Source organism: Falco peregrinus, chromosome 7 (assembly GCF_023634155.1).
Source record: "Falco peregrinus isolate bFalPer1 chromosome 7, bFalPer1.pri, whole genome shotgun sequence".
In the NCBI taxonomy this organism is placed as follows: domain Eukaryota; kingdom Metazoa; phylum Chordata; class Aves; order Falconiformes; family Falconidae; genus Falco; species Falco peregrinus.
In genome coordinates this window covers 62,735,743-62,879,921 of record NC_073727.1, presented here as the reverse complement: position 1 = coordinate 62,879,921, position 144,179 = coordinate 62,735,743, and the positions used below count along the sequence as shown (strand labels likewise).

The 144,179-nt window shown below is 42.1% G+C and overlaps 3 protein-coding genes across 7 annotated transcripts; 1 reads left to right on the top strand and 2 right to left on the bottom strand.

Annotated features, from left to right (window-relative positions):
- Window positions 1-40,333: 40,333 nt before the first annotated feature.
- On the bottom strand, window positions 40,334-94,173 carry NOL10 (nucleolar protein 10). Its single transcript, XM_055810515.1, has 21 exons — window positions 94,020-94,173; window positions 93,507-93,552; window positions 92,684-92,782; window positions 91,822-91,899; window positions 89,915-89,952; window positions 85,795-85,931; window positions 84,967-85,032; window positions 83,473-83,533; window positions 82,873-82,958; window positions 82,446-82,524; window positions 81,086-81,235; window positions 78,646-78,712; window positions 72,462-72,514; window positions 55,412-55,538; window positions 53,660-53,739; window positions 53,403-53,501; window positions 52,667-52,753; window positions 50,728-50,901; window positions 50,082-50,329; window positions 44,758-44,860; window positions 40,334-41,390 (listed from the first exon to the last, which is right to left on the bottom strand). Exons 1-21 carry the CDS (start codon window positions 94,083-94,085, stop codon window positions 41,271-41,273), a joined length of 2,064 nt encoding a protein of 687 aa, XP_055666490.1. The 5' UTR covers window positions 94,086-94,173; the 3' UTR covers window positions 40,334-41,270.
- Window positions 94,174-99,630: 5,457 nt separating this feature from the next.
- Window positions 99,631-120,662, top strand: ATP6V1C2 (ATPase H+ transporting V1 subunit C2). 5 transcript variants are annotated; one of them, XM_055810231.1, is made up of 13 exons: window positions 99,631-99,747; window positions 100,691-100,849; window positions 102,408-102,475; window positions 107,766-107,851; window positions 112,539-112,633; window positions 113,303-113,394; window positions 115,686-115,784; window positions 116,841-116,909; window positions 117,850-117,942; window positions 118,339-118,432; window positions 118,726-118,823; window positions 119,221-119,350; window positions 120,156-120,662. In XM_055810231.1, exons 2-13 carry the CDS (start codon window positions 100,721-100,723, stop codon window positions 120,249-120,251), a joined length of 1,149 nt encoding a protein of 382 aa, XP_055666206.1. In that variant the 5' UTR covers window positions 99,631-99,747; window positions 100,691-100,720; the 3' UTR covers window positions 120,252-120,662. The 5 variants fall into 5 exon arrangements, with proteins under 5 accessions (XP_055666206.1, XP_055666208.1, XP_055666207.1 ...); XM_055810232.1 differs by having other exon boundaries at window positions 99,702-99,836; XM_055810233.1 differs by lacking the exons at window positions 102,408-102,475; window positions 107,766-107,851.
- A 911-nt stretch (window positions 120,663-121,573) lies between these two features.
- On the bottom strand, window positions 121,574-136,163 carry PDIA6 (protein disulfide isomerase family A member 6). Its single transcript, XM_055810230.1, has 13 exons — window positions 136,036-136,163; window positions 133,067-133,208; window positions 131,807-131,864; window positions 130,987-131,113; window positions 130,400-130,506; window positions 128,872-129,005; window positions 128,356-128,470; window positions 127,400-127,540; window positions 126,142-126,226; window positions 125,974-126,046; window positions 124,748-124,906; window positions 122,766-122,862; window positions 121,574-122,054 (listed from the first exon to the last, which is right to left on the bottom strand). The coding sequence occupies exons 1-13, from the start codon at window positions 136,067-136,069 to the stop codon at window positions 121,986-121,988; spliced, it is 1,341 nt and encodes a 446-aa protein (XP_055666205.1). The 5' UTR covers window positions 136,070-136,163; the 3' UTR covers window positions 121,574-121,985.
- Between the last annotated feature and the right edge of the window lie 8,016 nt (window positions 136,164-144,179).

Here is a 144,179-nt window from a genome sequence, read left to right as displayed (position 1 = left end):
TTTTCCTCAGTCACGTTTGCAGGCACGCTAGAATTACACAGTCGTTTCAGAAAATCTTCAGATTAAGCTGTGGGTTTTCTTCTCTGAGAGGTCTTTGGTCATCTCCTTGCAGCATTTCAAGCTTTGCATGTACCTGTGTCCCCACACACAAGGCAGACAGGGGACTGAGTCCAGATCTAAAGTCCTGAGCCCAGGAATTTGGGTAGGAGGCGAAGGAGCTACATTTGAGCTATGGCATCTGTAATAAGCCATCTCTTTTGTGCAGTGTTCCTGAGCACATTCCCATTAATGTTATTAGCTGTCCTTGTTTGGCTGGGGCACTTTTGATATAGCCCATTAAATTCAGGTGGCTTGTTCACCAAGTTGATTGTGGTGTCTCAGGCACTTAAACATCCCATGCTTTCACTTGCAGGAAGCGACCAACGCTACGCAGCTTGTGCCCCCACCGTGCTGCCGCCTCCTCCGTGCTGCTGAGCACCGCTGCAATGCCACCGCACCAGTGATGGGGTCAGCACAAGCCCCTGTTGGCCGGCTCTGAGCCTGGTTTCACTCTGCGACTACAAAAGGAGAGGAGCTAAACCAGGCAAGAAGAAAATTCTGGCACTCGGTCCTGGCAAGCACAATGGCCTTATTTATTATTTCATGCGTTTTCTTTCTTCTGCTCATACAGTCAGTTCAGATCACATTTTGTCTTCCAGAGATAAATTAGAGCCCGCAATGGGCTTCAGTCCAACTTTGATGGAAGGAGCTTAAACAGAGCATGAATTTGCCCCTCTACCTTTGCTCTGATTTGAGGAAACATGCATGCCCAGATTATTTCACCTGAGGTAGCCAAGCATTAATTAATTACATAAAAGCATTTGTGAACCTGTTAAAACCATCTATCAGATGAGCAGTGCTGCTATCTCCACCATCGCTCTAAACGTTTTAATTAATTTGGGGGAATTTACACATGCACATTGTCTGCCAAATTCAACAAAACTTGCTTTATAAACTAATAATAGCATTTGCTTTCACTGTGGAATTATGCAAGCTCTGTATGTGCATGCAAGTGGAGAGGGTGCTGGCCTCTGCACAGAGCCAAGTGCTGCTCGGTGATTTACCAACAAACCGACATTCTCATCAATATTAGTTTAATATTAATGTCAGTAGAGGCAGGCACTTAGCACCACACAAACAAACGTGTGTTCAGCAGCTGACAGGATCAAGCCCATGAAAAATAGTTGGGTTTTGGTTGGGTTTTTTTTGTTTGTTTGTTTTTTTGTTTGTTTTTTTTTTTCAACAAGCTGAGGTAAATAGCAATTTGTTTTCTCAGAGTGATGCAGAGCTGTTGGTGAGGCCTCGGTGACTTGTGCTGTCCCATTTGTCTGCTGCAGATTTCACACTGCATTTAGATAACATAATTGTAACAGCACGTCAGGGCTCAGCTCGTGGAAATTAATGGCTGGTGCATGATTATAAAGGAAAAATTACTGCCCTTTTTGGCAGAATTTGAGAGGGTAACTCATTAATTAGGTAGCCTGAAAAGCGAAATAAAATCCTGATCACCTTCAGTAGGCTACCCGCACAGGGCAAGAAACAAGATGTGAGGAAACTTCAACAGGGCAATGTCAGCTCAGACCACATCCCAAGGAAGGCCTGATCCTCTGCTGCTCTGATGGCATTTTCCTCTGTGGACATGGGAGAAAAAACCCCTCTAGCACCTGAGCCAGATGGCACGAAAGCACATTCCACAGAAATTCCCCGTGCACCATCATAGATGCTTCACCATCTGCCCCACAGTCCCTGGGTGGGAGGACAGGAAGATGTCCTGGAGCATCCCAGAGGTCCTCGCCCACAGCATGCTCCACCCCGGCATGCCCCAGCCACCGCAGCACCTTGCTGTCTCGCAGTCTTCAATGCATCTGTCCTCACCCCACCTCTGCAGGGTATTGCCCCATTTCACAACACAGAGGGTAAGGCATTTTCAGGAACATTCAGACATCTAGATAGGCATCTGGCCCCAGAGCTTCAAAGGTGCCTAGGCAGCGCTGCACTGCAGCTTGAGTTAAACCGACTGCAGCCGGCGCTTAAGTGCCCCTACACTTGGGGTTTTCTCCAGTTTGACTACATCACTCCAAATCCACCTAGATAAACTGATACAACTTTTCTTGTATAGACAAGACCTTAATCTCTCCATTTCATCTCTTTTTGCTATTGTTCCTCCCGGCCCGGGCCTCTCAGCAGCCCAAAGCACTAATCCCATCAAGACACACAGCTTCCTCAGGACACACGGAGAGCCACCCCACAAAGTCACTTCCACTCGTGGCTGGCGTTGGACTTGCACTCCAGCTCCCTGAGGCAATATTAGTTTCAATGTTTCCAGCCCATAAGACTCAAATTTAACATTCAAAATGCATCTCCTTAATTCATCTCCTTCCCGTGATACTATCTTGCTGCTTGGTGATTTCTTAGTCATGACAACCACGGCGGTTTTGACAGAAGTTCCCCCTGCTCCAGCAGTAGCAGGCGTGACGGGGTTCGGCACACCACATCATGCCACACATCTGGCAGATTGCATCTCCTGCCTTTGACAGGCCCTGCAACCACATTTTTAGAGAAATGCGGGGAATCCCATCCTATCACCAGGCCTGTTACAGAGTCACTGATGCTGCACCCCCTGCCCAGCACCACCCGCTTACTGCCGAGGACACCCACGTGGCTTCCACCCAGATCTGCCACGTTTCATGATAATCCAGGGCAGCCCTACCCTTCCTGATAATCCCACCACAACTCTTCGTGCACATATCGTGCTGTGCCGAGCAAGAACTGTGTTAGTTTCCCCTTGTTCTTTACAGCTGCTCACTCCAGCCAGATCCTCACTGTCCCCTGCAAACCAGGGAGCTTCTCCTCCAACCCAGCCTTCACATGGTGCCTCTGCAGCTCCTCACAGCACTGTTGCCCCTCCAAATAAAACACAGTGAAGGGTAATAGAAAAGAACAGACCCTGCAAGAAACAGGAGTCTGGAAACAGCATTTTGGGAGCACTGATCTTCTGGTGTCAATCTGCCTGGTTGGGGGATTGCTTCTGCAAGAAGGCGGTGTTTGGTTGCCCTGGCTCAAGGCCATATGCTCCCAAGCCCGTTGACTGGTCACTTTTGCTTGAGCAAAGTGCTTGAGTCTCTGACTGTATCAAAGTGAGGTCAGGGTCCCAGCAGAGGTGTCGCTCCAGGTCACCACTTAGCTCTCCCCTGCTCTGACCTCAGCCCAGATGCAGCAGAGGAGACAGCAAGCAGGAGTCAGCATCTGGCTGGGGTCAGTCTGGCCTCGTGGGAAGTAAAAGTTGTGGTTTATAGAATCAGCTGTCACAGAGGCTCATGACCAAGTCTTCTGGGCCTAGGTTACCATCAAAAAGTAACAGTCTTAAAACCAGTCTATATTTATGCAAACCCTTGCTTTCCTAGCCTGTCTCGGTTCCCTTGCAATGTTTCCCAACAGTACCTGCAACTAGATGTGCAGCTCGTATCCTCTGAGAGACAAGGAGGAAAGGTGTTTTCCATCTAAACAAGACTTGGAATTCAACTTGGAAATTTTCTACAAGACGGTCCCCAAATCTCACCCGTCCACGTTCCAATATAAGGCATAAATATACATCTTTGCATTAATAAAGGTGGGTCTTCACATCCCACAGGGGACACACAGCAGCACTCAGGACTGTGCATATACTGTTTCTCACTTGCAAAACCTCTGTTGTCCCCAGCAGCGAACCATTTGTGGTCACCTACAAAAGTAAACCTAACACACGGTGTGCCCATCCACCGCCGTGTGGTCTGTGGCACGTGCGTGTGCACCTGCTCATGTCCCCCTCCGCACGCTCTCTCACTGACATTTCACTTATCATTAACTGAACTAGCCCTTCATTCAGGTGAATGTGCATCTGTGCTCGACATACCATGTAAGAGGAAAATACCAGAAGGGAAATCTGAGCAGACACATCTGCAGGATGTACAAATCAAGCACAGAAATGAGGAATTTGGCAAGTCTCTCGGAAATGATGATAGTAATTTTTTTTTTAATCTCATGCCTTTTACTTGTTCAGCCAGGACACTATTTCCTATTTCAAGTCATTTCCACATTGCGTATCTGCTGAGAATGTAAACACAATCCAGGATTCAGCTACAGCTTTTTCAGGAGAGAAACATCTGCTTTCCAATGTCACCACCAGCCACAGCCCATGCGGGGAAGCATTCAGGAGAGCGACACAGCCTGACATCGCCTGGATGGACCATGTTGAGCTCACGCTGTGTGAGCAGGGCAGGCAAGCTCTCCCTTCCTTATCTTACTTTCTCTCCCATGCAGTCGGACAATCAGGCTTGGAAAACTCCTCTGGAAGATGTCTGATGAGTGAGTAGGCATCTTCAGTAGTTTCCTCCTGCTCACAAGGCATTGCTGTGGCCCTGCTCCATGTTTGGCAAAGTCTTCGCACCTCCCCAGTGGGGGAATGTGAGGGACAAAGACAACGCGCAGAGAGGAGCTGTGTGGGACCAGAGGAGAGAAGCTGGGCAGCAACGGCTCTGGGACCAGCAACAGCAAAGCCAGGGCTTGCAAATTGAAAAAGGGGGAGTGCACGTTGTTGTGCACAACAGCACGGAGGGGAAAAATAAGTGTCACAACCTGCTCACCACCCAGGGTGCTGGAAAACGTGATGGTTAGTGACTCAATGCACAGGGATGTAATTTTTCCCATAGGAATTTATGTAACTGAGGGGGGGAATTAATGCAGGGACTTACAAAAAGTGCGTAGGGGTAGTATCTTTGGTGTAGAGGATGGAGACGTGTGGATAGCACCATCAAGTGAAGCCTTTTCAGAGGCTGACTTTTGGGAACAGAAAGGTCTCACCTGCTTTTCTTGTGAGACTGATAGCTCAATGTGCACCCTCTCACAGGAGAGTTACTCCTACCTCTTTTGAACGATTACTTTTTATTTTTTGTCATCTTCCTTGGGTGAATAAATCTCAGTCAAGTCAACCAGGGGCAAGGCATAGGGAAGTGAATCAGTGATGAAGGTTAGCCAAACTGGACGTTAAATGACTGGTGACAAGACTCAAAAACTGCAGGCAGAGAAGGTCCAGACATTGCTGTGCTGCCTGGCCTGCTTTCCCCTCTGTAATGATCCTGTTTTCCATATAAAAACCCAGGTTTCCCTAGGCCTCCAGAGCTGTTTTCCAGGGAGCAGGCAAAGCACCACTGGAACCCATCTTCCCACACTGGTGACTCATTAGAGGGGGCAGCGAGTGAATGAAGGAGGGCAGGAAAACCCTTGTGCCTTCACAGAAGAGTGACAAAAAGTGATCCCGATGTTTCCTGCAACTTCTGTACAAGGGGAACTTCATACTCAGTACCACAGTTCAAGCCCGTATCACACCCCGGGCAGAGCACAGGCTGTGCAATGACTTGGGTCCTTCTGGTTTGGTTTACAGCTTTCTCCATTTATATGATCTCATTTGGTCCCTCCTGCTCTTGCCCTATTTGGCATGATGCTATCAAAGCATTTTGCTGTCCCCTTCAAAGTCTGTCTTGCACTGTTGTAGACACACACCTGCTTCCCTGGTATTACATTTCTGCTGCATTTTCTGCTTCTGTGGAGTTGCAATCTCTCCCAGTGCAAAGCTGTGTAGTGATATGGCAAATTTACACCTCCTGAAGGTTTGTCCCTAAAAATCCAGCCAACAGAGTGCTGAATTTGAGAAAAGAAAACTAAGATTGCTATTCCAGCTGTCCTCCCTCCTCTCTGCCTGGGTGGTGTATGGTACCTCTTCTCCCTCATGCTGCCCTCTCGCAGATTGATGGAGAAGGTCACCCTTTCTCAGGGGGTTTAGTTCCGGCTCAGTGGATTCTGGCACTGAGCTGGGTTAAAGAAAATGTGGAATAAATGGGGACAGGTACTCCTATAGACAAATTCATGACGGACTTATATATGAAATTTCTGCCATTTACTACCTTCTAGCAGATGGTACTGTCCCTTGCCACTCCAGCCAAAGCACTCTGACTCTTCAGCTGACAGTTTGCAGCCAGGTACCTTAAATTTAAATTTGCATCAATCCCTGCTCCAGAAAAAATGGCTCAGGATGGTGACCTCTGGCCAATGGCCAACTGAGGGCAGTAGCCTCACAAAGTACCCCACAGATCATGCCTGTCACTGCCGCAGCCACCACCAACTTGGGACTTGCAATCACTGTTACAGGACCTTGTTAAGTGGTCTTAAATAAGCTCTGAAATTAAAAACCGAACGCAGCATTTCACACAGAGAAACCTGATGCATCCTGTTAATTACCCACACAAGAATAAATTGTGATAATTAGAAGATCAGATAATGGTGCCTGGGAAACACCAGAGCAGCAACAGCAGAATTGTTGGTTTAGTAATGAAATGCATGTTAAGTACCCTTAAATACCTCATTAACAGCTGGGGTGTGATTCCCAGCGCCAGCCTCGGTGTGCTAACAGCAATAAGACACATGGAGCTCCAAGGTGAAATGGGTATTTTCTCACCACTTTTTATATTTTCAAAAATGAGTGAAATGAAATCGTGTGGAAAACTTTTTCATGTTGTTTTCAGCACGAAAGTTTTCGGGTTTTAAGCATGGTGAAAATCACTGAGTTGCACTCCTCAGTGTTATTTCATTTTCCCCATGCTCTCAACAGACGCCAGGAGAGTCCAAAGGGCCCTGAAAACCAGAGCAAGGAAGAGGAGGAGAGGATGTGGCATCACTGCAGGACGGTCCCTTTAACCACCAAATGGAAACCACCACAGTAGACAGATCCCACGCTTTGACTTTGCCCTCAGGTCAGAAATCTTCAGGAGCAAACAGCACCAGGGAAATGCATGAAGTGGGTAGGAATGACATAACTAAGTGGTACAGCGTACCTGTAATGGGATTAGGGCAAGTCCTCCAACAGAGACTAGCTGTTGGAGCAGCCTCTTTCTCTCGTATGCCATTTGTGACATCTCAGAGGGTCCCTTTTCAGACAGACCGGGATTCACATCTGCTGGAAAAGTGAGATAAATTCAGACAATTAACAAATCTCTTTTGGAAACTTTGGCTGGCCCACTGTAGGTTATTCAGGAAAACAGTCTTTCGTGTCAAGCGGTCTGTAGTTGATAAGAGCGAGCGATGCTTAAAGTAATCTGTGGTTAAATCAAAACCAAATAATGAGAATGGCTGCATTGCTGGTTTTAAGCCTCCTTAAACCAAACAAAAGGAAAGAAAGGGGCAGCAACCACCGAAGAAAATGGAAGGGTTGTCTACTTCTGGAAAAGCTACAAAAGAGGGGCTCGGCACAAAAGCCAAAGCCACTCCTGCAGACAGATTTCCACCTCCAGTCTGTCCCAGTTCCCAGCATGCCTGGCCACTGATGGGTGAGCTCCTGCTAGGAAGGGCTACCTACCTCTGTCTGGTTTTGTTTTGCGGAATATGATACCATTAAAACTTGTCTGTGAGAGGAGGGACTGTCTTTAGGTCACTCGCTGGCTGCTTGATGGCCCTCTGGCCAGACTTGCTACTGTGGCAGTACCAGGTAAGTGTCTTTGAGAAATACAGCTCAAATACTCTATTACAGACTTCTGAATGGGTTCCGATACCACGCAAGCAAAAAAGCTCAAGAAACTTGACACAGTTCAGGACAAAATTGTAAGCAATCTATCACTGAAGTAGACGGCAAAGGATTTTCCAATTGGGTCCACCACGGGAACGGCCTCAAAGGCAATGCCTTTGCAGCCAGGAGCGTGCCTTTGCAGCCGTGCATACACGGCCGGGACTAAGGCCTTTTTATTGCACTGAATCCTACTGTCGATCCCTGGAGAAGCATTTGACCATCCTCTCCAAAGCTGGTTATTAAACTACCAAGCACTTTGTAGTTGGGAAAAAGTGTTCATCACAACTGTTCCTCAAAGCTGGTGAAACCCAAGAAATGCTGAACAGCAGCCTTTCTTCAGCAGCTGTAGATACTGCTTATAGATTAAAATAGGAACATAAACTAAAGAGTCATTTGGGGTTTTTCTTGAAACGCTGAAGGCTGTAAAGTTGCCAAGCATTTGCTCTGCTCCGGACATACTTTGATAGCCAACTGGCAGAATGTTAGGATTATGGGATAGGGATCAAGATATTTAATCATTAGCATCCTGTGTCTCCAGCCCATGATTCTAAAGGTAACATCAGTCAGTACTTAATTAAAAAGTGATACAATTTCAAACTTGTAAGCCAGTGTTTTGGGTTGGGTGAGACTGCAGAAAGGGTACTTTCCAACTAAAGATTTCTCCTGCTCAGCAGATTTCTGTCCAGAATATTTTGTCTACTGTACCATTTTTATGAGAGGCCACTGAACTGGAAATGGGTTTTGGACAAAACAGCAGCACATATATATGGAGAGTGGTACCTACAAATGGGTCCAGTATGGTAAGCTGTGACCTGGTGGGACTCCCTGTGATTACCCAGAGGATCTCTCCGTGCACACCCATGAACTCGGGCTGATTGGATGAAATCGCAGTGCCTTAGCATCCACGGCACTGCCAAGGCTGTCACCCGTGTCTCCTAGACCAAAGATGATCTTTGAAAGTTAAAGCTTCCCTTGCTTCAGTTTGGACTGAAACATATCTACAGAGCAGATCAACTGTTTTATTTTCTTGATGTTGCTACAGAAGAATGGGGGTTGGCAAGTAATTCCAACACAGAAGAACCAAGCAACAGGATTCGTTCTGCTTCTTCAAAACTGTAGTTCTCAAGCAGCTCTGGGAGACCTGAGAAGGAGTCACGAGTCCCGGCAGGGGAAGGGCACAGTATCATAGCAAGGACCAGCCACATCACTGCAGCGTCTCCCAGGAGAAAGATTTTATGAGTCAGGGGACACTGCCCTTAGCTCAGTCAACACCCGAAGGGGAAGGGGAACCGGAACATGGAACCACACATGGATGTACATATACACACACTGGTAGATATATCTATAGACACACAGATATGTCCTGTGCAACCATGCATTTTTCATGATAGCTCAGTATACACTGATTGTCTGCCTACAGTCTTTCCAATGCCCGTTATGGCTCTTTCACACATCCCTGAACATGTGCAATCCAAACCCAGGGCTGGAGCTTCTTACTAGCCTGAGGTGGCTGGGCCCTTTTCTAGGAAAGGGCTGTAGTGAGCCGGAAATCCCATGTTTAGTCCCAGTGCTAAAGTGGATGAAGAAAAATATTTACTTGCAGATTCCTCAGAAAGAGGGAAACAACAGAGAAGAAAGGTCCAGCACGATGAATCCAAAATACAAGGGCCCAAACAAGAACTTTCCAGGCCCATATTCCAGCAGCACCGGGAGATGACGTGCTGGCATGCAGCCCCAGGCAGCAGAGCCTGGGTAGGTGCCCATCCTCAGGAGAGAGGCAGCAGCTCAGACAGCCCCATGCCCAGCATTTTGTTTTGGCTAGCTTTGGAAACCCCCCAGCATAGCCCAGTGGCTTTCTTCATCTCTCTCCAGCAGTACTGACCCCTCGCTATGGACCGCGTGTGGGGCTGGGTATCTGCATCAGCCTGCCCTGCCAAGTCTTTCGCAGCAGAGGGACATATTCCAGACACCTGCTTGATCCATCTCACCCCTCTTTTGGATTTGCTCCAGTTTTCCAATGCCAGAAGCAAATAATCCAACCAAGAAATGCTCAGCAGGAGTAGGCTGCAAGCAGCCTACCCCAGCTTGGTGAAATCAGCCATGGCAGGATCAGCCATCCTATACCAGCCCTGGGAGTCGGAAAGCACAGCACGGCATGGGAAGTGATCTCTCCTTAACTTGCATAATACAGAACAAAACAGGGCTGTTAACAATGTAAGATCAGCTCAGCTGAGTCATTTATCAGGCAAGTTACCATCAACCCTTTCTTCATTTTTTTTACCTGGTCTCAGGGAGCTCCATTGTTTCCAGGCAGATACATGATCTCCAGGGCACCAAATCTCCCCCTCCAGCGACTTGCTTGCCTGTTACCTCAATACCACCCAAACCTCAGGCATAAATCTTCCTCATTCATTGAATTTCTGACAGGTGCCTGTGGTAATGCCAGCAATTGTGCAGGACTGGGCTTTACCATAGCGTTCTTCAAGTGTTGTCTTCCTCAGGTGAAGCTTACCTCTTGCTATGCCAGGTAAAACAGGAGTACAGGAAAAGAAATGATGCTGTACCTGACCGTCCCTTTGCCAGAAGTTACTGCACTTCTGTTTCATAAAACTTGAGGTGACTTTCAAGAAGCTTTCAGCTGCTTTTGGTACAAGAGATTTTGTTGCTACTAGAGCCTGGTGTAGGCTACTGGGTTACCATACAAGCTGGCACAAAAATGTAAAGCAATAAAAAGCTTAGCAGTCATAAGGCACTAAACAGTGGAAGTAAAATTGACTAATTAAGAGGCTTTTTAAGCTATCCCGTCATGGCTGTTTTATTTGAAAGCCATTTACAGAAAATGAGCATTTCCTCTCTAATTTGTGCTCCTTCATAGGGGATTATCATCTCGTTGCCACGGTTTGCATTGCTTGTCTGTGTGTGTGATGTGGCAGAGCATGTTTTTCAGGGCTACATCATCTGCACCAAAGAGGCAAAGGCAAGCTGCCAGGCATAGTGAAGGCAGAAGCTCAGAATCGAGCTTACTGATAGTTTGCAAGTTTAGTGCTGCTTGGAGCCACAGCTGTCCTGCATCCCCTGTTCTGGGTCACACCAGGGGACTCCACAGCCAAACAGCGCCATGTGAAAGACTGCAACTTGCTGAGGAGGGTAAATGGTCCAGAAATAATGTGGCACAAGAGCTAAAAGCTTGATCTTAGTAGATGTACAAACACCTGTCAATGGTTTGTTCAATAGTCTCCAAAGGAGTGTTTCCATTCTTCAGAAGTTATTTCATCTGGCCCTTTCAAGAAGGGAAAGTATTTCTGGGCTCTCCTGTTACCTGTGCTGCTGACTCGGTTTTATGTCAGACCACACCTGGGGTATTTCCACACAGCCTTTCACTCCAGACGAGTGATTTCGGTTTCTGCTCTGAGCAGGGTGAAAGCAAACCAGATGCAGCCAGGGCTGCGCACCTGCAGAAAGCTCAGGTATGCTACAACTGCAGTGACTTGACTTCTAGTGAGGAGCTGGCTTGGCCGGTGGCAGGAGAGCCTCTCTCTGTCACGTCAATCTGCAAAAGACTCGTATTCCCTTGGACTCAGATCCTCAGAGACCCAGGCTCATGTGCCTAGCGAAAGGTATTCTGATCTGCCAAGCACTTTGGTTTGTGGCTGTTCAGACTTCTGAGGCAGACCAGGGTGTCTCTTTGTGGGTCCCTAAAATCAGAGACCATTTTCTAAAACCACTGAGTGCTCTTTTGGGACAAGCAGGGACAAATTCTAGTCTAAGGGCCCTGCAGGAAAAATGCTCAGCTACCCTTCCACATACAGAGGGGTTCTCCAGTGGTGGTAACCATGACAGTATAGCATACAGGAAGCAAATAATCTTACAAACGCGACACATTTCAGAGGTCTAAGTCAAACTCTACCTAGAAGCTAACAATCAACTGTCTAGATGACAGCATTACCAAAAAGAAGCCCCAGCATAACTCTATTAATTATTTTGCACTTTGGTAGCAACTGAGGACCTCCATGGAGTCATACTTCAGCATGTCAAGCACTGTATTAATAAATGTCATGGGCTGGTCCTTACCGTGGAGAACGCAGTGTACATAGACAAGGCATATTTTGAGAGGGAAGCAGAGACACAGAGATGACATGACTACCCCAAGGCCAACCAGTAGGTGGTTGGTGGGGCAGAGGTTTTTCAGCACCACACTGCTCTCGAGCCTCAAGAGTCCTGGCTTTGTGCACCAGTGATTGGCAGTGGTCAACCACAAAGCCCTGCTTAGCGCCTGAAAGGCAAAAGTGTGCTTTTGCCTTACGTTCAAGTATCTTTTTGGAGGTGGTAGGAGGGGTTTTTTTTGCTTTTCTCATTGATTCAACATTTTTTTTTTTTTGCTAAGAAGTTTTCTGTAACTGCTTACAGAGACAAAATAATTTGATAGTTGTCTGGCTCCATCTTCTTCACACAGTCGGGTGCACAGCCACCATGTGGCCAAAATACAGGTATTCCTCAAGAAGCAATGTATGTCTGCCCACTTCCAGAACGGGACACAAGAACCTCTGTCCTGTGTCTCAGTGCATAAGTACACTCCAGGCATATGGCTGGCTGCATACTGCTCACTAGGCAGAAGCACCTGAATTTTTTTATCTTTATCATAAGTGTGTAAGACCTTCTGGAAAAGAGAACATAAGAAGCAGACTTCAGGCCACCAAAAAGAATGGCAAATGGCTGCATACCCAGCTTCAAGAACCTGCTGGAAAACAGGTGAGCCAGGCCTTGGTGACTTGGAGACTGCCTAGCTCGTCCACCACAGTGTCCAGAGTTGCCTATGTGCTGGAACCATTGCACCAGCCACAGGCAGAACTGGAGGCAGAGGGGAGCAAGAAGCTGCCTTGAGAAACGCAACATCACGGCAGCATCCATCCCGCAGTCATTTCAGCTCATTGAATCATTTCACTTCTAGTAACCAACACTTAAGGAAGCCCGTTCTTGAAAAAACATTTCTACAGTTGTGGACCAGTGTCCTTTTAAGTATTCTTAGTCTACGGGTTCAGGGTCACGAGGCAGTGCCTCACATTACACTAGGCTCACTGCCAAGGCATCAACAGGGGACAAATTAAGGGTAATTGAAAAGCACTGGCTCAGCCGTTTGTAGATTTGTATGGCTTATGCCAGGATTTGGACAGCAAGAATCACCCCTCTGTGTGCAACATAAAATAAGCTGTAAGAGTGTGAGGATACATATTAGTGCCTCTTCACAGCTCAAACATGCCAAACAATTACTGGCTTTCTTGTGGACATAAGCAGTAAACCCAATTAATTGTTACTCCCTCAGTAGGTGCTAACAATACCCTTGGCTTTCTGGCCATGTTCTTTAGAGCATGTTATTAATCAACTACAATCAAAGTATTCATTATACTATGTGGAACCTGGCTGATGCTGCTGTTCATTTTAAATCAACTACAAAATGTGATTATTGCAGAACTTAGCAAGTCAAATGGGTTTCTAACGTAACATAAGGTAATTAAGTGCTCTTGCAAGATTTCTCTGTTCTTGCAATGTCCATATGGACAGCAAACGTGGAATTGCTTACACGAGGATGTGGATAAAAGACAGGTCTTTAGGACTCTAGCCGACAGCCCTCCACCTTAAATAACCCGTGAGTCTCATTATGCTGGACAGATTTATAGGGGGAAGATGCCAAAGTAGCTTGTAGAGTACCTTGCTAATACCAGCCATGACACTGGAGAAATGTCTCATGTGGTGCCTGTTTCAGCTTGCAGCAAGGCAGACCCATGTTTTTCTAGGTTGCAGAATTATAGTGATCAGTTAGAGGGTGACTTGAATTAAAAGAGGGCAAGTCTGCAGCTGCAGATGCCAAGGTAATAATCCCAAAGGGGACAAAGGAAAGAAAGAAAACTAAACAAAGATGGTGAAATTAAATTTTCCTCCCATTAACTACCTTACTTTGAACATGGAGTTGCTGAATATGATTGCTACTAGATAAGGAACAGCAGTTCTTTAGTGTGTTGGTCAAAATTCACTTCCAACACAGGCAGAAAATAGCACCAGTGACAACAGAGAAAAAAAATTAGATAAAATGACTGCTGCACGAATATAGTCTGAATAGTGAAAGCAAGCATTATAGGTTTATTCAACATAGGCATTTTCATAGCAGAATGCAATATGGCATATAAATCAACAACCATACTGAATCCTGGACAGTTGTGGGGTAAAATCCATATTGCCTTGACTCCTGTGATGGAGCCTACTTTACACAGGCAGACTGCCTGCACGAGGGTGACTGGGATCTCAGGCAGAATATTTCCTGGGAAAAGTTGTTTGCTCTACCCTGAATTCTTCACCACATTCAACAGACAACCAGGCTCAAAAACCGAGGAAGACTACTGTTCATTCTTTAAACCAGGGTTTGGTACCTCCCTGGTTCAAATCCACTCTTCGTCTCATTCAGCACAAGGCTTCAAACCGAGGGTCTGCCATCACAAGGCAAACTAGAGTTTGTTACAGGTACCCCTGGTGTAAGTAACCTGCAGTCCCTCCTGTCCACAGGAGCAGGAATCAGTGCCTGAAATTTGTTGTTCAAGGGCTAGAAGATTGTTTTATCTCCTGTGGATTAATCATTATTTAAGTTACCTTCTAGAAAGCAGAAGATCCAACGTGAGGGACTAAGGGTGCTTGCAATATTTTTCTCCAGCACCCTCGAGAGTATGTTACTTCACAGCTGGTGGCTAGGGCAACATCCTCTCAGGTGGGAGGTGCAGCTTCAGATTCCCTCAGGCAGAGGAATCAGTCAAGCCCTACATCTCCCACAACCCAGCCCCAACCACCTACTCTACTCATTATAGCGAGCGACCATGTGCTGAGCTGTAATACCCGAGTGTAACCCTGCAAAGATCCTTTAGCTCCTCAAACAAAGAAGTTCTTTGTGGATGTCAAAGCATCAGCTTTTCCCGAAAGGTTAAATAGGGCCTTGACTCCTTCAATTACTTGGCTTGGAGACAATGAGCTTTAGCAGGCTAAGCAAGGCTCTGCATGTGAAAACAACTGAACTGACATGTATTTAGTATGTTGCTGGCTTCTCCTCCCAGGAGCTTTGATCAATGTTCAGAAAGCAGGTAAAATGTGCAGTGCATGCCCAGAACTAGGATGCCGGTGGCAGTTCCAACAAGACACACAGACAAAAAAACCCTCCTGATTGGACAAAAAGGGAGGTCCGTGATGCAGATAATGAATACCACACAAATCCTCCCATCTGCTGATCTACAGAACTCTGCTGATGGCTCCCCAATGAGTTTTGCAGCCACAATGGGAATAAAGTATTTTCTGCATTTTCAATGCCAAGAGACTGAAGCTTAGAGAAATTTGGCGAAAGCCAAAAAGCAAATCTGCCACGCCAGAAAAGAGCTCCAAACTTTCAGCTCCTGTTCATGTTTCAGCTCCTTTGGTCTTGCTACCTCTTGGTGCACTGGGAGCAGGGACTCCAGTGAAGCTACCTGTAAATATGACCACAGACCACATTACTCCAGTCCCGCCTGTCTAATCAAGTCCATCTCCTGTGTCTTTTGAGAACACTGGAATGACCGGGTGACCTCTGGGGTGTAGAAAACCCTAAGAGGTGTCTCTCTGGCTATTAAATGACCACTCTTATTTGAGGTCATGCCTTTGTATTACAATGACAGCTTTAGGATTTAGAAAAACTGGGTACAAACAGTGAGGCACGGAGGGGACAGTAATACCATCAAATAAAATGAGCCTAGAGCCATCCTCTGATCCTGAGGTCAATGGCCCACCAAATCACATCTGTCCAGCTTAGCTTTCTGCAGCAGGATGGCCACACCTGAACTGCTTAAGGAGACTGGGTCCAAGCTGATCCCCAAGCCATGGGCTGAATGTTGCCTGAAGATCCAAACTGATTCAGGTACAAACCATGCTAGGCACAGCAGCAGCAGGTCAAAAGGACTCCACAGACACCCCAAGAGCTCCAGCAGAAAACCTCCTCCATCTTTGGAGAAGGAGCCCAGTCCAGTGCTGAGTGCACACACAGGCTGTGCACAGACTTGTAGGGTTATCTCTGCCAGCAAAAGGCATTTTCATTGCCAGGGGCACAACAGTGCCTTTCTACTCACAGTGACCACCCCTGTGATCTACCAGCAGGAGAGAGCCTCCACAGCAGGGCTCACCAACCTGCTGTTGTCAAAATCCGTCAGATTGTTTTAATGTACCAGTGCTGACTGTTCAAACCCATGCAGCTCACTGAAGCTGACCAGAAGTTGTTTGTATGATCTTGTCCAGCATCAGAGCTTTGGAAATGGTCACCCCCAGCAAAGGGACGGTCACCTGCACCCTGAAAAGGCAGTAACAGTTTCAAAGGGCACAGCTGACAGCAAAGGGAGGGTCTGCTCATGCCCTTACTGCTGGGGCACTGACTTGCCTTTTCCAGTTGATGAAAAGCACTGGGTCAATTTTTCTGAAAAAAAAAGAACTGTTGCAGCTACAACACAAGCAACAACACCACGAGGAGAAAGTCCAGACGGGGCAGATGCATTCAAAGGCTCACACTATCTTGGTGGTGATTCACCATCCTCAGTGGAGAGCAGGTTAAGCTCAGTTGTGGTGCTGATTTGTGACATATGGGATTGGATTGATATGAACATGAATAAATCATATCAAACAGACCACTAGAAAGCTACCGAAGAACAGCCTATTTCAGTCATGACCGATCCAATTCATAGCCAAATTAGCAACCCAGACAGTGAAAGGCTCGATATCGCATTACCCATCCAGCCCAGAAGCTATCTTTAGACACAGCAGGAGCTCTGTCTTGCCTTCAAATCATCCCAGATCTCTAGGGGTGAGTATGAGGAGGCAAGAACAGGAAGGGGGAAATGTACCATGAAAAAAATAAAGCATGTGGGCTGGAAGGGGAAGAGATCATAAAGAAGCATAAACAAAGTGCACTCACAAAAAGGAAGCCTTGGACCCTGAAAAGATTAACATAGATTTAATGGTGTTGTGAAAGTAATTCTAACTTACGAGGTCTTTCTGCTGCTTTACAGTATTTGAAGAAGGGTGGATATTTTTTGGTTTTACTTCCTGCCTTTTTTAAAGCTCATCTTCCCCAGTTTTATTTGGCATATTCTTAAACAGAACGGACAAGATCTGAGATTTTACCAAATTAATTTTCAAAGTACCAAAGAAGTATTTTGTCTTCTGATTTGAACTGCCACTGTCGTACAAGTAAAAGCTGGTCTAACGCAATGCAAAGAAACAAAAAAATGTATGTATCCTCAGATTTCTGCACCAATGCAGTGACATGCTTTGAAGACTCATTTAGAAAATGGCTTAAGCAAAACCATGTTCAAACTGACTTCAGCAACCTGAGCGACCAATTTGACAATATTAATTAACAAGCTTTAAACTGTAGTAGCTAAATCAGTGCTAAACTGCCTGCAGAAGATGCTTCAGAGCACCTACAAAAATCTTCCCTGGTTTATCAGCAGGCTGTTGCCATTTACACATGTAGAAGAGCCCTTGAAAACATGGTTTGAGCAAAGCCAAAGCAGAACTGTCAACAGCTAAAACAGAGCAGCTACCTCATTTTAACTATTAACTGCAAAAATTTGTGTTCCCTTTGGAAACAGGAGAAGCAGTTTCAGAAGTGGTTGCCCCTTGCAGCTGGCCACCTCTCTGCCTGTTGGTGAATTCAGCACATTTGTGTCCTCAAAGCACAGAGGAGGCTGCTGCAGCTTGGTCTGCTTGCAGAGGGAGTCTGAGCTAGGATGCCAAACCACCTGCTGAAGCAGCTAACGGGTGTAACATGTAATGCTGGATGGGGCTGATGCTTGGGGAGTGAAGCACCTTGAATTTCTCAGTCAAGATTCACTGGAATACAGCTGCCAGTTCAAACGGAAGGGCCACCTTCATAAATCACACTGAAGTGTCCTCAAGTCTAACTTCTTAGTTATAATGCTTACTCTTTAGGAGCCCACTCTAAAGAAAAAAACCCACCACAGTAATTTAGCTTGTTTTCTCAATTCCTAGCAAGTTTCAGAAGAAAATAAAGTTTTTAAGCTGTTGGCTCCCTCTCCTTAGAGAGACACTTGCAGTCTGCAGAAGAGCTGACTTGAACAGAGCACCAACAACCATGACTGGATGAGAGTATGGCTTTGTAGCAGCTCACTGCTGGTCCCAAGGGTTTTGTGATCCCCCAGCCAAAGCTGCTTACACGCCTTCCTTTCTGGCTTTTTGTTCTGAGGCTCAAACCCTGTCTCTGCAGCAAAGCTCTTCCCCACCCCAGTTTGGTCAGCACCATTTTATCGAACAGGACAGAGGTTCCTGCTTAAAAACCGTTCACTGAGCTAAAAACATGAATGAGAAAATCCTGATCAAACCCACTAATCGTGAAATTCAAATCCCGTCCGAGGCTGCCGGGCAATACTCTGAGGTGCATCCTTGTCTTCTCACCATGTCCTCAGCGGTGGAGCAAATCGGAGCAGACACAAACCAATTGGTCTCCAGCCTGATCATGCTGCAGTTCTGGAGGTCTGTTCCTGAGAGCAGTGTGACCCCAAATAGGTGCTTTTAAACTGATTAGCAAGTGCTGGGCCCATCTGTTGGTGATGGCAACACTGCAGGAACATACTGTGACAGCAGCCTTGCACTAACCACCAGGAGGGACTTTTCTTCATGGGCAAATTTGCCTACACACAGATCACTGAAAGTTATATGCAGCAGGGTAAAGTCGCTTCTTGTTTTTATGCCGTACGCTTCAAAGATCTTCCTAACTACAAAAAGTTGGACTTCAGGTGCCTGCAGGAGACACCAAGAAAAACAAGAAATACTAAATTCGCAGTACTCCTGCCACTGTGATGCCTTTACCACCATCAAACAGGATCTTTGAGTGCTACAGCCTACCAGCTTTTTCTCCTTTCTCACACTTATTAGGCTCTCATGACCATGTTCTCCAGATAAGCCACAAACTTTCATGACTGTTTCTCCTCTGAAACAGGAAATCGCTCCTGTTCCTAAAATGCAACAAAATCAAGCAGTTTAACTGACTTTCAAAATCGCACGGGAAAGTGCAGGTAGAAACCACAACTGCAGTTCAGTCCTACCAGCCCAGTGTCCTAATTGCGAGACCATCCTTCCTTCCAGATGCTCAGCTTTAACAGGAAGCCAAGATTTAAAAAAAAAAAGGTTTCCAGTGCTGCTGTGCCCCACCGCTGCCTGCTCTGCAGGGCAGGAAGCACCATTGTTCTGTGCTGGGCAATCCCCACAGATCCATCTCTGCAGTGAAAACACAGCCAGTAGCAGCAGCCACAGCCAAGGACACTATTGATGAAGATGCCACATTGAAACAGATGTCCGGGATGTTTGTGATTATCAGGGTTCGGGGGGGTGTCTCTGCATCTGGACCTATTCCAACACAGAGTTTTACAGTCTTCAGCTGCCCAGATCAGAGCTTGCTCCCTTTCCTGGCTCTCAGCTGCTCTGTAGTTGAGGGTGGCAACATTTCTGCTTGTGTGAGGAAAAGCAGGGACACAGAGGAATGTCCTTTGCAATGCATCACATGAACGGGAACACTCTGCCTTTGTTACCACCTTCCTCAATTGACTTAAATGACATAAATCCTACAGCAACTAAAAAGACACGAGGGCCCTATCTGCTGCTGCAGCCTTGGGAACAGGGAAGGTCTGGGGACTCCAGGATGAGATATGGAAAGCAAAAAAACTTCCTGTGCCTGGATGCACATTCATGGTGGCTTCTTGAAGACTGTCGCTGGGGTGCCAAGACTATCCTGAACTTCAGGACTGTCCCAGGCCGGCTTGTGACTGTTTGCACATTTGAGCTCGCACAGGTAGAAATTCTGCTGTCTTCCAGCGCCGGTTGAATTTTTACAGCACGCAAAACAAACAGATCCCCATCTGAATGAACAAGCCTTTCTGCCAAAAGGCTCAATCATACAAGCAGTCTCATCAACCTTGCGGGGGCCGATCCGATGAGTAAGGACTAGTCCCATGAGTAAGACCCACGGGACTGGACGCAGCTTGCCATTTTTTTTTTTTCAAGTGCATGCAGGTCTGGTAAAGCTGACCTGCAAATTGGGAAAGAAAGCAAACATTAAAGGTTGCACTGTCCTTTCTTCTAAGGCAAACCCCGGGATGCCCAAGACACTCTTCTTTCCCATCATACTTCCTTGGTCTCTCCAGACAGTTCCAAACTTGGGGTTACAATCCCCTTGCCTGAAATTAGAACACTGTCTGACAATTTAGACAAGCCCCACCAAATTCCCAAACCTCATTTGCTCTCCTTGCTTTACTTGGAGTCCCTCCAGTGCAGTAGTCAACATGCTAAATCCCCAGCATGTACTTAGGAACAATCTTCTTCCAAAAAATGCACGCAAAAGTGTTGATGCCCGCATGGTGAGAAGGGCCAGAGCAGGGCCTGCGGGCAGGGAATACCACTGACTTTCCTCTGGTCAGATACTCCCCTCCCTTTTCTGGAGTGGGTCTGAACAGAGCTGACCTCTTACTAGAGCTCCTTGGATGACTCATTTTTCCTTTAGAAATGTTTTTACTGATCCTACAGCAACTGAATAAACCCAGACCATGAAAGTTTCCTGGAGGCAGGTGTGCAATTCACATTCCCTTCTAATTCAATAACTCATTCATACAAGTACCTTTACAACAATGTGCGTGCATTGCGTGTGACAAGAAACTTTAACTGTAACTTCTGCAGTGTTGGCAGCATCATTAGTTTCCGGGAACAGAGCAAACAAAAGCACATTGTAAATGGTGATTTAGTAGGGAATGCCCCAAGATAGGAGTCACTGGAATTTGCCATGTGCTACATCACAGCAAAGATATATTTGCATTCTTCCTACTCATCTTTGCGTGCTATTCTCAGGTTTGCTAATACCAAATAGCATATGATTGCGAGAAATGTATTAACAGCTGCTGTGTATACACACGATCATTTAATTTCCTGATCTCTCTGAAAACACCTCCTGCTACATAGCTGACACAGGACAAAAGAGAAGAAAGAAAATATCAGTGGTGACAGTGACCTAGTAAAAGGGTTGCTGCAACCTGTCTGTTTATGGGGAATTACTACAGCATGCTGATTTATAAAGAGATTAAGATTATCTCTTTATAAGAGATTTATCTGCTGTGGTTGTGCGTACATAAATACCTCACTGCAATAGGTGGCGGAAAAGCTATAGTCAGATAATACCAGATCCAAGACCAAAGCATCTGGGATGAGTAACAGAAAATCTCTCAGAAAGCAAAGACTGTCTAGCCAAATGACACTAAATCTTGGCTGGGTAATATTTCATCTGACAAAGCCAGTGCCTAATCCCTATATGGCAAGATATAGCAAAGCTCCAGTGACCAGTGACCAGCTGAGGAGTGGGCCTATATCCAACAGAAAACCATCTTTCACTTCTGCTTCCGAAATAAACCAGGCAGAAAGTCAGGAAACCTAGCAAAGTGTCAGAAGTGAGCTAATGGCTGTTACAGGTTGCGGTAGGTTGCCATAAATCAGCTTTCGGATTAGCCTCTGAGAGCCCATCTGGAGCTGTAATGACATGTTTGCAGTGCAAGCAACATGGCTGTGGTGGGTCATATCAGATCTATAATGTTGCAGACATGAAGCAGGGTGAAAATCCAGACCCATACCTTTTTACAGCATTATTAGTCCATGTATTATTTCATTTTTAAAATAAATGCTGTTAGAAGATTAAAAGTCACACGAAGGTGATGTCAAGCTCACCTCCAAATAAAAATCACAAGAGATCAATTTGCACCATTGCCAACCACAAAGTGACGGAAGGGCCATCCCAGGTGATGCAGGTGCAGGGAGCCAGAGCAGATTTTGGCAGCAGCTGTGCTGTTCTGTGCTGCCCTGACGAAGCAGCTACAGCTCCGACACGCAAGTCCCTCCTGCAAAGCTTTCCCTGTAAGCAGGACACTTTGCCTGGTTGATTGGTACCCTTAGAGTCACTGGGGGATGAAACTGTTTAAACTAGAGTGTTGCAAACACTGGGACTGCAGACCAGATCAGTGGCAGCCAGTTGTTTGTGATCGTCTCTTCTGGCATGACTACATGGGAAAAGGCCCCTTTTAACTCTGGGCTCTGGCAGAGCAGCTCTAAACAAAACTTGCCACAGTGACTTAAGACATTCCCTTTATCTTGCAGCGCATGCAGACAGATGGGGCTCCAGCTGCACCCTGGCTACCCAGCTCAGGGCACAGGGAATTAGCCTGTCCACCACGCAGGCACCGAGGCCAGCCAAAGGCACCTGCACCACTCTGCTACCACGTCACCTCACCCATCGTCTGGGCCAGCATGACGATTCAGGGGGTGACAACGGGGAAGACGGCACTGCAAAGCAATTCAATGACAAAATCACCCTGGCCAAGCCAAGAGCCATGGAACACACTTCTTGCCATTTAAGTTTTGCTAACACAGTGTTGTGGTACCCACAGCTTCTGAAAAGTCCCACTCAGGAGACGTTACCCACAACAGAGATCAGCGATGGCCATAAAAGCAGCAGCCGTGTTCATTACAGAAGAGAAGCATCCAGAGAAAATGCCTCTGAGCACCTTCTGTGCAGCAGTCCTGAGGGTAGCTCACACCTCAGAAGAGACACAAAGACGGATCCTGGGCTCTCACAGCTTCTAGGCTTTGCTCCCATGCTTGTGTCTTTTATCTTTAACACTCCTCACCTCCCGTGTAGCCACATCCAACAGCCCCGGGGACAGGCTCCTCTTAGGCTATGAATCTTGCTGGCAAGAGCAGTCCTACTCCAGCCTTGACCTGAGCACTGGGGTACAAGTCAGACAGGGTGGATTCAGACACAGTCCTCTCGTCACTGCCGATTTGCCTGTCTGCTTGTGTTAACTGGTACAAATGTCAAGCTTAGGTGACCTGCACCACAGAGGGAATTAATGCTCACCTTTCCCTCTGAAGACCCTTTCTGCAGCCTATGCTTTGGACTTCTGGGTCCCCACAGTAAATCCAGCTTTTGCCTCCTTTCATGCTTGTTTCCAGTTACAAGGGTATGAGCAGAAGATGGGAGTGTCCCAAGACAGGCTTGTAGAACCAGGGATCCCTTGGATACGTGCTGGCAGCTCCCTGTGCCGCTGCCCTGGCTGAGCTCCTGGGGTGGGCTGAGGCAGGGCTCGGCTGGCAGACTCTGCTGCAGACCTTCGTCTTCATCAGAGCCCCTGAGCTAGCAGAGGGTCCGGGTAGAGGCCTCGGGCCTGATCACAGCACTGTACCTTATAGACAGTTGCTCAGTCCAGATTTGAAGGCCATCAGGTTTCTTTACCAGAACTGGGAGCTGAAAGGGTCTATGTTTTCTCCAGGAAGCAGGGCTATAATAGTTTAAAAGATGCTTTAAAAGAAAGCAGTTATTCTTATCTTCTAGCTCAGCGAAGGCAAATGATTTACGGTTGCCTTTGTCTCCTGTATTAATGAGACATGTAATTCCCTATCCCCTTAATTCTTTCCACTTTCCATGTCCAGCGCTCCTCAATTCTGGAATATGGCAACTCTCCCTTGGGCTCCTCCAAATCTGCTGTCCGGAAGACTGAACTGTGGCACTTCCTCTTCCTCTTGCTTACACCGATATAAAACAAATCAACACCTGCCAAGAAACCTTGTGATAAAAGGAGACCCTTACAAAAAGAGTCCCCAAGACTGAATGCAGAATTTTATTAAAGTAAGAAAAAACAAATTATTAACACTATTCTGCCTTTCTCCATGCTCCAGCCAGGGACATACCCAAATTACTCTCATCTGCCATCCTGCTGCAAATTTAAAAGCAGCAGTAACCCATAGATCCTTGCAACTATGATTAATTCTATCTGGGAAGGAAGAATACCTCAGAATTCAATGAAGAAGTTACCACATCCAAAAGAGATGTTGCCTAATAGTGGCCTGCTTTTATTTTATTAGAACTATAACACTGAAATTAGTTGCTAATGTTTTGAGGTCTGCCTTTGATCTTAATAATATATGTGGTGAGAATTGGACAAATCGGTAATTGTCTCCAGCTGGAGACAAAGCCATTTCGGGATCCTCTGTAGTTGCTTAAGTAAATCCCAGGATTAGGAACATGCAGATTTTACTGGGGAAGGGAACAGAGTTGGGGCTTGCAGTGTTGAACAGAAAAAACAAAAACTGAAAAAGCTTGATTTTCATTAATTTCAAGAAAACAAAAAACTTAGTTTTGGCCTGCTCTACCTGCAGTGAAGCCAATGGCTGAGTTCACAGCTGCAGGTGACAAACCTATCCAAAAGGTCTGCCAGAGCTAATGCAGAGAAGAAGAGACACAACGGAGAACTGGTTTTGGAGGTTTCCTGTGGTATGTGAGAGCAAGCGTGTGGATGGAGAGCTCCTTCTGAACAGTGTTTGTTAATCACTTCCATACACCATTCTGAGTGGAGTTATCCCAGCCTCATCTGATGAGAACATCCCTGGGATCTGCAAAATATTTAGATATTTAATTTGGGTGCAAATGAGTAATGCTTCATAGAGGAATGTTTTTAACCATAGGCTATAGACTACTTGTTTCCTTCTGCAGTCCAAGCTAAAATTCTGCGTAAAGGACACCTGTGCTGCTTGCTGAGCAAGGGGAGCCCTACCCTCAAAATGCCTTGCTCCAGAGGTGAAGACTTCTCTAGTCAGCTTGTGTAAGAGATCCCAGTTAACTTGCCCCTGTTGTGAGTGGTGCCCAAATCCTTCAAGAGTCCTGCCAAAAAAATATGGGAATTCAGATCAGGGTTTAAACAAGCCAAAACTGCACCACTTAACAAAAAGATTGCTCCCTATAAGCACTCATTAGGATCGTGGTTATTATGTTGCAACGAAATCTTTGATTTCCTTAATGCTGGGAGCTAATAAGGACACACAAACAGTAATGGGCTGATACCACATCAACTCCCTCCTGCAACTATCACGCAATGGCTCCAGAATGTGCCTAGCTAAAATAGACGTGATTCCTTTGGTTTATCTATGTTAAATACAGAAGTACTTTTGGAATATCAGAGGTTGTGTCCTGTCAGGCTCTATTTTCCAGCAGAATTGCAGAAATGCCACCTTCAAGACTGGTAGCAATCAGACTGGCATTCTTCCAAACAGATTTTATTTCCACAAACAGCCCTTATGCTTTAACTTTTTGTGTTATGCCTGCATTTAATGAATGCAAATAACATAACAAAAGATAAACAAATGAAAGAAACACCTTCTCTAATCACTTCAGAAGTTGTCAGCAACAGTTAAAAAAACCCTGGAAATATTTACATTTGTCGCTCTGGTTTCAAAAGCATTAGGGAATGATCTTGCCCCATGGGAAAAAAGAGAGGGATTGTGGAGGTGGAAGGCATTTATGGACTGCACAGAGCTGTTTGCAATTATTATCTGTAGGACATACCTTAATGGAAATGGAACTACACTGAAGTGGTTTACTTGTGGTTCAAAGACTGGGTGTTACTCATACTTTATATGTAGTAGACACTATGAGGTTGACTTGGGCAGGAGCCATCAAACACATCTGACTGCTCAGCCTCATAACATACATGATACAGCCATGGAAGGCATCTTCAGGTTACTTCACAATAGCTACTCAGAGCCTGGAAGCTGTTTTCCCTCTAAGGAGGGATTTCCAGGCTTGGGTATTAGCGGTTAGACACAGCTCCAGTTTCTTGGACTGAGGGCTGACGAGCTGGACTGGAAATCAGCAGTTCAGCTATCTTCCTGGCCATACCACTTGTCTGTTAATAACAGAGGACCTCAGAGTCAGTCACTGGGGGGGGGGAAAAAAAGCAAAAAAAAAAAGCTGTAGCTCACATAAATCTTCAGTCATTTTTAAAAAGGACAGAGAGGAATATATACTAATTCACCATTTGTTTATACCTTTTCTTGCATGGTGTGACTTTCAAATGCCAGTTCTTGCTATGTTCTTTGAGTTCCTTCGGAGCTCAATTGATCTCTGTAACTGCAAGTACAAAACTTTGGAATTTTTTTCATGTTTTTGTCCCAGCATAATCTGTTAGCTCTTAAAGTCTATTGCTGTCCATTTTCAATGCTCTCTGCAAGGACTGGTTTTGTTGGGAGAGAAGGAGTAGGACGGAGACTCAGTCAGTGGTAACTTCCACATGGTACTGCCTTGAAGAATGTGCATTCTGAAACGCACGAGCATCAGCATCTGCTGTAGCTGCCCTCCCTACCATCAGCATCACCCTACATCTGGCAATGGAGTCCTGCAGGTCAGATTACGGTCCAAAACCACAATCACCAAAAGGAGAAACTAAAAGCAGTAGGTAGGAATGATACTGCTGTCTGTCCACATTGCCATTCTGTCCTTTTTTCCATGGAAAAGTCATGGGCCAGATGTGCTGTGAAACTGCTCCTTAGATGCTTCATCTGTATCTTCACCCCCTCTGCTGCAATGTTATAACAACAGCTCACACCCACAGGCTCAGCGGCTGCAATTCCTTTCTCCCAGGGCTTGAAACAACCTCATTCTGCCACCTGCACTCCTCCGTAGGCAGGCTGCCAGTGACACAGCAGACTGACACTGTGTTGGTTCCAGCACCTACAGACCTGGCTTATGGCTTAGCCTGGCCTTTGAGTCACATCCTGGCGTGTCTTCTCTGCTGCAACTTCAGAGGTGTAACTCACCCTCAGCCTCCACAGTGATTGCAGCAGTGGGAAGACCACATGCTGGCTGCAGGCTCTGCCTTTTTCAGCCTGCCTTTCCCTTTACACACAGGACACCTTTCTGCCGTGTCCTGACGACAGCCCAGAGGTGGGAAGTAGAGAAGTAGACATGTTTATTCACCACTTCCACAGAATTGCAGGAAATGGGATCAAAGCAACGTTTGGAGATCCCCAGAGTCTAGCTTCCTTTCTGAAGCCAGATAAGCTCTACCCACCCCACATCAGAGAGACATTTAGCTGATCTGCTCCTGTGATGGAAACCTCACAGCTTTCAGTATGCTCGCAGCAACATACAAATACAGGCAGACCAAAGTTACCTGCCCCTTTGCATATATGTAAGGAAGGGTACAAGGCACAGGACAAGTACAGAGTGATCTTTTTCCCCAGCGTGTGCTTCCAGCTTCAGGCAATCTCCGATTTAAGGATTTCTTGAGCTAGAGGCAGCATCCAGGTTCTGAGGTACAGTAAATCTCAGTAGATTTATCACCTGCAAGCACATCTCACTCCTTTTAGGACTAGTACCTACATTTGGCCTCCATAATAGCTGAAGATAATTAGCTTCACAAGGTACCTATACAACATATACATAAATACTCCATATGTCTGTCTTAAAGCTGCTACCTGATAATTTCATTAGATGGCACCTGGATCTTACATTATGAAGAATAATGAATAGTAGTTTTGTAATCTTCCTCTCCACACCATTCCAACTATTTTATAGGCTTCTATAATATGGCTGCTCAGCTGTCTTTGTTTCCAGGCCAAAAAGTCCCACACTTTTTAATCTTCATTCACAAGGAAACTCTTCATGTCTCTTATAAAAAATGCTAGAATGCCGTTTCACTTCAGTGCAGTTATACCACACCCTTTCTTAAAGTGAGGTGATAAGAACTAAGCATAACAGCCGTAGTATGGTACTCTGGGGGTTTATGTATAGCACAGATATTTCCCGCCCCCCCTTCCTCTCATTTCCAGTAACATTTGACGATTGCTGAACACTGAATCAATGTTTTCAGAGAACATTCTCCAGTGACAAAGTCTTTCCTACATACCAGTAACAAGCCGAGAGCTCACCGTTCTGTCGCTGCAGCTGACTGGATTTTCCTGCCTCCCTCTATTACTTCGTGCAGCTGATGTGCCACTGCCACATCACACCATGCCACAGTGACAGCCATCGCTTTGCGTTCTACCCAGGTTTACTGAACTCTCCTACAGCTCTTTGCAGTCTTCCTTATTTATTTTCCTGGGTGATGATTTACCTTTCCAAAACGCACATAAATATATGGATGGGCACAGGGTTCCTCAGAGGTCCCTGGGAAACCCCACTGCTACCTTCCTCCTGTCAGGGGAACTGCCCATTCACTGCCACCCTTTCTTTCCTATCTATAACAACATACTAATCCACAGGAGGACCTCTCCTGTTAACGCATGACAATGGACAGAAACCAAGCCTAGTTTCCAAGCAAACCGTAAAATATATCATTAACAGAGTAGCAGAAGCCCAAGTGTTCTGAATTGTTTGCATGTTTATGGAAAACCCAAACAAGGGGCAGCTTCCATACAAGCAGTGACTCAATGGTTCAGGGCTTCGGTCTCGAAAAGAGATGACTTAAAGAGGATCACAAAAGAAGTCTACAACATCAAGAGTGTTGTCACAAAGAGGACAAGAAGGCAACATCTGTCTCACTGTTTCCTCAAAGCCAAGAATGGGAATGAAGCTCAAGTGAAGCCACAGAGCCAGGTGTAGCACTAGCAATAGGAAGTGTCTCACCACACAGTAGCAGTAGATGTCATGGATGCTAAAATCTGGCGGCTTCAAGGGGAGGCACAAGGAGTACACAGAAACTAAGGTACCATACCAAGGTAGGGAGGTAAGAAGCCAAGGTACTAAGGACACAGAAATCAGATGCAGCTAAGGCTGTCCTCAACCTAAATACTGCTGATAGCAGGGTGACTATTAGGGAGAAGCTGCTACTGTAGAACTGTGTGTCACATCTCCAAGTACACATGGGTTACACTGTAACTATGCACTGCTCAAAGTTTGCAAAAGAAGTACTACTCACCTAAAGCTGCAAATATTCATAGGGTTTCTGTCCCTCCCCAAGTACTCTGACTGCAATCCCACTGCCCTTGCCTAATCCTATAACCACATAAGAAACCTGTGCAGTTACCTACAGATACGGAACCTGTTCTCCAGGGGAAACTTCAAAGTCTTCTACATACAACACCCAACCAAAAATGGCATTTAAGACTTGAACTGTTCCTGATTGTGGCTGCAGACACCTTTGTGAGCAGGATCCATAAAGTTTCAAGGGCACAAACCACACAAAAGTAGACTCTTCTGGTCTCCCTTAGGTCATCGGAAGTAAAACAGAAGAAGAAAAAAAGGAAATAAAGTGAAATCCTTTATTTAAAAATATTTTTTTAAAGATTTCCACCACCACCACCCCCAATTGCATCTGAAAAAGGGTGTCTTTGGTTTAAATCCTTAGCAACAGCAACTGGGGACAGAGAGGCTTTGAGAAATACTGTCTCTAAGTTACCAATTTCAGAGCAGGGAATGCACCTTTTATCCCTGCCCTCTGTGCAAGGCAGAACTCATCTGCATTTAACCACCTTCCTGGTGTATGATCTGCCATACTGTCAGGAAACCAAACCAAAGCAAAGACGTAAAAGGTCTTGTCCATCAGGGCAGACCAAAACTTTAGCTCCTTCTCGTGCCAGTTAAGACAGTGCTCTGACAGAACCACTCAGTGGATTCAGAAACCTTCATCTTACTCTTCTGAGACACGGTCATCTCCTCACCCCTTCTAATTTTGAGATCCATTACAGCACATATATTAGGAATGGGTGCAAAATGAGGGAGCAGCAGAAATTTTACAGAGCTTCCAGTGTTTTACCACATCGTCCTTCCACTTTGGGAAATTATTGGGCAACTAGGAACTGGGTTTATGCAAAGCGGATCCGACTCCCAGAGGAGGGCACCCTGCTAGAGTTGTGCGTGACTGAGCTTTGGCTTCTGCTGCAGAGCAGGAACCACAGACTACCCTGTGTGGCCACTGTTAGGGGTCAGGGCAGCAGCTGGTAAGAGCTAAGTAACTCATTACACCTGAACAGCCACCTTCCCTTACCCCAATACAATATACTCCTTCCCCTCAACTCCACCCACCAGAACAACCCAAACCTGCAGGCGACCCGTAAGCCACACAGGCAGTACCTTGCAATCATCACAGTAAACATACAGCCAATATCACCCCAACACAGGCAAAACTCCTTTGATGTCAATGAGAGTGTGGCTTGTGTCAAGGCAGCAGGATTGACCCTGTTGTTCTGGAGGCTGTGTAGGTGGAAAAGACAAGACCGGCAAGTGGAATAAAAGCCCAAAGAGAATGAATTGAGGAATTATTCAGTAACAGTTCAAAGCCCTGCATGTGGGATGAAAGCCAGCTTAATGCTTAATAAACCCAAGAAATGATTCAGTAATAGTTCATCCTGTGTGATGGGTTCTCTGTAATCAACGTAAGCCGTGTCTGTGAGAGCCAATACAAGTTAAGTACCGGTTGTTCAGATTACCTCTCTGCCTTTGGACTGCTTTAGTTATGTACCAAAGAAAGAACTTTTAATTGAGAGAAAAGTAAGGCTTTCTCAACAATCACATGCTCGTCAACCCAAGACCTCTTGTTAAGGGATTTGGAGCATGGTCACCATAACTAGCTCTCACAGTATCACTGCTTCTCCAGTTAAAACACAAGAGATCCCATTGATATAACAGAATTTCTCTCTTGCAATGCCTGAAATCAACATGCAAAATGATGTTCAAAGAAAACTGTTCCAGTAGCTTTCCAATTTCTTGCTTTGAGGCATCAGATGCTCTGAGACACCAACACTGAAATCCCTCAGAACTGTTATTGTCCCTTGTGTATTTATGTCCTTCTGCCTTAGGGCTTAGTCCTCCTTTCTTGGAACCCTGTAGCCAGCTTTGCTTTACTTTCAGAGACTTAATATTCATGGAAGAAAACAGACTCTATGGACAGTTTTGGCTCTACTGCTTTTCAAATTGGCAGTGAGGAACGTTGCGCAGGCCCCACAGGGAGCTTGTGGTACCTTTCTGAAACACCAAAGACATTTCTGGATACATTGGCCTCAAAATGCACTGACACACTGAAGGCTTTCAATAAGGAGCAGGAAGATTGCTCAGAGAATGCAAGGTAGAAAGGAAAGCTAGAAGCATGGCTGTTGCCAAGCTCTCAGGACAGCCTTGCACTGAAGATTTCCGAGCTGTGGTCAAAGCGGTGATAGGCCTATATTCTTAGATTCAAGCACCTTTGAATTCTGAGCAAGCCTGGAGGCCAGTCCAAATTCTTGCCTCAGCCAAGAGGCAGAAATTTTAACCTGTGGGAGTCACACAGCCTAATACAGTACAAGTTTGCTGGCTGTATGGGTACCTTATGCACTGACAGATTCTCAAGCCCATCTGGTTCTTCAGGCTGGTTTGTACCTCGATGTATTTAGCTTAGATGCCCTAAAATGCTTTACTCTGTGCAGTGAGACAAATGAAGTGATGCATGAAGCCAGAAGTAGGGCTGTCTCGAAGTCAGAACCTCCAAAGCTTCTGGTGATTAAGATATTATTTCCACTTAGCTCCTATCAGTTAGTTGTCACCAAATCCCAGCTACACTAGGAAAAGAACCATTAGCACCAATAATAATTTTCATTCCCAATTAGTGCAGAAATTGTTTTGTTGGTTTAACAGCTAAAGACAGCGTGAAGCAATAAAGAGGTTGTCTATCTGTGGTGGGTTGACCCCAGCTGGATGCCAGGTGCCCACCAAAGCCGCTCTGTCACTGTCCTCCCCGGCTGGGCAGGGGAGGCCCAGCTGGCCCTAGCACTGGTCCCCGCGGGGCCACGGGCCCTGCCCGGAGCTGCTCCAGCGCGGGCTGCCCGCGGGTCACAGCCTCCTTCGGGCATCCCCCTTCTCCTCCATGGGCTGCAGGTGGCAAACTGCTCCACCGTGGACCTCCACAGGCTGGGGACACAGCCTGCCTCGCCAGGGGCTGCACCACGGGCTGGAGGGCACCTAGAGCACCTCCTCCCCCTCCTTGTTCACAGAACTGCGTGTGTGCAAAGTTTTTCTTTTCACGTACTCTCATTTCTCTCTCTGGCTGTAATCTGCTGCACAGGTTTCTTCCCCTTCTGAAATCTGCTGTCCCAGGGGCGCTGCCACCGTCACTGACGGGCTGGGCCTTGGCCAGCGGCGGGTCCCTCTCGGAGCCGGCTGGCGCTGGCTCCGTCGGACATGGGGGCAGCTCCTGCCAGCTTCTCACAGAAGCCACCCCCATGGCCCCTGGCTACCAAAACCTTGCCACGCAAACCCAATACGCTATCAAACTTCCCCTAACTGTTTTGTCTTCTGATTAGTATTCACTAAACCAATTTTCCATCGCTGAAAGGAGCCTGGGAAACCTGTTGCTGACAGCTGCTGTGGGTCGCTTTCTTGATGTTGTGTCAGAACATGCCCCCCGAAGGGAGGGAAGACAGAAGGGGTTCAGACAGCTCAGCTCTTCAGCAGTCACAAGCTGCGGGCACTTCAGCCTGCTGCTCCACACAGGCACTCACCGATCCAGGCCTTGCGGTTAGACAGTGCCCAGTAACTCCAGATGCTGGGGGGTGCAGAACCAAAAAAAAAAAAAAAAAAAAAAAATGGGAAGAGTTTACTTTACCGTTTCTACCTGATCAGCTCTAGTAACCTTGTCATGCTGGCTGGAGGAATCCAGTTTTTAAAAGGCACTGAAGTGCAAGAAACTAGAGCAGGTCAGGACAGGACTGTACCCTCTAGGAGAAAATTGCAGTAAGATTAAAAGCTAGAAAGTCTTCACTGAAACCCCCAAACCAGAACAGATTAGTTCCAGCTCTTGAAAATTTGACATTTACATTGATCAGCTCTTTTCTCTGTTGGAAAGTGTTTCAAGAGAAACATTTGGCCAGATCTCAAATGATTTTCCACCTCTCCTCTCTCCCATCCTTTCCAGCTGCATTATTGACTGCCTTACTAGACAGTTACCCTTTTTCCAAATTATCTCTATGAGAAATTCCTCTAATTTCATGGGGAGTGGTGGCCTCCTTGAAGGAAGGAGCTCTGCTTCCCCAGATCTTCAGAGGCAAGGGGAAACAGTACATCTAGAAAAAGAAAGGTCAATCACCCTTCTGTGATTAAGGGGAAGCATTTAAGAGACAAAGACAGACATCCACCCTTGGCCATTACTCTCTAGAATTGCTTCAGTAGACATCACGTACACATCACATAACCAGGCAAAGTAAAAAGAGATCCTCTGGCAAAACAGTGGAGAGAAGGAGCTGCCTGCCTCGGCTGTTTGGTTATTTCATCCTCCAGTCCTTGAGGCACAGCGCAGCATACACCCACTCAGGTGTAAAATCTCCCTTGCATTGGTCACATTGAATTTCCACCATATACTAGCAGCCCTGTCCTCACATCTGTCCAAAATGCCACCAGTGAAGGCAGCTTTCATTCCCGCCACTCCGGGGAGGTCAAGCAATACCTGAAATAGCTCCATGCCTCATCTTTGCTCTGGAGAAGATTCCACTTTCCTGCAGTTTTGAATGGACCACTCATTATTTGAGAGACTGACCACAGAAATAAAGGATCATGGCCTTCAAAGTCTCCTACAATAACTTTCACTTATCAGCACATCTAACGTCTTTCCTTAACTGGCTAAACCACAGTTAATTTAGAAAGACTAGTCCCCAGCTACCTGCACATTTTGGGTATTGCACACGATGTTCTTGCTCATGTCTACACTGAATAGTGTCAGGCCGCATCCTGAGTACCGCAGCACAATCATCTATGCTCTGCTTCTAGTAATATTTAAATTGCAGCACTGTAGCTACCATGGCACTGTGCAAAAGTGTTTTGTTGTAACCTGTCTAAAATATCTCAGGTAGAGGATATTTATTTGCTGTGGAGATCTGTTTAAAATATTGCCTCATACTTTCAGTGCAAGTGTCATAGTCCCATTAGGCAATCTCCCATTTACATCTGGGAAAGAAGAAAAACACTGTAGCTATGACGGGAGTGTTGCAAACTTCCCTTTTGATTCAGTTTAAAAGAATATTCAGCAAAATCCTAAGAGACAAGATAATTACTTCTCAACATTCTCATTTGCATAAGATGATTAAATCCTTACAGGTAAGCATGGGGTCTCTTACGACTTTTATGTACGCACTCCACAGAAGATCTGTTGGTAAATAAAATGGACATAATATTCATTAGTGAGATGATACATAATCTGAATGCATTTGAATGTTGAAACTTTTGTGTAATTGCACATTATGTAACATAATCATGCATGTATGTAATTGTACACAGCAATTGTACTAATGCAGTAGTAAGATCTTTAAAAAAAATTACAGAACACAACTCCACCCAAAACACCCAGACCCTTACTGAAGCAGAGCTAGCACAGCGGCACAGGCATACAGAACAGTAAGAGGGGAATTTTTTGGGGTTAAAGCAACATTTGCCCCTGCATATCGCCAAGAGCACATGCCAGCTCTCCAAACCCCCACCGTGCACTTTGATGTCACGGCTCTTCACATCTCCAAGTTCATATAGATCTACTCTGCTCAACAGCTGCTATAAACAACCCGTTACTATTATCATTTTAGTGGTCATTTTCAAAGCCCTGCTACATCTGTACAAATCTGTACTATAGATCCAGATATTAATCGAAAAACTGGAGCATAGAGATAGGCACCCCACAAGAAATAGCCAGATGTTAAAAGAAGAGATAATGAGTAGGAGAGACAGAGCAGCTTTGGCAGAAACTGCTGTAGGGAAGGGAAGGGTGGTTCCAGGAATTGGGAGTATAACTTCTGATTAGGGCTGGGCCGGTATTTCCCACTTCAACTGCCTAGTTTTCTCTTTAATGAGGAAATGGGATTTTCACTTTTGCCCCACTCTGAAGAATTAAATGGGAACAAGGACCTGCCTTCATAGGTAAGCTGACCCTAATGTCACTCATAAAGCATGACCACACTGGGAACAACAGTGTTTTAAACTCATACCTGATTTTGCTGTAACATTATTGTACTTCAACTCTAATTGAATGTAACCATCAAAGGAAATGCAGCACTTCTCTCTGCAATTATTTCTTTCAAATGGTAAGAGAAAAATTACTCCTTTCTGAACATGCTCAGGGTTGATCTTCACTCCTTGCAAATGCACCACAGTCTAAACCACTAAGCAAACAAAGAACAGAAGATGAGATCCTGAAAGAGTCAGCAACAGATACATTTCTGAATTTACACTGTTACAGATGATACACAGTCATTGCAGTTTTCATTCACTTGCACAGAAATCAGCTTACTTCACCTCAACTGATGTGTGATCGTGTAAACTAGTCTGTACCACAGGATGCTCACAAGCATTTCATACAGAAAAGCCACTTACAGTACAAACACAGGGTAACGTGTGATGTATTATCAATAAAAATTTGCCACTAGGCCCCATGTGGGTGAAGGATCTGGGCAAAATTGGAAAACAAGAGGAAGGAAGCGATACTAAAACGCAGTTAACGCAAGCAGAGTCATCAGAGAGAGGAATGGGGCAGAGAATGCCTAAATTATAGGTGGGGGAACGGGTGTAGAAATCAGCGATACCCAGTTTTACAGACAGTATGACACAAACCCCAGTGCTAGGTTTATGGTTATCCATCTACAGAGTCTTTAAAATGTGGGAATTCTTTTTCGTCCGGCTGTGTAAACTACAAGCTCTGCTAAATCTGATTGTTTTCTGCAGGCTATACTATAAATTGTTCGTTTTGCTGATAGAATAGGACTACTTCTTCATGTTCATCACAAAGAGTCAGTTGTTGAGTATTATGGGCTTTGAAACACAGCGATAACAATCAAGAGCTAAAGTTTATTAATAGATTTATGTGCTTTCATTCAGCTTAAAAACTCCATACTTCCCAAGATCAGACAAAATATATTAGCTATGGAAACAAGCCAAAAAAGTATTTAATCTTTATGAAAGAGATAAAAAGATAAAGCTCGTGAGTGATTCACTTGAAGGATGGGATAAAGGGGGAAAATTACTCCAGTCAATTAACGCTGCATGCCTCTTCCTTACGCCCTACAAGATTCATAGAGTAATCGGGCTGGAGAGGTTTTCTAAAGTTCATTAATCCATTCCTCCTCCTCAAAGCCGGCTCCACTATACCTGGGGGGCTCCTGCGGATGGTTAATCTGACATTGCAAGCCTTTCAGGGGATGTTGCACAACCTCCCCAGGTATTACTAGTTTTCCCATCCGGAAACATGGAGAACGCAGAGATAAAAGGCTGCTGCAAAGCAAGATGGAGTAATTTGGAAACTGTTGCACCCTCCCTCACAACTCTTCCTGAAGCTGGTTATTTCAAATCATGCCCACTTTTTAAGCTCCATACATAAATGGACCCCATGACCATAAAAATGTGTATAAACATCTCACACATGCCTGCTATTTATGGAGGGGAATATTTTAAATCGTACTTCACCCTTTTGTTCAGATATTAAAAACCAGCACTGTGGTACGGTAAATTCGTTCATTGTTTTGTATAATCTGATGGATGCTCTCCATTTCAGACAATTATACAAGCCACAGGAACACAGCATGCTTCTTGGCTTGGTAATAGCATTTTGGAAAGAACATTACATAAATAGTTTTGGTTCAATGTTTGTTCAGTGACTAATAGCCTATCCAAAGTAAGCCATATAGTGGTGGAGCAAGAAAGTACTGAAGCATAGGTGATACATCAGGTCCAGGTCTTTTCTTTATCTTGCTAGTACTTCACTCCCATTTAACCACTATCTGTATATTTATTTATAGGCAGTTTATAAACTGATTCTCACCACTAAATTCACATACATATGAAACAATCAGGGTTTCCACAAGGCTACAGCATCTCACCACTCACCTTAGAGTATGAACTTTAAATGTCGAAAAGGATCCCATCAGCTGCTCAGCTTTTAGGAATGGTAATACTGGATCGATACTGATGCCTGCAGTATGGAAAATGAAGTACTGTTGACTGAAAAAAGGTTGATATAATCAGGCTGATACCCAAGAAATGCCTGCTTTGGTTGCATTATGAAGTTAATTGGTTGCAAGGACGTTGCATGCATGTCAGCTTCTACCAAAACTTCAAATCTTCCCTCAGACAGCTGTTCAAGGACATTAACCTGCTTTATCAGTCTCAAGAATCTAAACATGTTTCACACCCGGTCCCTCCATGGGACTTTAAGGCTCTGCTACCTCTCCCCCACCTTGCCAAGGTTTGGCTGGCTGTGCTGAAAGCCAGCTCTGGTAACAGTACAGCCAGACAGCCGGGGACCAGGCTGCTACGAGAAGAGCTGTGTGCCAAAGAGCTCTGAACAGCCTTGCCAGAGACCTGCCCCTGCTTTGCTAGGGAGCTGCATCAGCCCTGGTCTCTGCCTAAGCTACGCTGCAGGTGTGCCCACGCCCGCCAAAGCACCTCACGGACCCTGACCTGCTCACTTGACCTTGGGCCTGCCTTGTAGTTATGAACTTGCCTGTATTGTGTGCTGGCTGAATCTCACTGCTGTCACCCTACTGCTCTTCTCGTTTGCTAACTGCAGGACTGCACCTCCTGTCAGAGAGGTCACTGCCCCCACCTGCCTTGTCGCTAAGCTCCCAGCCCGCTGAGCTGCCCACTCCTGCTGCTCCCCGATCCCTCAAAAGCCAGGCTTGCAAGGAGCCTTCATCCCTATTTCACCAAAAAGCTCTTGGGTTCACATGCACGCCAGGCAGACTGGCACAGGCCACCCACTATAGCTCACCTGTGTTCAGAGTTCCAGCGCTGGACACCCTGAAGAGCCATGCTTCGCTGTTAGCAAAATGCAAACATCAAACACTTCTCCTGACCGAAGCAAGCAACATGCGAAGAACACCACCTTCTTTCAAGCACTTAATGGTCAGATCAAGGCCAGGAAATACACTTTGCTGGCTACTGCTGGTTCATGGGAAAAAGTAGTATGAAATTAAAAATTAGTTCCACTTCTTGATTTTAAAATTATATACTATCTTTCTGGTTTAGAGACATGCTGAGCATCCATCTCCCTGTATTAGAATGACATGTGCTTCCTTCAGGAATATAGCCAACAGGAGGAAAACACCTTTGGCACCACAGGCCTGTTCCTAGTTAATTCTCTCTGGTCTTTCAAAATCTGCATCAGCCACTGGTTATCTAGTAAAGCACAAATTCAGTTATAGTAAGATGGAGACTGCATAGAGCTTTGCCTCTTCTTCACCTTACACAAATCACGACCTCATGCAAGCCCTCAGCAATCCAGAGCATAAATGAAGAAACTGTAGAATGAAGAACTGGCCCCAGGCAGGTGTTCCCTATCAAAGACAAGCAAATGAATTTACAATCATCCAGCACAGCCTCCCTCTCCTCAAAGGGGCACATCACAACCAGTCAAGTTACATATGCTGTTCGTGAATATTCAGATTCTTGAGCCAACTCTTTAATGTTCTCCTTCACAAATGCTATCTGTGACCTCCAGTTTTCTAGGATTCTTCTCTGCAATGGCTGGTATCTATTACTTGCACTTCTATCTCTAATTAGCCTTACTCTAGGCAGCGGGTGCCGGGGGGCGGGGGTGCTTATATACATCGCACATAAAAATACAGTGCACTGACAGGCAAAGCCTGCAGTGCTTTGGAAACCTCAAGCAGTAGGAACTATCTTCTAAAGACCATAAACTACTAGGTGTACATCAAACCTGTCTTCCAGTTTCCACATTTGCTTCCTATAATATTCAGATTACAGTCACAGTCCTATCTTTCCAGGCATTTCACTGGTTACGCCTAGTATGTTTAAACACTAAAGTGTACCCCAGCTATCTTTTATGCAAAATAAATTGTGTGCTAAGGACAGTTTGCATGTGCCTTCTCTCTAACAGTACAAACTATATTTTCCTTTAATCATATTACAGGCTCCAACCTAAATACGTGATCAGTATTATCATAATGAGGTACTCTTAAGTGCATAAAAAGCAAAAAAACTGACCTAAACCAGTGTCAGTCAAGAATCTCAAAACAGAATACTTTTTTTAAGCTGAAAGTTAACATTTCAAACTCAGTTCACTACTACCCTGCAGATCAACCACATTAGTTTTTTTACTGCTCTTGACAGCCAAACAAAATCACTGCTAAAATAAGGATGCCTCAAAACCATAAATGCACCTCTAGCTCTTGATCAAACATAATGGGGTTTAGACCTGCCATGAGAAGGAACAAACTCATCCAAATTCCTGTTCTTACAGTGCCAATTCTGTCCACTTAATCCCCAATTCTCCCTGTATCAGCCAGAACGTGTTAAGTTTCCACCATCAACTTTTCCATGTTCAGTATAGCCCTGTGTATGAAGCAAACACACCTGAACTGCATGCAGAAAATTTCTAAGAGATAACACAATGCTCCAGGGGAAAGATGCTGCACTAGTACAAACTTTAACTTGTCACTGCACTTGGATTTCAAAGGTTTGAATGCTACCAGAAGACAAGACTCCAAAGAAGGCCATACCCTGGGGCAACCACAACTGCATTACATTTGGCTAAATGCATTACATGTGGCTGAAGTAGTAATAATGGTACTTCTTGATATACAGCATGGGCAAGACTGACACTGGAATACGGGATAGCTCTGTGTTAAACAGAAAGCATGAGAAACTTATGGACAATGCAGAAATTTGACAGCTAGAGGTAAAAAATAAAAAGGTATTGAGAGACTCATCTTTTAGCTGACTGCAAATGACAGCAACATTATGATTACAATGTATGTTTTGAAGATGAAGATACCAGGTGCAAAAGGCATTTTTAAAGGAAACAATAATTGAAAACAGAAGCAAAGAATTAAAGCAGGTAAAATTAAATTGGGGAGAAGAAAATCAGCTTAATCATGTGACTGATTATTCTGCCATCTAAACAAAACAAAAATAAGCATCGGGCAATGAGAAACCAAGGTTTTTACTGAAATAACTACAAAAATTCTATGGTAAATACTGTCCAGGAGACATGATCAGATTATTAATATGTCTGGTTTATAAAGCAAAATGCTGTCCTGATTTTGGCTGGGATAGAATTTATTTTCTTCCTAGCAGCTGGTACAATGCTGTGTTTTGGATTTAGTGTGAGAATACTGTTGATAACACGCCGATGTTTTAGCTGTTGCCAAGTTGTTGCTTGCTCTAAGTCAAGGACTTCTCAGTTCCCCGTGCTCTGCCAGTGAGCGGGTGCGCAAGAAGCCGGGAGGGAGCAGAGCCAGGACAGCTGACCCGAACTGGCCAAAGGGATATTCCATACCATAGAGCGTCACGCTCAGTATATAACTGGGGGGAGTTGGTCGGGAGGGGCCGATGGCTGCTCGGGGACTGGCTGGGCATCGGTCAGCGAGCATTGTGCATCACTTGATTTTTCTCCTTTCTTTCCCTCTCTTCTTCATTAACATTATCATTGTTGTTATTATTACCATCATTGTCATCTTTTACTTTATTTCAATTATTAAACTGTTCTTACATCAACCCATGAGTTTTACCTTTTTCCAACCGTGCTCCCTGCCCCTCTGTGGGTGGGAAAGTGGGGGAGTGAGTGAGCGGCTGCACAGTACTTAGCTGCCAACTGGGGTTAAACCATGACAAACATCTAAGAACCTCCAAGTCTCTTAAGATTTACAGTGATGAAGGAATTCACTCATTCTTCTTGGATCCAAAATTCAAAGTTTCTTGGAGTTAGCAAAAAGACAATTTATGAAGACATTTAAAAGCAATAAACAAAGTTTCTATAGGATCAAAAGTAAAAATTAATTTAAGTAGTGAACTACTTATGTAAATGATGGGTTTGCAAGATTAAAATAATTTTAAAAAAATCAAGACAACATGCTGTATCCTGGTTAGCAACAAGCATTCTTTTGAGAATCAAAAAAAATGACACAGAAAAGAATCCATAATTTCCTTAACGTAGGTTCTAGTTTCTTATATTAAACTAAACCAACTTTTTGAAGAATAGCAGGCTACTGGCATGGCCTTAAAGTGCTTCTTACATGAACATATACCCTTGGTCTATGTCGAGCCTGGCTTACCAAAACATATTAAATGTGGTCCTAAGGATTCTAAGTAAAGGCAATATTCACAAAATTTAACTTAGTAAGACTAACCTTCTGAGATTCCCCCTTGTACATCGGTGTGGCAAGAGAGGTTTCCTTCCAGAGTGATTTAGAGGAACTTAAATCAGGCATTTTCAATTGCCCTCATGACAACTATTTATACCTCCTCCTGGGTACTAAGGCAACCCAAGAATATAAATCCAAAGTCAGTTTTTGAAAAAACACAATTGTGTGTCATCCTTCAAGAACCATAAAAGAAAAATTTGTTGTGCCCTTGTAAAGATAAGTTTTTGGACAAAATAACTTACCCTTGATCTTTTATCTAAGCAGTCACAAACAAAGATTTCAGAAAGCAAAAACCCACAGCTCTTAAGTTAAATAAAAGACAGGCAGCCTTGCTGTATACATAAATTCTTAAATTCTTCTGTAGAAAACACCCAGAGTTACACAATAACCAGTTGCTGGTGATTCTTGCACAAATACAGTTCACACTGGAGTTCAGAAACACAGCACACTTGTAGTGTCCTTTGGTCAATACTTACACTTTCATAAACTTTTCAATAATTAACACAGGGTTTAGCAAATTCTGGGTTTTGTGTTCATCAATGAATCAAAATACAAATATACTGGTACCATGTCCCAATTTGAAAAAGTTTTTTTCCATTTGAAAAAGGAAAAGAGATAAACAAGTTTCTTTAAAAAAAAACCATAAAATAAATCAACGAAACAGTCGTCCTCTTCCACGTTTGCTCTTGAGATGATTAGCAGAACGCCTAAGAGTTTTCCTCTCTTGACGATGTTGTTTCTCAGCTTCCTGCTGTTTCTTTTGCTGCTCTGACTGGAATAATAAAACAAAAATAGTCAGGTTCTTGTAAACTTACGCATCACCTCATTGTTCAAGTACCTATATATCAAGTCAGAATTCCATTAGGAAATTTTACTGTAAATGGTCCCAGGCTATCTTGTCTTATACCATATGTCTTATAACGTACTTGTTAATTCTGGGTATCCCTAGGCACTATCATTCCAAGCAATTCAGAGCAAACATTTAAGACAAAGCTATCGAAAACCAGTTCATAAAATCATGTATTTCAGATCAAAACCGATGTCTAACAATAGACTGTAAAATTACACTCTAGAATTTACGATTTAATGCCCTTAAGAAGGCAGAGCACAATTTGAAGCTATTTAGTTTCCACTTTGGTAAACGAGTACTACCACATTTAATATTTGCACACAAATGGATTTAATGAAGACAAAACAGTTAAGTTTGCTGAAACATACAGGTTTTTTAAAAAGTGTTCTTAAAAGTTCCTGAACATGTTTGATATGCTGTATGCAGTTCTAGAAAAACTTTCCACATGAAAATAATTTAAAATCTCTGCTCACGTGGCACATGTTCTATTAATGTTTTTTCTCTTCATCAAAAAGACGCTGAAAGGGTTTAACTTACATACCACAAGATGAAATGGCTCTTACAGCCATAAACTACTATTTTCTTTGGAAGACTAAGGCTTGTCTTAGAACTAAGCATAAACGGGAACTAGCAGACTTGAACTAGCCAAGCTCAGGCAACTGTCTATGCTATAAAATACTCCAGCAATTAAAGTAATTTCAACAGCAGCACAGATAACTGCATTAACAGTGTGACAGAATTACTTGATATGCAGCTGCATCCCCACTGCATCTAATTCTGTAATCAGTAGCATTCATATATTAGCCTGTCTCTCCCTGAACCTCCCATTAAAGTACAATTTAAACTTGAGCTAGAGATTTGTATGCATAGACAGCATTTTGGCTGAGGTGAGATATGAACCAATTTACCAAATGTAACAATAAGCTCATACTAGTATTGTAGTAATAAAAGCTAGTGGTCTTTAGACTTCGCTGAAACGTACTGACTCCCGATTCCACTGCAAGTAGGGTAAAAAGAAACCCACTATTTGAAAACTGAGTAGTTTCTCTGTCTCCAGACCTCATCTGAAATGGTCTTAAGAAATCTTAATTTAATTTTGACTGCTACTGCTAGTATGCTGTAACTAAATGATCTTGATTTGCATTTGAAGCTTCGTTGGGTTTTTATTTGGGGTTTTTTTGTTGTTGTTTTTTTAAATGTCCTTCCATACCTCCCTAGTAATGTAAAGCATTTCAGTATTCTAGAAACCCTGCTATTTTGTTACATCTATTTGCTATGATAAAGCATGCTGAAACTGAGAAACAGGACACACTGCGGGCACCATACTAAAATCTCCTGAAAACGGAACTGTGAAATATCAATGCCAAACAATTTCATCACTGGACCTGTCAGTGGCTGCTGGGCATCTGGGAGGCTGCTAACATACCCCAAATGCAGCAGCCAAGCACAGTCTCAATTCCACCGAGTTACAAGGTCAAGTGATAACAATCCTATGGAAGCACAATTCTCTCCCCGCCACTGAGTCTTTCTACCTACTCCTAAATACACCTGTGCTTTAAGGAAAGCGCGTCACAAAGCGGAAGTTGACGATCACAGTAACACTAAAACAAAATCCCTTTTTTGGCTTGCCAACCTCATCTCTTCATCCTCTGAAAAGGAGCGTCAAGACACAGCATACTGCATAGAATGACTTCTCCCTAGCTCTCCCTGCTCCTTTCCCTGGGACTTCAGAATATATGTGCAGGATCTGTTTATTTGAGAGAAGACTTGCAAGTCTCATTTTGCTATTTTGTTGATAGGACAAAAGATCTCCAACTGCAGACGCCTTATTTTTCTTTTAATTACACCTTAAAAAGTATTGTTCATGCAAATGAGCACAACATATGTATTTCAATAAAGCAACATCAGTTAACAGAAAAAAAATCCATATATGTTAGCAGCAATGTAATTAAAAAAAACGCAAAGCTATAGCATATCTACTGAAATCAAGTAAAAATGGCTTTCTGAACAATTGCTATGTCTTCTTCTGCCTTACTCCCAAATCTTCACAATACTTTTAGTAAAAGGCGATACTTCATTGTTCACCACCGACTAGAAAAAACTTTGTGGCTTTGCATTTTCTAAGTTAAAGCTACTATAAAAAAGACTGTGCTTTTGAAGCCCTACAAAACCCACTTAATTATAGACGCAAGACACTAACATACCAGCTACAGCAGCTGGTAAAATCTCCAGAATGTTTATCCTAAACAGCACTGCAGAGGAATCTGTGACTTACTCCTCAGTCAACACATTTTAAATTCAATCAGTGGAATCAAAAACAGATGAAAAAGGACATCTGCAAACAGACAGTAGTTAGGTAAAACAAGTAAGGTAAAAACAGTCCCATAAATCTGGTTATTCAAAGAATTTTTTCAGGCATACCCGCATACCCAATGTGATCAAATAACTACTTAGCCATTCTTAGCAGTTTTACCAGTGAGAATAGTATTTGACTGCTGATAAGGAGAAATGTATTATACGAAAGAGGCTTACCTGAAGAAAACCAGTTTCAACTGAAGTACATTTTGACAGCTCAAGTATCAATATGGGTCTTCAGCATTTATAAAGTGTCCTTTCCTCAGTTGTAAAGCAATTTTCTAGCAAAAAATCCCTAAGTGTTCTATAATAGTAGCAGATGCACATATGCATTTAACTCTGCCCACAATATAATCACCTGTATGCGATCTACAAATTCCTTAGGATAGGAAATCAAAACCCTTTGGGAAAGGCAGCAGTCAACTACACACTTCCAATGGAATTTGGCAAGTAGAAAAGGTCCAGAGCTCATTCTTGTGATGTGTTACACGAGTTCAACGACAAAAGGCGGCTAGGAGCTCTGTTTTTATCATGCTGAGGTCTAGCAACATTATCAACCAAGAGAAAGCCTGTCACCTATGGCATCCTGACTACATTTGGACCTGCAGACCAAGCAAGATCTGATCAGTCCTGGCACAGAAGTCAGGTAAGGTCACGAGCTTCTGATGGTATGTCTGCAAATAAACTATTAAAAAATGGAAGCCAGTATTTTCCACTGGAACATAAGATTTTATGAGTGCTGCCTAAGTTATAAGGGTATAAACACACAGAGTACTACCGGAGGCTTTTATTCTCTTGGCAAGAAGCAGAAGAGTTGGCAGCTTATAAAGAAACGAAGAAGGACATTAGATCGACGGTTTTAAAGTTCCTGTTCTTTCATGCAAAAACTAAAGTTACTTGTATATTATCTTAAAAAATTATATATATAGCTCACCTTCTTTAATTTGAAAGTTGCCTGTTTGCTGCCTACTGTGGTATCAGACACATTGAGTGTGCCAAGTTTTTCTTCAAGCTTTAAACGATCTCCAAGAGTTTTCCTGCAGAGAATAATTAACATTAGTCCCTATTCTTGACATCTTTTTACTGTAATAAAGGCTGATAATGCAGTCAAGGCTAATCTCAGTTTCTCTGAAACTCTGACATGCCATAACTCTAAAAAATAAACATTCAGTAAACAGAAAAGTTCAAATCATTCACTCCAGATACTGCTTTCAGTAGAAACACTTTTAAAATTTATGTAAAGTTCATCATTCTTCCGCTAAAAAAGCAACAGGACTCTAGCTGAAAAAGAAACCACACCCTTCTATTGATGTAGTTTTCTATGAAATGTCAGAGAAAGTCATGAGTATTCAGCTGCAGCAACATACATGGACAAATAAAAAATACACAGTTTTCTTGAAATCTTATCACTTCTGAGTTGGAAACGCTTTTAAGGGAAGGAAACAGTCTTGCCTATACATCAGAATGAATTCATCCTCAAATGAATCACTTCACTGATGGAGACAAACTACTTAGTCCAAATACAAATGACTCTTCAGACACTGTTCCCACAACAGCCTAATGCAAATAGTGTTCCAAATAAAAGACCAATGCAAACAAACGAATGTGGTAACTAAGTCAGACCCTGACCCCAGAGAGGAGCTCCACCTGAGCATATGCCTTCAAGCACACTGCGCTCATCAGTTTCTGTAAGCAAGCTGGTATAGAGCCTCTCCCTCAGGCACTGTAAGTCTAACAGTTCTATGGAGCAGGTAGCCGTTGTGGCCAAAACTGATGCTGTTTTCAGCTCTCCTCCACTGGAAGTTAATGCCCCTATACAAAGGCAACTCATGTGGACGTGCCCTAGTTGCTCCAGGTCGTGATCTGATATTTAACATCACCATTTCTGAATTCATTTAAGTTGGGTTGTAAACTGGAACAGTTGGGGACTGGAAATATACCTTGTTCCCGCATAGCCGCCAGCACAGGAGTGAGGCCGGCAGGTAGGGATGGCACCAGCTTCAGCCAGCCTCCCTAAAGGCACCTGTGAGTCCTAACATGGCTTGTCCTTTTTCTGTAACGTGGGTTCTACAAGTAGGTAGTGCCACCTGAGAATATGACATGGCTTGTACAATCAAACAAGCTCACTCTGCGATGCACTTAGGAAACATTCCCCTAACTGTAAACTAAATTAGTTTCTGCAATTTGAGATGCTACTGTTAGTGCCTCACTAGATCTCTCTGAAGAGGGAGGGCTAAGAGACATTTTCTGTACAAGTTTTAAAGTGGAAAATAAGTCATCATAAAAATACAGACTATTAGCAGCCACCAGTCAATGCCATTTACTATGGATGAAGGGCTCATGGATCGTGACCTACGCATGAAGTCTCTGAAGTCCGCTGAATTCCGCTGAATTTTGGTTAATAAGCCATTTTATGTAACAAAGACTCTTCAGATTAACAATAAAAAAATTACTGTCAAGAATTACTTATTTCTCATGACTAGGTACTTTGTACTTTTTTCTGTAGTATATTTTTCATTGAGTACATGTAAAAACTTGTTCCATCTGTGCGAATCGGGAAGACATGCTAAGCCTTAGAGCTAACTATGGCAGAAGATCAGTCACCGACATTGTGGTGGGATTTCTACATTCAAGTGAAGTCCCATTTTTCTCCCCTTTGAAAGTGAACTGGAGAAATATGGCTACTACCCAGCAATTATTTAGCATGACTGCCTAGATACTGCTTCAGTCAGGAGAAAAACGAAAATGAGGCGATATTAGCAAAATGCTGTGGGGTTGCAATTTTACTGAATAAACGCAGGTATGGCTATATCTACCTGAAAATGTGCAGACCTCAAATGATAGTGAATTGCACATGCTGACACACACAACAGCTGGGTTGTTTGGGTTAGTTGTTTTTTTTTTTTAAATCATCCTCAACAAATTGAATCAAGAGTTACATTAACAGTGTTATTAAAGGCAACTTCCCCTGCCCTACCATAAAAAAGAAACAAAAAAATCACACCCAGGCACCTCTTTTTTTCCTCATTATAAAGAGAACAGTTTTTCAGGACTTTTCCTGCTGTTTTACTTCAGCAATACCTAGTAACATCAACCGTGCTTTTCTTGGCTTAGTCATCTCTGAAGATACACATATTGACTGCTGTACTACCAACTACTGTAGTTTTTAATTTTGACATGCTCTAACTCCAATACGAAACTTTTTAAAGGGACATCAAGAAAATCAAAAGAGCTCTTAGCACATTTCCTTTTATGCATTCCTTTTAAGTAACTATGTCAGGAACTTATGCAGTAGCTAAACAAAGCACAAGTTTTGCATGTTTTCATGTGTAAGCATAGGAGTGCAAAAGGGGGAAATGAAATGTAGACAAATTTGAGACAAAATGTTTACAACCATGAGTAAATTCTGCAGCTTTCCTGTGCAAAGAATGCATAGACTGTTGGTCTATGAAGAAATTTATAGTACACATCACTGCTTTAGAAGTTGGGCTTGGAGCCGTGCTGAGTCAGGAACATGTCAAAAGAAACACCCAGTTTTATATAAGTCATAAACTGTTTCCTCAGGTAGAACATTATATGATTAGAGAAAAAAAGAACACCTAGCCATTAAACGCATAGTGAAGGTATTAAGGTACTTAATTATATTGGTCACAGACCATCATTCCATAACTTGGATAAATCAAATCAAAGACAAACATGCCAGCCTCACCAGATTGTACATGCCACTACAGTCTTTCCAATTTTCAGTACATTACTTGAATTAATTATTTTTATGCTGACTACTTATCACTGAATAAGGCCAGCAGAAAACATATTTAAATATTTTCTTCATAAAATTCAAATATGTAAAAATGATCATTAACCAAACAAGTTAGCTCACAACACAGACTAATTCATTATGATTACAGAATCATATTAGCTGTATGTTAGAAGAAACAGATACCAGTTGTTAATTTTTAAATTTCTTCTAAGAATTTGAGGCATATCAGACTCTATACTAAGAACAATGCTTGGATGAACACAAATGGGATCAGTAAGTAGAGCGCTAACTTCTTAAACAAAAATAAAAAAAGACATGGAAAGACAGTTCAATGACAGCAACTCAGAAAAACTTAAAGGATGTAATGCTGTCACATGCATTTTTTTATCCTTCTATCCTATCCTCCATTTTCTCTCTCCTTTTCCTTTTTTTTTTTTAAAACATATTACATTCCATTCCACCAGCGCACCTACCACACAGAGGTTATCTAACCTAAGCCACCCTAATTACGCATCACACTTTGCAAAATATTCTGCAGAGAATTAGCAGCAAATCTTAAGACAGATTCTCTTCTCTAAAAGCAGTCTTTTAAAAGTCTTTCCATGGTTTATGTCATCACTGATTATTCCTCCATCCACTGGACAGGTCTGTGGTATTTGCTTTTGTTTTTCCTGAGTTCGAAGCAATGATTTTTCTCCCTCAATACACCAGATGAAAGAATTTACTTTGTCCTGTGTCACACTACTATTTTTTTCTAAATGTTTCTCTTCCTTACACCTGCCTTGGCTTATTTACTTAACTTTCAGTATCCTTGTTCACATTTAAGCCTTCCATGCTTTGAACATAATGAAATCTTAATACTTGAAATTGAGCGTCCTTGAGAATTTCCTTCAGAGGTCAGCAGCTGAATTTGTGTAGAACAATGTACGAGTCTGCTGCAGTCATTCTGCATTTTAGGGAAGTGTTTCAATGGCAATGGGAATACACTGCCATTCGACCGGTGTCTCCAGCTCCTTTTAAGTCACTTGTTAACATGACTATAAATCTAAGTACAATGTAAAAAAAATTCTTAACCTACAACACTCTGTTAGTGTCCAGAGTAGATTTTCTCCTGACAAAGAAGAAAAACTGACAAAAGTAAAAAGTTGCTTCATCTTCTGGAAGTAAGAAAGAAAATAAATCAGAAGAAAGCTGACAGAGATGACTAAGACCGTTAAGAGTCCAGAATGAGTGGGTATATTGAAAATAAAGAACAAAGAAAAAACCCATGTGAAAACAATTGCTGATAAAAAACACCTCAGGAAAACATGGGAATCAGTTCTGCAGAAGTGCTATAAATCCCGATTTATAAAAACCACTACTGCTATTTAACGAGGTCTTATAGGTACAGCATGGAAATCCCAGACTACTAGACTACTGTAGAAATACTGTCTCAGTAATACTTAAAAACCATTTTACATGGTAATTCTAGTTATAAACTTGCAAATTTAATGGACAGGCTGCATTTTTATCAAATGTTTCTTTACGTATCTCCAGAAAATTTCCATCATGAAACAACTAGGTTGTAGAGTCAGTCATTAGTGACATAAAGAAACAGCTCCATTATATACATTATTCACTTCCTTTTCTTTGACTATATCATTTCATTTTAAGTAAAAATGTAACGGCTATTATGAGATCCCTCTGGCCCAGCAACTTGTTTCCAACATTAGTCAGAATTCTGTTCTGCATCCAGCGTGCTTCAAGAACTTTGAAGCTATTGTCTTTAATATTAGTGTCTGCACTTCAAATACTAAAAGGCTATTAAATCTCATTTTCTGAAGGGCTTAACTCACCTCTGAAAAAAAAAAAAATCAATGAGATTTGCAGGCATTAAGCACCTCAAAGCCAAGTCCTTCAGTTTGATGTGCTCTTTATACACTACTCAATTACTTCAGTTGATTATCAGTTTAAGGCAATTAAAATTAATAAAAAGAGAGGGGGTTTTGTATTGCAAAAAGAAAACCAGAAATAGTAAGACCTGACAGTATCAGGACAGCATAAGTTTCTGGATGCCATAGAAGTACACAAACAAAACAATTTTTCTCGATCCTATCCCCAGAATAGGGACTAGCCATGCAGTGTTCTACATTCTTTTAGAGGGTCAGATGAAAAACATCTAGACTGTCAACGTCATATTGATACTGGGGGAGAAATTTAACCAGTCTCACAGACACCAGTGTTATTTGTGAGAGCAGCAATTCACCAACACCGAGTAATGGATCCTCATATGTTTTACTAATCTCATTTGTGTTGCGCTCTGCTATACTGTAAACATTACAGTTGTTAAACTAGAAAACAATGTTTTCAACAACTATGTCACTAAGTTATATCCCTGAATCGCCAGATGTGGCTTTACTTGTAAGTGCTTCCAAGCCAAAATGCCACTGGCCTACATTGTAGAGAAATGCTTGAGAATCATCCACCCCCAGCTATTAAAATAGAAACATTAGTCTTACTTCATTAATTTTTGTTTTTTGGCAGAGTCTTTGAAGCTTCTGAATTCCTCTCCTTCTTTAATCTCAAAAAACTGAGGTTTCAGTAATGTTTGCTGATCCTCCTTGAACCTTTCCTGCCGCTTTACTTTTTCCTCTTGGCGTAGGAGCTTGCGCTGTTTCCTGACCTCTTCAACCCAGCCTTTTTCATCATCTGAACTCTCAGAACTTTCTGCATCACTTGCTTTTCCTTCTGGTTCTTCCTCCTCTTCCTGCAGACAAAAATAGTACAAAATAAGAAATCATCAACTCATTTTGTTTTCAAACCATTCCTGCAATTAGAGTATGTGACAGCTTTTACATACATACAGTCAAAGAAAACTAAAATTTCAATAGAAGTAATAACAGCAAATGAAGCAGAAGACATTTTATAGAATTGTTTCCACCTACATATTTCATGTTTTTCAAACCTATATTCATGTAGACACAATATTGTTCACATCTAAAAAACCCTAGGATAACATAAATTACACTTAATTACTTTAGCTGATAAGACATTCCTGCATTGCCTCCATTCTTCCTTCTTTCTAATGTGAAAACTCTGAATGCTTGAAGCCAAGAAAACAAATAAACTATGGATTTTTCCTAACGCAAATGGAAAATATTTTACCTGTTCTTGTGCTTCCAGTTCCTCTAAGATCTTTAGTTTCCTCTTTCTTTTCTCACTTATTTTAGAAACAAGTGGGTTAAGTAGCCTAAATTCTTCACTCTGCTCATCCACCTGGAAATCGGGATTCTCAAACATGACCTTAAAACGATCATCTTTGAGAAGACTAGGCAGATTCTGGAAAAGAAGCAAAGCATGAGTGAGTTATAAGACTCTGAAACAGACATTGGTAAAGTAAGTAACACCTTTTTAATTAAACACACCTCAAAACCAGCATGTGAAATGCCAGTTGCTTTATCCTTCCAGGTCATATAAAAATCAAGATTTATGCTTATTATATTTTATTACTTTCACAAAGATCAAATATCATTCTAAGCTACCTCTAAGCAAGACAGGTTTTCTTAGGCACACTATAGACACCTTAAATACACAATTACTAATATTTTTGAATTAATGTTTCTCATACATTCAGCCAGCTAGTCTGGAGACATGTTGATATCTATTGGCTAATCAGCAGTACCTCCGAGGCAAATACTCTGCCTGACAGGGATGATTCTGCAACATGTGCAACAAATTATCAGGGTAAACATGTCTTTATGCAATGCTACTACTGTTTTACTGTAAATACCTAAGAGCAAGTGTTTCTATACATCTTATGACACTTTTTCCTCACTGCCCTCACATACAGCATGAAAAAGGCAGTTTCATTCATGTCAAAGTAAAATGATCTCTGTGTAAATTATGCTACTGCTGAATTAGGTACAGTTCAAGCTACAGTTCCAGCTTGTGCGAATACTTGCTGTTGTCACTTAAAAAAAACACTGAATACATAGGATTTTTATTATAAAAAGCAGATCTTTCAACATTGCCAAATTTATAGGAGTATATTTGTCCCAACCCAGCACTACATTTCAATTGCTACCAAAGAAGGGTGTGTGTGTGTGTGTGTGTGTGGTACAGAATACTGTAAATTTCAAACACAGGAACTGTTGCAAATGTATGACTTCCACTCACAGCCATCACACAGTCAACAATAAACCCCAAAGCCTAAAAAATACTGCTCTTCATAAGCCTCTAATGCCATTTCAGGAAAATAGCCAGGACATGCCTTTTTATGTATATACTTTTTAGTTCTCTTAACACAATCTATATGTACTCCTACACAAATCAGCCCCCAATTATTGAACTCAGATTTCCATCATAACACTGGCTAATACACTCTGCATTTAAGATTTTACCACCATCTACTTTTTCGGTAGTTCATGCTTCCTACTAACTGTAACACATAGGATTTCATCAGATGCCACATGAAACCAATGTCTACTTTTCAAGAATGCCATAGTCCTGTGAGAATGAGCACCTATGAAGTGCAACCCATAGAAAGTCCCCCCCAACTCGATATTAAACATTAATCATTTTTTCCTTTAGACTTTGCTTAGGATAAAAATGGATTATTTTCAACATCAGGAAGAATTGCTGTTGCATAAGAGCAAACCATTTCGGCTATTTTATAAAATGTAGTTAACTGTATATACAAAGAAAGGCAATTGTATCTTCAGTTTTACAGATAACATCTATATTGTCATGGTCACCACCAAAATACCAACAAATGCAAACAACAGGTCTTATTTGAACAACTTTGGTATTCACTCTGCATTTAGCCAGCTTCTGGAGCCCTGTGAAGCCCCTACCATCTTCACAGTAAGTATTTCATTTTAAGCTTTAAGTTACTACATGGCCATCTTGCTGCTGCAGCTACAGTGAAGTCCACTTTAAAGCCACCGACTAGAGTATGTTATTTATGAGAAACAGACAATGGAATTTTGGATCTGTTTGGACACATAAAAAACCCAAAACCAACCACACCCAACAACAACAAAATTAGTGTTGTAAGCATTACTATTTCTGTGCTCCCAGAGAAGTCTCCAAAACAAAAGCTCACCTTCTGTTTCCTTTTTCTAGTAACCTGTTGCTCCTCCTCTTCTTCAATCAGTTTGAGTGCAAGCTCTTTATTGACTTTTGGAAGTTTCTAAAGAGAGGAAAGCAATTCATCAGTAAATTACTCTTTTACACACGCAAAAACCTACATGTTTTACATATAGGTATGGTGAAGAGAGAATTCTTACTCCTTCCTATAACTCTTAATGAAAAGCTCCTTGATGAGTTCCAAACATTTCTTGGTACTAGTAAAGCAATAGTGCTTACAGAAAATTTAAGCAGAACTTATGTATCATTTTTTCCTTGTAATACACCAGCTTTAGTACTTTAAAAGCAATTATTTATCCTTGTATGTTGAGCAAATTCAATCTAGAAAGCTACTAGTTGTAAACATGATACTTTTTTTATATATCTCCTTCCACAGTATTCTGTTCTAATGGCTTAAATCATTTAGTTTAAAGAGAGAAGTAGAAACTATTAAGTTTTACCAGTAGGTTATCTGCTCAAGTGGCAGATGTGATGAGATCTGCTCTTTACAGCTTGGTATCAGTCTCTCTCATCTGTGGGAATCACATGCATGGGAATTTTACAGTTCCATTCAAAAAGTTCTATACTTTGTGTCTCTGAAGATAAACAGAATCAAATCCTAAGTCACTACATCTCCAGGATACACTTAAGAATATATTACTCTCTGTATGAAAAGTTTTCCCAGAGGTATACTCATTGTTTACGGGATTTACCTTTAGTTGAACTCTCTGGGCACGTGTTTCTTCTATCTTCTGCCTTATTTTCTCTCTTCTATATTCTTCATAGGCAAATGGGTTGGCCATCATTTTTGCCTTTGAACAAGCAGGAGGAAGTAAAAAGAAGATACCATTAATACAGGATACAGTCCATTATTTGGAGTAACAAAACACAAAGCACGTAAAAACACCCCTCAAACACACACACATTTTATTGTTAAAAGCAAAAATTGACAAGAATCAGACTTATTTACCTTATGATAAAGTCTTATGTCCATGAAAAAGCCATGCATATATGCTCTGAGCAATGACGATCCAATGAGATGAGCAAGGCCTGGGAAAAAAGTTACAGAGGATTTCAAAGATCTTTCATATATAAAGAACTCCTATTCCAAGTTGGCCACTTCACTTACCCGATTCAAGACAAGCAAGCACTGCCAACGCAACACATCAAACAGTCACATCTATTACATCAAGACTAAAGTAAAACCACAAAAAGAAAAAGTTTGGCCAGCAAGAAATTCGAGCTTCTTCAGAGCAACAAAATCCATTTTCATTGTCATAATACATGTTACTGTGCACTTTTTAAAAATGCCCCCATGCACTACATTCCATAAAAGTTTACAAGGAAAAATTCAAGACTATTTTTTTGAAAGTCCATAGACGTTTGACAGTCACTTTTTTAGTGTGGTATAGAGATGCTTTTAATTAAAGAGTTTTGCCTTGGGTCATATCTTTGAAGAATCAACATGTTTAAAAAAATACAGTACCACGTCACATCATAAAACTGTCACCCTAGGCCCTAACCTAAGTAAGAATGAAAATACTTAAGAGTTCTCTGATTTTCCTCCCATGTATCTTCACAAAATTCCAAGACTGAGAAAAGGAAAAGCTTTTTGATAGCAAAATATCCTCTACAGACCCCAAATCTTTAGAAATGAAGAATTAACAAACTTCTTCTAAAACTAAATAGAGAAGAAAAAAAAAACCCAAACCAAAAAACAGAACCACTGAACATCTCAGAAAGTAATGTCCCTAAAAATTGTTTTAACTGTTTCCAGGAAACAATCTTCCTGCACACTCCAAAACGAGAATACTCCAGCTAATGGCTAGTAATACAAAGAATTCATTGACATATGAAATACGAAATACCCTTAAGCTGGTTCTTCATTTGAAAGCTTGCTTGTATGGGGAAATGAATTTGACTAGGTCATAGTTAATTTAAAGCAGAGCTAAGTATTCCAAGTCAAGTCTCTGTGTAGATACTACTACATTGCCTTATTCCCTTACTAGTGGGATAGGGGTCTGGCAGGCTACATCGAGGCCATCATCTACTCTAGAACTCCTAATGCTGAAGATGCAGGTGCTTTGGATGACCTCCTCCTTGTATGGCCTCCTGCCAGGCCAAACCCAACTCCCATACTCTGAGGTAAATTAATTAAACTGGAGCAACACATTGCAATCAAAACATGTAACAGATGGAAAAGGACTAACTACCTTGTGAGAAGCATGCCTACCTTCTCTGCTGTAACTTTCAGCATTCCATTTCCTTGAAACTGTTTCTATTAGCCCTAGAATGATCTGTATTTTCTGGAAATTACTACATTCAAATAGGGTAGCCTTTGGCAGATTTTGCTATGAGTTCCAACGTACTATTTGAGGACCCCAAAAGTATTTTGAAAACTAAAACAACTTCTCTTCCTATGCCTTCCACTTAGTGTCTGAAAGTACACACACATTTCTAGACATATTACATCAGCAAATATCAATCACCTCCTTAGGATAAAAGTCTGAGAAACACAACTATCTACTGTTGCACTGGTTGGGAACCAAAGAACATAAAGCCATCAGTCTGGTATATTAATAACAAAGATGACTGGAATGAACTATTGTCAGTGAACTTCTAACTGTCCCCATATGTCACACTGGAATCACAAAACTTACATGTGTAGATGATCAAAAAATGAACAAGTAAGTCAGATGAAGAGGGTATTCAACTCTTTTACCTAAATTTTCAAGGTCTTTTCTGGTAACGAATTTGTAATCATCATAAACTGTGCTCTCTGGACTCTCTTCCAGCTCTTCAGTCAAGTTGTCTAAGAAGGAACACCATTTTGGGGCAGGTCCTAAAACCTGTGGGTATTATAAAAAGTTATTATATTTTATATCCTTACAGAAAAAAAAAACCAACCCTACAGTTAGGCTCTCTGCTACTGTGCTGTAATGGAATAACAAATGAACCCTTCTGAAATCAAACAGACCTTAAGAGCAACAGCCGTTAGAGAACACAATTAAACCTACTGCTTGCATTAACAATAAGGGGTACTATAGATTATTTAAGCATTTTAATTTAGGTCATTTATTTGAGACCAACAAGCTAGAGGTTTGAAGTTTAACTGTTTCAAGTTGTCCCAGTTCAATTGATTAATTTATCAAAAGCTCAGAGCCAAACATTATAGATGAAATTAACAGCACTAAAAAGCAACTAATCTGTAAAGCGCTATTGAATCTTGGAACTCATTAGGTTCACTATGCAATCACGTTAAATCCTATTCTGCCCTATTTGTTACAACTAAAACACCACAGGCATATTTAATGTATTTTTATTCAAGAATAAACACAGAGTGTATGAACAGACAATGAGAAATACTAAAAAACTTGCATATTTCCACCATGAGGCAAAGGATTTATTTGAACAATATTATGTTGCACTATTAATGTCCTTTTCCATATAAGCTTCCTCCAATTTCCCAAGTTAACAAATTAGCTCCCTTCACTCTTCCCTCCCGCTGTTCGGATTGAAATTCCTCTCTATCCTGATGCATGCACCCGTACTCAACTGTTCCAGTACTATTATTTTAGTAGGCGAGTTAGCTGAACGGAAAAATCCAACACTATAGTTTTCCCTCTAGAGCCAATCAGCTGATGTTTTAGAATGTGAAGTGGCCAGTTAACCCTAAGGCTTCTAACTTGTTTGCCAGAAACACACATTAAAAACTCTGCAGTCAACATGACCATAGGAATGGTTGTGATTCAACAACATTTTAAGATCTTCTTTGATTACAGAGGCAAGTAGAAGTGATTTCATATATATATAAAATACATAAAATTTGTTTTAACATAATAGCGTGGTAACAGTACAAGACAGTGCTGTTCATTTAAAAAGCAGTGTGTTACTACTCATTCAAAAGTCTTCTTTTGAAGACAACTACACATAAAAATTGTAAAATTGTATTCTTGACCATAGTTATTCCACTAATAATCTAGACTGTAACACTCCAGAAATAATATTGTATTCTAGACCACTACCGTCTCGATATCAAGTATGACTTATCTTCACAAGGTATCAGCCCCACCTGAGAACTGTAACATGCCAAATGAAAAACCACACTTTTTCCACATTGTTGCCTTTTTTATTCCAATCAGTAAGAGCTTTCAAGGAAAGACGCAAGATGTCACTAACAGTACAGACTTTACCTACTTAATGAATCAACCAAATCCCTGTGTCTGCTCCAGTAATACACAGTTTAAACCCTATGTAACATTCAGATTGATTTCTTGTCAACACTGCAGAAGCTTGTGCCTTCATCTTATCTCCACCCAGATTTTTTTCAGTTATTTCCCCTAAAACCATTTTTTCAAATCTAAATGCCAAACTTTAATATTAATAAGAAAGCGGTCTAGACATATTAAATGTACCACTGGGTTTCATGCCATTCAATAAATCAGTTATCTGTGCTCCCTTACCAGACCATCAAAGTATAACTGGGATGGAGGAATCTTCTCTAAAGTTTACCTATAGTTTTGTTTTGGATGAAGCAGTTTCTCCTTTTTATAAAAAAACAAGTTGCTTGACTCACATCCATTCCCATTAAATAAAAAGTTCCCCTTCATTCCATCTTGCTGACACATCATGTAAAGATCCCTATCACTTCAATAAACCTTTTTCATCACTTCCATGTCTACGACACTCTCTGCTCCAGCCTTGCAAAGTGCTCATTACTCATCAGAAGTCAGGCCAGTCCAACCAATTAGGGTAATCCCCCTATGGGATCTTGACTGGTGTAAATATTTGAACGAGTAACTAAAGCACAAGTCTCACAAATAAGAGAAAACAGTTTATCTGATCTTCAACTGTACCTCCACTCACTGTTCCAAGTATCCCTGCACTCAAAACTTGATATTGGGAGTAAAACCCTTCATGGCACTTAATCAGTGCCATAAAATACAAAGCCAAAAGATCCGATTATTCGCTATACTCTGTGGAGTGAGTTGGATGACCGGCTGATAGAAAAGAAGGGGGGGGGAGGGAAATGAGATAATTGACAGAAAAAAGCAGAATACCAGGGAAAAATAGGAAGCCCAACCATTATTCAAATTTCACATGTAAACTGACAAAAAGGAAAATCCTACAGACATGTCTGTGTATGTTTTATTGCCTTATTTCCCGCTCTCCCACCCTACTGAAACCACTTGTCTACCTATTCTAAGGACACCTTAGAAGCTTTGTATACTAAAATGGAACATTTTTTAAACCTTAGCAAGAAATTTTAAAATAGAAAAGGCAAACAACACCAGCCACAACAACAAAAATATAAACAAGAAATGTCCTTCTCTTGCAATAGTAACTCTTCACAGAATTTAATTGCCACTGCATTTTAGCTGCAGAGCCTAATGCTCCTGTCATTCACTGCCAACAACAGACACCCCAGGGTGGTGCCAAGAGCACTGTGAAATGGCAGGCTCTGCCACTGCCGTGCTCGGGTACAAATGCAACAGTTCAGAGAGCTGGTCTGCACCAGATTACTAAGGCTGAGGCAAATGGGTGAAACCTGTCTGTCCCTCCCAGTTCACGGGTTTCCATACAGCGGGTGCGCAGCAGCCAGGTAGGACCCCTCAGAGCTCCTGCCACCACCTCAGCCTGGAGTGCAGTCCCCACCAAAACCAGCAAAAATGCTGTGGAGTTGGGTGAGCTAATTAATACATTTATATATATATATAAAAATATATTGCCAATTTAGATTGGGAACATACAATTCTACCATATCCAAGGGAGAAAAAAGCACTGGAATTCACAGCAAGAATAAGAAAATATTGTCGAGGTAGGTAATTGCATGCAACTAAACTGACAGATCTCATTTTTGCAATATGTAGCTGTCTCTGAAAGTTTTACAAAAGTTGCACCCAGGTAATGGGGAAAACCATTATTAAATGAGTGCACATCTACACTCTGCTTTTACTCAAATATTTCTTAGGATAAGAAACCAGACACCATCACCAACAGTGACTGAACCAGTATTTTTTTCTTTCTTTCACTATTCTACTCTCTCCTCCCCACCCAGCGCTCTCCTCCTTAACTGACTGGACAAAGGACCAAAACACAGTTAACTTACATCGTGTCCCACCACCACACTGCAAGACAGAGCAGAGGCTGGGTCACACCAGGCAGGAGATGTACAGCCAGGGAGCATGGCTCTCTCCCCCCCACAGGTGGGGGGGCTTATCGCAGGGGGCTTCCTGCTGCAATACACAGGTAACAGAGACATCTCACCATTGCCTTTTGAGTCTTATACCAAACCACAAGAAGATTTGGACATTTTAATCATTAGTATCATGCCATCTTAATGCCATACTTCTGTTAGTACACATTAGAATTTCTTTTTTTAAAACTTTACACACAGAAAACACAAAATATGATGAGTAATCTAGCATGCAACTGAGCAGACAGAAGTGCAAGGCCAAACTGTTAAGGAAAAGGAAGAGAAAAACGTTGGCAGAAAAATATTTTTTTAATATTGTAAAATAACTTCAAAAAACACAGTTCTTTGTATTCCATTTTATAAGACGTTTAACTGAATAGTCTCGTAGCATCAGAAATCTTGTATGGCACAGCTCTGCAATGCCCAATTCCTGAGCACTTCTGTAGAAAATATCATCCTGCCATTGGTCTGTAATTCCCCTGAAATTAATGAAGGCTAGGACAGAGTAGGTATTATTCTTAACCCAAAACAGATGTTCCTTATCTTCAATCTGGAACATCCGACCACACTTGCATTTTTAAAAGCCACTCAACAATTTGACAGCCAGCTCTGCAGAGTCCTTAGAGCCACAGACAAACTGTGTCTAATCCTAACTAGTATTAAACATGCTCAACAACTTAAAAAGAAGCCCAGGATGTGTAGAAGCTGTCTAGGGAGATGTCATGAGATTTAAATTAAACCTTTGAATGCGCATACAGACAAGTACTGTTAAGTATGTGTTTGAAGGTTTCAGGGACCATTTTTAGACGAGTGAACTGAACAGTTGCTCTTTTCTTCTCAGGGAGTCAAAACGGGTTGCAAAATGTATTTTTCAGGATGTTAAATAGTAAGTCCTTGGAAGATTTCATACAAAGCAGCGATAAACTCTTCAGCTGTAAATAAGATACACACCCAGCAGAAACTCCTCCCAACCTTCATTACTGTATTTTAGCAATGAAAAACATGCAAATGTTCACAGACAGTGTCAATCAGATTTTAAAATTATTAACTAGAATTTGCAAGGTTTACACTGCATGAATTCACTCTAGAAGACTAACAATGTATGTGGACATCATTCAACAAAACACTTCCAGAGGCTTTGGAAAGCGTAAGTATTAACAGCCGTGGCTGTACAAAACTGCAACATGTGGTTTCACAGAAACTTCATTTTCACAAAAATTAACACTGTAATGCCGTATCATGCATATCATAGTGTTGACCGAAATCAGGACACATAGTAATACAGTTAGTAACAAGTACAAAAATACATCATATCACTGCTCTTTCATAACATATTTTAGAAGTAAAGCCTTCTTTAAGAAACTTAAAAAGTACCTCTTTACGGATTTTGTTAGACAGTAAGACCTTTACCAGGTAACAAAAATGTATTAGTTAAATAATTCACTGCCATGCTACTGGAATAACGCTGACTACAACAAAAATAACATATTTTTAAAAGCCTTCAACAGAGCTCTGGGTACAGTGTATTGTGTAAAAATAAGGTAAGCATGTTAATAACTGTAAGGCAAGATCGGAACTGGCTAATGAAAACCTTATGCTGAAAGGAGTGTTACTGCACAAAAAGAAGTTTACAAGTGAAGCTCCAAGGCCTATCCTAGGAAATATTTTCAGTAACGACTGCCACATATGGTAGGAGAATGCCAGTAAAATTTGCTGATGACAAACTGTCAGATAAGAAGGGTCAAATTCTCTCAGGGAAAAAAAGCTACCTTGAAAACCAAAATGCTGGAAACGGGATGAAACGTATAGCTGACCACTATGAGCTGTAAAGAACAGAATAAGAAAAAAAGATACAAACTGATCATAAGACAACAAAACAGTCATGTAAGGCCAGAATGACGACTCAGTGGAGTCATCTCGTACAACTCCAGGCAATAACGTTCAGGATACATGAATGCAAACTGTAGCAAGTACAGAGAAAGGCTGCTAGGGTGATTTCTGAAATGTTAATGCTTGCATAAGAATAAATACATGCAAAGTTTTCACAGTGACACTGTAAATTTGAAAAGTTAGCTAAGGTTCAGAGGAATGTGACTAAACTAACAGCCTTTTAAAGGAGATGAGGAAGAAACAAACAACTAATTTTGATGAAATATGACACATTCATGGAAAAGATTATAGAATGTGATTGCCTGCAATAAGATGGGCCTGAACACCATGATCCCAGGAAGCTCCTCCATTCCTCTGTTCCCATTTAAAAAGAAAGAAAAACAAACCAAAGACTCCCACACTTAAAGCACTTCAAAGAGAGATTCTTTTGTAGATTATAATGTCTTTAAATATATTTTATACATATGAGTCAATGACTTCACATACATATTATTACTATTATTTGTCTCCTACAGATAAATAAAATCTTAGGTTTTTTTTTGGGGGGGGGTAATAAAATGGCACAATAAAAAGCATTTTAAACTTAACAGGACACATTTGCTGGAGAAAGCAAATGCACATCTACGCATGCATATTCTCAGCTTCAATCACATCATTTAACAGGAGGAGAATACAGAAGGTCTAATGAGGGAGGAGAAAAAAAAAATGAGTGATCCCCAGGGTGTGGACAGTGATTGAAATGTGCAATTGTGTTTTAAACATAATTGGCTCCCTAATTGCATAGTCAAGTTTAATTAATGCAATTACATGAGTAATTAATTACTATTCATTTTAAGAGTACTGTTTTCAATGTTTTGTTCTCTAATTTTAAGAATTAGACAGATCTCAATATGTAATAACTTTGAATAGTTTCCATCTATACGCATTGAAAAGGCACCTTGTTAACAGTCAAGGTTACATCAATTGTAACTGGTAACTCTCAAAAAACAGATGGATTATTTCTAGCTTGTAGACATGAAAAGCTGTGGCTCTCCGTTCTTGTTTCTATGCTTTTGGGCTTCAGTCATACCCAGCCCAAGAGATCAGCTGCTGTTAGAAGGGAGCTTTGGGATCGCATTACCTTGTTATGTTTCTATCTACAACATTTCCATATACAGTGTTTCCCTTAGCAACCAACGTGCTCCAAACAGTTTGTGATTTTGAGTTTCATTCTGCCATTTCCTTTCTCATCTACTTTCTTGCTATGAAAACTCTACAATCAACTTCAGTTGTGCCCTGTTAATCAGTAATTCCATTTAATTTACTGAATTCTTTACAATTTTTAGATTATCTAAATTAATGGGTGTTTGGAACAAACTTCAAACGAGACTGCCATGTATTTTCATTTTTCATAGTTTCACGCTTTTGTTCACCCTATGTTATATCGTGTAGATTTTATGCTTTTACAACCATCAAGTAGCTTACTGGAGTACAGCTATGAACAGGAGAGACTGAATAGCTTATTTTTCCTTCTCAGCATACTACTGACAGCAGTATTGCATTTGGTTTTAAGCCCACACACTCATAAATTTCACTGAACTATACAACGAATTGGCTCTTTCTTTCATCCTAACTCCAGCACATCCAGACAGTTTTGGCAGATTCATTAATCAGAGAGGTTGGTTTTCCTACCTTTCACTATGCTATGGAAGCTGCCAAATCAACAATTTGGAGGTTTTACTCCTTAGAGAGCATGTTAAAGGAAATGTTGCTTTTAAGATCTTCCCAGTGTTAAACAAAAAACTGCTGCAGGAACTTGCACACATCTTCTAGGAATGAGATACTAAATCTTTCTGCCCTAGTAGTTATCAGATAGTGAGTACTACTTTTTCTAATCCTAAGCAGTTTGGCTTTATAGTGTTGTTTTCTTAAAAATCTCATATTCTCTGATCTGACAGGTATTAGAGTCAGTTAACCAGTCACGGGTCTAAGCTCACTATGTCTTCCTGGTGAAGCCACAATCTTTTGAAGGAGACAACAATCCCGTTGCTCAGAGTGTTGGGAAAAAAATGCCCTCTAATCGGAACAGCAAATAATTTTTCAGCAAAGAAAGTTACCTCTTAAAATTGTTAATAAAATTAGAATAGTTCTCTTCTTCAGGAAACATGAAGAAAAAGGGATACTTCTCACAAGACATCTGTAACTTAGCAGCTGTGGCATCAAAAGTAAGGAGTCTGATGCTTTCACCAATGTCCCTGTCATGTTCTGACATGCTGACATATATAAATGATAAACACTTGACACTATTGCTGTGGATCTTCTAATTTAGCAGACTCCCTACACATTTTGGTACATTAATGGTACTCCCTACACATTAATGGTCTTTAGACCATTGGAGCTGAGACAATTTGAGGTCAGAAAAATTGGTAGAAACTTAAGTACAAGAACTCACTACTTTCACACTAAATCAATTAATCAAATGAAGCTCAAGAGGCAAGAAGAGAGTGGCATCTCAAAGTATGTGTTATAAGCATGACAAGCTTCAAGCACTTTCCTGTAAATACAGCTGGAAGTGAATGAAAAGTTCCTGGAAGTCTCTTCTTACTCTATACAGCTTCTATAGCATATCTGCTGTAATAACAGAGGCACTTAGGCGTTACTTAAATACGGTGCAGTAAGTTCAGCTGAGACTGACTTCACAGGATTTATTTACCTGTGAACATCTGCTGATGGTCTGTTTCTTTATCCATGGAAACAAGGGAGCAGATCAGCAACCACATTTTACTTCAACCATCCACACCTCCCACTCCCTACCACATCTGACTGTGCCCTTACCAGTTCCTTCACATAGGCTCTAGTATTCGTTAAAACCTTCATAAGGCAAATTTACTGTCCAGTGACAATGCCACACAACCCACCCCTCACAAACCAAACACCTCCACACTTCGTATGAAGTCTAACAAGAAGAAAAAAAACCAACCCCATCCTATCATGATACTCTTCAAAGAATAAATCCCTCACGAAGCTTTCCCCCTGCATTTACAATTGTGACTGCAGGGGAGACCGACAAGGCAATGGCAAGTGGGTGCCTTCCCAGCCGCCTTGGCCTTTTTCTTACACAAGGAGAGATCTCCTACACAGCTTGTACTTGTTCCAACATGGTCAGAAATCTGTGTCTCAAAACCTAATGGCATCTCTTGCAATACTAAGGCCATGGGCCATCAATGGACAAAACTTCCACTACTAATAGATATGAGTAATATGTGCATCGATTTTAGTATATACATAATAGCCTCTGACTGCAACCTAAATCACCAAGTAAGAAGAAGCAAGAATAAGACAGAAATGCAAAATCCCAGCTAGTCCCCTTCTCCATTTCTCTGATGGAACAGGAAAATTCCCAACTGTCACACCGTGTTGGGACTGACTTGTCTCTCATGCTGTTAAGTGGCCAGGAGCAACAGGGCTGTCACAGTACAAGCCAGGGGCCAAGGAACATTCAGGGCATAAATATCTTTACAGCCGTGAAAACTAAACTTACTGGAGTTCAGAGCATGACCTGCATTTTAGGGAAGTTTGAAGTATGCTACAGACATAAAGGTAACAGCAAATCCAGCTGTACGTCTGCCTTACATAACTGACAAGCTACCGGAAATCTAGGAACGTGTGAGCTTCTAGTAACTCCCTGCCATGGCAGCTTAATTGCTGTTTGCAAAGCTGGGAGGAAGGCTGCTCTGGGAGTTTATGCAACTACTGCCAGACAACACAAAGGGAAGGAAAGGCAACTACCTGTTGGGAACGTGCAACTCCTCCAGACAGATAACAAAGATAACCTCAGCATAAACCAATTTACTCTTTACAGAGCATGATGCTAAAGAGAAGAAATTTTATATAACTTATGACACAATTTTCTTTAAGTAGGAAACTTCTTTCAAATATATATTTGAAAGCTTTCACATATTTGATGGTTTTATTTATCTCTCAGGGTTGTGTGACAGAAATCTCAAATCCTCACAACTTTGTTACTGTTGTTGTATAAAACACTCGTAACTCACACTTCGTTCTCACAACGTTGAGTGCAGCACAGAAGATGACAACACAGATAAGCCACAAGAGTCACTTGCCTCTACTTTCAAATACAATGAAATAAAGACTTAGTTGAAATTATCACAGAGAAAATTCTCATGTGCTTTGTCTTTTCTGATCCAAAAGCTAAAAGACACACTAATTCTTATAACATGCTGATAGACCACAGTATAGTACAAAACTTCCTTTCAGCAATTACATCTTTCCGTTATCTGTGACTGCTTCTCTCTTCACTGACTGAAGTTGAGCAGCTGCACCTCTAAATTTTCAGAAACCAAGTGAAGAATAGATGGCCCAAAGGAAGGAACAAGTGCAACTTTAATAATAATAATAAAAAATATCTTTCAGATACTCAAGGCTTAATTTTTCCACCACTTAAAAAGGGGAGCATACTTCTCCCTCAAAACCTGTTTTGAGGGCCCCATACTACCAAGTGCTTAAGATACAGTCACAATGCTAAAAAAACATGTGAGTCTCAAATAGCAGAGCAATTACCTGGTATAATTCGGTAGAACTGCTTTTAAGAGTTTTCTCCTTTGGTCTATGAAAGGTATGATGCGAACTATAAGGAAGTATGGACTTAACAGTCAGCATACTGATATCTATTAAAAAACCAAAAAAATAAATGAAGAAGTGATGCCTATCATACTATCAGCCACAACAGCAGTAAGCAGGGATAATACATCTTCATAATCTATACATGATGTTGAACTCCTACATCATCTGCACCAAAAAACATCTAAACCAAGTTTTACAGGAAGATCAGAAATTGTTTCCTGATTATCGCACGTTGTGTTTTCCTTCTATGTATGTGTGATAAGCGGTACAGTGTCTCTTAGCCAGTGCATGGGAAATGAAGGATATCCTTTGTTGGGAATAAGCCCAGCATGTTATTTTTCAATTTGAAAGTGTTTAGGTTAAAAGTAGGAAGCTCACATTTCTGTTTGTGAAGATAAACAAATTTTTTTCCTATGCTTGTAAATACTGTGAGACAGGTAAAGTTATCATTCACAACATACTTTTTATATTGTTTGCGCAGTTTTCTGTGTAAAGGCTTGGACTGTTCTGGCTAGAAAACACAGCTCTAAAAGACTGATATACCAAAACTGAGAATTAGCTTAAAGGCCAAAGATGCCCTCAAGCATCTCTTTGTTAATGGGAAGTTTTTTTCTTACAACACTTGGCAGCCCCAAAGCACAACTATGCTAGTTAACAACCCTGCTTTCCACTCATTTCACAGTTCTCAAAAACTGAGCAAACGAAGGCTAAGACCAACGTTTCCCATTCTACATCATAACTACTGTATTTTTATTTTACAACATTTTTTTCCCAGGGAATGAAACATTTTTCTACACCATATATTGCTTCAGGATAGAAAAGCTCTTAACACAATTCAGTTTCATGGCTGCTTTCCACTTGACCTAAAACTTCTTAGGTCAGGGCTGTACTGAATGAGATTAATAACTGTCTTCTAAAAAATACAGCCTCATCTTACTATCTTCCAGAAGACAGCTGAGGCAGCATTAATCCAGAATGACCAAATACTGCCAATAGGAAGACATGAAAACATCCCAAAAGAAATAAAAATCTCATGCTCTAGTCCTAATCTGTTCTATTATGCCAGCCATAAATACGAAAAGAATTGCATCATTTGCTTCATAGCTTTTGCCACGCAGAAGCCAAAAAACAGTTGAGAAGATCTTGCTTTAACTCCAACGGCACCTGTAAACAACATGAAGAGCACTGACTATACAGAACATTGGTCTTAAAGGTATGAACTATAAGGTGTGGATAGCTGTTTTTCTCCAATCATATCCCCACCACAAAAACTCGAGAGAAAAAAAGACAATTAGTAGAACCCAAAATAAAGAAAGGATGAGAAAGTCAGTCTTAAGAGTGATAAAACTGTTCTAAAAAGCTACGACCATAGAGCTAAGCGTGTCACACGTGAGAAACCACCCACATCTTTTCAAATTAAAAGTGACAGACTAATGACAGATATCTGGTCATCATAACTCCCTGTACAGAACTAGTGAGAGCAGTCACCAGGCTGAGAGAAAACACTAACCTATTTCAGATAAATGCTTATTCTGTCTGAGTGAACTGAACACAACCCTTTGGTCAATTCAGTCAGATGTAGGTTTAGAAGCAGCTAACCTGGAAGCCTACAATCAAACCAAAAGCATGTTCATCATGGATTTACAATCCAGAACTGTTCCAGACATAATAACAGAAATAAATACAGGGGGTGAACTAAGGTATTAAAAAACTGTCTTCACTTGTATTTCCTTCAGTACAAGTTCCCTCTACAGATTTGTTTCATCAAATACCCAGTGCATTAAATGAAAACATATAAGCTAGTAGAATTTGGTGCCTTAATCTCTGATTACATTATTTCAGGGTGAGCAACTAAAGAAAAAGTAGTTTGTTCTAAGTTTTTCTAAGAATTTTTTTCCAAATCTAAGGGAAGCATTTTTTTTTTTTTTTTTTTTTTTTTTTAAAGGATGAGCATTTCTGAGGCATATTCAAAACAAAAAGTACCAGGAATGTCTGGTTTAGTTGAAAAGCCACTCAATTTGAAGAGGATAAAATTCATAAATATTTCTAGCAATAAAGAGATCCAAATATCTGAAGCGGGTATTGTATTAGAAACCAGACCCATTATAAAGATATTCTTGGAGAAACTGAATCATTGAGTAGGCAAGAAATACTTGCCCTTGAAACATTTCCAGTTTATAACTCCAACAACCATGAACTAGGAGAGCGCTAGGATATCAAATTATTTTCCAAAACCACCTGAAACGAAGCCAGAGACGCTCCAGGATTTATTTTTTCTTAAAGAGCTTAATATCTTCGCTACACCAAAAGTACATTGCTTCTAGCCTCAACAGGGACTTTTCTGCCAAGACTGCAGGAAAGTAAAAAAATACAGAACACAGAATATTACACTCAATTAATTACACGCTTAATTGCTCTCTTCTTCCAACAGCCTAATGAACAGAGCAAGTTTCAGTTTCAGTATGTATATGCAGCCCAGAGTTTCAAGCCCAATAAAGGAGATGTGACTGATTTGAAATGTCTGTGCTAGGATCAGACATGTTCATATAACCAGTAGTAAACACTCAGAATAAATAACACCTCTGCCCCTTGCCTTCCACTCAGAGCATCCAGGAGCTAATACGTAGGGGGTTTTCTGTACAACCTGAAAAGAGAACACTGTATGTCATGGAAGCTGACAGACAGCCTCAATTAAACTTAAGAGAATCTGGTTCATCTTAGGTCCCAGGCCAGCAGACCACCAGGTATCAGTGGAGCTTCTTCCTCTCCTTACTTCTTTGGCCAGGACCTAGCTGCGCTACTGACTCAACTTAGTTTAAGCCAGTAGTCTGAAAAGTATCCCAAGGCACACAACAACTTTCATTTCAACCTTCCCGAGGCACACATCAAAGTGATATACTAGGAAGCCAGCTGGCAAGAAGCAGGTTCCAAATGTTTGCATAAACTTCAAGTTAACTATTAAACTGTTGGCAAACAGCCCTATTCCAGTCAGAGGCACTTGCCCTCATTAAAGCCCAACAAAATAAAACAAAAACAAAGTCTCTAAGCTAAGACACTCAAGATGTTACCTATGTAAAACAAACATTTCATTTTAACAGTCAGATTCAATTTGGCTTTTACTCACTGTCTGCACTGTGTACCTGCATAAGGCATCTTCGTGCCATTTAAAAGCAAACCTACCTGTCCTCTCTAGTAAACAAAAAACACCTTCTTTTCCCTGGTGGTGATTTATTTTTTTTTTTAAGAAATACATAGTTCTCTCAGACATTCCTAATCTCAAATGTCATACCTATCTTGCTGAAAATTCTGCAGGAAAACTGACGCATGCCAATTCATTTACAGACAATATTATGATACCCGTTGTCAACTCTTTTATAATCCTGAAGTTCAAGAGACAGTCATTTTTTGGTTTTGCAATGGAAATTTAGCTTTGGCATTAACAATGGAGAGAATGGGCACATGTACACAGATAATTCAGTCAGACATGAGCTCAGTCAGACCCTACTCCAAGCTGGCCGGACATGAGCCAGCTCCAGTTCACAAGTCATGTAGCTGTGTTAGCACAGCACTGTGCCCACACTAATAAAACCTGCTGAGAGGCAGGGTATATTAGGCTGGGCACAGTCCTACACTGTCTGGCCAACTTCAATCAAGGACAGAGGATGCTGGGTCTGTCTGCACCCATCCGTGTACACAGGCACTCCTGCTCTGTTAGACTGACTTCTGTGCATCTCTTCTTCTGAAGAATTTTTTTCTTATGTTGTAAACTATAAGGCTAGAGCACAGCACGTTTGAGGTACATTTGAGATCTGAAGTACCTGCCTTGACCATAGCTATGGTAATTTCTTGTAGCTGTTCCAATGAAGACTTAAAAAAAAAGAGAATAATTACTAGCACTACAGGGCAATGAGGGGCTAGGGCAATCAAATGGATTCTATTTACACAAAAATACTTCCAAGAGCTCTGAAACACAACTGTCCTTTATAGTAGCAGCACTTCCCCCAGGCATTTATTCTGTTGTGGAATTCAAGAATTATAACTCAATTCTTGTCGACATCTCAAAAACAGAGGGCACATTTTAAGTAGCATTCACATCTATCTCAAAGTAAACAAACAAATAGAAAATTAAGCTATTCATTGGAAAAAACAGTGAATCCAAGTTCTTAGAAAAAGCCAGAAAACAAGACTACGAAAAGGGATCGTAATACAGCAAATCACTAGCTCTTTAAAGTTTTGCTCCAAAGATACATGCAACTAAACTCATCTTCGCCTGTGCAAGGAAATTACTCAGTGTTCCAAGGATGGAAAAACCCCATGCCTTAATAACCTACTGACACAGAAACCAAAGGACAGGTGTGCATCTCTGAGCTCAAATAACTAGCCCAAAAGATCAAGGAATAGAACTGTAACATGAACAGGTTAATAACATTGAGTTTTCCTTAATAACAAATACCCTAGAGCAGCTTAAGTCTAACACGACTTCTCCATTTTGTATTCTCTTCATTTAAAAAGAAGATTAAAAAAGCCTAGAACAGCCAACCAAAACAGATTTAGTGAGCTACATACTTGATTTTTAGGAAGTGCAGTAAAAAATACTGCAATTATACAACAGTATCTGTGCCAGCCCTTCAGTCTTGCCCATAAAAAGGCAGACAAGGTAAAAAGGCCAGTTACTACAGTGTGATACTCCTGTCTGTTTCAAAGAAACTTAACTTTTCTATTGTCTAAAATAGGCATTTCATGTTTTTAAATGAACTATAGATTTCTGACTAAAAAAAGTCATGCCAGTATATTTAAGATATCTTCAGCAGCCTTCAAACCCAAAGCCATTGATGCTAACTGGAGTTTAGCTTATTCAAAAACCGAATTTGATCTGGACAGTAGCCTTTGAATGAAATTTTAAGTCTTCTTACACACAACAGTATTTCAAAAATAGAACTCCTATTTGGATTTATGCTCTAACATTCATCATTTGCGTCCATTTTATGATCTAAACATGTTCAGGCAGACTCAGGTACTAACAGTCAAAGAACAGTGGCAAAGGAAGATGGCTTAAGGAAAGATTTAGAGCTAATTTTCATTGGAATAGCCTGCATGCTGCAAAAATACTAGATAATATCAGTCAATATTTGGGTTTGCAATAATGTCTGTTAAGTATGACCTGAGATCTAATATAGTGATTGTATTTCTTAGCTAAAAATTACATATCTGACTTCAGAAACATTAACTCAGTATTCAAAGATGATTCTATAAGAGCGAGATTTTTGAAAGAGTAAAAAATATTTTTCATTTTGTTTTACAATATATGCAAGAATACTCAAAATAATACTGGCTAGAACAAGTTCTAACAAACATTAATTACTAGTGACAATCAAGACAAATAGTATTTTGGATAAGTAGCAATGCTGGATATGCACCTCTAATGTACTATAGCTGTGAAGTTCATACATCATAAACACCTGCATAAAAAAAAAAATGTCAGTGCACAATTTTCAGAGAGAAGTTGAACTTTAGCCTTAGTGACAAAAATAATGCTTTTTCCACCTGAACTTAAGGAATTGAGTAACTAGCCCATTCAAGTTTTAAAAACTCAGACTAAAAATATGGGAGTTTGCCTTCCCCATTCCATTAAATAAAAAGACAACAGACAAAAAAAAATAAAATTGAGAGCTACTCTCTAAACCTTACAAAGAACAAGGTAAAGAGAAATAAAGCGTTCCACTTCTAACTACAGCTAATAGTTTTTCTTAAATACAAAAACATTTTTTGTCCCCCTCCCATTTGTTACCCAAGCATGGAATAGCTCCAGTTAATAAAATACAAGTTGGCTAGAGCTGAATTATAGAAATGGATATTTACATCCAAAGAACACAGACATAAATGACACACAAAACACGTGTATATAACTTTTCCTTTCCTTAAATGCAAAAATCTAGTAACAGAAGTAAATACAACCAGAGTACAGAATTGTTGACAGGAATATACTTTTGTGGTTCGACATGTACATACAACCGGTATATAGTGTCTATTCCACAAAGAAAAATGTGAACTGATGAATCTCCATGTTAAACTTAATCAAGATCATGGGGGGGGGGGGGGGGATGGGGGGGACATGATGACATGACACAACACACATGGACAGACACAACCCAGAAATAAGCTAAAGAAAATTAAATTTACATTAATTTCAAATTCATTATCTGCATGCAGACTTCTCGGCTGATTTAAAAGACAGTTAAAAATGTATTTTAAAACCAGCAGCTTAGAGTTTGTCCAGAACGTCAATAAAATTACTTCAGAGAAAGTGCACATATTTTTAGAGTCTGGTCAGCTAATCTGTATATATCATCCGCATATATATCCTACTATTTGTCTCCTACGAGGCAAAAAAAACCCTAGTAATTTCAGTGTAGAATCAAAAACAACAGTGAAAAGCAAGTGTAATTTTCTGCATCATTCCCTAACACCGGAAGGCTTGCTTTTGTCTCCCTAAAACCAACCTGCAAAGATACAACCTACAGTTAATTCTTTCAAGCGAAGAGCTTCTCAAGTGAAAAGCACAATTCAAGTAGGACATTGAACATAAGCCAGAGCCAAGAGCCATACCTGAAGCCACACAGTAACATCTTTGTCAGAACAGAGAATAATAATTACTGCCATTACTATGTCACTATATACACCACATATTAAAGACAGTAATGAAATATTTCACAACAAATCAAAATTATTATCTTGGAAGTAAGCTACATAGCTTCTATCTAGGAATTCTTTTCTGGTCAGATATCAAAAAATTACTATTTCCAGCAAAGCTCCACTTGAATTTCCTACTGCCACTAGCCAGTTTTGGAGTCGACAGCAAAAGGAAAATTACAAACTGTTTTTTAGTAATTCAATACATTACATTAATAAATTATGGTTAGCTTAAATTTACTTCATCATGAAAAGTCAGAGAAAGTATAGGTGAATTTGCAGAAGTAATTTTCCAACATGAATACCTGAACAGCACCAAACAACTGATATATATACAATATATCAACAATACAAAACAATTTGTATTACTTACTGGTATATAATAGATATTCATTTTAGGGGCTTCATTGGCAGTCATTAGCATTCCTAAAAAGAGATTTCCATATTTAAAAATACTGCTCACAAGAGGATAACATTACTTTAATAAAAAGTATATATATATATACACACTTGAAGCATTTAATTCACATGCAGTAGATTTGTACTTACAATTTAAAATAATCTTTCCAAAAAATAAATGAAAAAAATGGAAAATTTGCTGGCACAAAATGGCAACCTGAGTATTTGTAGGGAAAGAATCCTTCATAGGTTAGGGGAGGAGGGGTGAAATCACATTACTTGTAGCTTATACAGTCCATATTCCTGGCCTGCAATAGAACAGCTATTTGGGATCTATAATAAATTGTTGTGTCAAATGCTAAGGAAAGAAAGGTCTGATAGCAGCACAATTAACAAAGCTTCATTTCCTACATATTCATCCTCTGTCCTCTAACTTAACTGCTTGGCACCACTTCAAGCAACACCGACTCCTGACAACCGTGGGCTGCCATATTTCATAACAAACTTAAACAGTTCATCCCATATTGCACTTAAAAGCTACCTTGGGTATAAACTTGTATTATTAATACAAGGGGTTTTGGGGGTTTTGTTTTTGAACACACAACTATAGCCTAATTTATATTTTATACATATATATAACACATATATAATATATAACATATATATATAATTTACATATATAACAGTCATAAATCATACATGGCTTACACCTTTACTTGTATTTTATCTTGGGCAATCAAAACAACAGTAGCTTCTCAACACAAAATGAGTGACGGGATATTGTGGCTTCAAGTGCTGTAATATTAGTGATACTAGCCAACCTGGGCAAACTGGAAATTTGAAATATCTACGAATATACCTAAGAAATACCATGATTAAAGCTTGTAAATACTCTGAATATAAAAAAATACTGTAGAAGTATTAAAATCCATGGAAAAATCTCCTACTGCCACAAGACTTCATGTAAGTTCAAAATGAGAAATGCTCTCAATTTCCTTCTACATGAGAGTAATAAGGACATTTGGCATACACTTTTACATTTATCTCAATTTTGTCTTTCCAACATAGCTGTTCACCAGGAATACAAGAGATGGAATATGAAGAAGAAAAGAGCAATCAAGTTAGATAACATTCTGATCTAAAAGCACTGTAACATATGCCACTGAGACTATGAATAATTGGGTCAATTACTATACACCCAGAGGGCAGAAATATAATTTACACCCAACTAGAGGAACGCAATTAACATGGGTGGAGTAATCCTTTCTACCTAATCCTTTTATTAAAAAATACACAATGCAGCTGGACTTATAATGTCAGAAAAAAAAGGGGGCTTGCTTCCTTGGCAAAGCAAGATATTTGTGAAAGCTTAGTCAGCAAACTGAGGCTGAAAACCCTACCTGAAAAGGTTTGCAGGCAATTATAGTACATACATATACACACAATGTACTACAGTATATAGATTACACACTCTTAACATATCAGTATGCTTACTACTAGTTCAGGAGACAAAGCATTTCTCCATTGACTAAACGTGAATCACTAGAGACAAGAGGACAGAAATAAATTCTGCAGGTGCTTCAAAGATGACAGTAAAAGGAAAACCTCTTTGAGTCTTCCACCAATAATTAAAGGAGGGAAAACAGACTTTGGAACAGTGCATGGGCATATACTACAGGGGAAATGAAAGAATACAAAAAAGGAACAAGTCTGTGAAAGGAGAAGTCTACTCCACACATTTTCATAGTTTCAGCTTGTTAGTTTTAACCACTTTTTATGGGGAGACCACACCCTAACAAACTACACAGCAGCCTAGTTTGATCACTTTAAAAGGGAAATAAATTAGGACTCTTTTTCCAGAGAAAAGGTTTTAATAAGACTCATCTTTGGAAAATGGTCCGAAAAACAGGAGTATGAAGCAGTAGTAAATAGGAGAAGCAGTTTGAGAAAATGCAAATTTTTAACTTAAATTTGGGGTTTTTTACAGTAACTGAAACAAATTAGACAGCTTTCTACACAATGAAGATGCTGTTCAACTTCATTTATGTCCTACAACTTAACTGGAGTGAAGGCTACTTCAGAAACTGGCAAGCCTTTTTTCCCCTAGCCCCATTCTGTGCACATATGATCAGCGAAAAGAAACTCATAGCTAGTTTAAGAGATCCACTGAATTTTGTCACCATGTAGTTTGGTCAAAGATACACAAGGATTTGCTTCCTATGAAAGGCAGTAATACTGAAGCTGGTTGGTAAAATAATTTAATTTTTAAAAAAAACGAACTTCAAAAAAATTCAAAAAATACTCTTGAAAAAGAATAATTCACATTATACTGATACACAGTTTACCATAAATGACAGAATCCTAGAATATTTTGGGTTGGAAGAGGTCTTTAAAGATCATCTAGTCCAATCCCCCCCTTCAATGAGCAGGGATGTCTTCAACAAGACCAGGTTGCTCAGAGCCACATCCAGCCTGGCCTTGAATGTTTCCAGGGATGGAGCATCTACCACCACTCTGTGCAAACTGTGCCAGTTTCACCACCCACATTGTAAAACATTTCTTTCTTATATTTAGTCTAAATCTACCCTCTTTCAGTTTAAAACCATTACCCCTATTCCTAGCTCAACAAGCCCTGGTAAAAAGTCTGTCCCAGTCTTTCTTATAGGCCCCCTTTAAGTGCCGAAAGGCCGCTGTAAGGTCTCCCCGCAGCCTTCTCTTCTCCAGGCCGAACAGCCCCAACTCCCTCAGCCTGTGCTCACAGGAGAGCTGCTCCAGCCCCCTGACCATGTCTGTGGCCTCCTCCGGACCCGCTCCGACAGGTCCATGTCTCCCCTGTGCCGAGGGCCCCAGAGCTGGACCCGGCGCTGCAGGGGGGTCTCGCCGGAGCGGAGTGGAGGGCCGGAATGCCCTCCCTCGCCCTGCTGCCCACACTGCTTCTTGTGCAGCCCACAACAACTGGCTTCCTGGGCTGTGAGTGCACATTGCCAGGTCATGTCCAGCTTCTCATCCACCAGTACCCCCAAGTCCTTCTCTGCAGGGCTGCTCTCAATCCCTTCATCCCCCAACCTATGTAGATACTGGGGATTGTGCCAACCCTGGTGCAGCACCTGGTACTTGGCCTTGCTGAACTTCATCAGGTTCACATGGACCCCCTTCTCAAGCTTACCCGGGTCCCTCTGGATGGCCAGATCCATCCCTCAGGTGTGCCAGCCACACCACTCAGCTTGGTGCCCTGTGCAAACTCGCAAAGCGTGCATTCAATCTCACTATGTCATTGCTGAAGATATCAAACAGTATTGGTCCCAATATGAACCCCTGAGGAACACCACTTGTCACTGATCTCCACCTGTTGACCACTCCCCTCTGAATGCAATCATCTAACCAGTTCCTCCACTGAACAGTTCACGCATCAAATCCATCTCTCCAATTTAAAGAGAAGGATGTTGTGGAGGATTGTGTCAAAAGATCTTACAGACGTCCACATAGTTGAAATTCGTAGCTCTTCCCTTATCCACTGATGCAGTCACTATTTCAGAATATTTTATGTTACAGTGTAGTTTCTCTTTTCCAATTCTTTATTTGTATTTTGTAATTGTGACAATGAAGTGTTAAAACTATTTCATAAGGGTGAGATTAAGGTATGGGCTTTCTGAGCAGCCGTTTCTCATGAAATGTTAAAACACAAGCTAGGCAAAAATCTCTTGGGTTTCCTCAGCTGTGCTGGCTTCATGAACATCCAGGATGCCCTGAGCATGCTGAGGGGCACCAATGAGAGCACTGAGCCATAGCCATACTGGTACTTAAATGATATTTTATTTGCAGATTTCCACAACTGCAAGCTCATATTACTGAAAGTATTTCCTTATTTTCAGATGTTCAATTATTATTATTATTTAGATTCTCAATGAGCATGAGGTGGTGCTAGGTATCTTAAACTCTGGAGCAACAGTATTTATGACAAACATGCAAGGCATCACTCCTACCTTAAACCTCTTAACTTCCACTGCAGCATGTTCTAGGATTCCCCGTCTGCCTCCATATAATCATAAAATACAACCCGGTTTTCATCCCACAACAGTTCTTACCAAAAGACATTAACCTGCCCCCCACCAGACATAGTAAAGAAATAATAAGAAGAAAAGCAGAACTGACTCGAGAAGAGATGAGACACAGGACTGGAACGCACTATCTAGATCACAGACACCTGAAAAGGCAATATCCAATAAGCAACACTGGGGAGATACATGCATTCAAATCTCTGTGCTGCAAGATTCTTCCTTCAGTCCCACGAAAATAATTTCTGCAAAAGTACTTGAGGCACGTCTACACACCCGAGGCTATACAGCATCCACAGCTGAGTGATGTCCACCCCTGTAGGTATTCAAACTTGACTGCTTATGACCTGAGCAACCTGATCAGACTTCAAAGCTGGATTAACCTCAAGTCTGGCCCTGCTTTGAGCAGGAAATACGTGACACCCAAAGCTCCCTTCCAACCTAAATTACGCTAAGATTCTACATTGTCAAATAGCTTGCTTCTGTTTCACTCCCTGTCATGAGCCCTTCATTATCAATGCTGCATGGATGTTAATTCACTCCTGGATTCTCTTTTGGATCAAATCAATAAGCTCAAAGACGAAACCTCAACGAAATACTAAAGATAATTCATTCCAATTATCTCTCTCTGTAACCACTATGGATAAGAGCAGATCAGGTTTGTCCACCTCCACGTTGCACAGTCCACAGTGTTACCACACAGTTATTCTCAAATACACCTAAATGAATTCATACACACAACCAGGGCACATGAGATGTACCCTCAGTGCCACGCCATAAAGTCCTTGTTTTGGCAAGCTTCAATACTCTGCTTGCATTATTTCTGGCACATGGATCTGGCAAAAACAAATATATGGAACATAGATTAAAACGCTATCAATGTCTTTCTGAGGGCTCAGAAAAACCTAGCCCAATTCCTAAGTATTGGAATTCTGTTTCAGAGGGGGCTAAACCTGAGAAGCAAGTTAATATTTTCATCAGCGAGGTCCTGCAGACCACTGCAGTTTTGCTGCTGCATAAGGTCAAAAATGCCTACCATCTCAGCAGGAATCAGTATTTAAGTGCTCATCTTACAGGGAAAAAAAAAAGACAAAAAAAAAAAAAGACAAAAAAAGACACATTCTTAACTGAAGCTGGCAGAAAAGACAAGATAAGTTTTAACTCGTTAAAAATCTCAAACTCGCTTATCTACAATCTTGAATTTGAGCTGCTAGTATGAAGCAAAGTCCAAGTCGCTCTGTCTTCACTGCTAACTTTCTCCAAAATTAAAATAGCAGCAGAGTTTGCAACACAGGCATTCTCTGGTTCAAGAATTTTACCCTGTGCCATTCTAGTGGCCCTAGTTTTATTACATCTTCTTCAGTACTGCTTTCTAAAAAGGAAAAAGGTGTCACATAGTAAAGAACTAAGCAACTCAGATCAAGCAGGGAAGATTAAGGCCAGTTGCAATCTAAGGTACAGCCAAAGCACATGTGCACACACAACCACCATTTTGTAAAGTATCTTACTTGTAAGGTAGGATCTGGAAACTGGTTAAAAGCGACCCTCGGTTTTGACCTCTGAACATAACGTTATAGGAAATGACAAATTTGAAAACAGTCACAAAAAGCATGCAAATCTGTGCACTACAGAATCTACACTTAAAACCAAAGTCCTCAATCTAAGGGAGGGCACAGTAAATGCTGTATCTAAAACACAGACAGACCACATAGTTGTAAACACTTGTAAAAATACGTAAACTTGTTGTAAAGAGATTTTTCCTAGTTCTAGAAAGCAAGCTCCAATTCATCTGGGACTTAGCTGAGACAAAAGGCCAAAATTCCTATTCTTATGAAATGAAACACTTCAGCTATTTGAAAGAGCAAAAGAGGTCAGTCACTCAACTGACAGCACAGCAACTTCTAACTGCAGAGAGGCTTCGATTTAATAGAGATGCAGAGGAAACAATGACACTAACTGACAAGTAACCATTTACTCCTAACTCTGTCATAAGGAGGAAAGTAGAGTTAACTTGTATCACCTAAACAGAAAAAACAAGACCACAGCTTGGGTTAAGTTCAATGAGGGAAAGCTTGTGTTAAGGCATTAATATATCTAACCTACCTGAGTTTGGATACAGGCAGACATCATTGATATCATGTTCTGGCTCCATTGAAGTAAATATCTTCCCCTGAAATTACAGGAAGAAAACATAAAGAACTCCAAACAATATAATTAAATTTAGGAAATCTAAACATTAAGAATAGCCATTATAGAATCTAAGAAATAGATGGAATAAAGATGGAACAGATTTTGCTGTTTATGTATATATTTTTATATAATGTCATATATATATGTAATAACATTAATAAAATGTTATTAAAGGATCTGAACACAACACAAAGAACTCAATGTTGTATTTTGCCTCTGATCTGATCTCTTAGAAGGAAGCGTAGCCTACTATTTATTGAAGACACAGCAATGTACAGTGGCACCTCTAACTTTTCAACTCACTTCTGTGTTGAAAATATATGTGCTAGATTTACTTTATTTTATGCAAAAGGTGGGGGGTAAGGTCCATAGGTTCTGGGCACATTGGCAGTGTAACCCTCAGTTTGTTCAACTCAAAATTATTTAAAACTACCAAATTCAATTTTAGTAAGTACCATTAGCTGAAATGATGGACTGGAAGTAGAACTTTATTCTGGAGCTCGGTTCCTCCACCTTGCTCACATCTACATGAAAGGAAATATAGCTCAGCACTTTGTTTATAATTTATAAACTCAGTATTAAAGAGGTCTAAATATAAAAGTAGTAAAAGCATCCAGTGGTATCTAGCTTAGATCAGAATTGAAGTTATAAAGGTTATTTAAGAAAGAGGTAAAAGCAGGAAACAACATTCTGAAAAAAATAAGAATTGGAACAGAGTCTGAAAAACCCAGACAAAATACAGGTGCTCTTATAAGCCAACACACAAGACAGCCAGTAAAGGAAGAGTCTCTAAGAACTGGGCCACAGAATCCAAAGCATGAGAGTACATGCCTACACTGTTCTAAATGAGGGACAGGAACAGAGCAAATTTTGATCCTATTCCTCTTCTTTCTTTCCCTGCAGCAATCCCACCTACCTTTCTGGGCCCTTCCTTTCCCTCCCAGTTACATGCTGTTACCCCACCCACCTCTGGTCTCTCCCCGATGATTAATAAGAGTCCTCCCCCACCCCGGTCTTAGCAGACAAAAGCCTCATGCTCCCCACCCCAAGGCACGTCTCAGCATGGGGCTATTCTGGTATCAAAGCCATATGCTCTCCACCCCACAGTCTGCCTCTGCAGTTGGTTCCCAGCCAGAGATAGTCAGGAACCAACATCTGGGAGAGGTGGAGCCAGCTGGAACATACTCTAGGAAAGAGTCCAAAGCTATCTTTGCCTTCCAGCAGTAAGAAACCCTCCCTTTTCCCACTGCAGAGGCCACCTGACAAACCTTACAGTGTTTCACTCTCAATGAGGGAAATATATATACACCTAGGAAAAATGGAGAGCAGCCACTGCAGATGTTTTAAATAACAACCAATAATGTATTTGTTCTTTTAAACAATAAAAAATAACTGCAGAGGAGCTTGCAAAAAACCGCTTGCGATCACAGAAAAAATAAAAGAGGCTGTTGAAAGTTTATGAAGAAGCAAAACAATAGAGAAATGACTGCCTGAAATAGTCAGAAAAAAGGGCCTCTGAACTACTACAACTGTTCTTGGTATGTTTCACTATAAAGCTAGAAAAGTACAGATGGTGCACGTTTTTCAGTCCTTCTAAAATACAATGACTAAAGTTAGCCCCGCAAACCAAACCAAGTTACAGCAGTATTACTATGAACCTATGGGGTAACATTTTGTGCAAGCTTCACTGACAGAAAGATAAGAAAAAGAACTGTATAATGTAATGAAAGGAAGTGTTACGAAAATTAGAGATTTCCATTTCACACAAAGGTGCAAAAGGCAGAGATAAGCCATTGCCTACTGCAACATAACCCATTACAGCATAATACACATTTTGATTTGGATCTAGGCATAGTATCTGCTTCAATCTCCAAATAGGTTTCTATGAAAATAGGAAGCACCTGATTTTAATAGGTCATAAACTAACTGACCTACCTTTCAAGTTAGCCCTGCTTTGAGCAGGGAATTGGAATGACCATTTTTTCTCTGATGAAAATTTGCAAATGGATGTATTCAAGCATACTGTGAGAAATACACAAACCAGGGCAATGGCTAAGGTAGTACCTTTCATGTTTAAACCCTTCTATTGAAAGGAGCATCTGAGGCAGACATGTACAAACAGCTAAAAAAAATAACTGACATTGTATCTTTTACCTGACAGGCGGTTGAATAACTTCCCAGATGCTGGTTTATTTAGTCAGACTGGACAAAGTGTTATGTAAATTAGGACATATTAAAAATTCAACTTCCTACACTGAATTTCAGCTTTGTTATTCAAGCTGCATGAAAAAAAACATAACAAAAAGGAAGTAAAAATTAGAAAATTTGAATGCAGCAACAAAAAAACACTTACCGTATCTTTGTTCCACATTTTTATGATTCGAGAATCTGCAGAGATAATTAAATCCAACTGATGCTGAAACTGAATTGACTTAATAGGCAGGCCATAGTGGTGATCTTTGACTATTAATGGATTACTAGACCGGAGATCATATAATAAAACCTTGAAGAATAAAAGGGATTAAATTTACAATATTGTAATGCTAAGAGGAAGTCATGCACATCAGATCTTCACTGAAGACTTAACTAAACTTGAGATGTTTTACTGAAATACACGGACAGAATTTACATAAAAGAAATCATTTTAATTTCTGAAAATAGTTTATTAAGTGAGCCTAGTTTAATCTGGCAGTATATTTTAACCTCAGCATGCTTCAGCCTAGAAAAATTAAGAGCAAATTTAAGAGCTTCTAAAGTATTTTTTATTCCTATTGGGAAAATGAGCCATTTTAAAGGCTGTTAGCATTTTTTAATTACTAATATTTCACTTTCAGGTCCTTGTGCTGTTCTCACAAGATTTGAATTTTCAGACCCCCTTCCACATTCAGTAACACTTCCACTCAATGAAACCCCACAGAATGTAATTTTTTATGTTAAAGAAGGTAGAAAATACAGGCCCTGTCTTCCAGAAACCTGCATTTTTATCTCCAGAGTTTCCTATGGAACTTAAGAGACCTTGCTTGAATCTTTCATACACAAAGTGTGAATACTAATAATTTTGGGGAAAAAAATATTACTGGTTTGTTTAATAAAAAAGTATAATCTCCAATAAAACTTGCCTGGTACGTATGCTAACATTATTGTAAATACAACTCTTACATACATACTTGCTCTTGACAGGCTAGTTTTCCAAACCCATGAAAAGACTGATGAAGGCAGAACCCCCGACCCCCCACCATCATTTTATAAATATGATGGCAACAATGAATCAATGAATATAAGTGCTGCTTTATAGAAAGATAAGACAGTAAAAACAATAGTTGAAAGACAATCACTTCTGCTTCTCTGGCCACCATCAAGATAACTGAGAGCATATGTTGCATTGAGATGGTACTGATAGTCTCAAAAAGCAGCAACATCCCCGCATACTTGACTGAAGTCATAAGGAAACTACAGAATTGGAAGTTATCTAGTTATGTAGGTTGTGATGACTTTAAGTGGTCCCTATAGTGTTCTAAAGAGCAAGACCATTTGACAAAATTAATTTGCAGTTTAAGAATGACTATTACTTCTCTATACATATAATTTACACTCTTAATAATAATTTGTGTTAATAGATATTAACATTACAATAAGTGCACTCAATGTATGATATACTTGGACTGGCAATTGCAAGAACTCCTAAGAACTGCTGTAGATGAAGTTAAGCCTACCTGCCCAGTAGTTGTTCCAACAGCCATATTCAAAGCTCCATCAAACTTCAGGGCTGAAACAGATGGTAAACCATCTATCCTGCAAAGCATGATGCTTATAGTTAGACATTCTTTCAATAAAGGCTGCAAATAATTTTGAAATGTTAAAAATAGCTAATTAATTAAAATTAATTTACAGATATCACTCAGAAATACTACTTCAAAAAGCTGCATTGTTTACATCCACAACTTGTGGTTGTATAGAGAAGTAGCCACTAGTACTCAGATCAGTAAGAGACTCCTTTATGACTAAGAAAACCCTTTATTCACACCAGCAACAAGACCAGACCTTGGGCAGGCCATTTTAATGCAAAGTGGGATCTGTTCCTAAATGCAAAACTTCTGAAAGAAACAGAAGAACACACTTTGAAAGGTAGCCTTTACTCACTCTGCATCTGCTGTCACACTGCTTAAAGCACAGTCCAACACACCAACTCGATTTCTAGTTCTAGGATCCCAGCATTCCACTTTACCCTAAACAGTTTAAAAAAAAAAAAGTATTTCAAGCTTATCCAACAGAAGTCTGGTATTCTGAAAGTGTTTAAAGAAAATTATGAATTAATCTATGAAAAATTAACCAAGTTCCCCAAGTTGACATGAATTGTTCTAATAGCATACAAGCTCCACAGATTTCACTGGTATTTTTAAAAAATGTGACCTCAATCAAAATCACTAACACTAAATTTCTGAAGATAATAGGGTACACATGCTAGCTAATTTCTACAGACAGCTGTACTGCATAGCAAGGTAACATTATTTTCTCTCCTACCTGCTAAATCTCAAGCATCTCAGCAACCAAGGTAGCTCAGAAATTGTATTTGCACTATTCTCTAAAAAGTCACCTTATTTAATGGATCTATACTTAGCAGATGAGATCAAATTGATTAATTAAGTTCCTGTCATGATTTCTTCTTATCCTCAGGCAAACTAATATAAAAAAAGAAACACACAATACTGCCCTTTTTATATAAGGAATGCAAACATTTACCTCAGCCGTCCCCATAGCGAACAAGAAGTGTACAGGATTTATGTCACAGACATTACTCTCTCTAAAACAGAAAAAAGAGTAAGTTTAATGACCTCAGAATAATTTAACACAACTAAAAAGATTCCTGTAATCATGTACCCTAATGCTCAGCCTGGAAAAGCAAAAGCTGGCCCTAGGGAGGGACTGGTTGCTTTAATAGCACCCTCCTATACTCTGAGAGGCTGACCAAAAATTTGGAGCCATCAGAGACAGCGCTGGTTACTTGAAACAGGTAAGGTTCCAACCAGATGCAAGGAAAGTATTTTAATGTTATGCAAATAATTAAGCACTGGAACAGGTTGCCCACAGAAGATGTGGAATTTCCATCCTTGGAGTTTTTAAGACCCCCCCTGGGAAAACTCATCAGAATTCAGTGTGATTACGTCTTCAGCAGGAAGCTGGGCTCTGAGGTTCTCTCCAACCTGAATGCTTCTGCATTTCTCTGCCCACACCTACCACCAAGCCTTGCCATATTGCTCTGTTCCATTATATTCTTAAACAACTCAATTACGGCAAAAGGCCTTCCCAAATACTTATGTTCTCAAGCTTACATCTACCACATACTCTGATGAATGGCCTGTCTTCCCCTCCCTCACTCAAGTACCATATTTCTCAACAGAGTCCTGTATTTCTCCAACAGTTCTTCCAAAGTATAAATATTTGCCCTTACACACCACTCGTCCCAGTACTCTCCAACTTCTTCCATTCAAAGCCCTCCACCTCTAATTCTGTAACTCATCCAACTCCCCACCTCACAACTTTTCCCAACTTCAAGTCTCACCTGTGTAATTCAGATTTTACACTACACCTTTAGCTCTTCCACTCCAGGATTTTCCCACCTTTTTTATTTTTTTCCTGCTGCTCAGTTTCTGTATTGTGCCTTCCCAAATACTGCTTTGTCCATTAAGCCATCCTACCCACTGAACACCAGCTGTTGCCCACCAACTAGACATTTTATCGAGGTGAGTCTGTTCTTCTCATCTGCTTCTCCCCACATTAAAGCAGCCCAGCTCCTGCTCTGGTAGGGTTTTCAAAAGAATCAGACACATGCTGGAGATATAAAAATTCTGTTTGGGCTACTCCAAGAGCAGAAGGACAAAGACATGTCTGGGAAAGTACATACCCTGTGGGTAGATCTCTATATGATGGCTAAATTGAGCAATAATGGCAAAGTTTTAATGAAATGCTCTTAAGATCAAGTTATATAATACCTATTACAAGTCCATATTAAGTAATTTTAAAATATCCACAAAAGAAAACTCAATTAAAACATAAAAACTAGAACAAAGAATTACAGAACATAAAATGAGGCTCAGGCTCGGCGTATGCTCCTTTTTAACACAACAAGATGTTTGGGCAGCATTGAGATACAGTACTGATGGAGAGCATGCTAGTCGTTTGCTTCCACCTGGTGGAAAGACGACAGATAGACGTCATGCATTACAGATAACTTACGAAGCGTCAGTTTGCAGGGAGTTCAGAAACCTTCCTTGTTCCAGATTCAGCCTGTATACTTCAGAACTACAATGGAAAAATTCAAAATTACTCTTTTCTCTTACAAATACTGAAAAATACTGCTGCAAATTTAGAGAAGTTATAGTAAAATCAGGCTGTCAACAGGAGTTTTTAAATATAAAATTTTCAGGTTTCACAACCTAAAAACTAAGACAAATCTGTCCTTCAGTGTTAAAAATACAGAGAAAAATGTGCATGTTCACCAAAGATATTTATTACACTGCAATATCCTACCAATTATTCTTTTTCCAGGGAAAAGAAGCATTAATTCCTTTTTTAGGATCTTTCAGTTTCCTATGATTTATGTTATATCTTAAATTGCTACTTACTTTGTATGAAATCCTGAAGACCTCATTTTATTTTTACTATGATTTCTCACAAACTCAACTAATTATATGTGATTTGACTCACATTTTAACAGCAACAAAACACCAACCAGGATAGAAAAAGTTACTTAACTTCCCTCACTTAGATGCTAATCACTTTTTAAAACAGTACACTGAATTGAGATTTTTTTGTAACAAATTTGCTAACATATAATGTACCCAGTTTAAGAATCAAAGGGAAAAAAAGTATTAAAACAGTACAAGCAACTGAATTTATATTAGTCTTCCCATATTTTCTACTCTTCACAAACAGTCTCAGTTATTAAATTGGAAGGAACTGCCATTTCTTCCAATTTTTAACTTTTCTGGTATTTCATTGTTCATTTTATTCCTGGAAAACGTTGCTAGAAAAGTGAAACAAAGTAATGCACTTGATCAATACCTTGCTCCTACAAAATACAGGTCACATGATGGATAGTGATAAGAGAAATCTCTACCAAATTTTGGTATTCTTGTCTTGTAGTAATGGCCATGTTGCGAATGAAACTCCACAAATCTACCACACTGCAAGAAGACAATCTGAAAAGAAAATAGAAAGCACTGAAACATACAGAAGCTGACAAGCTCCGCAATTTGTCTTTGTCTTACAGTGATTTTTTTCAAGTTCACAGACAAGTTTATCACAACTCATTCAAACCATTTCTATTAAAAAGACAGAATCGACTACTGCTTCATCATTCTCATTAGCCACAGCAAAAAGCTTTATTAATAAACATTAAATGAATATTCACAAGAGTATATGCGACATCCTGAAAGTGACTCTGCAACCAGAAGCAGTATAGCCATCTCAGTGTTCTGCTGCACCAGAATTAACACCTATACTTCTGACAGTTAACTTCTTCCAGGTACAATGCCATGCAGACATCAATATGTTCATAGGTACTAAGCACATGAATGTCCTGACGCATGGCAGCATTCCAATAATGACACCAACGACCTCTGTGCTTTTTTTGTTGTTGTTGTTTGCCAACTGAATAAGCACGTTGTTTCTTTCTGAAACTGAGACAAACATCTCAGTCCTGCAAAACCCCGCAGGGAGGAATTACTAGGCTAACTAGTAGTAAATAAAATAGGCCAGAACCTGCCCCTATAGTCCTGATGGCAAGTTAACATGGCACAACTCAAATCATATGAAGGAATTCTTCCCACTCCAGAGACAGCATCATCCACACCATCCGTTACACTCATGCTGTACCTCAAACCACACCCAAGCACTGTGTGATGAAGAAACAGGTGGCCTGATCCAAACTCATGCCACAATGCATACAAACTGAAACTGTATAGATAATCTCAGGCTAACTCTTGACTCTGAGCCCCATCTCTATTTAGCTTAGATTAGAAAAGAGTGCTAGTTTAGTTTCAAACCTGTATAGTCCATGCATCTTCTAGAAGTAGTAGACCATTGAAGACTCTACATTTCCTACTGCTGGACTATATTGTTACCAATGCAAATATGGATGAGAACCTCAAGAAATGCGAGGTACAAAAGTTATTTTAAATCTGTTGTCTTTATTTACATATCTGTATATTCCTCCCTTACAAGACACAGACTGACCTTGGCTAGTACTTCATGCCTATATACCATTAAGTCCTCCCTTAATTCTGCTTTTTCTAATACCAGAAACCCTAGTGTTTCAACATTTATCCACGGACTCACTCACCTTAGTCCAAGACCAAGTAGAGTATCATCTTTCAGAATTACAGAATAGTTTTCTGTAAAGAAACCCCCTGCCATGGGCAGGGTCACCTTCCACTAGACCAGGCTGCTCAGAGCTCCATCCAGCCTGGCCTTGGACACTTCCAGGGATGGGGCATCCACAGCTTCTCTGGGCAACCTGTCCCCGTAACTATGATTTCATACGAGATTACCGATGCAGCTGCACAGTTGGCGTTGTACAATGATCTTTTTAATTTGCATCCCAATCAATCCTTTGCATGCTTAATGCCTTTACGCTTTTAACTGGAGATTTACAACAAGCAAAGCTCTTTACTTACTTGTTTGAAACAATGCCCAGATCAAATCTTTTCTCTGTCATCATTATAGAAGAAATGCCTGCATCTTCATGCAGTACAGAAGCTACATGAACTATGAGAACACAAAATTAAATCATATCACATTCTCTTAGTTCACTACCAGTAAGCCACCAAAAACTTAGTACCAGGAAAGAGAGAAGATGCAGTTTGCTTTCAAGGACAAAAGTGAATTTTCTTCTCACCTGCTCTAGCTCCAAAGATATTTTACAAAGTTTTTGATAGCTGCCAAAACCAACCAGATGTTCTGCTTGTGATCGCTTTACCTCTAGTAATTTTCAACTTTAAGATAAATTTCTACAATATTGAACTTGAAGAGATTTGTGTCCTCTGTCATTAGCAGTGCATACAACTTACTGTAAATCATGTTTGTCTTTCCTTCATACTAAATTGATTTTGGTCACTGCCAGAAAACTTCAACCTGAGGGTAGCAAAAGCATAGCTGCCAGTGTGTGGCAAAAATACCAATCAGAAATACAGGTCTTTTTGCAAAAGGCTGTGAAAGAAAAAAAAGATACCACTCTCTCCTAAGTCTGAAGCTCAGTCCAAGACTACAACTTATGAGAGAAGTGTAACTGGCTTTATGGATACCAGTATAACCAAAAGCTAACAGTGTGCTCTCACTGTGAAAATGCAAATAAGCCTCAAAAGGCAACATTACAGAGACAGTGGGAGCAAACTGGAGAGAAGCTGTTTTCCTTGTGCTACCAAAGCATGAGGCAGTGTGTCCAGTTTTGGGGCCCCCAATTCAAGAGAGATGTTGAGAACATCAAAAGGGCTACCAAGACAAACAAATGTTTTGTTTGGGGCAGAACACAAAATGTACAAAAGAAGGAGAGGCTGGGAGAACCTTAGCTTGTTTAGTCAGGCAAAGAGCACCCTGCAGGATAACCTAATAGCAGCCAGCAAATGAGGTGCAGTTACAAGAATGACAAGTCAAACCCTTTGCCATAGCAACAGTGAAAATTTCAGATTTTCACGGGCAGGTTGGACAGGAAGGAAAAATTCTTTACAACGAGGTAGTACAGCATTACAACAAGTTATTCAGTGAATTTGTGGAACCACCATATGCTTGCAGTTTTTGACAGTCCTGTTCAAGCATTAAAGGACGCCTGAAGATCCCCTTCCAATCAATATTTTTATGATTCTAAGAATTTCAAATGTAATTCCTCAATGTTCCCTTTTTCTAACATGATCAAAACATTATGACAGCTTCCTGAAATTAAGTTTTCTTTCTAATGATTTGTAAGTTTTCGGAAAATCAAATTAAACATAAGGTTGTATTAAGGACTGAAAGCAGGGCTTCAGTCCGAAATAGAGTACCAATTTCAGCTGAACACACACACAAGCCTTACCGTTTGTAACCAGTCAGAAACAAATTTGTGAACACAATGTGTTCCTCAGTCTCCCAAATAACTGTTTGGCCTGTATTACCAGAAACAACCTCCCTCAGACAGCTAAGTGGGAGGCTATTATACTGTCCCAGTTACTGCCTTCTGCTACTTGAATTCAGACACATTCTTGGAAATCTCACTGGAAAATTTTTTGAAAAGACTAAAGACAGAAGGCTAGATGATAATGTCTCTCATCAAACAGTAAAATTTATTGAAACAAACCTGTACCAGAAATGCTAAGGTCTCTTCTCAGAAAAAAGTATTAAAATAAATACTTAACAAAACAAACAAACAAAAAAAAAAACACACCAAAAAACAACAGCTTGTCCTAATGAAATCAGCAAAATTGTATGCTTAAATTTAATGTTTAATTTGAAACAATACTTTGATGAATCAGAAAAGCAAAATTTACAGAAAGAAGTAACACCTTTTATTACACCAACTGTTACAGCTGAAGAAACAAGCTAGGTGTTAAATAGCATTAGAAGCAGTAACTGAATTGGGCCTGAAAAAGAGCTGATGGTCCTAAGAACTCAACTGTTTCCTCCAGGTACAGCTATTCATTTAAAAAAAAAAAAAAACACAAACAAAACAACACACAAACAAAACCCCAAAATATTTACTCCCCTCCACAATCTTTGCCTCATTCATATACTTATGCTAATCACAGCTACAACAACACTGACAAATCAGGCTACTGACTTACCTATAGCTATCCCACCTCTCAAAAATGGTGTAACAGCTTATGACTTGTCACAAAGGATTACGACTTAACATTACCCTAGAAAAAACACCTAATTCCGTTTTTCACATTATTTTGTTTGTAGGCCAGATCATTATTTGAAGTTTTTCCCTACAGACAGAAGACTTTAAAAGTGGTAAGGCAAATTATAATACAAAGAGACACAGAAACAACATTTTGAATGTACAAAAAATGTTTATCCTGTTAACAATTCCTGAAACAAAAATTCTTCTACTCTGAAAGTTGTGTTGACTGCCTTTACTATATATGAAAATGCATTTTAATATACATATTAAACAATTTTTTCATTTATACATTGAAAACATTAAACATACCTTTGAGTAATCATCTGATAAAATCTCAAACGTAACCACTAGAGGAGAGAGCAAGAGAATTTTAAGTCAACTAGGTCAGCAAACTTATTTGCAAACATTGGCGTAAATCCCGAAAATATTTACATTGGTGCTAACCTTTAGTCATATAAGTATTCCCCACAGGTGTCAATGCATAATGCAGACATTGTGATAAAATCTTTAATTATATAACTTTATTTGCAAAATAGTGTAGTTTTCTAAAACTTTAGAAACATATGAAGCATCCTGTAATCTTTTTATCATTCTTGTGTACTTGACATGTTCCTCAACACAACGCTCGACCATGTATTTATTGGCTGGGGAAGACCTAATCAAATGGTTTTCAGTGAGTGTGTGGTCCATGGACCACATCATGTAATCCATCAAACATGATTAAAAAAAATGACACTAGTTTAGACACACTATGCACAAACCTGCATGTACAATCCTTCTAAGGGGTCAGCACTTTCTCACAAGTTTTAAGGCTCAAAAAATATCACAGATTTGGAAGCTACTATCCCTGCTAAACACTACAACATATTGAACTTTGCCTAGTTTTAAATGAGCTGGGTTGGGAACATTAGGGAGTAGCTGCTTCATCTAAATTGGTTCCATTTAAATGAAGTAGCTCATTTAAACGTTACCTGAAGTGACTCTTTGCTACATTTCAAATTAAACATACTTTCGCAATCTAGTAAGATGCCAGTTCCAAAAAATGTTCTTTAAGCTCTAATCACCAGCAAGCATTTACTATTACAATGATTCCTACTCTTCTAAAGTGGGTCTCACTCTTGCCATACCTTCCTCTCTGCAGCCTCTCTGAACCCTGCCCATACCACCTCCCCTCTTGCTATGTTGTAGCACTGTCCCTTCACCTTATGTTACTCCTTGTAGTCCTGACACACAGGGTAAAGAAACACCATCATGCTCTACTGCACTTTTCCTGACCTAATTTAGCCGTTCTTAATTTTTATTTTTCACATCACTTTCACATACACCACAGTTAAACCCGTTTCATTCTTCCGTGATGATTTAGGACTTCTGCCACTCTGTGCTCATACCCTCATTGCTTTGGTCACCCCTGTATCCCAGTTTTCACCCATCAGACTTCTAACAAAAACCAAACCAAAACAACCAAACCACCACCCCCCCCAAAAAAACCCCACTGCTCTCCAAATCTATGCACCTCAAAACTCAGAGCCACAGCAGCTCTGACCTCCTCCCCTCATCTAACTGCCAGCAGATTCTCCCTTTCTCATTGTCTAGATGGCTCCTTGGTTGCCACACCACAGTTGTTCTCCCTCCAAATGAGTAGCAAACAAGTTGTAATTAGGGCCTTGGTGATGATGCCACCTACCCTTAAGTATCTTGTTTCCAAGAAAACAAACAAAAAACCAAACCAAACAAACAAAGCAACCCATTCTCAGGGAATTCTCTTTACCCTGTAATTCACCTACTGAGCTTGGGCTACAGAGAGAAAAGAGTGAGAACTCATTTCAGTAACGACAATGCAAGCACAGTACCTTCTCCCACCTTACTGCTTCACAGAAGGGGAAAGAAGGGAGATCTGGCCACTACCCAGCCATCATACCCACATCACATTCCCTGCACAGAGGACAGACTTCAGCCACGCTCACTCTGAGCCCCACACTTACTGGCTCAAGGTAAATCTTACATTCTTGACGCCACTCCAAAAGAGTAAAGAATGGTGAAGGAGGAGGAGAAGGGAAAAACAGAGATAAAAGACCAGGTGATGTTTTAATCTAGATTCTTGTGTTCTCTCAAAATACATTCTGTCTCCTCAGCGCAGCGAGGGAGATTTCTACTTGAATCCGAACTGAATTATATATGAAAGATATCCTGTGCTAACAGCCATAGCTTATACTAACCTTCAGAATCTAAGCACCTTTCAAATTTCTGGGATAACTGATAGGTATCATAACAGCGGACCCTTGGCTTGTAAGTTCCTGAAAGAATAATTCGATCTTTAGTAAAAAAAATAAACAAAAAGATAACATTAAAGCTCTTTTTTTTTTTTTAATATAATGTCTTACATATACAGGCTTTACTGCATTTCACTGTAATTATTCTGATCTTACCAAAGTCTCTGTGACTGGAAAAACATGACCCTCAGTAACATAACCTTACGGCCTGAGTTTTGTCTTTGGTGCCTGAAAGCACCCTGCTTGTACATAGGTTCTTCTGATTACCAGATACATCATACAGATTTTAATAATACCTTCCAGTCAGTCTGAAAGAGCAAGTCTCCTTATGCTATTAACACCTACTAAAGTATTCATGGTTAGATCCTCCTTTCACAGTTATAAAGCATAGCATTATCCTCCATCCTTTAAAACAATACTCGAACAATGATGTTCAAAAGTTATTTAAAGCAAATTTCTGTACGTACAATAAAAATAATTAAGAAATTAGTTTTAAACTGTATTATAAACAATTTCATTTTTAATTGAATTACAAACCCCTGGTGGTAGAGTGGTTGGACTAGGTGATTGTCAACAGTCCGTTCCAACCCAAACTGTTTCATGATTTAAGAACATCTGTATTCTAAAAGGAAGTATTTCACAATACTGCTACCAAGACAACCACTGTATCACATCTTAAGCTTCCAAATCTCTGTTCAATGCTCCACTTATAAATGAACCCATCAATTCTATTTGAAATACTGTCATTCTGCAATCAAGATTTTCTAGCATTTTTGACCTCTGCTAGAGACTCACTTCATTAACTCACCAGCTGCCATAATATACTGTCCATCTCTTGATACCTTAATCTTTGTGCTGACCGTGGGCATTTCAAAGTCTTGAATAAGTTCAATTCTTCTACGAATATCTATAAAGAAAAAAAAACGTTTTGCAATGGTAGCACAACTGTATCGGTCCAAAAAAATGTAATAGTTTCTTACGGAAGCATGTTGAGTTAATTGAGTATAGGAAATATCTCTTAATATCTTTTCAAGTATAAAGATTTTTTCAAGTATAATTGACATGTTTCAAGCAGATTAATACAGTCTGTTAATCCTGAAAAGCACACTACCTCCACGCGAAATAAATGCCTATTCAGAGATAACTACACAACCAGCTATTACATAACGTAGTAGCAAATATTCATCATATATTTCACACAACTAAGATGTTGTATGATGTACTACATCCTCCTACTAACTCTATGCACTTATTCTTTGGTTGAGTTCCTTGTACAACGCATCCTATGGTACATATATATTTTGTATAACAAGTTTAAGCTAAAATGACAATGCTCTTGCACTGTAGGATTAGCATATATATATATGAGGAGTTTATAGTCAGACTTTACCATAAGCTATACATGGAATTCATCATCTACAACCCTGATATTTAATGTCTGAATTTAAAACAATACTGGTAATACTTTATTCACATAAAGCTATACAGAAAGCTGAAGTAACTATTTATATCTTTAATTTTGTAGCTTTTAAAATACGAGCTATCAGTTACTAAAGCTGTCTCCCCGTGGGTTTGCATGTTGCATATGTGCAGCAGAATATTACTGAGGACTCTGAGACAGGAAAACTCACCCACATCTTTCTTCTGTAATGCTCTTTTCTTCCTGTCAGAGAGCCACTGTAAGAAAATATATAAATCAGTCTTGAGCAGATTATTCATGCAAGAACCAGAGAATCACTTACAAGTTTATCCAACTTGGAAGCATAAGTCCATTAGGCCGCTAATAATATTTTTCTTTATTATTTTAAAATTTCTGCTGATGAGTTTAACCACGCCACACCGAGAAAACTTACAGTCCTGGTTTTTACGGGTCCGTAGAATAACACACCTACAAGTTAGACATACACGCATTCAAACCGCATTTTTAGCTTAAGAAATCCTTACGGATGGTTTTAGTTACACTCAACACAAGCCCGCAGGGAGAAGAGGCAGCTCAGCCAGCCGCCGGGCCCCGCACGCCCCCGGAGCCTCCTGCCGCCGGCGGGCAGCCCGGGACCCCGCCACTCGGCCGCAGGGGAGCCCGGCCCGGCAGCGCGTCCCCTCGCCCCGCTCGGCGGCCCTCTCCCGGCCGCCCGGCCGCTCACCTCCGGGAGGCTCCTGCCGGCGCTGAGGCTGTAGATCTTCACCTCGTTGAGGCTGGAGACCTGCATGGCCGCGACTCGGCCCGCCTCTTCCCGGGCGGAGGGGAAGCGGAAGGCGGCTGGCTTCCGGCTGGCGGCGGCGGGGCCGGGCGCGGACCGGCTGCTGGTGGGTCAGGCCCGATCCGCCGCACAGGGAAGTGGCCGCCCCTGGCCAGCGCCGCCGCTCGCCGCGGAACAGCTTCGCTGCGGCCCGTCTCCCCGCCCGTCCGTTCCTAGCGCGGGAAGCGCCTGCGGCAGGCGCGGCGGGCGGCGGCGGCGTCCCCCCTCGGCGGGCCGGAGCCATCTTGTGCCGCCCGAGGGCAGGGGCCGCCGCCTGGCGGGGCTGTGGCGGGGCTGTGGTGCCCTGCCGGCCGCCGCCGGGTCACCACGGAGCAGGAGGTGCTTTTGCAGGCCTGGTGGGGGAGGGTTAATGTTCTCACCCTACAGCAAACTGTGTCCGTTACCTGTGGAAAACAGTGAATCCGGGGTTTAGTTGGTCAGCAGCCGTAAAAAGACACGGGTTTATTGCTTTGTAGCATCACTGGTTTTAGAGCAGAAGGGACATGCAAAATTCCTGACCGTTCCGTTTCTAACTTAGAACAGCAACAACAAGGACTGAAATGATGCATATGCCATCTATGTACATCTTCAAGGACCAGTTAAAATCACAACGAAATTCTTACCACAACGGCATATAACCAGTACAGGATGCAAACTGAAGCTGTTACAAATAATCACGGAGCCATAGAATCATTTAGCCTGGAAAAGACCTTTAAGATCATCGAATCCAACCATAAGTAAGCCTTACATATGGTATTCCCTGGATGATATATCGCAACAAAGATGATACCAATATCGTGACTAGCAGGGATTCTACCCTAGTTCGTGTTACAGGGCGTTACAGCTGAGGGAGATCGCCGCACCCGAGTACAGGTGCCTATGTGGGTCTTAGATGTCCGAGCCCCCATTTCAGAGACCTAAGGCTTCACTTGCTTAAATGTAGGTTGTCTAGTGGCGTTTGAGATGCCATATGGTATCCATGGCACATAGATGGAGCTGACACAAGACCTATGGAAAACCCATGGTCTCCTGAGAAAAGGAGGGTCAGGAAGGACCTTATCGCTCTCTACAGCTACCCGAGAGGCTGTGGGCAGGTGGGGGTCGGTCTCTTCTCCCAGGTAACAAGCGACAGGACAAGAAGAAACGGCCTCAAGTTGAGCCTGGGAGGTTTAGATTGGGTATGAGGAAAAGTTTCTTCACTGCAAGGGTTGTCAAGCATTGGAACAGGCTGCTCAGGGAGGTGGTGGAATCACCATCCGTGGAAGTGTTGAGAAAACGCGTAGATGCGGTACTTAGGGACATGGTTTAGTGGTGGACTTGGCAGTGCTGGGTTAACAGCTGGAGTCGATCTTTTAGGTCTCTTCCAACCTAAACGATTTTATGATTCTCCAGCTCAGAGGCCAGGCAGGGTGTGCAAGGACACCTCAAGTGGCGCTAGAAGCTCAGGCCGCTGAATCTCACCCCTAGTAAATGCAGCTAACGAAGCCTGAGGAGCAATGTAGGGCAGCAGCCACCAGGTGACGCCTTCGGGGAGAGCCCAACCCTCCCTAGGTTCCACTGCCTGATCACTTAGGCCACCCCTAACTGTTAATAGATATTTAAAGTTGAATTCGCGTGTCCGCACATCGAGGTCTTGTGCTCTTCGGGGTGCCCTAAGGATTTCCAGACATCTGCAGGGGGTTGGTTGGTGTGATGCAAGCCGTGCAGAAGGCCAGTGCCATCCTGGAACAGCAGCTGAAGGACCACTAGGATGCTCCAGGGCACCTCGAAAGGCATTACGAAGGGTCAGGAGGACTGAACCTACAATGAATTCCTAGATGTGTAAAACACTGGAGATTCTTACAGACTGGAGAATTCTATAACTTTCTTTAGGTGAGACTGCACAAGGATTCCTGACCTTCTTGTCCATTCTGTAGATGCATTTAACTGATCACAGTGCAAACAAAGAAGGGCAGAACTCAGAGGTTCTGGCTGCACAGCAGTAAACAGTGCTTTATTTCAAGTTGCTTGAAATTAACTTTTTGTTCTTTTCAGTCAAATTTAGTTTTCAGGAAGAGCTGATATATCTGAGCCTGGGCAGTCATACATTTAAGACTTCTTAGAAAATCAAAGGAGAAAAGATCAACTAGAATGTGAACTACTAACATTTCAATCCAGATAACTTAAGAGCAGCCAAATCTGCCTGATACACTTGCTACAGAGTTAAATAAGTCGGATCTAAATAATGCAGGAGAAGCTTTGACAAAGCATTTTGCTTCCATATATAATGAATCTTTGTTGTGTGTAGTAATGATATGCTTTCAGATTTTCCATCCAGATGAACATAGATGAGCAGGTAAGTATACTGACTGAAAACAGGTGTGATACAGGATGCTTTCAACCAAGAGCAAATCATTTTGCTTGCTTTTTCTTTCATTCTTTTGTCAGAATTTGCTATGTGCATTACCTGGTGACAGACATGGTGGTGCAGTGTTGTGCAACAATGTGGTGATAAGCAACCTGCATGTTACCTTTACTGATTCTGATGACGACTGCACAGTGCCCCTTCAGCACATACATACATTATGTTAAGTACAAGTTGCCACGTACATTCACATTGAAACAGCATTTCATGTTCAGTGTACAAAAGCAATTCATCAGGGAGGTTCTGCTGCACTTAATGTACAGAGACAGTGATTAACCAGTAGTCCAAATAACATATTTAAGAAATAGATACACCGCTACAGAATTATAATAAAGAAGTCGTTTGCACACTGATCTTAAAAGTACACAGAAAAATATTTCCATTCAAATAATAATTTATTACCCATTATCAACTTAGTTAATAGTTCCTTCACTGAAATACATTAGACTGTAATTTTAAATACATTGCTACAATAATAATAAAACACACAGAACTAGGAAATAGGATTTAAAAGATTCTTTCTAAGCAGAGGAAAAAACCCATACACATTACTAGAGGACTAAATAGGTAATGCACATGATAGATGTATAAATTGTTTTATAGAGAACTACAGCTCTGTGGTTGCTGATTTGCAAGCTTAAAACATAAACTTAACATTCCCATTAGTGTCAATGTCATAATTGTCTAGGTAAATAATTTTGGTTATCCATTAGAGAAATTTGCCTTGGGAGATACTTCAAGTAGGATATTTCAGGACTCTTAATGACTGTTTGGAGACAGAGTTTTGCTCCTTAGTGTGGCATCTGAGGAAGTGCTCATAAACAGAGAGAGAGGCAAAGCCAGAGAAAGGTTCAGTGTCTTGATGGATCAAAGGGAGCAGAAAGACACATGATGATCATGGGGGAATTAGACAGCTTTGAGATCACATGGCATCACAAGGATCAGTCAGGGAAATGGCAGGGGAGATATGAGCTGTCACAGCTGTGTTACCGCCAAAGTGTGCGGTGCACTCTCCATATCCCATGGCATGTGGTGCTGCATGCTCCTTCCCTCCTCCACCTTCACTGCTGCTTCATACAGCCTAAAAAAATGTATAATGGAGGGAAAAAAACGTTTAAAAGTCACAGTGAAACCAGAAAATGTGATAATAGAAAACATTCAGTCAGACATTGCTTAGGTATTAATATAATGTTTCTTTGATAATTTTCTATTAAACCAATAAATTAAGTAGCATAATATTTTCCACTGTAATAACAGTAACCAAAAGCAAATGATTCCATATGAAAAAATAAGAAAAGTGACATTGCTGCAATAAAAACACTTAGGAAGGAAATAGCATATATTGTAGTATCTAGAAATCTGACAACCCCTTCAGCTTGGATTTTACCTTATTCACTATAATATCTGTGTGTACAGAAGCATCCCCAACAGCTAGCGCTACTGCAGCAAGTAACATTTCCCGTCTGTTAACTCTAGTGTCAACTGACAGAATTCTAAATTTAAGAAGCTTATGAGAATGTAACATTTCTAAAATTAATCATGCAAAGCATCTCCATGGCTTGAGACTGCAGCAAGGATCCAGTGAAAACTGTACTTGGTTTGAGATAGGAAAGAACTGCCTTATCTAGGTGATGATGTTTACTATACCTTTCAGACCCTTCTTATGGGTAGAAATACATGATGTACGTACTGAAACATCAGCTAATTCTGTTTTCATTATTAAAACATATAGTCTAAAGAAACAAAAAAAATAGAAGATTAGACAATCACTATTTCTATGAATGCCATCACACAAATCAATATGTTAGGGTTTTTGCACAACTTCTGCAAAGTCCTTTGTTGTGCCCTAGGGAACACCATGGTTGAAAAGAACCAGAATAATCACGGTTATAAGCACTGGATATTTAATTAGCCTAAAAAGGAGAAAGAATAAATGGAAAAAAAAACAGGGGGGGAAGACAAAACCAAAAACCAGAGAGAATAGTTATTTCAGCCACAAATTGTTTTGGTGTCTTTTTCTGGAGAGCTTTCAGTAGAGACTTTCCTCCTCCACACATGACATATAAAAAATTGCTTTTTTTATATATCACTAAAAACGTTAAAGAGAAGCAAGGGAAGATGAATCCTGGGCCAGTCTAAAGAGTCTATCAATTTAGAGTCTGAGCCTTTGGCCTGCATGTTAGCTACCTAAAGTACGATTTAGATGGAACAGTCCAGGTCCAAGGCTATGATTCAGGATGTCTTACATCAGCTGCTTTTGCCTAGTGCTGGAGGTACAGAAGCCTGTTAGGGGCCTTCATTTAACGTTCTTGGAAGTGTCAAGAGCTCTGCTTCTGTGCATGACCAGACCTGCCTGGCCCCAGCATCTCAAATCCTCTCAGTTCAGGACAGATCACATGGAAAGCCAAGAGCATCTTTCTGTTTACTTCCTTGTGGGGCTTCATTTACATTTGATATGCAGAGACATGAGAAAAAAAATTCAGTCTTTTGAAGAAAACCCCAGTAACGGGAGAGATTGCCCGAGCGCTGTAAGACAGCATGGTGATTATATCACCCAACTGGAAAATGAGAACGGGATGCACCGTGTACTGTCTGAGGGGGTTAAATTCCTGCTTGCAAAGATGCCGCTCAAAGGTACCTGAAGCTTTCAGACGTTTGTTTCCTTCGGGGCTCTGGTGTGGAAGGCTCAGCAGAACAGGACTCCACAAGACCTAGGACACAGTCCCAGTATCTTAAGGAGGTTTAAGGCAACGTAAGGCAAACTCAAGACTTCGTAAGGACTAAAAGCCACAGGGAAGAAGCATCACCAGGGGAGGAAGCACCGCTACCTTGCAGACTCTGCACCGCGTATTTGTGAAATACCGGGAACTCCCGGCAACGAAGGTATCCTAAGAGTTTCTTGAATTATTCCAGAACCTTCAGACTTGCTAAGGGCAGTCAGCGTCTGATAACAACAAACGGCCGCTGCGCTATTTTGCGCGAGTTTAAAGGGCAGCAAAAGAAGCAAAAAAGACAGCTGCCAGAGCCGCTGCCGGCTGCGAAGGGGCTGCCGCGCCCCTACAGCCCTGCCCGCCGGGCGGGAGCCTCCCCCGCACCCCCGCCCCTCGGCGGCGGCCATCCAGCGCCCGCCCGGCCCCCGCCGCCCCGCTCCGCCCCGGCCGCCTCACCGGGCACGTCCGCCCCGGCAGCCGGGCTGGCAGCGGGGGGCAGCGCGGGCGGAGCGCGCAGGTAGGGGCGGCGGGCGGGATCCCACCGCGGCAGCCCCCCAGCCTCCCCGCCGGCCGGCCGCCCCCAGCCGCCCTCCGTACCGGCAGCCGGTGCGTACCGGGCAGCGGCCGCGCCTCCGGGCCCCGCGGCGGAGAGAGGGTCCGGCCCCGGGCAGCAGCCGCGCACAGTCCCGCGGGGGGGGGGCGGCGGCCGCGCCGTCTCCCCACGCACCCGGGGGCAGAGGCGGGCGAGCGGGCGGGGGGCTCCGCGGGGAAGGGGGCGCGGCGCGGGGGTCTGCCGCTTGCTGGCTGCCCTGATGCCTGCGGCTAACGCCGGTGGGGTTGGCCCCCGTGGCTTCTCGCCGCCGTTGTAGCTCTGTGGGTCTGCCGGTGCCTGGGCGCCGCCGCTCGCCTTCCTCCAGCGCCTACCTATCCAGCCTGGGGAGCAAAACACGGGGAAAGAAGCAGTATCGCTTCCCGCCGGCGGCATCTTCGCAGCCTGTGTGCTCGACAGGGGTCTTTTTCCGTCTTGCTTTCACTTTTGCTTACAAGTATCCAAAAATTTGAAAGGGACCATTTATCAAGCAGAAAGCCTTATTTATGTTCAGATAATTTAGTGAGGTCCCCGAACTCCACAGTGGAGACTGGACTTAAGGGTGCAAGGGGAATGGGAGAGGCTGGGAGGGAAAAGGGGAGGAGGAAGCTTCATTTCTTCATTCAGAAACTGGATGGAACAACCCTGGGAAAGGAGGAACAGACGCACTCTTTCCGTGACATTCTGGAGAAGGTCACGTTCCATTTCAGTCTCAGATGTAGGACTGACTTGCTCTCCTGGTGTTTCTGGAAAAAAAAAGAAGAGAAAAAAAAAAACCCTCCGTGATCCATTCTGACTCCTCCTGTTCTTAGGGAAGAGAACGTTTTGTCTGGTGCTTTTTTAGCCACTTACCTGCTTTCTCTTTCCACAGTAACCGGGAGCAAAAGGAAAATACTAGATCATGTCGGAGTTCTGGCTAATTTCTGCCCCGGGAGATAAAACAAATCTGCAAGCATGGGAGAGAATGAACACGGTGACATTGAAATCCAACCTGTCCAGCAACAGCAAATTCCATATTCCAGACTTAAAGGTAAATGAGGAAGAGGTTTGTGTATGGGTAATACAGCAGCATTAGCCAGGGCTAAAGACTTTTGGGGTAAATGTGGGTTTTACCTTTTGGTGTAATACGCAGAGAGTAGAAGAAGATTGCAGTTGGGGGATGAGTTCTGTTCAGTCAACTGAAAATTGATCAGAGAGAAAAGCAGTCATTGTGCTCGAAGCTGACCTTCACATTGGAAAGATACACATACAAGGAGTGAAGATGAGTGGGATGAGTTAAATAACTAATCTGTTGCATTTGTTCTACCCTTTACTTCCAGTCATGAAAGTCGTATGGCATACATCTTGGGTCACTAATGCAAAGCGAGTAGCTAAGTATCTAGAACCGTGCCAGTAAGACGGCTGACAGAGAGAACTGTGCTATAATGCACATTACTCCTTGGGAAATGGATGTGTATGTGTATTCAGCTACATTACCCAGCTTCATCTCATCATATAAATAGGAAGATTATTAATCTGTGATTTCTTTAGTATCTTTGCATTATTTAATCCTTATTTTATAAGACCTGCACCTTATTTTTATTTTACCTGTGGCTATGAAAAATCCAAATACGCTACGTTAAAGTCAACAGAGCTACCGCAGATGTAGAACTCGGTTCTTTGGGGCATTCCCATCACCCATCGCTTAATGAAGTTACACTTTGTGCATCCAGGGTCTGGCTTTAATCCAAAAAGATTAACAGTTATAACGCGAGGTATTCCAATTACATAAGGATGCAAGTAAAAGGGGAACATAGCCTGTTGTCAAGTAAGAACCTACTGAATTGTCACGTTAATGTTTCAGTCTGAGAGTGTTGCTTTTTGCATGTACACCTAGTATTTTTGCTGTCTACGGGCCTTATGCAGCTGGTGTTGGTGTGGGTCTGCTAATGTTAAAGGAAATAAAGCATTTGCAGTATCTGAAGATACAACCAGCCCGTTAATATTCTGTTAATTGTTCCATGTAAAATTTGTTTCTTCTCCTTCAGCTTGACCCTTCATAATGTTGAGCTGGCAACATTACAAGAAAAGGTTCAGCAATGTATTGCAATACCATAAACATGGGGTTATGACTGTGACAGTCACAAAAAGCAGATGTTGGTCTTGGAGGAAATGGCTTTGTGAGAGTCTTAGTCTTTGGAAATAGCAAAGAACGCAGACAGAGACCCCCTTTTGAATAAGTGCTGCTTCCCTTGGTTCTCTCAGTACATCTGATTTGTTTGTATGTATATTGTGTGCATTTCTAGTCACTATTTTATCAGGTTAAAGACTAGTTTATGCAACCTGATGGTACAGGAAGGAAAATGGGAAGGAAGTCACTGATGTGTAATCTTGAGGCTATACATACTTTTTTCCTTTACTGGAAAAGGCTTTTTATGCCCTAGGTCTCCGGTAAAGGAATTGCTTCTATTTTCCACCAAGGAAATATAAGTTTTGCCAAATTGTTGAATTCACAAGTGCTAAACACAAGTCGGTGTCCCTAAGACTCTGCCAACAGAAGCCTTAGACAGACTTGTGCATCTTTCACCTACTTCTCATCTTTTGCACAGGTGGGGACACTGGATGCTCTTGTTGGTCTGTCAGATGAGTTGGGAAAACTTGATAGCTTTGCTGAAAGGTAAAATAGATCTTATTTACTACCTACAAATGAGAAACAGACATTGTTTTTATGGGACGGTATGTCCTTGTGTTCACCTTGGTCTGACTCTGTTCAGCCCAGACTATTACGGGACTGAAGTGGATAGGCTTTATTTAACCCTTGTGTTGATTGTCATGGAGTCATCATGAAGAAAGGATCATTCCTTAAAATTTAGCTGAAATAAGTCCATGATAGCTTTGCCTGCACAGCAATCTGTTTGAGTGGCAGTGCTAGGGAGGCTGCTTCTTGAAAGTAAACTGCTTACAAGGGTTCTTTTTTTTTTTTTTTTTTTTAAACAACATCCTCCCATCCAGAAACTTTTATTATAAGAAAAGCATTTAGAGAATATGAAGCCCTCCCTGATCTTATTTTCCCCAGCATATTCCTATGAAGCTTTCTGCCCCTTTTCTACCAGATACAGGAGTTCCAAGGAGTAAGTTGTGAATGAAATCTCTCAGGCTTTTAAACTCCTTGAAAACTACAATATTGACTTACATTGTATCAAACCTACTTAGGCAAAGACTCACTCGTTGGTGATCATTGCCTAGTTCGCCTTTTGGGCTAAACTGACCTGGGTGTACAGAGAACAATACAGTACAACAAGCTGAGAACATGCCAAGTTGTAAGATTGTTCATGGCACAAGGTAGACTTTGTTGTTGAGGCAATGAAAGTATAAGCTGGTCTGTGTCTGTGTGTGTGCATGCGTGCGTGTGTGTGTGTGTTTTTTGTGAGGTTTTTTGCTTTGGAAGCATACCTCCCATGTAGCTGTGGTCTTGGTCACAGAGGCATGTGTTAACTCTGAAGCTTTTTGCCTTTTTTCCCCCCCAGCCAGGACTGATACGGATTTGCTTGCCTAAATATGCTTGATACTTTAACAGATTTTGTCTGGCAATTGCCAACACATACAGAAACACCTATATAAACTGTTTACATCCATGCTAGACAGTCTAGGTAAAAGTAAGTCTGCTAGAGTACCTTTCTCTGTAGGATTCTTTTAAATTTATTTTATTGTACTGGTGCTACAGCAGGGCTGTATTAGGATGATTGCATTTAATCACTCTGGGTTGCACACAACATTGTTATTTTTACATTTTTTTTAATGATTCATATCTTGAGTTGGAAGAGACCTGTAAGAATCATTGACTCCAACTCCGTGCTCCTCACAGTACTACCTAACACTAAACCATATTAGTTTTTTCAGGATCTTTAGCAGGACAGAGCAACTTAATTCATCAAGAAAACCTTCTCCATTGAGACTCTGCCAAAATATCTGCCCCAAATTCTTTGTAAACATGTTCAGGCCTCTGTTTTGCACTGCAGAGATTCTTCATGAAGTGGGAGCGAGGGCAAATTTGGGAAGAGATAGTGCCGATACCTGCTATCTGTTCTAATGGAAAGTGTGTCTAGCCAGCACAGCAGGCAAACAACTGTGTGATCGGAGTTTGAGGGCTGCCAAAAATCATGCAGAATTGATTTTCAGAAGGGCTTCACTAATTCCCAGCTTTGTGAAGAACTAGGGCTTCTGAAAATCTGACTGTAGGATCCATGTAAGATCATGGAGGGTAGTTTTAAGTGCAATGTCACCATGAGCTGCCTAGGCTCACTGGCTCCTTCTTTTATCTTTGTCTTAATTTGATGACATGGTACAGCTCCTTGTTCAAGCCGAATGCTACTTTACTCCACTAATCGACCCTTTAATGACAGTAATTACTTTTATTGCATGACATGCTATAGGCATCAAGCAAGGGGGTCAGTGAGGCCCTTCCACCATAACCTGCTGGGGTAAGGACTCTTCTTATTTGTCTCGTTTGCTTATTGAGCTAGGTAACCAAGAAAGATCAACAAGATTTAAAAAATAAGAAAAAAATGTGAAAAAGAAGAAAAATGCATTAGAGTAAAACACAGTAAGTGTATTAACAGATCAACTCCCACAAGAATAAGATCATCAAAAGCATTTTGTGTTAAATAAATGCCCATGGTTTTTAGTCTAAATTGTGATTCAAGGGTTAAAATGCCAAGCACCGTGCTTCATTGAAGTAAACTGCATCCAGAGGGTTACGAGCCTGTTCAAATGACCTGAACGTTTAAGTTCCTGCTCCTCTGAAACAGCTACCTGCTAAAGTGTTGCTAGATAAACACAACTGCGGTAAAGTCAGGCAGTGCAAACCTGTCAGCGCTGCCTTCTGCCAGGACAGCAGAGAAGGGGCAAGAGTTTGCAGGATCTATTGTTTCCACATACTTTTATTATTTATTTACACAGGGAGGTGGAGTGTTTTTCCGTCTCACCGTGTGGCAGCATGAAGCTCTCTCAAGCTGACAGTCCCCTCAGTCACTCTTACCTGGGGGCTCTCCGGGGTCCTCAGTCAGCAGAGCATTCTGCGATGGCCTTAGATTGTGGGGCTTCTGCTCTCCGCAGTGTTTCAGAGGCCTAGCTGGTAGTACCTTTTAATACACACTATAATTTAAAATTTTAGACTTTTTTTTTTTTTTAATGAAAGTAATGACATTGCAGCAATTTTGGAAACAAAATGTGAGAGTCTTCCAAGCCATAATAATAGGCTTAAATGGAGTTACTCTCTTTACATGTTTTTATTACTGCTTCTTGAGCCAGTTTAGCTGAAACCCTCTCCTATTACAACGCATCATTTGAGCATGGTATTTGCTCAAGGTGGGATTCATATCATCTCAGCCAGAGGTTTAAGAGTTGAATATGGAAGCTGCTTGCGGCTGGATGTCGCTATAGTCCGTGGGGCAGCTCCGAAGGTCTGATTCCTCTCGCTTGCTTCAGATATCAGTGGTGCACAGGGTGCGAGTTCTGTCTTTGCATGGGGAATGTATCAGATGGGTGAATCCCACTTGCATTTCGCAGGTGGCAAGGCACAGAGACTAAGCCAGGACTGGAGAGCATTTCTCTGACTCATATATCCTGGTCATACCCTGCTGCAGAGACCTTGGGGCATGTGGGCTGGAAAGGAGCCAAGTTTCGCCTGGGCAGCTGGGTCTGCCAGGTGCGTGGGAGCACATCCCTGTCCCACCATCTATACCTAGGGAGAGAGACCAGAGCTAACTGTCTCCCAGCTGTCAGGTTAGCTGCCAGCTGCACTGAACAGTAATAAAAGCAGCTCAGGCCCCTTGGAAAAGCTACTGGTTTATACACTTCCCTGTTGCCTGCTTTCTCTGTAACATCTGTAGGCTCCTGCGGTACTGGTCTTACCAACTGGGCTGGAGTTGTGTCTTGTTCCAAGTTCCTTTGGACTCCCAGAGCATCGTGAAGGAGCCAAAAACCAGCTGTGTCTACAAGCTGAAAATTGCAGAAGTGTTTGGCAAGTTCACAGCTGACGGGGAACGGCTGTGTGCATCCCTGCACTGTCCCTGCAGCCCAAGTGTGGGCAACGTGCTGTATTCCAGCAGCGCTGAGCTAGCACTGGGTCCCTAAGTGGCTGCAGCCAAATGGTGAAAAACTGCAGCAGCCCTGAGGGAAGGATGTGAACCGGAGTGCAATGGTGTATATTCCTCCTACAGGCACTCCGAACTGCGCCTGTTCAGGGTCATGAGAAGAATGGTTTGGGTTGGAAAGAACTTTTATAAAGATCATCTACTCCACACCACCTGCCATGGGCAGGGACATCTTTCACTAGACCAGGCTGCTCAGAGCCCCATCCAGCCTGGCCTTGGACACTTCCAGGGATGGGGCATCCACAGCTTCTCTGGGCAACCTGTGCCGGTGCCTCACCACCCTCGCAGTGAAGAATTTCTTCCTAATGTCCAACCTAAATGTGCCCTCTTTTGGTTTACCAAAACTGTTACCTCTTGTCCTGTCACTACAGGCGCTGGTAAAAAAGTCTCTCTCCATCTTTCTTATAAGCCCTCTTCATATACTGAAAGGCCACAACAAGGTCTCCCTGGGGCCTTCCCTTCTCCAGGCTGAATGATCCCAAGTAGCAGGAATTCTGACTACTCCATTCTTGGCAGCATCAGCGATCTCAGATTTTTCCTCCCTGTCGCAGGACTGGAAAACCTTTCCAAAGATTAAGTTTCTTAACAGGAATGGAGATAGAGGAAATCTTTACCTCCATGAATTACTGCTTTTAAATGGCCCATATAACTGCTTTGCAGTACATCAAAGAAAATACTTTTCTCTGATGCTTCCATGTTATCTGCACCTGGCCTGAAGCCCCTTTCCTGAGCTCTTGAAAGCCAGAGGATGTCACAACACACATTGTCCAAACACTGTAGGTGCCCTCTCAGTCTCCAGCTGACCTGCAGCTGTAGTAATCTCCCCTCTGTAAGGAAAGAAAGAACCCTGCCATTAAGCTCCGCTCCCTGTCCCTATGCCAAGGATTATGTCCACTTCATGTCTCTGCTGTTTTCATCATTATGCAGTTACTGTTGAGGCGTTGCTTTTTTTTTTTTACAAAGAGTAGTCAACCTGAAATGGTTAGGGACCTGAAGGCCGAATTCTGTGAGTATTTCTGACTACTGTAACAGTATAGTACTCGGTACTTGCTATAATGAACTGAGGCTACTAGAACAGCTGGAAAGGCTCTTGGCCTGTATGAGATAGGTACTTCGACTAGAGCCAGGGGGATCTACTTCTGGAAGGATTTAATAAATCTTCTTTTTAAAATAAGCAAAGAATAAGTAACTTGGTTGATATAATGTTCTCCAGGAGGTGCTCTGTTCAAATCACTGCTCTGAGTCAGGCAGAATGAAGGTTTGAATCTAGCTCTCCCACACCTTAAAGGAGTTTCTTGTCCACCATGCTAAAGAGAAGAGAGAAAGAGCACCTAAAGAAGAGGAATAAGAAGGAAATTCTTTCTGTCAATCAAGCAAACATTGTCATTTTCCCTGGAGTACTTTGTAAGAAACTTGTCTCAGCAAGCCCTAAGGGTTTATTTAGCATCCTGTGGAACAGATTTTCAGTCTTGTCCTCCATCACTTTTGGAGTTTTAAACATGGGTTTGTTCCCTTCTTGTTTCTGCTATAAGTATCATCAGTGTAGAGAAGACTGAATTTTGGTCTTCTGAAAGTCTAGAGCATTGGGGAGATGATATTACCTATATGTTTGTAGAGATCAGTGTATTTAGAAGTAAGGCGTTTAGTTCTGCAGTATGCCATAGATAGTTTATCATCATTTGAATTGCAGATCAACCTGCTTGCTTCAGAAGTGTTTTGTTTGGGCATCTCCATGTTTATCAGATCATTGTGGAAACTGTTCTATATTCAATTTGTTTCTTCACTAACAAAGCCTCTCTTGTTACATCTAAGCGTAATAAAGAAAATAGCCCAGTACATAGGAGAAGTTATGGAGGACTCAAAAGATAAAGTCCAGGAAAATCTTCTGGCCAATGGAGGTAGGTGCTGTGAATGTGGTTTTTTTTTTTTAATGCATTGATGCTGCTTTTGTTTGCTTCAGAATATAAACATGTGGAATTGAAACACACGTTAGAAAGGACATCCATCAGCAAAGTTTTTTAAGAACACACCTAGCCTGCTTCCATTTTTCTCAAAGTTAGCAGAAGCTATATCCAGCACCAGTTTCACTTCCAGGACAGTGTTTAGCATCTAGTACTGGGCTAGTTTCTAATGTCAGAGCTGAGGAGTGAAGAGGAAAGCAGGAGACATCCTTCTTCACTCCTAAAATGCTCTAGCACCTTTTTGTGCCCTGTATGGGCTTGATATTTTACAGGCAGCTAAATCTCATTCAGTGTGGCTGCATGACGTCCGTCAGTGATCTGTTAGTGATTTGCCTTCCCTCCTACTGGGCTGGGATAGATCACGTTGTTAACTGCAGATTTCTGACGTTACAGGTGGATGTGAAGCTAGGGCTGCACTCACAGGTTGCGCCAGGGGCTGGCAGGACATGCACATGCTACCCCTGTTAAGAGGACGTGTCCTCCAGTGGTGTCCTGCCCTGGCTGGCAGCAGTTGTGTAGCAAAGAAGAGCAGGCAGTGACAACAGGGACACTTCTGATATGCCAAAGGGCTGTGAGAGCCCACTACCTGTGTGCTCCCCAACATCATCTCTAAGCAGTCAGCATGGTGGTTTTATAACCTCCATGAACTAAATGTCCCCCTTTATTATCTGCTATGGTACTCAAGGCCCTAAAGGGACCCTGTGTCAAGGACAAAATTAACGTTTAGAAACTGATTGCCCCTAGATCTCCACATGTTTTGTTAGACCCTGAGTGTGTTTCAAAGCAAATTCCTCCCCAGCTATCCTGGAAAAGTACAACAAAATTGGATGTGTTACACATGCTAATTACAGGCTTGTAGAATGATGCTTTTAATTAAGAGTGCACACTCCATCCCTCTTTGACTGTTTGCAATGTTGTATTTCAGATCTGTATGAGTAAAGGATGAGGAGGAAGTTCTTCTAGAAATGTCCTCCTTGCATGACATAAGGCTGATATTGGATGAGGGCAACTGCTTGACAAGTACAATAATCCCACTTATTGTGTTTCAGGAGTAAAGGATAAAATGAAATGTCTCAAAAGTATGTTGAGGATTGATGATTGCTGTGTTGTTACAAGCATGCATTTGTGTGCATTAGTGCTAGAGACAAGTCTTGGTCTGGTTGTAGAGATACAGTGATCAGGTTACGATGGATTTCTCAAGTAACAACCTCGTAGCTTGATCACGATATCCCTATGACTTGAGAAACAACAGGTTTCACTTATTTCCTTTGATTCCTCTTTATACACCGTTTTCCTTTCCTATCAGCTCTGCATATGTTGTAATAGAAGGATGTGGAAATAACTTGTATGTGTTACTAATTTCTGTCCTCTGGATTTTGTCATCCAAACAAATCATATTAAACTAAGACATTAACCTTTCCAAGATTATTGACTACATCTTAAAAAATTGAGGATTCCCCTAATATATTGCAGTGTTGTACTTCATAAGCAGAAGCAGCTTTGCTGTATGAATTTTTCCTCCTTCCCTTTCTGTTTAGCAAAAGGACCCTGAAATTGAAGACTTCCTTGAGGTCATGAAATCAGAAACAAAATATAAGAACAACTTCTTGCTGCATGGTCCCATTTCAGACTATTAGACCATCCCAACTCACATTTTGTTATGTTACACAAGTTTTCTGATTTTAGCTCAATTGTATATAATCCTGACAACAGTTTGGTGCACAAACTGATGAAGATGTTGTCTGTGTGTCTACCAAATTTTTGGTTAAGTTTTTGTAAAGAAAAATGCAAAATACTAGAAAATCAAGCACTTTTAGTTACATGAACACACACACCGCTTTCCAGTGGACAACAGTCAGAAGCAGCCATGTGGAGATGTCTCTCAAAGAGGGAAATATGTGTTTGTGTAATAAAGGGAGTTTTAGTATATCACAACAGCAGGAGATGCTTTCTTGCTTATGGCAGAATAAAAAATGTGAAATGTAAGTAAAGTTTTTCTTCAAAGATTTGGACCAAATTCTCTTCCATTTATAGCAATGTTAAACCCAAATGAATTTTAAAATTTGGTAGGTGGTGGAATAACTCCATTCTTTATAAGCTCAAAACAAAGCAAAACAGGAAGCATAACGATTTTGAAGAATTAAGTGTTTTGAAGGGAAGGTATTTAACATCGTCTCTTAGAGCTGAGTTAGTAAATTAGAATTACAAGAGATTCAGGCTGTGGGGTTCCTGGGCAGCTGTGAGTGCATTGGGGTAGGTAGGAAGCATCTGGGCTGGATAGGCAGCTATGTGAAGTCTTTGAGAAGTGACTTGACAGGTTCCGTAAGTGAAGGGTGCTGTTCCAGGAACATCAGGGTGTTTGGACTGCTTGGCATTTTAAGCTCAGTTCTGCTAGTGTGTTCACAGTAGTTTGTGCCATCCCCAAGATCAGGCTGCTTAACTAAACTGTACCAGTGCCAGAGCGCTGCTCAGGAGTGAACCTGTAAAACAGGCTGAGAACTCCTGCTGTGCTTCACTGCCTAACACTTGAATTCTGCTGAGATTCCAGGAATGCAAGGATAGAAAGGGCATGTGTAGGTCTTCAGGGAACTTTCATATCTCTTCAGCTATAAATAGGTTAGTGTCCGTCTTTAAAGAGCCTGTTCCTCCATGCAACCCAGTGATACCGTGCCCTCTTGCAGGTGTTATTCCCATTGAATTTAGCAAAGCCTAAGCAAGAAAGCTTGAAAGAGGGGCAGCAGGATGAAATCCTTGTGTCGCGTACCTCATGCTGAAAATGCTCGGTGAAATTTGCCGCTCAAGTATTTTTGACTTCCCTGCCTTCCCCCTGGAGATCATGAGCAAGCAGTGCCGGAGAACTGCACACCAGGAGCTGTGGGATAGCTGTCCCTGCCTTCTGCAGTTTCGCCCACTTTCTGCACCCTCCCAGTGCAGCAGCATTTATTGATTCCCAATCAGGCCCTAGCAGGAAAGGTTAGATCTTTGCCTCGTGACTCCTGTCCGTGGGATGTGAGGGAGTTTTACACAGCTGCGGTTTTGGAAAGAGGGGGAGAACACCATCATGCTGGTGCTCTCTGCCTCCCAGGCAGTTTAGCCCTTGCTAAGAAGCCTGATTCCTCCTAACATGAGACTTTCCATACTTTGGAAATCTAATAGGGTAAACTGACTCTGTTGTGGGGTGAGAGAAGCCCATGGAAAGGATAGCGCTCACCTGCCAAAGGTATTCAGTATCACACAAGACTGGGTAGTACCCTCAGCCTGGTCATATGGCAACAACTTTTCACACTCCTTCTCATGCATCTCAGTTCATTAAGTTTTCCCCACATCCTGGAAGTCCAGCCCAAAGAAATTGTGCTCAGACCTTGCTATGGGACTGAATTAACTCTGGACAAGGCAGCAAGGAGCACTGAATGCAGCACGCCCCTCATTTTACTTGGCACCTTGAACTTGTTCTGCTCCCCATCTCCCCAGAGCCACTTCCCAGATACTCTCCATGTTTACCCTCCTGGTCTGGAAGGAAGCCCACCCTGCAGGTGACAGTGCCTCTGGCTTCTTTGTCTAGACATTGAGACCCTGCCTGCTGCCTTCCTCTAGCTTCCCTAACCCACAGGGAGACAGCCCCAGTTCCTCTGCTTGTTGTGACAGGATGTGTGATTTCATCCCATCCCATAAAGCTGCCCAAGAACACTATGTAGGGGTGTGTTTGGCATCCTGAAGGCTCTCAGACTCAGGCAAAGAGCTGTCTGATTTCATGAGCTGCTAGAGGAGAACTTCTGATTTGGTACTGTAGGGTACCAAGCCTTAATGTTTTCTAATGTTAAGGAGCTTTGGTCTTCAGAGTGAAACAGCATGATCCCGTTCTGGGAGCTGGGTGTTGTACGTGTTGTCATCCCTCGATCCTGGGGAGCAGCCTTGGCTCCCCATGGTCCAAGGGTACCTTGTTATGGGAGGCTGCATGCTCAGGGTCTTGCTGTGAATTTCTGTTACTGGATGCTGTGACTGGATGTATCCATTTAGGGAACTGTGATATAGCTTTGTGCAAGATGGAGAGCTTTGTGTGCAAGGTCAGTGAGGAACTCCTCATTGCACCTGAATTTGTTTGATTTCTAGTGAGTGCTTGACTGAATCACAGAGAAGTGACATCAGCTATGCTCTTAATACTTTTGATTAAACTCAACAACCCTGAGTATTACTGCTGGTCCTGGGAATAAAGTATTTTTCTGATAGCTCTTGCTGGGATTAAATTCAGGCATATTGCAATAATCAAGACTGAAGTTACATGAAGCTGTTTCTGCTGGGAAGAGGAATGGCTGCACGTTGCTGTGTTCTGCTGATACAGCTAATTTTACAGTTAACACTTGTTCTGTACTGTTGAGTATAATGCAGAGAAGATTTCTGGTTCAAAGTTTGCAAATGTTTAGAAAGATAATTAGATTTGGCATATGATCTGTGTGGATTTGATCTTGATCAAATTTCTATGAGGATTCAGAGGTAGGCTTCTGGTTCACTCTTGTCTCTAATGTTAATCAAAGTTATGCCTAGGCTATAGCTGGGGACTACTACCCAAACTTTGACCTGCCATCTGGTGAGCTATCTGCTTTCATGCATCTCTTTGCATTTTCAGTTGACCTAATTAGCTACCTGACACGGTTTGAGTGGGACATGGCCAAATATCCCATAAAGCAGCCACTGAAGAATATATCGGATGCATTAGCAAAGGTAAATTGTACTCAACATTTTAAGATGTCAGCGTGTCCTTTGGCAGTTTTTGGTCTCTCCTCTCATGCCAGTCAGTGAGAGCTTTGTGGTTTGGGCAGGCAGAAACACACACTTTGCACTGAAGCAGTTGATGCTATTTTAATTTCTACTGTAATAATAATGGTACATGTATTTAAACCTATCCAGTCTGTAAGTATATGGCCCTTTATCAGATTTACCGGATTACATTGACATGCTTTCTGCTCTTTAATCCCCCTTCATTGTAATATTTGTCTTTCCTATGCTGCCTTATTATTCTCCATTTTGGAGTTCTTTTGTAAAATTGTTGGCCTGGCATTAAATCAAATGCATTGCAGGCTGGATGAATTATTTAGATTGTCAGTCCTTTCAGAAAGATGTGATGTGTTGCTCAAAACAAGTAAGAAATGAAACCGTGAACTTGCTCCTTAGTCACAGCTGTAACGCAGGCAGCAGCAGCTCCCTGAACCCTGCTTTCTGCAGACGCCTTTGCCACAGGGGAGCTCTGACACCGGCTCCCTCTGGGCCACGATCAGGTGGTTTTACAAGGGGCTGGCAGCTGTGACCTTGTCTTAAGGTGCAGAGGTAGTGGGAGGGGGTGAGGACAACACCTCAAGCATTGAGTCACTTTGGTTTTTTGCTTTGTTTTAGCAAGTGACTCAAATAGAAACAGACCTAAAGACCCGATCAGCTGCATACAACAACATTAAAGGAAATTTGCAAAGCCTGGAGAAAAAAACTGTGTAAGTATAGCACATGCCTGTTTGCATCTGGAAGGCTGCAGGGCTCAACTGAGGACAGTGCACGCTCACACCCATTGCTGTGCAGTGGACCACGTGTGTTCTGGTGGGAGCAAATCTTTCTGCCTTTGGGGCATGCTAAGCATCTGTAGACCCAGAAAAGCTGGAGACAGGGAGCTGGTGTGATCAGCATATCTCAAAATCAAGAATAATAGCATCAGCAAATCTCAAATCATCACAGCTGCAGATCCTAATAAGATTTTATTGGCGGTGTGAGCAGACAGTCTTGGAAAGAGTCAAAACCAAATGCACCATACTGTTCTGGTGAGATTTTAGGGCATTAGAAATTAGATGAGCTGGGTCAGCTGGTGTGTTCCTTTGCAAGATGGAGCTGTTTCCTATGTTCTGAACAGCATTTGCAAAACTCCCATAGGAAAGAGCTCTGTCTTGCTTGTTCCCGTACCTCACCAGCATCCCACTTACATTTTTCTTTTTTTATTCTGTTGGTTCAGGTAATGGCCTGTCAGGGCTTCCCGGGCATTTTCTCTCTTGTATTCAACTGCTTATGGTCTTTACCTGTCAGTACTGATACTTGGATTTTTTTCCGTGGTATCACTGGGGAGAATATTAAATCCCAGTAAGTAGTAAATTTAAAGCAACTTAGCTGATGCTATGCAAGCCCCCAGCCAGCACGTGCTCATGTATGCTGCTCTTTCCTACTCCAGCCCCTTGCTCTGGGTGCAGGACACAGGTCCTCACCTTCCTGGCACCGCAGCCAGCCAGGCTGGCAGCCGGCCCAGAAACCAGCCTTTACTCAAGGAAGATACTCACAGGGGCTCAAACCAGACTCAAGGGTAGTTGGAATTTTGTCCTGAATGTGGAGCTAAAATGAGCATGCCTGGCACCAACGCCACCAAACCCAACCAGAAGCCACAGAAAAAATACTTCCAGGTGGTGGTTCAGAATGAGTTTGTCAAAAAGATGCTATCCCTCACGGAGACCTGCTCAACATGGGGACTGCAGCGCCCAAGAGGGTCGGTCAGCAGAGCCATTTCACAGTTACATCTCCCCCTCTCTCTGCTAAGTTCCTGTGGCCATGCCTCACCACCACCCCCCAGCACCACTGGCCTTTGCTTCCAGCTTGGTATAGACAAGCGTAAGACACATTTGTCTCAGGCTGTGTGCATGTGGATAACCACGGGTAGGAGGGACAAGGGGACATTAGATCCCATTTCCCCTTTTTTGATGCCGTTCAGATTCCCAGCCCACTCTTGCAGCATCTCTCCAGCTTCCACATCAGCTGGAGAGAGGCGGGAGCTCTGGGTGGGGAACATGAGCAGTGCCAGACCTCCAGCAAGGCAATGAGGGAGAATGGAGACCTCATGGTCCAGGCCTATCTTCCTCTCACTATCCCATCCACATTTAAATGCTGGCATCTCTGGTTGTCTACCGGTGCCGGATAGCTTGGGTCGAACAAACATCTAGTAACGTGTTACTTGCCAGTTAATTAACGTTTAGACTGGCCCAGCAAACCTCAAACCAAAACCTACTGATTCAGGTCATTCTTCACTCCTGCCCAGCGACAGGGAAGGTGGCTGCTTTCTGCCCATACACACCTAGTGCCTCCCAGCCGTGCCCGGCCAGTCCCAGCCATCTATACTTCCTAGGTGTGCGGCACGAGTGGGACTCAATGTGATCAAGTGGGCTTAGGCTGTGAAAAGACACCCCCCCCGACAGGTCCCACCTGCATATGAACGCTGCTCCCGCTGTCCTTCAGCTGGAGGTGTCTCCGTGTGCTTGTGCACGGCAGTCCAGGTGTGCCAGGGTTGCTTTGATGGCTTAGGTCCATACTAACATTGCTTACATGGACTGAAGCATGGTCCCACAGGCAGCTCAACAGGCAGCCTGAGAAAGCAGGTGCCTTCCACAAGGTGCAGCAAGGACTGGGAGCGGGCTGGTAACCTCAGATGTGCAGTTCCCAAGGATCTGTACCCTCAGTGTAGAAACAATAGCAGCAGAATGGTGCGATTTCACATAAAGGGCATAAACTAGCCTAATGCTAGTCACCAATATCCTGCCGTTAGTATTACTTGGTTTTTTATTCTTTTTAGTTGCAGTAAAAATAACTAAATGGCCATTTTAGAAGTATAGGTGTGTCCTTTAGAAATCTCTTTCCTAGCCTGCTTTTACCCCAGTATATGCTATTAGCAGCTATACCTGCAGCACAATACCTCTCATGTGCCGCTGCTAGCTTCCTGCTAGTGTCATATTATTCTTTGACTTCTTCACCACAGGGGAAATCTGCTGACCCGGACCCTAGCAGACATTGTGCATAAAGAAGACTTTGTTCTGAATTCCGAGTATCTTATCACGCTGCTCGTCGTGGTGCCAAAGTAAGGCTATAGTGCGTGCACATGCGCTCAGCGTGGCGTGGAGTTTCAGGCCCGAGCACCGGATCCAGGTGGTGCTGGGTCAGGTTGGGGCAGCTCATCAGCACCGTGGCTGGGGCATGGGTGGAGCTGTTAGCGAGGGGGAAAGCACGGTTTCTGCCAAGGGTGGTCCTGGCATAAAAGCAAGAGACAGACTGCTCCAAACTCGGACCAGGATAGAAGTGGGATGTAGGTTTTTAATGGCTACAGAGTGGGTTCTCAAACAGCCTCTTGATAGGATTAGTACAAGTTAAAAAAAAAGAGAAAAATAGATTCTTGATGAACCTTAGCCAGTTTATAAAAGGGATTAGACCTGTCAAACTCAGAAGGCCTTTGCTGGCTGTGTATTTGTAAGTGCCTGCACAGAAGTCACACGATGTCTTTCTCAGAAGCCCCCACAAAACTTTTCCTCTCCCTATAGCCCTGTCCCAACACACACATGCAGTATGTACCATCACTTTCCTGTCTATGAAAACCACGTTACAAAAAGCTATCTGAGGTGAGTTTGTTGAGTTTGTTATCTACATTCTTTCAGATTCCCCTTGTAAACAGCGTTCTCACTTTGCAAACTCTTACCATCCCCCTGGCCCCTCTCCCCAGCGGTGGCAGTTGCGGTGTTTGCAGTGTAGCACCAGATCAGCTCTGATGTTGCACACAGCAGATGTACCCTGTGGATCAGGGGCAGCTTGTGCAGGCTCCTGGAGCATGGGATGCTGTGTGGCAGCCTGGAAGTATGTGCCAAAAGCCACGCTCTTACCACCATCAGCTTCCTGCTCTGGCTCCTTCCTCATGCCAAGACCCAAAGTGAGGACTGAGGGTGCATCGTTGCGGGAAGTGTCTCCCTGGCTGGTGACTAGGAGAGGAAAGGTCAGGAGAGGCTTAAAATACCTCAGTCATATAACCCAGCATGAAGAGCTCTAACCTTTCTACCCTAAGCCATTAGCTTAACTGTATTTATCAACACATTCGCTTCTAAGATATAGTATTTATTTACTGTGCTTTGTCTTGTGTTGCTTAAAGGTCAAGCTACGTACAGTGGCAGAAGACCTATGAATCCCTCTCCGATATGGTAGTGCCTCGCTCCACCAAGTAAGTGAAATCCCAAATTAGGCTCCCTGTATGTTTCAGACATCCCTGCCATATTTCAGCCCCTCAAACGGCTGGATCCTGAAAGGAATCACTTGCCTAATGCATGGGCTCCTTGTTAACATACAGATTTACCCAATCTCATTCTCAATTGAAATCAGAAGTTACTCTGTTGAAGAGAAGTGCAGATGAAAGAAAAAAAAAATATTAGTCTTTTTTTACAGGTAGCTTGTTGTTCTCTTTATCTAGTTGTTTCTGCTTTCAACAAGGCCCTTTGCTTTTTGTGTAAAACATACAATTTTTTACAGTTATTCAGGCATAATTCAGACACGTGCAGTCACATACAACTTCACGGAAACTACTTTTTACAAAGATCAAATGCTGTCTTTGCATCTTTAATTGCTTTCTGCTGTAGAATAGGATATTTCAGCGTACTGTCGTTTGCATTAGAAAATGCTGTATTAAATTGTCTTTTTGCCTGGAGTAAGAAAATCCTTCCTAGGAATTAAATATCTCACTGTTCAGCTCACACAGACCATGGGGTCCATTCCAGGGCACAAGAGGTGACAGCGCTGTTACCTGAAATGGAAGAAGTGGAAAGCACAGAGAAAGAAGCAAGCTGTTTGCTGCTGCCCGTCACCAAAACACAAGTGCATGGCAAGTGGGGGAATATTACCAGGAATCACAGAAAAATCAGGCAGGCAGAACGTGTGTGTACTAGGATGCGTTCAGGAACTTAACTCATGGGAGTTTTACATTGGAGATAGCGTGGCCAGTGCTAGTAAAGTCTTGGTTTCCCATTTCAGTCACAGCAGTTCTTGAAAAGCAGGATGTTGTTCAGTATCGTGAATGAAAAAAAAAAAAAGAATTGCAAAAGAGGAACGTAAAGAAGGCATGAGGGATTTGCCATGTCAAATCACAGCAGTGGATTTCTCTCCCACAGAATGATTGCTGAGGATGCAGAGGGAGGACTCTTCACTGTGACCCTATTTAGGAAAGTGATGGATGACTTCAAGGCTAAAGCCAGAGAGAACAGGTAAGAAGCAGATTGCTAGGTGGGGTGAGCCAGCAAGCAGATGATAAAGGTGAGGCTTGTTGCAGGCTGTACAGTTGCATCCATCACTGGTTTTTAGGACTTCGCTGTTCCAGCTGCTGCTTGCCCTTAAGCCACTGAGAAGGCAGGGTGGGAAGGAGCTCTGGCAGCAGATGCAGTGATCTTGTTCTTTAAGCACCAAACTACAGATTCTGGAATTGTTCCTCCTGCTCTTGTGCTTTCTGGGGGTGACTTCAACTCCCACCCTCCACATACTTTATTTGGTTAAACGGCTAGCAACTTTGAAACATCCTGTACCTGCTTCTTCAGAGGCAAAAGAAATAAGCATGCATATTGCTTGGACTGCAGCTTTTGAGAGCAAATGTCATTCAATTGTAGGTTCATGGTTCGAGAATTTTATTTTGATGAGAAGGAACTGAAATGTGAAAAGGAAGAGCTGATGAAACTAGCTTCCGATAAGAAACAACAATACGTAAGTAGCACGTAAAGTTGATGGCCCACACAGTGACAGCCTTTGCTACTGGCATGCCTAAGCACCTCTCACTCATAGCCTTATGGTTCCAACAGACCATTTAGCCCAGAAAACACAGGCACAGGATAGAGAACACAATTTTTCCAAGGTCGCTCGAGTTTCTGATAAACTGGGAGCCACTAACAGGCTGCCTGAGAATTATCTCAGCAGCCTGTGATGGCCTCAGTGGTGCTAGCTGCAGAACTGCTTCGCACCGGGAGCGGATCACAACGATGGGGTGTCTCCTCTCCTAGGGCCCGTTACTGCGCTGGCTGAAAGTGAACTTCAGTGAAGCATTTGTGGCTTGGATCCATGTAAAAGCCTTGAGAGTTTTTGTTGAATCTGTTCTGAGGTAAGTGGCTAAACACGCAGTGCTGTCAGACACCTGCAGAAGTCAAAATGTACAGAGCTCTTCCTGTGGCAGTTACTTTGTGGAACATCCCTTACACACCTCGTTCCAGGAGCTCACGGGAGACAATTCTGATGATCACAAAAGAGGTGACACAAAAAGCTGATGAAAACCAGTTCTTTGGGGAAACTTATGGGGATGTGGGAAAGAAAGATGCTGTTTAGTTGACTTTCAGCTTCAAAAAGAAAATGCTTTCAGATGAGGCAGCACACCACCGCTGCAACTGTTTCTGCAAACACACCGCCAGCTAGCATGCCAGAAGACTGAAGAGGGAGAGGGGCAGGAGTAGAAAGGTGTGTCCCTTCCCAGCAGATGATCGTGTACGTTGATGTATTTCAAGGTATGGCCTCCCAGTGAATTTCCAAGCGATGCTGCTGCAGCCAAATAGGAAGTCTGTAAAACGCCTCAGGGACGTCCTCAATGTGGTCTTCAAACACCTGGATGAAGTTGCAGCAGCAAGTATAATGGATGTATGTATTTGGACTGCACGTGCTGTAGCCTGTCTCCACTTAGCCACGTGGGCACTTCCAGCATCCAGGTGCTAGAGCACGCATCTCCTCACACCTTGCAGTGCTAGGAGCCCTGGATGCAGCGCTAATCGCTGGAGGTTAGGGGTTGGATTAGGGTAACAGTCAGGCTCAGATCATGATGGAGATGCATAAAGATGGCTTACGTTTTCTGTTGAAGGAGCTGATGCTTGCAGCTATCAGACTGAAACAGGTCTGCTCAATTATGGCAGTTCCTCTAGGTAAAAAGCTTCAGTTCTATAAATGTTCAGATACACACAAGGAAATTGACTTCAGAACTAAATGCTAGGACTGGGATGCCTCTGTCCCCCTTAAAAAAGCGTCACTGACTTCAGCAGGCAGCAGTGCTTGCTTTCTCCCTCCCCGTATCTTGAGTGCACAAACAATTTAGGATAATCATGATAAACCAGTAGGGTGTTAAAGTAGCCTAAAACTAGCAAGTGTAAAGATTCCCAGTGAACAAAGGGAGGAGGAAATAAATGAGTTGCTCTAGAGCTGAAGCACACAAGAACGCTACAATACGTGCTCATAAAGTTGCAGCCAAGCATGACATCTCAATGTTAACTGCATGAGGCAGCCTGAAAGCACCAAACACCACATTCTCAGTGGTGAGTCCCCTATCCTAAGCAGAGCAAATACAAAACTCTATTCCACCTGTGGAAGAAGAGTGCAAGAGCAATCCACTGTAGCTTGGAACTGTGCAACAGTTTGTTTACCTGTACTAAAGTCATATTGTTTTCTTTTGCAGCCTGGCATGGACATCCCTGGTTTACAACTGAGTAATCAAGAATACTATCCTTATGTCTATTTCAAGATCGACCTTAGTCTTCTTGACTGCAGTTAAAAGAAAAATTGCTCGAGCTTTATCTATTAGTTTTCAAGACCCTTATGTTACAGTAAAACAATCTTTAGCTACTGAAAGTCAAATTAAAACGCAGATCCTGTAGCAGGGTAATTGCTTAAGATCTTCCTACCGCTTTCAGTAATTTCTGTGGTGGCTTCTATATAAATATCTTTTTCATAGTTTTACAAAAACATTTCAGAGGCAGGAGGTACTATAGTAGTATTTATTTTTTTTTTTGTAAATTACAAAGATGGAATATCTACTGGACTTGAAATAAAGCAATTTAAAAAGTATGGTGGCTAATGGATCTACTAGATGTATACAGTCCTGTTTTTCTAACAAAGCAAAAAAATCCCAACCAAACAAAAACCTCAGAAAAAGTAGAAAGCATCAGAACAAAACCTAAATTTTTTTTTAATTTAAAAAACGCTTAAGAAGAAAGATCCTCAAAATTGCTATGGAACTTACTGTAGCATGACTTACAGCCCCAGGCACTCACAAGTTTAGTTTTTGCCAAGGCATTTCAGTTCGAACAGTTCCATTAGATTTCATCTGCGGGGATGACTTAGAGCTGGAGCACATTTCCCACACCAGAGCAGTGGTCAGGTTACTGGGGCCACCTGTCGTTATTAACACTGCCCTTCAGAGGGGTGAGCTACAGGCAATCTCTTACAGACACTAGATGACAAATATCCATAGTAAGTTATTTCCTTGAAAGGAGGGAAACTTTCAGTTCTTACAGTTCCTTACCTAGAAACAAGCTGATCACATCAGGGTCACTTCACTAGACACCAAATACACAAGACATAGAAAGCAACAGAATATAGTAGTATTTCTATTAAAAAAGCAGCAGTAGTAGCCCATTCCCAGTTCTGACTCCTCTTCCAAGGAAACAGTAATTTCAAATCAAACTGGAGACAGCACCGTGGTGTTTTTCCTGTTAGCACCTGGAAATCCTCAAGCCCCAAAAACAGGGATTAGCTACACCACTAATCCTGGGGAAGAGACCAACAGCTCCCAGTGTCTCCCACTGCAGCAGCAACCCCACTTCCATTGTTATTAATGATCTCACCAAGTCTGGCACAAAGAAAGAGAAAGCCCCTGAGAAGGAGTAGGAAAAGGAAGACTGAAAGAGCATTTAAAATGAGATTGTCCGTCTAATTAGGCTTTAGGCCAACTGTCAAGACTGTTCGCAGCAAGGGGGTGATTTAGGACTCCGCTCCACACCAGCCTCTCTATTCTACAGTTCTTTTTTCAAGAGTCATCCAAAAAGGGATAGCTTTTCTCATGTGCACCTTTGTTACTCTATACAAGACTAACACTGTGTGTCAAAAATATTGTTTTATTCTTTAATTGAAACAGAAGCTGACCAGGTTCCACCTCCATGGAAAAAAAAATAAATCACATTTAAAATTGGTTACACTAACAGCCTCCAGTATAACACTCAAGCAGTACACTATCAACAAAATGAAAACCAAGATGTTCCAAAGATATCCATGTTGTCCTCAAAATATTTGTTACACAATACAATCAAGTTTACTGGTTATGACAATTCATAGAATTTCTGCAATGTTTTCTTGAGATGCGTACAGTTCACTGCTGCAGTGCATCAAATAGCACAGTGTGTCATGTGCTGTGTCTCCGTAAAAAGGCCACTGGAATATCCATCTGATTGTGATCCAGGTTGCAAACTGCTGCACAAACTGTCCCAAGAAAAGAAGTTTCCTGAAGATCTCACAGCTCATCTTTATCCCAGTCATCCAGATCCACATCGCTGAGATCAATATCATCTTCAACTGGAAGCTGTGAAAAAGGGAATGTTTTGAGCATATGTTTAGAAGCGCTTAATACCAGGACATTATCACAGACTTCGAAAGATGCTTACTCCTCCCTGAGAGTAAAGCTCCCTCCTGTCCTCTCTTTCATTCATAAAAATCTGTGTATTAAGCACAGCACAAGCACTCGAAGTTTAGATTACAAGGATGTTTCCTACTAATAAAAACAGTCCAGACAAACTATGCAGCAAAAATACTACCATATTCTGCATTTTAATTCCACCTGAAGTAGATCAAAGGATTGCAGTAACTTTGTTTTTTTACAGCGATGTTGAACCTTAAGAACACGCTTAGTCACAGTGTTGTTGGTTACACAGGCTCTACCTTACAAACTTTGATGGTAAGGTCAGCATATTGCAGAACCCAAGCCTCCACAACATTCAGATCTTGAACATGTACACTACCACCTCCCTTTACTCATCATAGGTAAAAACACGATTTAGCCTCAAAGGGGTTCAACTTTCAGATTACATCCTAACAGTGAGGCAGGAATATCTGCCCACAGTGTCAGACTATGAATCTGGTGTTCGATCTGGTGACAGGATTTACAGTGGGAAACCATCAGCACAACTTGCCAGTCTTTGGAGAAGGATTTTCACACTGCCAGTTCTTAGTTACTCTATCCAGTCACTTCTGAACCCGGCAAATCAGCACTTTTAAGAGATGGAGCACCTCTTACCTCACCATCTTTGCCATCCCAAGGTTCAACTGAATGAATTTTAGGAAAAGCTCCACCGCCCACTGGTGCTGTAGAGCCACGACCAACAGATAGTTCCCTGTGAAAAACCAAGTTAAATTTAAGAAGTTTCTCCAGTTTCCATCCACCTGGAACAGTGCCTGCTTCAGAAAAAAGCAAGTCAACTTTGAGATCTTCATCACTTGAAACAAATCTAAACTGTCTATCACTTTCTGCTTCTCAATTTGAAAAGCTTTTGTTTCCAAAGCCCTTAAAGCAGCATTACTAATTTACAATTAGATCCAAGGAGAACAAGTAAGTGAGCTACACTTCCGTATTTCAGCAGCATTAACAACCATGGACAAACACAGGCCTTTAACAGTACGCTGTTTATCACTTAAGGCAACTCCAGGAGTCTATAATCCTACCTTTGAAAGTCACCTGTAACTGGTACTTGAAATCAGTAGTAATCTTTTTTTTAGTGGAGACTGAGCCTCCATGGGTTACAATGGGTATAAGGTAACCAGCTTCTGCTGGTTTGCTCAAAGAGCCTAACATTAAAATCCTGAAGAGCTAATCCCTTTGCATTCTTTCAGAGACAAGACTGAATAAGCATTCCTCCCTGGGTGGAATATACAGTTCCTATGCTATTCTCCCTGCCTATTTCCTTACTTTTTGTCAACACTGTTGAGACTGCCTATTAGATTACAAAAGCTGCACACAGCAAGATGAGTTAACAGCCAGCTACACCAACTATGATTGTATTGCTTTCTCTAGGCAGTACAGCTGAGCCGAAGCGTCAAGAGATTATTGTAACAAGTATTGCTCTGCAGTAAGACAATACGTAACAGCTTATATTGCATTAAGTAATTGGTTAAGTCGGCTGTTGTATCCTGGAAGCACCATCCACACTCACCAGGAGAGCCTTCACCAAGATGGATTTTATAGACTGAGAATTTGCCACACGAGGGGCAGACATTTCTTTCACATGCGTTAATACAGACTGTTTGGTATTACTCTTCCTGCACCCAAATCCTAATTTTTACTTGATCCTCTAAGAACGTTCCCTTTTTGACATTAAGAAAGCCTGGTCACTTACACAGGTTAAGAGAATGTAGTACTGTTCCACTAGTCCAGCTGGAACAAGGTTCAGTTAATGTGCTTCTTACGGCAAGGTGGGGAAAGACTTGCAATTCTGACTGTCTGCCATTCTCCAGGCAAGGACATGGAAATAGCTGCTAATGTAAGCTCTCGGAGGCTCTCACGTAGCTTACAGTTTAGTGTTTTACCTATAGAAGCAGAATTCCCACTTCACTTTGACCATGCTTATGTAACAGTTAAGCTTAGCTACTGTTTCAGTGTTGCTGCTGCCTTCCCTCCTCCTCTTTGTTGCCTTTCACCACTCAGTTCTTCTCAGCACTGGCTCTTGCCCAACTACACGAGAGGCAGTTTCAGGGAACCTGCGCTAAGAAGTCAGTAGCTTAGATTGATTGCTTCAGCTTCCCCCACTTAGTTTCAGATGCCATGGAATGGGGAAGGCAGAATCAGACCAAACCAGAAAAATGAACAGCAACATACAGAACCTCAAGAACCTTAAGCAGCACCCGCTTAAGATTCCCAAACTGGGAACTTTCCAATTACTAATTAGAATGCACCATTTGAATTTAGTATTGATTACCAAGTCCCATTAATTTCTTAGGCTACCAGAACCAGAATTTTTCAAGATCAAAACTACTTCTGTTTCAAAGCGGTTTTAAAAGGCTTGTGCTGAAACTACCATGTTAAGTCTAAACGGCCAACTTTTTAATTCTGTCCACCACAAAAAAGCAGCAGCTGCTTTACTAGTTGCAATTCCCACTGAAATCATTCCATTACTCCAGTTCTCTTACCTGTGCAAGTTTTGCCTGCTCCAGGAGAGCCTGATTTTGGTCTAGAGAGTTCACAGCCCCTGTTACAGAAAGGTTTAAGTCACTTAAATTTCATACCTGAGAAACTCATTAATCCCTTGCTCGCTGAATGATCCTTTCAGAAGGGCAAATTTCATCTTCCGAGCATTAACAGCTGCCATTGCTGGATAGCCAAAGCCTCCAATCCCTAAAGAGCTCTCAAGATCTGACTGAGCACCTGCTTCTGCCCACAGCCACCTTGAGGAAAAGACAAAATAGAAAATGCATAATTAGGATACACACTACAATCATTTGAAGTCACACATACCCTGCAATTCTGCAGAGGTCAAGTTGGGCTCTGAACTGCCCTTGACTGTGTCAACAGTTACTGAAGCCAGCAGGGAATAGCAGCGGAGTCTCAGTCTTGAACAATTCAACAGAAGAAAGCCCCTCCCTCAACAGCACCTCTAGGCCAGCCCCACAGCCACTGAAAGCTGGATCAGAAGAACAGCCATGGAAGACAGTCCAGGGGAAGAAGTTACCAATCTGAACAAATTGCTACACTTATGCCTATATCAGCCATTTTAAACCTTGCTTAAAGTCACAGAACTGAACATGACAAAGTACTGCCCAAATCCCACTGTAGAGGATTCCTGGCCTAAGACTGCAAGACCTGTATTTCACTCTGTATTTGTTCCTCATTGGTCAGGTCTCAGTTCCTCTAATGCTTAGAAAGTCCCCTGAGGAACCTCTGGAATCAGCCAGTCTCATAGCTTCCCCCCACTCCCGGCAGGCTTTCATGCCATTTTGACCCCTTTTCACAGCAGTGTGTCAGAACAGCTTTTACTTCCCAGAGATCCTAACCTCAATACTTGAGTGGAGGGGGAGAAGAGGCAAAGCCTGCTGGCCTGCTTCTTCGACAGCATGAAACTTGTTAATAAACTGCACTTTAGGTTCCCCCCCCCAAGAATTCAGTCATAATGGCAGACCCACCTACCAGCAAGGCTCTAAAAAAACTGGATAAACACTGCCTTAAAATATTTTAGCATTCAGGACAAAAGACTGTTAATCTGACCTCATTAATGCTTAGTTATCACTTGTAAATGCATGATTTGAAAGGTGGATGAAAAGAAAACAAATCAACAGTTTATTATAAAACCACAGCACCCCCTCCCACAGCACAGTTAGTGAAATACCAAGATACACTAACCTGAACAAGGAACAGCTCTTATCTGCAGTTAAATCGTTATCATACAAATTCCATCCTGTTACCTCTAAACATGCTCACATCTTTCCTAAGACAACCACTCTGCAATGACACTTACCCCCACATCTTCTTTTTGTATTTTTCAGCCATTTTTAACATGACATCCAGGTAAGAATTCCTCCCTGAAGCTCCTGTTTGTTAGACAATTGGACAAGTTAAAAGACACAACTACATGCTCTAAGTGACAAATTCATATAGAAGTCTGTCTGCTGGCTTGCATGTCTACCTGTGTCAAGAATATGAGGCAGAACAGAAATGATGCAGAGCTGATGAGCATCACAGGTACTCTTCAGAACATCTTCACTAATTATCTAGAAGAAAGTAGCAGAAAGTCAATGAGACTAAGACCTGGTTAACCAGCTATGACTGCAGTTCCCTCCGACAGCCTATCAACTTCATCCTAGAAGGCAGTAAGTGCTGAAGCAATTTGACACAGAAGCTTACAAGCCTCTCCCACTTCACTCGTCCCCCCTCAAAACACAAAACTAATTAGAAAGTTCACAATGTCTTCTGTTAAGACTTGCAGCAACAAGTAAGCAAGCAGTACCAAATACGGCTTAGAGAGAGCACAGTAAGATGCCATTTCTTGCTCAAAATCACACCATCTGTGGACCAGGGCTAGAAACAGCACACAGACCTATGCATGTGCCTGTAGGTTTCATTCACGGCACTGCTAGCCTGAGGTCAGCCAGCACGGCGTAGCATTTGCTGAAGATCGGGACACTTCATCACCATTAATAGATCAGTAACAGTTTTGTGTTATCTACCTTAAAAAATGATCAGCCTGTTTATTAACATCAGTCATCTGCAAAATTTGTGTACCCCTGCCAGTAAAAATTTCAAAGCAGGCAGCCCCAATATATCAGTTGTATACAAGTACTACTGTACTAACATTATGTACATTATAAAGAATACAGAAGAAATTTTAAAATTATGCCATATGAAATAAACACCATTTTAAAATATCTCTAAGTTCATTAATAGGCAAACATTTTCTTCCTCCTGCACCTCAGTGGGCTGTCTTGCATGCACCCCACTTTGTGGACAACTGATCACCATTTTAAACCTACCAACATCAACCTGAGACTAGAAGTCACCATAGAGAGGGTGCAATTTTTGGACCACAAGCACCTCCCAATGATGGCTTCAAATGACAACACCCTGCCCTCTTGTAAGAAAAAAGGATGGGGCACAGAATCCTACTTTTTCACTTATTCCTCAAGAGAGAATCCCTGGTACCGTACCACCCTGTCAGTGCCTTCACTGTGACTGAAAGATGATCAGAATTGATAATCACAAATTCACAGTAAAAGTTAGACAACAGAAAGCTGAATGATCAGACTCGTCATCCTTGACTTTCTGCTGTAAAACAGTGCACAAGCACCACACCTAGGCTGTTTTATTTACAGTTAACAGTCCTGTAAAAACTGCTTCAAAGGACATGATGGAAAGAAAAGCAGTTTGAGAGAACGATGTAGAGGTACCTCCAGGAGCTCAGGTGGTGGTGCATTATCAGAAAACAGATCCAGAGCACGAGCAATGATATCAGATCTAGTTCTTCCACCATCATAATCAACAGGGTCTTCTCCTTTCTGGAAGATTTTAATGGTAGGAAATCCACGAATCTGCAAGGCAATTTTAAGTCATCAGCTCAAATAAATCTGAATATTTATGACAGAAGTTATCTGCTACTCTGACATGTTCTAGATTGAAAGAGAGGGAAGACATTTAACATCTACGTGAAGACTCACATAGCCTTATGACATAACTTGAACATTTTGTAGCTTCCAACTTGTGCAAACAATTCAAAACAAGGTTAACATGCTGAAACACTGTTTCAAGTTTCAGGCCTGATGAATCAGCCATGGTCTCATCTCGGTTTAGGTCCACCAAACACTGCAGGTTTAAGTACCATGAGGACTATCTTCGTACTTTGTATTTATTAGACATTAGTTTCCCCATTTGGGGTGTGTGTAGGGGTGGTCAGCACACCTTCAGCTCCCTTACTGTATTACAGAGTATCTGTTCACTTTGGGCACGCAGCATAGCTGACCTGGGCAGCTAATATTGTTGGAACGATCCCAAATAACTGGCTCCCAGATGTACAGGTATGCGTGGGTTCTGCAGATGCCCAGCCAGCATACCAGCAGTCTGAAAGGAGACACCTCTCACTTCAGATGATAAAGCCATACAAGATCTTATGAAATAAACAGCCTTTTTAATCAGCATTATCCAGATTTATTTCTTTTCTCTTACCATTTATATTGTTACTAACATTCAGGAATGATTGATTTGTGGAAAAATGGTATGGGTCACGTAAGTGTTTTGTGCTAAAAGTAACGTTAAGTGGTACTACATTAAGGAACAGTTCAGTAATTAAAGGGACATACGACTTACTAGAGATGGAAGGGAAACTGCAACCACTGCAGAGCACACTCACCCCGTATCGGCTTGCCAGCATCTGATTGACTGTTGCATCTACTGCAGCCAGCTTTACTTTTCCCTTTGTTTGTTCCTTCACCTCAGTGGCAGCAGCTGCCCATTCTGGCTCCAGACTGAAAAAAACAAAGAGTATGAGCACTCTGAGCTCTCTCCGAGCTAGCAAATGCATAACACATGCCAACATTATGTAGCATACTCCACTCAGGAAAAAAATAAAATCTCTGTAAAGAATGACAGCTGGGAGGGTTATTCCAAATGAGACTGAAAACCTCCATCTGAAGGAATGAAAAGGTTAATATAACTTCTGGTTCTTATTTCCATTGGTAACTAGGAATTTTAGTAAGGAAGAATGCAGCCAGAGCAGCACCAAGGTGCCCCGAGCAGAAGCCCATGTATTTTTGAAAACCCCACTTCTGATATACCAGAGATGCAAGGTGTCTTTTAGGGGATTAAGGCTATTGCACAAACACAAGCATTAATGGGAACTGAACTGTCAAAGAAAAGCCTCATTTACTTTTTGCAGTGCCCACACCACGGGGCATAAAACTCCACCATCCACACATCATCGCTATTTATGACGTTCTTATCAAAGCTGTCATCAGTCAACTCAATCACATCCTTCTTATCTCCACCTCCACTCTCTCGGCTCTGCAAGAAACAAACAGACCCTCACATAAGTAACCAAAATTAAGCTCGCTTGTGTGTCACGTCATACCAAATGGCTTTTATTTGAATAAGATACAAACCAGGCAGTATTAGGTCATACAACTTTTCCATTTCAGAACTGACAATACACACTGTCTACTCCCACAGCACTTTCAGAAAACAGCAAGTGAACCTTCTCTTAAAGGGAAATCAGGTCAAACTGACAAACAAGAAGATACAGGAACACTTCCCCAGTTCTTCATGCTCTATCTATCCAAGAACAAAGTGCTCTCCAACCCTCAAAATCTACTGTGCCCTGGTTTCCAGGCAAAAGAAACATGTGAGTGCAATACACACTACAGGGTACTGTCCACGCAGGTCTTCCATCTGGCCAACCTGAGGACGTCAGAGTACTTGCTCCCTTATTTAGAAACAGCAGTAGGAGCTAGAAGCTTCTCTATTTAACTTCAGGGAGAACTCCAGCAAGCCAACTTCAGAAGAACACTACCAAATTAAAAAAAACCTTCATCCATCTACCTTAGACTAGGCAAACGGTACTTCAACCAGCTGGAGAACGGGGCTAACGGGGACCTCAGAGTTCAAAGGGACACACACCTGGGGAATAAAAACCCCATGTACTAGTACATGCCGAGGACTGACTAGCCAGAAATCAGCTTTACAGAGGGAACCTTGGGGGACCTGGTGGACAAGCTGGACGTGAGCCAGCAATGCACCCCTGTGGCAAAGGCAGCCAACAGCCTCCTGAGCTGCACTAGGCAGAGTTGCCAGCAGGTCTGAGGAGGCCATCTTTCCCCTCTGCTCAGCACTGTGAAACACCTGGAGTGCTGGCACTCCCCAGTATAAGAGACATGCAAACACTGGTGAAAGTCCAGCCAAGGGTCAAAGCTGATTAAGGGCTCTGAGCATCTGACATGTATGTTGAGAAAATTGCAATTGCTCAGCTGGAAAAAGAAGGCTCAGCATGGATCCTATTCATGTATATGAATACCTGGGTGGAGGTGACAAAAAACCAAAGGCAGACTCTTCTCTGCAACACCCAGTGACAGGACAAAGAGGACATAAATTAAATTCTTGTATTTCAACTGAAAAGTAAGAGAAATCTTTTCTACTGTGAGGGCAGTCAAACACCGGAACAGGTTGCCCTAAGAGTACAGTCCATGTGGAGTCTCAGTCTTTGCAGATACTCACAACTTGCTGGGACACAGCCCTGAGCAATCTGCTCTAGTTGATCCTGCAGCCAGTAGGGGGTCTGGACTAGACAACCTCCAGAAGTCCCTTCCAACTTCAACTATTCTGTAACCCAAGTCAGCAACACAAACTCTGATCTCCTGTACAAGACAGTCTCCAGTTGAAAACACACACGTTCACTCAAATACCTGTTTGCCAGAACTATATCCTCCACTCCTGCCACTAAGACGCTCTTTCACCAGGGACCGAACAGCACTTAAAGCAGCATCAACAATAGCATCACTTGTCCTGCCACCTGCAACATAGAAAAATGAGTTATTAAAGCATCAAAAGGACAGTTTAAGGTAGGCCCCTGACCTAATTACAAACTTAATACTCCCTCATCCTAAGGATTCTTCAGAAAAAGCAGAACTAAGCTATGAGTGATATGGTACTAGTGGTAGAACATCACTGACTTAAAACACGAGCAGCAGGACTGACTTCACTTTTTAACTACCCACCTTATTCAATGGTGGTGGCTGTGCTAAGCTCCCAGTAATTAGAAGAGAGGAATAATTTGGAACTGCCTATTAACCTCCACCCAGTACAGACTGCAGATAGGACTGTTAGCCCATGCTAAGACACAAAATTTGGTCAGACCAGTCCCACCCATCTGTGTCTCAGTTACTACATGCACTAGCCAGAAACACCACACAAGACAGCATAACAGCCACCATAATTACTGTATTCAGGGAAGTTTTCAGGCATGCAACATGTGAAAGGGCATCACGCTTACCCTGATAATCCTCTGCTTTGTTTTTGTTGGCTCCAAATATCTTGATGGTTGGAAACCCTCTGACTCCATACTGTCCACCCAAGGATTGATGTTTATCTGCATCTACTGCACCTACTTTCACTACACCCTGTGGAAATAAAAACAAGAACCAAGATAAGACTTCTACAGTGTTTTAATACATTTTATACTCTGTGCATTCTAAAGTGAGTTATTAGAAGAGTAAGAAAAGTCACCACAAGAGAGGCGTTATCCCCCCAGAAGCACTGAACTACAGACCAGCATATCTTTCTTCACCCCGACAAACTAAAGTTTGTTTGGGGTTTTAGTTTGGGGTTTGTTTTTTTTTTAAAGGGGAATACATTTTACATAGTTCAGCAAATCGCCACATGACCAAGTTTCCTGTAATTAAAGAAATGTTAATCATGAACAGCTTACAGAACTGTTTTCAAATATTCAGTTCCTGCTGTTCCTGTACTTCAGAGGCAGGTAACAGGACAGCAAGGAAGAAAAGCGGAACATGCTATTTTGGGGGATGGCTGGATTATAGCATCATCTGGTGCTGTTAAAAGCAGCCCTGGAAAACAGTAGTTGGAATTCACAGGGACAGAACTGATTTGCTTCCTCTACAATTCAATGGCTTCTTTAAAAAAAACCAACACAAACACAAAATCCTGACTTTTTAAATGCCTTTGACTGGCTGAACAAATATAATCGACACAGTTTTGGAGACCAAATGCCACCTTCATGTTCCCAAGCCAGATGACAAACAGCCAAACTCCTCCATCTACTGCCACAAGCACATTTGAAAGACTGAACTTACTTTTAATGCTGTTGCTGCTTTCTTCCACTCAGGGGTTAGTCTCTGGCAATGACCACACCTTTTAGAAAGAAAAAAGGAAAAACCACCAAACCATTAACTGTCATTCAGATCTGACAACTATTTCACAAATAACACTGATCTTTTTGGGTCTGCAATTACAAAACAGTCAACTCACAGCAAGCTGTAGGAGACTTAAGACCTACTCATGAAGAGGGGATGTTGTGGCATAGCCTCTTCACATCTTTAATGATCATCATGATCACATGAGTGATGAAAAACCCCCACAAGTATTATGCAAATGCATACACATATGCCCATATCTCAAAAGCTGCCTGGCTTCCCCAACACAGAAGCAAACACGAGCACCAAAATCCAGATTCACACACTAGTCTGCCTGTTGTGAACTAAAATGGGCCTGTGATGAGGCCTGAAAAAAAATATTCTAGAGGTTTCTTAATTAGCGAGAGTTTGTGGCACACGATTTCCTAGAGGTGTCTGGGCGAGAAAAGCAACAGTTGACTGGCAACTAGTGTACCATCACAGGTCTGTAGGGAAAGAAACTGCCAATTTACTTACACCTGTTCCACACTATTGCCATTATTCAATAAAGCTTTCCATTCCCCATAAAGCTGCAAAAACTCTAGAAGCAGCACAGCATCCTTTCCCCTAAACTTCTCAGTTCGGACCCAGCTAGGCTGTTGCAATGAAAGGCCTCTTCCTCCAGAATGCGGAGCTTTGGACAGCAATAGCATTGAGAATTTGTGCAAAGATGGAATATACATCACAAGAATTTACATGGAAGACACTCCATGCTCTGCATGCGAGCAGAAGAGGAGACAGAGGTGCTATATTAAGATTCACAAAGCCATTATTTTTCAATGAAAATTGGAAATACTAAGTGTGAATTTAGATTTGTGCTTTCACTTCAGAATCAAGTTAAGACAGACGTGAGGGGACTTCTCACTCTCCTACTGCACTTCAATCAGTCATTTTTAATACTAGTTTCAGGGGAAAAACTGAAGTAGTAAAATAGCATATAAGGTTTTTTTATTAGACCTTATTTGCCAACTTGAAACCAGTTCCTGCCTTTTTCCCTCATGAGGATATTTAAAATAGGAATCCCAACCACAGCTATATTGCTAGTCATGAGGCTATCAAACCAGAACTGTACTGCCAACAACTGAATGAAACCCTGAACAGCAGATTCCTACGCTGCTCTTTCATGACAAGCAGCAGCAAGTAGGCACCTGTAATTCTTACCATGGGGCGTAGAACTCCACAAGCCACACGCTCTCACTCTGAATGACCTCTTTGTTGAAGTTAGTTGGTGTTAGCTCTATCACATCATCACTGGCCGAATATAAACCATTAACTGCCAGGAATAACGTGCAGCTCACTATGCCTAGAACAAAAAGTAAAGAAATCAGCATTCCTGCAGAACATTTATGATTTTCCTGTTGCCATAGCTAAATCATCTCCCCACTCCCTGCAACTGGTGGGAGGCATTTCTATTTGACCAGAAAAAAGAGGGAAATTACAGCAAGATATAAAATTTCCCTCCTCACTTAAATCATGATTCCACAGGATCATGCAATATATTCTCTATGCCTAAAGCTAGATGGAGTTATGCCACTCCTACTATGGCCCTCCAGAGAGGATTTTGTCAAAGCTCCTTACCCTAAATACTAGTGGTACCAGACCAACAGAACTTCTACACAATCAGCCACATTTTATTTCAGGTCCTTCTCACAAAAACTCCTAAGTTAGCTGCTCACAGCTCTTGCACAGCAGGAGCTCAAACACATCTTTCACAGAAGCACATAATGCAGGACCACCCCAACTAATCTTCGTACAGTCACACTGATTTTAGTACCAGCACTTGACACACTGGTAGTATAAGGAGCTCCTTCGTTCTCACTCATGAAGATCTTTGTCTACCATTGATTTATCTCTCCAGCAACAGACTGAAGAACAATAGCTAAATCTCTCTGGTTAACAACTCAAGCACTCATAGAAAGCTAAAAAAATTTAAAAAGCTGCAAGGATATTGCTTTCTCTTAAGACAGACTTCATGCTTCTGGATTTTACTATTGCCTGAGACTTTGCACATAAAACCTCAGAACCCTTTCTTCTACCTCATCAGAGACTGAGAGATAACCTGATGAAAGATGACAAGCATCTCTAACAAAAAAATCACATAGCAAAAGACTCTTCTTAATCCACCAAAGACGGGGGGTGGTGGTGGGGGTGGGAATAAGAGCTCAGACACTGAAGTCACAATTAGGCAAAACCCAGCTTTGCTGTCACTAGTTAATAACTTGCATAGGAAGCTGTTAACTTGCATAGGAAGCTGCACATTCTCAAGACTGAATGCGACGGGAAGATACAGTTGAGTGATGCAGAAACACCACAGCACACGGTACACAGACTGCACAGCATCACCTACACTTTATCAGTCCCACTCAAGAAAAGCCAGTTTCATTATACCTATTCTGCAGACGAGAGCAGCTGACAGAAATATCTTCCAGGTTATTCAACCAGAGATCAGGACTGAGTTGCCAAGCTGCAACACAGCACCCTATCTGCTACACCACTCCCCCTCCTAATGGCTTCTTATAACCCTAGGACCCAACCCTTTTCTTTTGGGGTTATCACCACCAGAATCTGGTGTTTCCACCACCAGACTTACACCTTAGAGCGACTCTCCCTTCAGTATGCCCACACGCAAACAGAACTTCATCCACACTGATCAACTGACTTCCAAGGCCATCCGTAGCTGTCACAGCATGTTACAGTGACCTACAGTAGCAGCTGCTGCTGGGGCAGAGTAAGAAAATAAGGATAGAAAAAGCTACTTGACCCTTACAGTCACTCTCAAGAGAAAAAAGCCTTGTCTAGACAGAATGAGACCATTAAGTTGAAATCAGCATATTTTGGCACAACCTAACGACATCTCTGGCAGAACACATTCAGAAGCTGAAGAGTTCACTCAGCCATTTCTGCCACTTCAAATAGAGAAGTTCTAGCTTATGCAAAAACACCTGCTAAAGAGAACTCACATACGAAAGAACATGGTTAAATCCACCTAGTCACGTATCACTGCTTTCCCCCCCCCCAAGACTATGACTCATGAAATGGCGGCATTCCTTCATATAGTGAAATATTCAAGGTTTAATTCATCATACAAAAAGATCCATTTCCTACAAGCATCTAAGCCAGGAAGATGCAGATCCATCCTTGATATTGAGGCAAAAAAGAAAAATCTCAGATAAACTGATTTCAGAAGTCGTTTTCTGATGTAAGCATGTTACCTAGACAAAGGCATTGTTAAACCAACTAAGGCAACTCCACACTGGTATTACTAGCCCTCATCGAAAAACCAAGTTGTAACTGAAGACCTGGGGAAAAAGCTTTTGCTATGGGACGATGATGATGATTCTGTGACCTCCTCCTTAGCACACGCACCCCTGCTGCAGCAAAGCTGGGCGTACAGAAGCTCACCCCCCCCACACGTGCGCTGGGTGAGAGCCCCTCGGCCCTGTGCAGCGCGACCAGCACCCTCGGTACTGCCATAAAGGGGTCCGAGGGGCACTACCCAAGAGGTTTACCCATGTATTCGGCACGGAAGACCCAGCAGCAGGGGGAGGGGAAGAGGAAGTACCGTTCCCCACGGGCTCCCCTTTTAATCCTCAGTTATTACTTTCTTACTGCCCTTACAGCACTGGATCGCAGGCGAGGGCAGCCAGGCAAGCGGAACTTCACCGCTTGCTGGAAATCAAAGCGGTTAAGGAGAGATAAGCACCGTCCCGGCTTTTTTGTTGTTGTTACTGGTATCTTCAGGCCATCTGCCCGCGACCCGGTAACCCACCGAGCGTCCCCCGCTCCCCCGCGGGCGGCACAGCGGCTCGGGCCGGCAAGGACCCGGACGCTACCGCGGGCGCGGCCACCGCGGGCGCTGCCCCCGCTCCACAAGTCTCCCGCCCCGCCGAGAGCGGCCTGCACAGCCCAGGGCCCTCGCTGCTCCCCGAGCGGGAGACGGGCGCACGGCGGCTCCAAGCCCGTCCCCGGCGCCCTCCTGCCGCGACGGGCCCACACCCCCGGCGGGGTCCGACAGACCCAGGAGGAAGGAAGCCGCGGCCCGCCGCTCCCTCTGCTTGCGGGCCTGCCGGCCCACCGCCCCCGCGGCGCGGCCGGCCCATCCGCCCCCTGAGCGCCCCTACGGCTCCTACCCCACCAGAGCCGGCCGGCTGCGCACACCCCCATGGCTGCCTCCAGCTCCCGCAGCCGCCGCCGATGGAGCCTGCCCGCCCCGCCCCGCCGCCCACGCGCCGCGCGTTCCCCGCCGTGGCCGCCGCCCATTGGCGGAGCTGGCGCAGGCGCACTAGCGCAGCCAATGGGGAGCAGCCGCGTCAGTCGCTGCGGGGCGCGGGTGGCCGGAGGAGGCTCTGAGGGGCGGGGCAGGAGGTGAAGGTGGGCGGTGGGGCCGGGCCGCGCTTGGGCTGGGCCCGGGCGGCCGCCGAAAGCAGGGAGGAGGCAGCGGGGGGCCTTGGGGAGCGCTGTCAGCAGGGTGCCGCGGGGACAAGTGGTCCCAGCCTGCTTCTGGCAGCTTCCCAGTATCCTGCTACAGCCAGAGCGCCGTCAGCCGCTTCCCGCCTTGCAGCGCTGGATGGGGCTTGGGGGCCCAGGACTCTGGGCCTGGGCTGGAACACACGCAGGCCTTCAAGGAGAAGGCAGGCGTGCCAGTGTTCAGGCCGAGCTTCACTTGTACCACCTCTAAATGCAAACATAAGCCTCAAGGACTTGACAGTCGAAATGGTGTCACAGTGAAGAGCAAGGCAGGCATCTAAGTTGGAAGAGAAATGGTTTGCAAGTCACAAGCTTGCATGCAAAAGTAGGAAGTAGCCCAGCTGCATGTGCTGTAGGCCGAGGAAATAAAAGTGGCCAAGGAAATAAAAGTAGGGGCAGGGGAGGGCTGGTGCATGCTCATACAAGCAGTTAAAACCTGGATAACCTGCTTTCATCCAACAGAGACTTGGAAAGTTTGGGTCCAGCAGCATGATTTCCCATGAAAAATCATTCCAATTCAAAAGCTTCGGAAATGGATTCAAAAAGCTGGGTTTTTTTTCTCCTTCTATTGATTGCACACTGCAGGAGGGTACTAGAGCTCGGCACTCTGCTGTTGATGGGCATAGATCTAGACAAAGGTTTTTTGCAGAGCTAGGATTCAACGACTTAAGTGAGCTGTGAAATTTTTAGTGTAGTGGTAGTAGCGGTAGCTGGACTTAATGTACTATTGACACAGCATTTTTCAGCAGCTGGATCTGAAGTGGTCTAAATTGCGCCCCCATCCACACACGTGTTGCTTCCCGCTCACAGCTAGAACTTTTCAGTGTGATCAAGTCCTGCTTTTTAAGAGTATGAAATTGTTAGCACAGTAGTGAGAACAGGCAGCCCTTTTCACCCTCAAGTTGTTTCAGAAATGAACAGGGATGCATGAAATAAAATTTTAATTAGGATGGCTACAAAATACTGGCATCTTGGCATTTCCATCCATAAAAGGGCAGCCTGCTGAGCAGGCAGGTTCAAATTTGTGGTGCTTCCTACATCTGAAGATGAAACATACCTCACCTCTTATTTTACTGACTTCTAGAGCAAACAGGACCTGCTTTGCAGACCATCTTTCCCAAGGGAATGTGCATTTCTCTTTAAGTTCCACCAGTAAGATGAAAAAAGTAAACATGACACCTTGGGGCACTATTGAGCAGTTAGCATGACATTAGACATTAGCTCCAGGTAAAATCCTCAAAACCAGAGGTAATTAAAGGATAGTTTTATGACACGTAAATTAGCAGAGAAATTTGATAATTTGGGGGAGGTGGCATGGTTGGCTAATAGAAGGAGCTGCATAGAGGTAGCGTATTTTATTTTTCATCAGTACCATGCAACAGTAAGTTGAATGGCTGTGTTTAGCATTTCTGTAGCACCAAGAAGTATGTGTTGAAGTACTTATTGCTGAATAGGAAGCTTTTAACACAGCTCTTTACGTACTGTAAATTCCTAGTGAGTTTCTACAGGAAGCAGTTCTGCACAGGAACAATTCAACATTTTCATGTGTGTTCTGGAAATACGCATAAGATAGCGCTGATAAAACCTGCACCAAGACAAATATAAAAAGAGTGATAAAGGGTGATTAAAAACAGGGAAACGATACAGGGTATTTGATAAATGAACTGCCTTCAGATAAAGACGTTAAGGGTTTTAATGAGTTCGCATGTGGCATTACTATGTTAGCAAAGACAGTACTTGAGTGGAGTCTCTGAAGGAGACTTAGATGCTGTTTCTCCATTGCAGCATGAATGTCTGTGATATCACTGGCAAAAAACCTCATGTGACTCATTGCTGCATAAAAAGGGGAAAAATGGAAAGATACTTTGTCTGCAGAGGTTAATGAGACAAGTTCTTGAGTCTATATTTACAAATGTGTGCGTAGTTGCAGGGACAGGATTAGAAGGGGCTTTGCAGATTTCCGAGGTCAGCACACTGATACAGCAGATATCATTCCACATATAAGTCTGTGAGACCTCGTGGATGCGTGCAGGTGAGACGGCTGATAAAGAAGCTGAAATCAGTTACCACAGGAAGGAAATGCAGTGTTTGAAGAACGCTTGTACAGGTAGCGAGAGGATTAATGTTATAAATATGAGGACTATTCTTGTATTCCGGGGATCTTGCCTGGTTCCCGCCCTGGCAGATGAGTAGGAGGAGTGTAACGCACAGGGATTCTGGCTTTACAAGTTCTGGGTACTTTCTGGCTCCAAAACTGAGATGTGGTTGGGTGTTCCTGGAATGCAAGTTCATGGTAAAGCAAGCTTTGCCTGAAGGAGCACTTTCCATTTGTGTTTTTAACATGCATTTCATCTTAGTGGCCTGTAATTACCAGAAAGTAGTGGACAGAAGCTTTTACTGGAGACAGAAAAAACAGGGGAAGCCTCAGAGGCAGTAAAAAGCGGTGGGGATGAGGATTGCTCCCTGGAACAACTGGCTTTGTTTCTAGCAGAGGGGAGCCAGCTGCTGCACAGCTTCAGAAGGAATGATGGATGGAGCTTAAGACAAGCTATTCTCTGCCTAATGAGGCTTATTATCTGCTTAGGATGAGACTGGGGTGAAGGTGTGGAAGCTGTAAAAATGCCTTTTGCTAGCTCATTTGATACATGTGACCAGAACTTACGGTGTTTGAAGAAGAAGGGGAAGACTTGGAGGCAGAAAAAGTTTTGAGAGGCCTTCACTAACTGGCAGATGTAGCCCTACAAATATTCCAGGCTTAAGATACCATAGACTGAACCCTCAGATTTCAACAGCAAAAAGAAAATGGGTAATAAGGGTCTAATTCGTTGAGGATTCCTCTGTGCTGATTGGAAACTTGTGAGCAGCAAGGGAGTGGATGATGCGGGAGGTCTCAGACCAGGTACCAGGACATCAGAGAGGTTGCAACCCTTCTCTATTGCAAAGTCCTTACGAGAGGAAGAGGATTATAGAAGATGAACATCCAGCTTGGGATATCAGAGGCATGACAGCTTTTCAAATTCAGTCAGTTAACACATGAGAGTTTCCAAAATTTGTCCAGAAGAGTACATGATGACAATGCTTCCCATGCTTGCAGTTCCAGAGAGTAGGAGAAGAATGGAAAAATAAATTGTTTTGCTGAAAAACATTGGAGGTGCTTCTGGGTCCATTTCTTTGTTTTCTTCAGCTGGACCAAGCTACTTGTAAATACAGCAAGTCTCAAACCTTCTAGCTTGAAGTACCTAACAAGACTTGGCAGCACAGAAACAGCATTTTCAGCAGCTAAATAAAACATTTAACCTCTTCCTGACAGATGGCCCAGAACATTCTGGACTAAAAGAAGAAATTACACTAAACGATTTCAACTAAACTAGGAAGTTTTTTTAGAGTAACATGATGCTTGGTGGTCAGGAGACCATACTCCAGACCACTAGGTCCTTTAGGAATACCTCCAGGTGATTAACATTACTGCAGTTGGGCATAATTTTTGTGCTAAACATGGAAGCTCAGTCTCCATGAATCTCAGGGCTGACTAAATCATATATAGTTGTATAGAAGGCCAGACTGTCTGTTGCTTTGCAAGTCACCTTGGGATTGTCAAGAAAAGTCAAGTGTAATAGATACCTAATGTTATGGAAGCCCAGTAAGCTTCTTGTCGTTTTTGGTTTAATGGCTGGCTTCTTTTGTTTGACTGTTATGGCAAGAAGAAAAATGTATTGTAATAAAGCAAGCATAGCTGTCTTCAGAAAAAAATAGGTTTGATTTGAGTGTATCACTGTCCTGATTTCAGCTGGGATAGAGTTAATTTTCTTCTTAGTAGTTAGTACAGTGCTGTGTTTTGGCTCTGATGTGAGAACAATGTCGATAGCACACTGATGGTTTTAGTTGTTGCTGGGTGATGTTTATACTAAATCAAGGACTTTTCAGTTCCCTGGGCCCTGCCAGCCAGAGGGCTGGGGAGAGGGGGCAAAGAAAATTGGGAGGGGACAGAGCCAGGACAGGTGACCCAAGCTAGCCAAAGGGATGTTCCATACCATATGACGTCATGCTGAGTATATAAACTGGGGGAAGAATAAGGAAGGGGGGGACATCTGGCATTATGGCCTTTGTCGTCCTGAGTAACCGTTACGTGTGATGGAGCCCGGCTTTCCTGGGGATGGCCGAACACCTGCCTGCCCGTGGGGAGTGGTGAATGAATTCCTTGTTTTGCTTTGCTTGAGCGCGCACGGCTTTTGCTTTACCTATTAAATTGTTCTTATCTCAACCCTTGAGTTTTACATTCTTTCTGATTCTCCTTCCCATCCCTCTGGGTCGGGGGGAGTGAGCAAGCGGCTGCATGGTGCTGGGTTGCCGGCCAGGGTTAAACCACATCACATATAGGTTGACCTGTTGTATAGAAAAGCCTCACATGAGCACAGCTTGTTCTCCTCCGTGAGGAGAACCTCAGTTCTGCAGCTTGATTTCCCACTCTGCCTGTCCTGAGAAAGAACCAAGGGAAATATTGCAGCCAAAGAAAATTGCAACAAAGGAAAATCTGGTTAGAAGTTGGGAAAACATTTTTCACTTTGAGAATGACTGAGCACTGGAGCACAGAGATTTTGGAATGTCCATCCCTGTAGGTATTAGAACTCAGCTGAATGTGACCCTGAGCAACCAGACTTAACTTCGGCTCTGAAGATCACCTCCAGTGGTCCTAACTAATTCTCAGAAGGTACATCCCTGCCATCTGCCCTATGCAGGGAACACAGCATTACTAGCGTAGTTAAAGCTTTTTTTTTGGCGTGAACAAACTGTTTCTGCGCAAAGCTTTCTGGTAAGGTAAGTTTTTATAAGGGGTTTTGCTTAATAGCTGTACATAATTCTACACATCTAATCACTGTAACTCTGCTAGACAAACACTGCATGTGTATGCACAGCATCTCTATGGCCACTTAACATCTCCACTCGGTAAAGTCAAAGCATCAGCCCATTGAAAAGCCAAGGGCCAGCACAACAGACTTGAGTTAAAATACCTGTCAGATTGTATTAGATGGAATGTAAGTACGTTAAAAAATTGAAGTGACTTCTAGTTGTCCCTGATGGGCTGAAGCCACGTAAATCTTGTTACAAACATGTATTTCCACAGAAATCTGCATTCTCAGAACTCTCATGTGCAGCTGATGAATCTGCCTCAGCTCCCCCTCTTGGTGTCTTGCTTAATAAGTCATTCAACATAGAAACCTGATTCCTTCAGCTCTTCTGGGCTATACTGATTCTCTTCTACCCCTAAACAGGAGAGTTTACCTTATGCCCCAATAAACACACCTCACAAGGCCAGCCTGGCTTTGCCTGTGTTATAGTGGAGCTTTCAGAAGTGTTGATTTTAAAGGTTGATTGGGAAGAGTAAAGAACTGGGTGGAACAAGACTAAGAGAAAGCAGATACTGAGGGAGTTGAAAAATACAGCAGTGTATGTACACCAATGGAAACTGTAAAAAAAAAAGAGAAACTATCAAACATGGCAGTGAAGGGGAGTATCTCAGAGGTTTTACAGATGTAGATTTCTACAAGCCTGTTTGTGTTGGGCGGACAGAAGCCCAGTCTGGCTGGGAAGGCTAAGCCTGCACACCCAGCTAGCCCTAATGGTACCAGTATCTTTGGAGGTGCTGGCTGATGAGGCGGGTGCTATAGCCCCATCCTACTCCTCTTCTTTCAGCTGGGTCAGTCCAGGATGACAGTACACTCCACCAGAGTATTTCTGCACAATGGCGGGCTGTATTTTTGGCTGGTCAGCAGGCTGAGTGTTTACTGTGATCGACTGCTCTGCGTTGTCTTGTCCTGAAGGCACAGGCTCTTCCACATGGCTCATCTACTGCACCGACAGGAATGCCTGTAGGACACTGTAAAAAATGATAAAAGACAGTGAAGGGAAAGTCAGACTCAAAAACATGGTATCAGGACTAAACTATGTGAGACATTATTTTGAAAGCATGGCCTGAATATGGGCCATCAGGCTGTAGACCTTATTGCAAGGTTGCAATAAAATAAAAATATGTCCTGTTAGAACCAGGATCAGGAACTCAAGGAAGAAAGTGCATCAGTGAGATCCACAGGCAGTATTATTCTGGAAGAAGCTGCTAAGTACAAAGTAGATCAAAGGCTTATGAGAATGATCAGCAAGATCAGTGAGATTGAATCTGGAGAACTGCAGGCCAGTCTTCCTGGGAGACTGGCTCGAACCTCTGGCACTCTGAGCCATCAAAGCCTAGAAATACCTAGAGGTATCTACAGACCATGGCTTCAACAGAGGAAGGATTTTTATTCCGTTAGTTCTGGTAAGTGGCAGACATAAAGCAAAGGTAAAGGCACTTTATGAATTGGAAAAGCTGAGCTAGTTTCTGTTCCCATGTAACTCCAAAGGAGATATGACAGAGGTGAGGAATAAGTAATTGAAAGTTGTAATTTTCTGCCTCGCTAGCAACACGTTGATAGATTAAATATTAATGTGGTGGTAAGAAGCTGTTCTGTGTAACCTTGTGAAGTTTTATTTTAACTTATAGTAGAAGTGAAGGAGTTAATTTGTGAGTGACATGGAGACAGTGGAATGGGAACAGCTGCTTATTGTGTAGTACAAGAACTAGAGTTAGTCATTAAGGATGGAAATGAAAATAATAGGTGCTTGGTTCAAAGCCAAAAATATAGATACTTTTTTCCTGTGGGTAGTTAAACTCTTTAAGTCCTTGCTTTTTTTTTTTTTTTTTAATAGTAAAAATTTAATGGATTAAAAAAGTGACTGGACAAAATCATGGAAGGAAAAGCCACTCATAGCTGGTTAGCCATGAACCTTGTCTTGGGAAGTCTGCTAGCCACATAAAGGTGGGAGCTGACACTGTGCTGGGAGATGTTTTTTGTTTTGCTGTTATTAGCTCCTTCCAAGGTACAGTGCTGGATGACTCCTTGGCCTCATATTGCTGTTTTATGTTGTCAAATGCTTATCTATCTTTCATTAAGAAGCTGATTATTTTGGGGATTGGGTTGGAGAAAGCTTGTGTAGAGCAGTTACCACCAGCCTTGTTTGCTCTTCTGTAGTTTTTTAATGTGAGTTGCTAATGGGCTACAGAAATTCCCCCATTAGCGGAACAATATATAAGCCTGCGTTTATTTGCACCATAAAAGAAAAAAATTATTGCACCATAAAAGAAATATAAAAGAAACAGTTTTGCTAAAATAAATCACCAATAGATGGAAATTGTTTTAGAAAAGGTCATCAAGGTGACAGAGATTTATAAAGATGAACTGGAATGACCTATTTCCTAAGTAATGAGTAAATTCTGAGTAGGTAGATGAAAATAGATGACAAATATCTGTATAGTACAAATATCAAGGTGATCAAGGAAGCTTTTTACTAGAGTATGTGGAAGCAGAAGGAGAGGTGGCAAGAAATTAAGGTTGAGTTCACGAAAGGTGTTTTTTGTAAGGGTTACTGAGAATAGCCAAGTCTGGGGGGTGGCCCCTGATGCCAGAGGTTTTCTCTGCAGTGAAGAGGGAGGCAGAAGGGCAGATCTCTGGATTTCCCTTGCCCTTTAGCTGGTTTTATACTCCTCTGTCTCACCACTGGTGCAGGGTATGGCCCTAATGAATCATGAGTTATTGCTAGGTATCAGCTAATGCAATGAATACCCATGAGATGCCACTGTGCCACTTCTCAGTCTGTGTAAGACTATGTGCCCTTTGCAGATTGGAGCAGAATATGTTCCTTTCAGTGGCAGCTCTGATGTTTTTAGCTGACAGCAGAACATTTGAAGTTATGAGTGGTTTTGTGTGCATATAAT

Excerpts from the sequence above, each read along its gene's own strand:
- NOL10 (XM_055810515.1), bottom strand. The coding sequence starts at position 94,085 with ATGCAGGTCTCCAGCCTCAACGAGGTGAAGATCTACAGCCTCAGCGCC. Across the intron at positions 81,236-82,445 it reads TTGGAACAACTACTGGGCAG|GTTTTATTATATGATCTCCG; the intron begins GTAGGCTTAACT and ends TTATTCTTCAAG. Across the intron at positions 44,861-50,081 it reads AAAAAACAAAAATTAATGAA|GAAAACTCTTGGAGATCGTT; the intron begins GTAAGACTAATG and ends TATTCTCTGCAG.
- PDIA6 (XM_055810230.1), bottom strand. The coding sequence starts at position 136,069 with ATGGGGGTGTGCGCAGCCGGCCGGCTCTGGTGGG. Across the intron at positions 131,865-133,066 it reads GTGGAGTTCTACGCCCCATG|GTGTGGTCATTGCCAGAGAC; the intron begins GTAAGAATTACA and ends TCTTTCTAAAAG. Across the intron at positions 122,863-124,747 it reads GGGATTAATGAGTTTCTCAG|GGAACTATCTGTTGGTCGTG; the intron begins GTATGAAATTTA and ends GGTTTTTCACAG.
- ATP6V1C2 (XM_055810231.1), top strand. The coding sequence starts at position 100,721 with ATGTCGGAGTTCTGGCTAATTTCTGCCCCGGGAGATAAAACAAATCTG. Across the intron at positions 100,850-102,407 it reads TCCATATTCCAGACTTAAAG|GTGGGGACACTGGATGCTCT; the intron begins GTAAATGAGGAA and ends TCTTTTGCACAG. Across the intron at positions 118,824-119,220 it reads TTTGTTGAATCTGTTCTGAG|GTATGGCCTCCCAGTGAATT; the intron begins GTAAGTGGCTAA and ends ATGTATTTCAAG.